The sequence below is a fragment of the Falco biarmicus genome, chromosome Z, assembly GCF_023638135.1.
Source record: "Falco biarmicus isolate bFalBia1 chromosome Z, bFalBia1.pri, whole genome shotgun sequence".
NCBI lineage: Eukaryota > Metazoa > Chordata > Aves > Falconiformes > Falconidae > Falco > Falco biarmicus.
The window spans coordinates 70,246,375-70,378,931 of NC_079311.1; the positions used below are offsets into that span (position 1 = coordinate 70,246,375).

The following is a 132,557-nucleotide window of genomic DNA, read 5'->3' on the forward strand; positions in this document are numbered from 1 at the left end:
TGTGGATTTTCAGAAAGAGAAGGGTGTCTGGTGGACCTTAGATTTGTTTAGGAACTTTGACAAGGGAAGAGGGAGGGATAAAGAGAACATGCACTTTTGGAGCAGGTATGCGCCAACTTGCAGTTGCTGGCTGGTGCTCGGATCTCCAGGTGCTGCTATCCAGCCCCAAGTGTCACGAATCCATACAGACCCCATGGCTGTGTTTGGGTTTCTTTAAAATCATCTTCCACTCAGGCTTCTCAGATGATGGATATAGTCATTACCATTTTGCATCCACTTACTCCTAGAACTGGGGTGGTATTGCAGAGTATTGATGGAAAAGATTGCCTCCAACTCATCTAAGGGAACTGCAATGTGCAGACCCACTGACAAACTGTTTCACCTCTGAATTTATTTAGTGTTACTGGGACTGATGCAAGGCACTGTCAAAATCAGCCTTTTATTATCCCATAGTCTGCTTCTCTGTGCAGCACTAAACATACACTGAAAAACTATAAGCAGTCTCACTAGGATGCTGAAGAAATCAGTATTTATGAACAAGCTAAAGGGTAAAAGATGGAGATAAAAACTTCTCTCTAACAATTGCAGGCTGCTTCTTTTTATTAAAATAACAAACCAAAATAAAGTCACGCCATTTAGAACGAACTTGCCAAAAGCAAGCAAGTGCACATAAGGCATAATGGCTAATAAAAAGGGTAGACTGCTGATGAATAATAAAACTTTTGACACTTCTAGCTAGTCCTCAAATAGTCCTATATGGGAGGGGAATCAAAGAAAAAATTAATTGGGTGCCTTGAACTATTTTGGGTTTGGGGTTTTTTGCTCTTTCAAGCATAAAAAGCTGCAACCCAGTGAAAGCATAAAATACAGAGGTTTATTTCCATTGTAATCCTATCAAACTTCATATTGAAAGTATATACAAATTTGTTGAAATATATATACAAATAATAAGCATGAGAGCATTAAAACAACTAATGGGTCTGTATTTTCCACAGCTCTACTTCTCCTTTTGCAGTGGTTTTTTTTTTACCAGAAAAACCTTATTAATGTCCGTGTATTTACATATATAAAAGAGACATTCATGGTTTTCACTTTTCTAGAAGGATCTAGAAACTCTTTAGTTGCAAGGATGAGAAGAGCCCAGGCAGCCTTTCCTTGTGTTTTAAAGAGGATCAGCTGCTTGATTTTAGCACCTCGTGCCACTTCACAGGGGGAAGCAGCATGCCTCCCTGCAGAGAGCAGAAAACAGGTGCATGTCATAAAATTGATTCAGAATTTACATCCCAAATTGAAGAAAAAGATATTCGAGCTTGTTGATAGCACTGGGCATGCAATTACTCCCAAAGATTTGGTAGTACTATTCATGTGATTAGTTTTCTGTAACTCATAAAAGAGATTAGATGCATAATGTAACTATTTTTATAGTGATAGGGCCAGCTAGTGGTTTTTGAACCTCTGAGGGATTGCTGTTTGGTGTAAAAATCTATGTTTGATTATGTTGAGTTAAAAAAGGGGAATCGGAGAACAAGCCTGATTTTGATATGCATTTGATCTCAAAGACAAATTATATTTTCTTTTTAAATGTTCAAAATTGCAGTGAGACCTAATCTACAGAAGCAATGTCAACAGGAGTGTATATCTGCAGTCAGGCAACAAATCCTGAAGTTTTCTTTATCCAATATTTAGCAATATCCAGGCTTATATTACAGCAAGAATTTAACACTTGAGGAGAAAATGTTATTAAAAGTTTTCAACATTATGCCTTACAGTTTTATGCTTTTTTAAAATGAAGGAACAACTGCCAGCTAATGAGAGTTTCTGCAGATTATCATAAAAAGTTTTAAGTGAGAGCTCTCCTAGAGAAGCTCTACAGAAAGATAACTTTTGAAATCAGAACAAAAATATGAGGTACAGGGGGATGGCCTAATAAGTAGAAAATGTCCTGCAGTAAGACTTTACTGTTACTTTTCCAAACGGATGCAACCCAAGGAAAAGAAAAAAAAAACAAAAACAAACCAACAACCCCCCTCACTAAAAACACCACCAAAAAAACCAGCCCCAGAGGAAACCATTTAGCACAAACCTATGCAAGTGAAAAAAACCCCACCCAAGTGGTCTAGAAGCTTTTGCAAGTACGAGGCAGAGAGGCTATTGCCTAACATGCTGAAATTAGGCAGGTTGACTTCAGAGTACAAATACTTAGGTAAGACTTCAAGAAGCTGAAAGTTTGAAGGATGATGTTAAATGAATTTCTGCCTGGGAAAGGCTGGAACTGTGTTTAACCATGGTTAGCTGGGCTGCGATAAACCCTGACTGCTGCTGCCAGGGGCAGTGATACAAACCTGACCTCAGTCCTTCAGAGACCTTCACACCCCCACATCTTCGCTGCAATTTCAGAGCTGATCCCTAAAACCGAGGGATGGTCCAGTGGTGCTTTGCTAAGTCTTTCCCCTCTACTTACAGATATTTTTAGGCTGTAGATGCTGGCATTATGCCCAAGCCACACAGGTGCGAGGTGCTGGCCAGGGAGTGTTTTCCATCTCACAAAGCACCAAAAGGAAATCCTCTCCACAGGGCAGAGGTTCATCCTGATGCTGACATAGCAGGGAAGGGCCAGGGACAGGTGATGATGGTCCCTGCCTGCTCTGCCTCTCCATTAGGCTTGGCATGCATGGGTAGTGTGTGCTCAGGGATGTGTCAGTTCCAGCACCACCAGGCGGTGACCCTTGGGGAGATCCCAGCATTTCCATGCTCCATCCTCACCTGTTGGCCAGCAGGTCTTCCTTGATTTCAGTGTTACAGTATCTGGCACTTCCGACACAGATCACTGTGTTTTCAGCAGTGGAATGAACACTGGTGTTTCAGAAGTTTTATGGATTTCCAGTAAGAGTAAACTCGTGGCAGGGATGAAATGTTGACACGAGGGAGTGCTTGCTTGCTTTTTGTAACCCACAGGTGTTAGCTCTGCACCTGAAAAGCACCTAAAAACATTTGCTCAGGGAGACTGATGCACAAACAAGTAGCTTTTGCTGCAAAACCTCAGCTTCCAAAGCAAATTTCACCTTAACTAAAACAGTAATTTTTTTCAGGAAAATAATGCTATCTGTCATGATTGCACTTGGCAAGCCTCACTAGCTTTACAGTTGTTATTTAGAAACACAGTGTTTGCCAACATGATACAATCGTAGCTGCAAGTGTTCTTCAAAGAGGAAACAGCTTTGAAATGGCAAATGAAATTTGGCAAATTTTGGCAACTACTTCAACAGTGAATTATTACTGAAAATATTTTTTTTTGCTACGTAATTACTGTATTTCCTATGAGAACTCCTGCTGAGCCAGCTCAGGGACAGCAGATGCAGTGGTACCACTTTCATAAGCTAAGGCAAATCCTCAGTAAAGTATTAACACGCATCTACAGCTGTCACCTAACTGCTGACAGATTTAAAATAGATGATTCTTTGCATACTGAGCATTTGGCAGGCTAAACTTGGATGCTTAGATTTTGATTGATTTCCATTTCTATGATAATCCTGTGTTTGGTCAGTCTTGCCTCCTGTTTGATGCCAGGGACAGGTATTTGGGCTCCAGAGTTTTCCCCCAGCCCCCTCTGCACACTGTGTGTACAAGAGTTGGCATTGCAGTTTGGTTTGTTGCTTGGAGACAGCTGCAGGGATACACAGGGGCATAAATCACACCTGACTCTGTTGCTAAGGAAATAAGACTGTCTCCTTTTCCTTCAGGCCTTGTAATAAGAGAGGCAAACGGAATTCGTATTCAGGATATTTAAAGTATTGCTTTAATTTACAAAAGTGAAAAGGAAACTACATAATGCACATCTGTAACAGCTTTCCTGGGGAACAAATACTGAATTTTCTTTCTTCTGGAGGTGATTACTGGAAGCACAGGATTCAAACACATTGTGTGATAGAGCAGAATAATTAGACACAATCTGGATTTGGGGCATAAAAACTCAATAAACTTTGTGGAGGGTTTTTAGACTTGCAGAGTGGAGCCTGCTGCTTACCCTAATGTTTATGGAGTTTCAAAGAAAAAAAACGAGAATTTTTTCTAGCAAAAGCTTGACTGCAAAAGTGAAAATTGGACTTGAGAAGCTAGTTTTTCCTTCAGGATGCCCATAAAATAAATGAATTTTTCAAGCTAATGAAGAATCACAGATGCATACTTCAGTTGTCCTTGACAAAACACTCATTAAAGAGTTAGCTAAGAAAATAAATCTGGGGAACAGAGAATCTCTGAACACATTTCACAGTCTCTCCAAGCTTTCCCTTGGGCTTCTTTCCTGAGAGAAAACTGGGAAGCGGCATGAGCATGAAGGCTGATCAGATGGACCTATTGCTGCTCTTGGTCCCTCAGAGCAGTGGGAAGGAGTCAGGCATCTTCTGCTCTGAATCATTCTCTCCCCTTGGTGAAAGTGGTCTGCAAATAGCTCCCTTTCTGTAAACACAGCTTCACAATATGCAGCATACGCTATTTTGCCTTTTTTCAAACAAGATGAAACTTCCTTATCTTTTATCCTTTGCAAAACTCAGGTAAGTCCCTAATCAGCAGAGGATACCAAATCTATGTGTTGGCTTCTTGTTGGAAACAAAGTTCATCACTACAGAGAAAAAAAGTCCTTGGAAATTTCACTCTTGAGAGGTATTAAGAGATTTAGACATACTTAAACGTTTAGAGTCTGTTACCAGTACTGGCTGATTTGCAGGTCTTCTCATTTATTTATTTTGATTTATACAACCAATAAAAGAAGAACCTATCTCTGTCCCTAAGCATCCCTCATAATTTTTGAGATTTGTCTTAAACTTCCCAAGCTTTATCAGACAAAGCACAAACATTTATTCCCTTTTATGAATCTTTTGGGAGATCAGGCCCAGTAACCATGGGTCCTGTTTGACTAACCCCAGCTCCTTCTACGACAAGATGACCCGCCTAGTGGATGAGGGAAAGGCTGTGGATGTTGCCTACCTGGGCCTTAGCAGAGCCTCTGACGCCATCTCCCACAGCATTCTCCTGGAGACACTGGCTGCTCGTGGCCTGGACAGGTGCACTCTGCGCCGGGTATAAAGCTGGCTGGCTGGCCGAGCCCCGAGCGTGGTGGGGGATGGAGTTACATCCAGCTGGGGAGGGGTCACCAGTGGTGTTCCGCAGGGCTCCGTGCTGGGGCCGGTTCTGTTTAATAGCTTTATCGACAGCCTGTACGAGGGGATGGAGTGTCCCCTCAGTGAGTTCAGAGGTGACCCCCAGCTGGGGGGAGCGTTGATCTGCGGGAGGGCAGGAGGCTCTGCAGGGGCGTCTGGGCAGGCTGGAGCGATGGGCCCAGGCCAGTTGTGTGAGGGTCAACCAGGCTCAGTGCCGGGTCCTGCACTTGGGTCACACCAAGCCCATGCAGAGCTACGGGCTGGGGGAAAGCTGCCTGGGGGTAAAAGGACCCGGGGTGCTGCTTGATGGCTGGCTGAACATGAGCCAGCAGCGTGCCCAGGTGGCCAAGAAGGCCAAGAACATCCTGGTTTTTTATGTGAAACAGTGTAGCCAGCAGGATTAAGGAAGTGATGATCCCCTTGCACTGGGCACTGGTGAGGCTGCACCACAAATCCTGTGTTCAAGTTGGGCCCCTCATTCAAGAAGGATGTAGAAGGGCTCAAGTGTGTCCAGAGAAGGGCAACAAGGCTGGCGAAGGGTCTGGAGCTCAAGTCTTCTGAGGAGTAGCTGAGGGAACTGGGGTCGTTTAGCCTGGAGGACACCTGGGGGGACCTTATTGCCCTCCCCAACTACCTGAAAGGAAGTTGCAGTGAGGTGGGGGCAGGTCTCTTCTCCCACATAAGAAATTATAGGACAAGAGGAAACAGCCTCAAGTTACACCAGGGCAAGTTTAGATTGAGTATTAGGAAAAAATGCTTCACTGAAAGGGTTGTCAAGCATTGGAACAGCTGCCCAGGGAAGTGGGGGAATCACTATCCCTGGAAGTGTTTAAAAAAATGCCTAAATACAATGTTTAGGGACATCATTTAGTGGTGTATTTAGCAGTCCTGGGTTAATGGATGGACTTGATGATCTCAAAAGTCTTTTCCAACCTAAATGATTCTATGATTGTATGATTTTAAAGACCCTAGTTTAAGTGCCCATCATTTATTCTCCTGAGAAGTTTTGCCTTCAAAATTCAGGAAACAGAGCTGGGCTTTGTAGACTTGACCAGAATACCTTTCTTTAGGCAAAACAAAAATGTCAAACAATACCTATCTTTCCCAGTAATTCCTTCCCTCTGATGCAGGGCAAGGCTGGTGGCATGAATGGCTGGTCCTGGTGATGGCCAGCAGAGGGTTGGGCGGATGGTGGGTCCCCTTCCCCACCACGAGGGACTTCAGAGCTGTGGAAGACATTGAGCTGAGCTGTAGGAAAGCAAAAACTACAACGTGCCCAGGATTTCACAGGCACATTTAACCACCTGAATACTAGTGTGCTAATCATGAAGGTTATTAATTTGTATTGCATTAGTGAACAGAGGACCCTAACAGCATGTTGATGTGAACAACACCTGAGCTGAAGGATTTACTCCTATAGTAAGGAAAGTGAATTGTGATGGAAAAGTGAGGAAACAATGAGGGTCAGGGTAGTGTATAGTGCTGCCAGACCATTTGCCTAACCATTCAAAGGTGTTTTGCAGGCACTGTGCTGTAAGTGGATTACAAGAACTTAAAAGAAATTCCTGTTCTTTCTCTTGCCCTCTTATCTCTCACAGACAGAGGCAGTTTTAGCAGAGAGACTCATTGCCTTTTCATACTTACATTTTTAAATATTTTCTTTATGTTTATCCATGAAATGCCAGAAGTTCCTTCTGTATCTAGCAAGACTTCTGTTTTTCAAGGACGGGGTGCACAGTGAAAGAACATTCAGATTATACCAATGTATTTTCATGGGGATTTTGTTTTTTCTGAAGGTATTATTCCTTGGTTGGCAAACCATTTATCCACTGCTGGCACACACAGAGCTTCTGAAATCCTTTCCTCTCATATTTTTCTTAATTATCCTTCTTCATTGTCCTAGAGCTCCTCTCTGTGCAGCAGAAAGAAGGTGAAACTTCAAACCAATCTCAGCTGAACTTTTCTAACTTACTGAAAGCTACTCAAAAATTTTCTCCCAATAAAGAGAATTTCTAGAATATATTATAGTGAGAAGTACTGGACAAGAGAGCTGGGGTGGTCACTAACAGATATTCTTCTCTTAGACTGTTGAAATTCTTCTAGTGTGGGTGATGAACCATGTTCCAGCTGGACTTCCAACTTCAAGTGTGTGTGCGTGAAGCACAAGTTTCTCAAAACAGCTTTGCTCTTCCTAGAGGAAGTAGGGTTTCAAAGTACTTCATTTGCCCTCTGGGATGCCTTTAGTTTGGGGGTGTAAGGACATCTGTCTCTACAAAGGTCAAGAAAATTTTCAACCTGGGGTCCCAGGTTTGTTTCCAGGGAAGAGGAACAATGCAGGAAATCAGTACATATTTCTGACTCTCCTTTGCAATGGAAAAAGCAGCCTCTGCTTTTCCTCCTGCTTCCACAACACTCTGGATGTTTAGCCAACAGTGTGTCTTGCAAAGTTCTTGCAACATCCAGGGAAAGCCAAAACAGTGTTTGTGAAGGCTGGCTCTCTCACGTTTGGTGCCGAGCCTCCCACCAACTTCAAAGGGGTGAGGATTTTACCCACTGTGTCTCCTCAGTCTGTACGTGATTCAAATTATTTATCATCCAGATCATTCACAAACCTCCCGCTGCCACTTACATTTCAGCAGTGGAAAAATCTTCCAAAAATGAAATTCTAAAAATGGGAGAGAGTTTTGCTGGCTTTTTCACTTCATATGGCTAGTGGAATAACACACCAACGCTCCTGTTTCTCAGATGGCATATGCTTAACATAGCGGTGAGGAGACATTACCAGTCTCTCTTTACAATTTAGCCACTGCTGAATATGCCGTACCATTCCCACACAGACATTTTCAACAAAAGAGTTGTGCTCTGAATCAGTGTGCATTTTCTTCCATTCATAAATATGTATTGTCTGATTTTGATATGCTTACATATGTACACTTGCGTAAATGCCTTGATTTACAGAGAACTGCATCTCACTGCACTTCAGCCCAGAAAGAACCTTGTTAAAAAAAGTCTACTTCAAAACCTTCAAATTGAACCCAGCACTTAAAATCAGACTGCTTAAATGTAATAATAAATACTTTGTTATGTTCCACCACTGTGCTCCACTCAGAAAGGTCTTGTCATTTGTCTGGAGGATGATGAAACCAAACACTGGGCTTTTTTTCTCTCCAGCTTCTTCCTCTTCTCCAAGTCTATCTGTGCCACCTTCATTTCACAGTGCCTTTGCTAACACTGGGGGCTGCCCTGACAGCAGCTGTGGATACAACCCAGCCATCCCCTGGCTTTCCAGACCCAGGCTCCCTGTCAGCTCTAGTGCCTGAGGAGCTTTCTCTGCGCTGTATTCCCAGCACCGCTCCTGCCAGCCTCCTCCTGAGGTTAGTTTAGCTTCACCCTCAGGTATGTGGGCTTTGCAAAGCTGTAACTACCACAAGGAGAACACCCTGGCTCTCCCCTTAGGTGAAAGAAAACAGCACTGTGCTGGCTGAATTAAGTTTCTGTTTTGCACAGTAGCAGAAATGGTTTTGGACACACAAGAAAGGGTATTTCAGTGAAGTTTGTACATCTGTGTGCTACTTATTGCAGCATTCTTTTGCTTTTCATTGTCTTCTCTGTGTGAGCCCCAACTGACATCCACAGGTTCTGGAGCTGACATGAGGAAGAGCAGACACTGCACATTAAATTGTAGTTGTGCTCTAACCTACTCAGCCCTTTCAAGAACACATGTTGAAAGCAACCAGTTTGTGGAAAGGTCAGGAAATATTTATTGCTATAAAAGATTACTTTTCACCTATGGCCCTGAAAAATTGTAAAGGGAAGACTGAGTGCCTGAAAAAAAGCAGAACAACTAAAAGATCATTTATATATTAAGGTGAAGTGATGGTATGCTGAATTCAGGCTATGCTTCAAGGAGAAGAGCTGGCCAGTGCTGTTGTGGGAAGCACTGGGGCTTTGTTTCGTTGTCAGAGTGATTGGATTTGCAAGTGACACTTTGAATTTAGACTCCACTTTGATGAGACTTCCTTCTTCCCTGAAAAGAAAAACACCAAAACCAACCAAGAACACCAAAACCAACCAAGAACACCAAAACCAACCAAGATGACCTCTAGTGCTCACAGTGGGTGTTGTGGGCGTAAGGCAAGGCATGAACAGCCATGCTCCCAGCCCCTGTGCCAGTCCTGCTGACAGGGGCACAGCGAGCACTCCTTTCCATCCAGCTGCTCATCCTGAATGGCCCCATCCCTCCACTGCCATCCTGCTAGGGTCCATTTTCCCTGCCCCATATTTGATTTAGTTGATGGCAAAAGCCAGCTTTTGAAGGGATGCTTTTAATTTGGTCAATGTGCATTTTTCAACAGTGCTCTGGGTGTTAGAAAGAAGCAACCAGACTTTGAGGCCTTGAATGCAAAAAGCATGTGCTGAAACCCTCTTTGTCAGACTACGACCGTATGTAGGTGCCTCAGTGGATCAAGGCTGTATTCGGATTTCCAAGCTACTGCATCCAATGAAAAATAGTTAAAAACTGGTAAAATGGGAAAACAGTGCTGAAATACTGCCAGGCTGCAAGAAGCACTGTTTTAAAGCTGCAACCTGCATGAGCTGTTGAAAGTGTGCAGCACTTGCAGCACGTTGGAGGGCAGTTTGCAGGCTCTCCTACCTGCTCAAGAGCAGTGGGAGAGGGCTGGTTGGAACCAGACTGCAACTCTTGCCCTTTGCATTGGTTTATGGTGCTTGCAGGGAGAAGACTCAGATGGCCTTTTTAACCCTGGTCTTTCCCAAGAGAATTAGCTAAATATTTTACAGCCTAGCAGCTAAAATGTTTGACTTTATATTGCAAAAAATAATGAGTTTTAATCTTAAGGGGATTGTATTTTTATTAGGAATCCCTCATACCTTTTATTTGCTTGGTGTCATACGGATCACTACATTTTCAAACTTAATTATCTTTATAATCCAGAGCTGCACTACATTTAATGAAACTGTTTTTAACAATTTTTCATTCCAGTAGCCAATTGTGATGCACAGCAATTAGGGCCTAATCCCATGGGCAGAAAATTCTTTTGGAAACTGATGCCTGATTTCCAGGCTCTAGCCAGAAATATTTACAGCCTTTTGCAATGGTTCATCAGGTACAGTGCAGTCAGGCAATTAAGGTCTTAGGTGTATAATTTAATTAGACATGTAGGTCAAAGGTGAGGCAGCAATTCAAAGCAGGGAGAAGTGGAGCCAAATCTACAGGAATCAGGAAGAGCTTGATGGGAGAGGGACAGATGCTCTCTAAAGGAAAAGCAAGATCAGCTCCTCCATCCCATTGTAGCTGAGAAGACAAGACCAGGGTCAGATATAAGCCCCAGAACTTCATCTCTAACCTCTTGGTGATGCCACCACCTTCGGATATAATACTTCTCCATGCCCTTGGGGGATTCTTTCCCTCTCTTTGTTACCACCCATTTTTTCCATTCTCCTGTTCTGTCCGTTTTCTCTCTCACCTCATTTTCTTGGGCTGCAAGAAGAAATATCCCTGGTTTCATGTAAGAAGTTTTATGGGGTTTTTATGTTGTTGCCCAAGATATTACCTTTGAGCAACAGTGAAGTGAGGCACATGACAGAACTCTGACTTCCCACAGTTGGTTGTCATCTCTGTTTCTCTAGCATCTGTGCCAACCCCTTCCTGTATCTCCCTCTAGAGAAGCCAGCTGTACCACCCCTTTTTTTGGGCTTTGAGACACTGCCCTGCATCCTGTATGACCCAGCCTGCAGATGCTGAGCTGGAACGACTGCACCGCTCACACTGATCATGGGGTGTGTGTAATTAAAAAGGAACATTACCTCTCATCGCCTCAGCAGGCACTGACTGCAGCCTGTGAAATGTGAAGGCATACCAATTCAAGTAGTATGCTAAAATCTCATTAGTCCTGCTGACTATTTTCAACACCTTCTGGGAGTGCTTCATCACCATGCAAACAGCAGGTGCCTATTTGGAAAGCCTCATCGAGGAGGCAGAGCTGCATCTTTCATGAAACATGATTCCAGTTGACAAGAGTGGAACTGACCACTGTTAGTACTCTGCAGCTCCTGCTGGAAAGTCTGTGTCATCCGTCACGCTTTCTATTCAAAAATAGAAAAGAATTTTCATCTCCAGTGGCTTAGGATATAAGTGCAGTAGATGCACCAGCTATTAACCAATGGATACTTGTTTTCCATCCAGGGGATTGAAATCCCTTTGAATTCAGTGGAGTACTGTCATTATCTTCACTGATTTTGAACTATTCTCCAACAGGCAGAGAAATAAAAATAATTTGTTTATTATTGCTTAAGCAGCCATTATATATTTATTTGCTTTCACTATATTTTCTCATTTAATGCAGTTTCCTTTAGCCTCTTTTAAATAACATTGACTACAGAACGTGAATAGTTTGACTGATGTTTGCTCTTCTAAAAATAATCCTACATCAAAGAAATGGGAACTACATAATAGTGCATATGTGCTGCTCAGTCATAGCCAATATCAATTACAAGATGTCATTCTGGATATCTTGATGGTAAAGAAACAGTCATAAAATCTGAGTCCCTTTTTATAGCACTTAATTTCTGTGCTTTAACAAATTAAGAAGTACTTTATTATCTATTTGTAAATACTATTTCCCTCTTCTCCCTCAGTTGCTAAACACACTGCCCAGTAGGTCTGAACTACATCCTAAATGGCTGACAGACACAAACCGATTGCATCTACTGTTTCTGGTGGTCCCCTGTAAAATGCTGCAACACTATCCACTTCTGATTATCTCATCCATTTCATTCCTGCCACCTTCACTGATTTTTCTTTGGTTTTTCTTACCAGTATGTGATAACACAATAAATATTGTCCATGAAAATAGGACTTTTTCTTGACTTGGTTCTGTCTTACATTTTTAACAGATTTTACCCTGCCTTGAACATTCCTAACTTGTCTGTGCTAGCTACAACTCTAAAGGTAAGATCTCAGCATCCAGACAATCTGAATTCTTCTGGAATGTGTTGTCTATTTTCATGTTGCTTTTTAGAGAAGATTTTAGTTAGACTGGTCAAAATTTTATTTTCATACAAAGGGCTCTGTTTTCTCACAAAACTAGGTAGAGTCATGGGACTATCTGACTGCCCTGAAAACTTTTCATTCTTTGCTGCTGCTGGATAACTTAAAAGTTAGGAAGGGAGAGACTGGTTTAGGGCTTTCAACTATTTTTTTAAACAAAGGTAGATATTTTTGTATTGGTCTTTTGTGACCATGTCAACAGTACACTGGGTGGCTATGTGGATTTGATCAGCCCTGGAGCTTGCTTCTACATTGCCTGTGGTAACTCCACCATGAACTAGCTCATTTAGCTCATGTTTTTGTTAAGACATGTTTTTTTTACTTTGAGAGTGTGCTGAAATTAAAATGCTTGCATCAAACTTTCTCTGCAAGTTGTTTACCAAAGTAAACGTGGGGCCTTCAAGACACAGAGAGACTTGTTCATGACAAAATGCTCATGAGGTTCTACAGAAAATTTTTAAACATTGTCAGGTTGGTTTATAAATAAAAAAGCAACATGTCTCTCATCCTTTTCTGCACTGAAGTTGCATACTTTGTTACGATCTTACAGCACTGGCTAGAAAACAGGGGGTTTCATGTTATGCCATTGCTGCTTTGGTAATGCAATTAGAGTATTTGCAGTAACGTCAACATAACCAAACTTCTTTGTTTTTAACCTGGCAAAAATAGTAGCCACTGTTGTGTTTCTTAAGTAAACATGTTAGGTGAGACACAGCATGACTCTGCATGACAAACTTAGAAAAAAAAAATGTATCTTCTTGCAGAAACCTGAAAAATGCTTTTCAGAGAGAAGTAGCTAAGGTGAAATTGGTTTCCACCTGAGGACTGGATACAAATATTATCATTCATCTTTTAGTCTCTGTATTTTAAGTTTCCAGAGTTCAGTTAACTACAACAAACTGTCTTGCCATACACTTTGATAATTTCTTTCTGTTCTAATAGTAGATGTATTATGCATTTTGGACTTGATTTTTACTTGCATTAAGACACATAGACTCCCTTGTTCCTCTGTATATTATTGTAACATGTCTGTTTAGTTATAAAGTATGCAATTAAAAACATATGTTGGATCTTTATATTATCCTATCATGTTCACAGTCTCTGTAGTTTACAACAACAAAAAGTGTGGATAGCATTAACATTCTGACATTTTTCAGCTGCCCAGAACAAATATGACTCCTTCTGAGATTCAATATCCCCACCAGCAAGGCTGCTCAGATTTTCTTAGCAGAGAATAACAAATCAGAGTGCAGGATAAACCACATTTTCTGTTGCTTGAAAAGCAGAAACAGTCATATTCTTTCCCATAAAATGAAGAAGAGACTGCTTACCATGTTTCTACAAAGCTTTGTTTCTGCCTGCTCTGAAATTTTGTAAGCTGCTTTGGCAGGACGAATACTGCTAAATAGATGTTGCTTGATGAATGCACGATGAGATTGTCAAAGTAGCCAGATGAAGTATGAAATGACAAAAAAAAATACTTGTCACCTTATGTATTCACCCATACAATAATTAAAAAAACCCTATCTCATTCAATCAATCTACTTACTTTGGCTTTTTAGGGTTTTATGTGCTTGTCTTACAGGTAAAAATTACTTTTGACACCTGTTAGCCATAAGGAGTAATGAAGTTCAGAATAACATGGATTCACTGTGTTCTCAGGTGCGAAGACAACAATTGGGAACTCAGCTGCAGACAACTGGAAAGGCTTTGCTGCCCGGATGTGACTGATTAAGTCATTTAAAGCCATAAGAGCTGAAAACATGGGATGGCAGCCAGGATCTGTTCTGAAAAGCTTCTTTTAATAGAAATGGGCAGTGAGAAGGATGAAGAGATCAAACCTCAGAAGCAGATCTTACTGTAAAACTTCAAATATTTAAACAATAGTAATTCTTTTGTTCAAAGCCTCATTTTGAATTCATTAACAACAGATTTAGAGTAGCCTCTAAATAAGTCAAATATAATAGGAAAATAACAGAGTGACAATGTCCCATTAAGCCATTTTTTCTTTTACCTTTCAGAGTAGAATGTACTTTATGTAATTTAGAGAAAAAGATCCTGTTACTCCTTTGTTATTCACATGATTAAAATAGATGCCAAAGACATATGAAAAGGCAAAGTATCTGTTAAAATAAAAAAGTATAACTGTGAATGTTTACCATTAAAATGCTAATTTTTAAGAGAACAAAACCAATGGAAAGCCTTTTTTAACAATGAAATTAATTTTGAGCACTGAAGCGACATTCCTACTGGCTAAATTACTCAGTTTTTCTGTTCCATACAAGCAGAGGTGTCACTATTCATCCATGCTGTTATAGATACAGACTGGAGAGAACACAATACCTGATGAACAGACAGTACGATTTCAATTTTCCTTCTCTTCATGGGATCTTCAGTGAGCTTAGCGTAGCTGTGAATAAAAGAGCAAATAAGGTATTTTTCAGTATCTTGGGACCGCCTTTAATTTTTGTTGTACCAGGTAATTAACCTTTTAAAGTATTTTGATTCCTGAAATCCACTTTCTTTGATAGCTCAGACTTGTTATATGTAGGGATTCCAGTAATTTGACCAAAACCGTAACTTTTATTTTTTTGCTCTTTTTAAATAGGAACAAAACTTTGTGTGGATACTCTCATTTTGATTTACAGGCTGCCATTGTCTATAAATCAGTTAAAATTAGTAAAATGACAGGTTCAAGCTAAACCACAGTAAGCTGCTCTTCAACCAAGACGAGCAAAGTGTTCGGTCCGGCTCTTATTAAACTCTTCCCAAGCAGATACATAGACTGAAGCTTCAAACCACTGAAAAGCTCTAGAAAGCTACATTTCTATTTCAAGTCAAAGCTTCCACATCAATGTTTCTTCAGGTTGCTGTAGAATTTTCTCCTACTTTCTGTCCCATAAAAGCTTCCTCTTTCATCCCATTTCCCCCCAAATTATTTAAGCCTGTGTTCCCACAGATTCATAGAGATCCAGCAACAGATTTTAAGCCTGCTATCTTAGCAGTTACAGTGCATTAGAAACAGAAGCAAAGCACTTAAAACATGATTAGGATAAGAAATGTTGGAGGGGACTGTTTTTTACAAAGCACAGTATCAATGGTTTGAAAATCAAGATTTTGAGGAATCTTGCTTTGGGTGTTAAATAGAAGAACTTACAAAAGCTCTGATTCCTTGTGGAAGAGAAGGTCAACAAGTTTCTAGTCAGTAGAGAGGGACCTTTACAGTTCTCCAGGAAAACAGAAAGCAGCATTATTGAGAGACCTGCAATGACATCAGATAGTTTAGGCATTATTATACGTACTAATATATTTTAAAATGTCAAGGGTCTGCAGGCATTTCTTTTATTTTGGTCTGAGCTACACCCAAAGCTTTAGAGACTGTAAGAGATCAACAACAGTATTAACAAGATGCTTAACCTTTCAAAAAGCTGTATACTTCAGTTTTATCTCAGAAAAGATAGAACACATAGTGGTATGGATAAAAATTCAGCAGCAGTTTTCCATGTAACCAGTGCAATCCATTAATAACTTTGCCACTTAAACTGATCTGATCCAATCATGTTGATAAAAACATTTATTACACCTTACTTGAATGCTCTTAATAAATCTTAATTTTTTTTTTACTATAATTTCTGCCTTTTGAAGAGGATGTAAAGTAACATCTATCTTTAGGTCATTAGTGGGTTTTATGTCTTTGTATTGCAAATGTGGATATTCTGCTCCCATTCCCCACCCCCCACCCCCATGTTTACTAATACCAGTGATTTTGGAAAGCGCAGATTAGCATCCTGATAGGCAGGAAGCAATATGGCAAAAATTAAACCTGTCTCAGTCCTGCTTAGTCCTCCCCCTTTTTCATGTTCTGCTTCATTCAGATTCAACATCTTCCCCGAGGTCGACCATCTGCTCACACTACCCCTGTCAAATCCCACCTGAAGAGCTACTTCTGTTACAAAAAGTGAGTGACCAAAACTTCCTTTATTTAAATACCTTGGAAATATTCACTTATTTCCCAAGAAATTGTTCCATTATTTTGTTGCTGAACGAAAAGCTTTTCTTTGTACTTGCTCTGGAAACTTGGACAGAATGAGAAAAGACAGTTATTATTAGTGGCTCCCTGCCTTTTCACTTCCAAAGCCAGCTGTCATAAAAGATGTTGAGCAAGTACAGAAGTTACAGGACCACAGCTGATCCCTCCTAGGAATGCAAGGTGATCACTGATCCCGGCTTCAGGCATGGCTCTCTCCAGGCACTATTTTTGACAGATTTACTAGGTGAACTTCCACGCCTGTGTCAACAACTTTGATTAAAAACAGAAGTCAAAAGACCAGGCTGGTTGTAACAGTTCAAGATGGCTCACAGAGCTTTATCAGGTTCATTGATTCGTTGGTCTGGAGGCAGGAATGTAAATGCTTTGTTAATGCCAACAGTCAAGACGCTTCCCCGAAGGCAGTTAGGTTGGAAATGAGAACGGAATGTATTACTTCGGATCATCCTCAAAGGACAACAAAAAATCATTGCCCCAAAAATTACAGCTCTCCAAGGAGCGTTCAAGTAAGGAGCAATGTTTTGTGGTTATCCTGAGTAAGCCACCGGCCAGGACGCGTGTACCAGTCACCGGGCACGCCGCAGGAACCGGCGGCGAGCCGTGCCCCGGCGGGGCGTTCGCCCGGCCGCTCGCCAAGGCCAGGCAGGCTGTGGCCAGCGTGAGGGCTGCGCCGGGCAGCAGCCGCCACCCCGGCTGTGAGCGCCACCCCGGCCGCGGGTGCCCCGTCGGCTGCAGCCCTGCGGCCGAGCCGTTGGGCGGGCTCTGCTGCCTCCCGCCGACGGGGCCGCCGGCCGGCTGCGGGGTGTTGGTGTTGGCGCTGGCGGGGGGGTGCCGGCGCGGCTCCCGCCCAGGCCCGGGCCGTGACCCCGCTCCCTCCCCCAGCCCCCTGCCGTATTTAAGGCGGGCCCGCCCAGCGCTCCGGGCCGCGCCGCCGGTGCTGCCGCCCGGTACGCGCCGCTGAGAGTGGCCAGGCGGGCAGCCCGGCGGTGGCAGCGGCAGGCCCGAGGGCTCTGGCAGGACCCGGCGCCGCGCCGCACGGAGGCGGCGGGAGCAGCGGCCGGGCTCGGCGGGGGGAGGCGGGGCCGGGCGGGCGCTAGCGAGCGGCGGCGGCAGAGCGGCAGGGGCGCGGCGGCGGCATGGCTTCGTCGCAGGGCAAGAACGAGCTGCGGTTCGCCGACTGGATGGCAGCGCTGCCCAGCAGCATCCACCGCACCCCACTCACCAACCTGGCCATCCCAGGTAGGGGCTCCCGTCTCCCCGCCCCGCGGGCTGCGGCGCGCCGGGCAGAGCAGAGCGGGGCGTTCAGCGCGCACCAGTGCTCCGCGCCGCCGGGGAGGCAGCGAGCCCGGGGCAGAGCCGCGGTGGTTCCGCTCCTGCGGTGCCTCACCGTGCTCCTCTGCGCCGCCCCGGCGGTGAGCAGCGGGGCAGGCGCGGAGCGGGGTGCTGGCCGGCCGCAGTTCCTGCGCCTCGAGGTGCAGTGAACTTGGAGGCGGCGGCTGGAGGAGTGACCGGGGCCGCTGCCCGGTGGTGCGGGCGAGCCCGGTGGTGCGGCGAGCAGCGTGCCCCGCAGCCGCTGTGCAGACCTGGCGGCCCCTTCGCCGGTCCTCGCATGCGAGCGAACGCCGCGCGCTGCCGGTTCCCTGCTGAAGCTGCGGCGTCTGAGCACGGGGGAGCCGGGGAGGGGAGCGGGCTGCCGCGGGGGCAAACGCGTGGCACCGCTGCGTGACTTATTTTCTTGTCGCCTTCAGAAAACACTCAATCTCAACACTACTTTAAGTAAGACGAAAAATGGCAGGTCATGGTGCTCTGTCTGTGAACGCGTTCTTGGCTGTGCTCTCTGCCTTTCCTTTTGGTAAGGTATTAACTACAGACTCGTGCAAAATACATGGCAGAACCCAAAGCAGTGTGGCTGATTCAGATGATCCCTGGTTTGAGGGAGCACCCCATTTTGCAAGACTTCTGTACCAGCATCTCGCCCCTTCCGAGATGTCTGACAGACATGAGGTTTCGGAGATGCTGAAGCCCTAACATCTCTTCAGTTCCTTATGAGAAAGAAACGTTTACTTCTTACAAGTTTTGCGTAGCAGCTGCTTGTGTTAGAGCAATTTTTATGACACTAGTCAAAGATCCTTTTTTTAAGACAATGTAATTGCAGCAGCTGTTTGCTAGAACGCAGTTTTTGTAGTTCCATTCAAACGCAAGTCTGCCCTTTTAAAAATCACGTGCCTCTTTGTTTCTACAGTTTACACAAGCTATGTTTAGTATTTTACTTGCTGCGCTGGTTTTTGCTATTGGTTGAATATATCCTGTGTCCCTGTGAGGCATAGGAATCCAACATAATTTGATACAACAGTTAGAGATGTTGGAGTTGTAAAAGCTTTTGCTGTTAATAACTTGTCAATAATCCACAGGCTGTGGAATTTTATTATGGAATATTGGCTATGATGAAAAATGAATCTCTGATTAATTGGGCCTTTGCAAGTTAAATGTATTATTTTAGAGACTTTTTTTTTTTTGGTTTTCAGGAGATCATGATCAAACTTACTTGCTTCCAGAAGCAAGAAATTGCCTTTGATGTGCATGACCTGTAACTGGCTTCCTTGACTGAAGCATCATGAGGCTGTTGTTATTGGTGCACCCATCTCATCTAGACCTCGGTTACTTTCTCGTAGCCTCTTTGTAAAATATAGAACAGTTTTTCACAGTGGATGTTTTTCAGAGCTTTGGCAGTAATAATAGGAGCTTTCATACCTTAACATGTTTAAATTAAAAAAACCCAAACAAAATAGCCTACTGTGATCTGTAAGTGCCAGTTAATCCCAGCACAGCAATAAGCGGTAGGCAAGTTCGGCAGCCTGTAAATGCAGAGGCTGACCCCTTACACTGGCAGAAGGGTTTTGTTAATGTAACAGCCACGCACACAGTCTCAATTCTTGTGAAACAAGCAGCAAACTTATATGACTTGAATGGCATAGTGTTAAGACCTTTGAAATTTGCTGTTGTTAGTTTAAGTTGGCGCAAACCTCTTACCTGCCCATCTCACACTTAAAACAACAGCTTTGGCAATAGAGCCTTATGGCAATATATTTCATATTAATTTATCAGTTAGGGATCCTGGCACACAGGCTGTAGATATTGGTGCAGTTTAAATACTATCTTCTAACAGTATATTTACTATTATATTCAATGGAGTGTAAAAATATACAGGATTAGTGCAAAGGCAAACATGGAATTGGTTTTGACCTTTAGGAAGAAGTAGCTTGATAATGTTTATTTATATATTCATAATGTTTATTTAGAATTTTCCTCCCAAATGACCACAGCTGAACATTAATGCTATGTGTGCATAATAGCTACTAACATATAACTGCTGTTCAAATAGTTAATGCAATGAATGTGTAGAAGTGAAAACCTTGTATGAAAAATCTTCTTAGTTTTAACTTGCAAATTTTTAACTGTTTTGGAAACTAATGTTTACTTAGAATGTGTTAGTAGAATTACTGCTGTATTTTGTAAATAGCATTTTTTTTACATTGTTGATTCTTTTTTTTCTTACCAAAAGAAGTTAATAGTACATTTTTATTTTCCCAGCAGGATGTAAACTTCCCTCGTGCAGTAGGAATACTGATTTTGACCTTAATTCAGCAGGATAGAATTCAGTTCTGGAGCCAGAGTAACAGTCCAGTACTAATGTAGAAGAAAAACCATTAACCTGAAAATGTTAGAATGAATTTTCCAAATTAATGTATCACCACTTATCCAATACAGAGAATCTTCCACTATATTAAGGGGAAAATGTTGTTGTTTTATTAGAAATCGTCAGTACGTTTCTCCTTGTTTAGACAGAGTGGTTGGAACTGAGATGATACACTGTTTTGTTTTTGCAAAGACATGCATGTAACATTTTAACTGTTGCAAAAAGAAGCAGAAACGTCTTGGTATTTTGTCATGATCTTATTTAAACAATACTGTTGAAAGTATGTTACGTTCATATTATGTTTAAAAACATGATTGAGCACACGTTTTTATTTTATTTTAAATGGTCAGTTTTTAAGCGTATGCAGGCACAAATTTGTCACCACTCACACTTGCATAGTCAGTGCTGTATTTTGTTACTATTTAAGTAAATTCATTTACTTGTTTCATTCTGTGCAGTCCAAGCCAGGTAGTTTTGTTTTCCTACGACCAGGAATCCGGTGGATGATGCAGAGATCTCTAATATAACTTGTGCTGGCTTTGTCCATCAGAAACTTTTCCATTTGGATTTCTTCCAAATACGAGCAGGATGCGTTATGCCACAGTGTGTTCTTCTTTCATTGTGCTGTCTATGTTTTCTTGCACTGCAAATGATGGATTTTCAAGTGAAGGATGCCAGTAACAAATAATAATATACATTGTTTGGAAATAAAGTAATCTTTTAGATTCCAGAAATACCATGTATATTTAATCTATTGCTGTGACAATTAGAACAATGAAATATTATATTCTTAGGATTTCAGCCCAAGGCGTGTGACTCCTAGCATTTGTAAACTACCTCTTATGTTTAAAGATCTGTCCGGCTAAACTCACAACAGCCTGGCTAAGAAAAAGGTGGAGGATTGTGGATTATTTTCTTTGTTGTTGTTTGCAGGGAGTGTCCTTCAGTAGTTGGTAAAGTGTAGTTTTGTTCAATGCCTGTGCCTCTTTGACCAGGATAAGGAATAGTTTTCTGTAAACAATGTATGTTTATGGGACTGAAATCTTTGTGCCCCCAAGTTGAGGCTAGATGGCGAGGTATAGAAAGCCTATGTATTCTGCTGCGTTGGTGCCCTCTTTCTTAATCTGCGTGGAGGGTATGAGCTGTGTGCAATGCAGTAAAATAAACGTCAGTAGGCAGCATTTCCTTATGAATTGACCCACTTACTGATGAATTAACTTTCTCACTGGCACTCTGTAAATATGTATCTAGTTTTGTATCGGTGTTTTTTTATACAAATGTGTCATACATGTTGCCTTTTCCCCTGGACCTAATATTGCAAGCCTCTGAGCACATCTGTAAAAATAAGCTATGATGGAAAAAAGTATTTTCTTCCCCAAGTAACTAATCCTGCCACCAAAATTAGTGCTAGCCTAAGATTATGGTTATCTTCATGATAATCAGGATATGATTAATCCTGACGTGTGCTAGGAACAAGTCTGTCCTTCACATAGTATAGATAAAACCTTCTGAATTAGAGACCCACAATATCCCTCGAGTGCGTGATTTTGAGAGTTGGGACTCTTCAGGCTTTTGTTTCACAGGAGAGTTTTCTGGTTTCTTTGAGCAGATGAAACCTTTGGCTTCTGTGGCTGGAGGACTCGCTGTGAGCAATTTAATTCTCAGTGAAAATCATTTTCACAGTGATACCAGCTTGGCAGCTATGTTTGCTTAAGGTAGTTCCTTAAGAGGAGTGCACAGACCTGACTGGCTTCTTTTTGTTTCTCAGATGATTTAATTTGCTCTACAAAGTTCTTTGTCCATCAGCCAGAAAGCAATTACTACATGTGGCAGAGCTAAAGTTGGCTTGTGATAAGCATGAAGCTGTTGGCAAGTGGAGTATTTTTCACACTATCCATCTTTAGAAAGGGTATCTAAGACTTGAAATTTATATTTCCCACTGTCCCACCATAACCGTGCTTTGAAAAGAAAGAGCAAGACTTCACAGAGAGTTAGTTCACAAAAAGAGAGGGTGTGTGTTAGCGTCACAGATATGTTAAGAGCTGAGAGATGGTACAGATAGGCTTGGGAGCAGTATGCATGTTACTGGAATATTTTAGCCATTTTGTGAATGACAGCACTGCTGAGGCAACATAACAGATCTGTTTCAAAAACCTTGAATTCCTCTCTTCCATTGTAATTCTTTGCAAATGTTCAAGTAATTACTTCTTAGGTGGACATTTCTCATCCTGAGCCCCACAAAGAAATTCTTTTGTCTTAAAAATAGCTGGAAATACTTTCTTGTTGGTTACATAGATAAACATAATTTTTGCTGTTTAAATGTAATTAGGGAGCTCTTGAGTTTTCAGCTTGGATAGCTGATAAATTGGATGCTTTTAGAGTGAAGAGTGATTGTCTTTGGTAAGCACTTGGGACCTGTTTCATCCTTGTCTGTCCAGTGGTGGTCAAGAGGACCTCTTGCCAGGGTCCGATTCTGTACAAAAGTAGCTCCACCTAGAACTGTAAACTAATGATGCAGGTAAAATTATGAACATATCATGCAGGTTGCCCATTAGCTGTTGACATGTATGTAAGTATCTGGAAGAACTGTTCCTTTTATCAGTGCACCCTGTACTCTATTTCAGCACTCTTCTACCTGAAATAAGTACTCTGTGCTTTATTTTCCACTAGGAAAGGGAGCGAAGATCTTCATAATTGACCTCCTTAACTTTCTTAGAATAGCTCTTCTTTCTTGATGGTCTTTTCACATCATGTTTATCCACAAAAGTGAATAAAGTCTCTCGCTGACACTGCACGTGCTAGTGTTTGCTTTCCAACCCTCCCAGAAATATCTCTGTGATAGTTTCCTGTGGCATTCACCATTAATTTCCCCTGCTGTAACATGTTTCTAGTATGCACAAAATGAAGCTCTTTCATCCTTCACGCTGCTATAAAAATCAAACAGTTCAAGCCCTTCAGTTTCTTGCCCATCTGCTACAGGAAGTAATTTGAAACTGCTTTTGCTTGTTTCCCAACAGGAGCTATTTATTTAATCCAGCAATCTCTGTCCACTCCGTCTCCTGCAGCTTAGTTCCAGCAGAGCTGGCTTCTTCTCTGACCTGCCTTGCATTCTGCCACAATGGCAGGTATGGCAGAGGGATCGGCTTTATTGCCATCTGGAATTATTCCTCTCTTTCCACCTCACTGAATTCCTGTTTCATTTCCTCTCTTGGCCAAAAATTTAACTGTTCTGTGTATCCAGACTGCCCTTTTGACAATTTTTAACTCTGTGTTAATTATGCGTTTTGTGTTTAGTAACTTTCTACACAGTTCTTACTATAGTGCAGCTTGTACTGTCTTTCACACAAGATGATACTTGCTTTGAAAATGCTCAGTCAACTACGCAAGAAATTAAGAATGCAGGTGCAAAGTGGACAAAGTTAGGGAGACTATGACATTAAGTCCCATAAGAGAGCTCTGCAGTCTCTTCTACTGCTCCCCATAGGGGTATTAATTAAAATTTTAGCTAAGTAATTATAAATTGTTTACTACATCTGAAAAGTATTTGTGTTGAGGAATACAGTCAGATTTGTGTTTAACAGTTCTGCTCTCCAGAGAGCAGCCAGCTCCAGGGAGAAGAATCTCCACACCCATCTTTTCCTTTCTTCGAAGGGTGTACAAATTAATAACAGGTGATTTGTGAACATATTTGCTTGTGCGGTCCGTATAGTAAAGCCCATGGGACACTGCAAAGAATAGAATTTGGAATAAAGACTGTTCAGAATCTGAAAGTTTGGATTTTAATGTAAACTTCTGTGAACTTCAGTGTTTTTTTTGATGGACCTACTGCAGCATACCGTGGTTTAATCTTATTTCCATTGTTTTGAACAGCTGTATGGTATCAGTTAAGAACTGTACAGAAATACTGAAATACTGGGGCAAATCAGTGTAAACAAATGCAGTGAAACACTTCTTTTTCCCTTCAAGTAGCTTGCCAGAAATGGGAATCACTAGTGATTTCCTCTGGGGGACACCCACCTACAAGAAGGGCAGGAAGGAGGATCCAGGCAGCTACAGGCCTGCCAGCCTGACCTCTGTGCCAGGGAAGGTTATGGAGCAGATCATCCTGGGTGCCATCACACAGCACATGCAGGACAGCCAGGGGATCAGGCCCAGAGCACGGGTTTGTGAAAGGCAGGTCCTGCTTGATGAACCTGATCTCCTTCTACGACAAGATGACCCGCCTAGTGGATGAGGGAAAGGCTGTGGATGTTGCCTACCTGGGCCTTAGCAGAGCCTCTGACGCCATCTCCCACAGCATTCTCCTGGAGACACTGGCTGCTCGTGGCCTGGACAGGTGCACTCTGCGCCGGGTATAAAGCTGGCTGGCTGGCCGAGCCCCGAGCGTGGTGGGGGATGGAGTTACATCCAGCTGGCGAGGGGTCACCAGTGGTGTTCCGCAGGGCTCCGTGCTGGGGCCGGTTCTGTTTAATAGCTTTATCGACAGCCTGTACGAGGGGATGGAGTGTCCCCTCAGTGAGTTCAGAGGTGACCCCCAGCTGGGGGGAGCGTTGATCTGCGGGAGGGCAGGAGGCTCTGCAGGGGGTCTGGGCAGGCTGGAGCGATGGGCCCAGGCCAGTTGTGTGAGGTTCAACCAGGCTGAGTGCCGGGTCCTGCCCGTGGGTCACACCAGCCCCCGCAGCGCTGCGGGCTGGGGGCAGGGGGCTGGGAACTGCCTGGGGGGAAAGGGCCTGGGGGGGCTGGTCGGCAGCCGGCTGGGCATGAGCCCCCCGTGTGCCCAGGTGGCCAAGGAGGCCAGCAGCATCCTGGCTGGTGCCGGGAACAGCGTGGCCAGCAGGGCCAGGGCAGTGCTGTCCCCCTGCACTGGGCACTGGCGAGGCCGCCCCTCGACTCCTGTGTTCAGGTTGGGCCCCTCACTGCCAGGGGGACGCAGAGGGGCTGCAGCGTGTCCAGAGACGGGCAGGGGGCTGGTGCCGGGGCTGGGGCACAAGGCTGGTGGGGAGCGGCTGGGGGAACTGGGGGGGTCAGCCTGGAGAGGAGGCGGCTCGGGGGGACCTTGTCGCTCTCTACAGCTCCCTGACAGGGGCTGTAGCAGGGTGGGTGTCAGTCTCTTCTCCCAGGCAGCCAGCAAATAGAACAAGCAGAAATGGCACCAGGGAAGGTTTAGATTGGGTAATAGGAAAAATTTATTCATGGAAAGGGGTTATCAAGCATTGGAACAGGTTGCGTAGGGAAGTGGTTGCATCACTTTCCCTGAGGGCATTTAAGACAGGCACTGTTAGGTTAAAGGTTGGACTCGATGATCTTGACAGTTTGTGCACCTGCCTTCATGTATTCATGCTTCTGGTGGAAAACTGTACTGTTATATTTGCACAGCTTGAGGACATATTTCTCATTTTTATAGTAAGGGATCAATTTATTTACTGTATATCATAGGGAGCAAAGAAATAATTTGTGCTAAGAAGTGGTTGGTTAATCTAGAGTTCTGAAATAATTTTTTTTCTACCATTGGCTACATGGAAGAACAACTAAACAACAAAATTATAAATTGCAATTTTAAGTACCAATGGTAACCCTCCTTAAATTGTCATCTGTCCAAAATGCTTGAGGGAGAGCTGAAGGTCTTTCTTCCCTCATAGGTTAGTGCCTGTTAGATGGGGACTAAATGCTGAGAAGTGCTGAATGCTGATAGGTCTCTTGGAAGCTGAGGGTCCTCAGTCTTTCATCGGCTCAGGTCCAAGTATCCAAAGAGAAGCTTCCCTGTGTGATGTTCCTACTGTAGCAAAATGCCATAGGCACTTAGTTGTTTTTCTTGCAATGTAATGGAATATACGGTTTCCTCTGATTGCAAGTACAGATTTGGTCTTTTTCTGTCTATTTTAAAACCATACCATAGTCTTCACCATGATCTAATTTCAAATGAATCACTAGAACAGTGTTCAGATGCTCTCCCACCTTTTAAAATGTATCTGTTCATATTAAATAAAGTTTATCTTAATCTAATGTCTTATCTGGTTAGCTCTCATACCTCAGGCTTAAATACTTAATCTTAGAGTTTCAAGTATGAAATAAAATATTGCAGAATAGATAAAAAAGGAGAAAGGGAAGGAAGAAAAAAATGGAACTACAAGTACAAGAGGCTTCACTCCCTTCTGTGTGTGATGCTTAGGGTGTTTCAGATGGTTGGAGATGTATGACGTGTTGCTGCTATGAAGGTGAAAACCTATCCATGAAGTTTATTGGACTATAAATTTTGCTTGAAATTTAGAAAGGCCAGGATAAAGGGCACTGAACTAATAAATTCTGTAGCTTTTAAAAAAAAACCAACAAAAACAATGAGAAGAATAGTGTACTTTGTGTTTTACTTTGTTGTTGTGCTATTGTCCACAACATATTTGTATTTTGATATTTTTTAAAAAATCTTATTAAACATTTGGAATGTATTTATACTTTGGCAGCCATGCAACTTGGTTTTATAACTGCAATAGGCTACTAAACTGGGAAATAAGTGAGAGCGGGAAATGAGTACAATATATGAGTTACGTGTAGTGCTATGTAATCAAACTGTTGGCATAGGGCCTCAGAGTTTGTTTTTGCTAAATCCTTTTGTTAAAACTTTGCATTCTTCAAAAATAGGTGCTTCAAACTAATCTGAATGTTCACACCAAAGACAAATGACACCCTCTGAACTAGCACGTGACTGGAACTTCTGATGTTTCATTTAGTTGCCTACCATTAAATGCTAGAAGAGAAATGGAGATTTTCTAGTCATTTTTATTGTCTGTGAAGTTGCTGTATGAGCTTAGGAAAACTGTTAAAAGTCTCTACTGTGTTTTCTTCTTTGTAGACCCTGGTAATCTCAAGACAACCACTGGTACTGAGGCCTGGGTTAGGAAGTGTGCTTCACAGGTTGTGAAGCACTGACCCCTAAGCAGTGCTTTGGGAGGAAGGCTGGCTGTTGGTTTTACACTGCAAAGCTCACGCAGGCTTTTAGTGGAGTGCTACTTTCCAGTCATGTGAATGCCACACAGAAGCTGCTTTGTCAGCAGAGAAGTTTGAGTAGGTACTGATTCTAGTTGCTGGCACAGGAATGCCAACATGTTCGCTAATTTAGGATCAGTCTTGTTTCTTTCTGTTGAAGCCCTTGGATTTTGCAAGACTGCTTGTTTTAATCATGTAGGTAATGTTCACAAATGCTGTCTCAGAAGCCATGCAGGCTGGGAAGGTGGTATTTCTTCTATATCGTATAGGCAGATACATTTTCTGTCATGAGATCAAAAATGTGTCTTTTGCACTGGGTCCCTCTTCTGCTTTGACATTTCAAAAGTGGCTCATCTGTGTATGATGGACAGATCAGGAGATCACTTTGAATCTACTGCAGAAGACATCTGCCAGTTGCTTTTTCTGTGGCTGGAAAGGAAGGAGGACTACATTGGTGCTCTGTATTGCACTGCAGGAGGAGTGAATCATTAGTCAGTGCACTGGCGTGAGCTGGGGCTCGTGAGTCTGGTTTTGAACAGAAATTCCCCAGTTATTCTCAATGACAGAAAAGGAGAGAAGGGTGTTGACTGGAAGTTCTCCTGGAGGCAAAAATCTAACTTGGACATTGAATAGCACATGCTGTGGGTTTGGCTGCATTCATGTCTGTATCCTCACTGTACTAAAAAAAAGTGCTTTTATGGGGTTGCATCATTGAATCCCCAGAACATCTTCTCAGCAGGTGCATGCTGGAATTAGCTGCGCTCACTGCCTGTGTGTAATGGGCTTCTGAGTGCACTACTGGAGTCAGCAGCATTTTTGGTTTTTTTTTGGTCAACAAACTGCGTGTTTAAATTAATGTAAGTATGAGAATCCAAGTCTGGAATTTTCTGTTTCGGGCAGTGTTTGTGGGTAGTTTGGTGGGTTTTTTTGAAGCTCCCCCCCGCCCCTTCCATGTTGGTATAATTCTCTCACCATCCCCAGCTGAAGTGCAGGCTTTTCCAATGGCATGGAGATGCTCAGGTTTGATGAACTTTAATCTTCAAAGGATTGCTCGGTTAGAATTTTGGCTTACCCTGCTTCTGATGCGAAATTGACAGCCTTTATGCTTGCCAATAGGAGAGGTTGCCTCAAAAGAGTACTGTCTGGGATGGGAACAGGGAGCACATATATTTTGACCTTTAAATCAGTATTCAAGGCTTATCTAATAGTGCAGGCTTTTGCTGCAAAAGGGAAAAGAACTTGTACCGTTAGCCAAGCGTTTCGTGCATGTGCTTAGTGAGTGTTTTGAGAAACATTTTATAAGTTGACAATAAATAAGGAGAAATCAAACCAGCTTCAGTAATTTTTGGATGTAGTGGTCTTAGGGGAAACAAGCCAAGGGACACTGTGAAGGACACAAACAGTACACGTACATGTGAATGCTGCTGCTTTTAGTGTGCAAGAGGCGGGAATCCTTTTAGAAATAGGTGTGGAATATGAAGAAAACTGTTTTTTTTAAGATCAGCTTTAATGATCTGGCTTTTAGTGATCCAGGCCTTTCTAGCTGGGAATGATGTGAGTATGAACCAGTAAAATCTGATGTGAACATGTTTGAGAGCTTGGGATGATGTGGTGGAGGTACTGCGGAGAAATGGTTTGCTTTTGCACCATTATGTATTTGGCCATATCACTTCTGCTCTGCAGGAGTCAGAGCGAGTCGCTGAAAGGTTGGCTGGTTACATGGTGTGGGAGATGCAAGGGATCTAAGGCCGTGGTGGGAAGCGCAGTGCTGAAGGAGATCAAAGGTGCAGTTAGTTCAGTGCCCTGGCTATGGCATCTTTTCTGGCCTGTGTCAGGGAAACTGCTTAAGGACAAGGTAAGGCTCAAGGGATATTTCCCCTGATGTGTACCTTCTTACTCTTCTGGGCTGTGGATTTCTTGAACAAAAAATTTGCATCCAAATTATCATGTTGCATAACCCCTGATAGACTGCATTTCTAGCGTCTTTAGGGGAGCTGTGCCCCTTAGTCTGCAAATGGGGCTGGAGTAGAGAGTTCCCCTATTGCCTTTGGCTGCTGGAGAGTGCAAGTTTTGTACAGCCACGGGGAGAGGGCGCCAGAGGGTTTGTGACATTGGGTCAGTGATGGGACAATGTGACAGGGACAAGAGAGGACTGAGACAATTTTGAGTCCCTGCTTGTGGGACTGCTTCATTTCTGTCACTGAATAGATACTGGATAGAGCAACAACACCTGCGCTGGGGGCAGTGGATGCAGCCTGAACACCTCCTTCCCAACTGAGCATGGATGTTAGTCTTGTTTGTGGTCTCCTGGAGCCTGTCCATCTCACCAGTGTCCATCTCTGCAGTGATGGAGGGGTATGGCTGGAGGACATCCTTTTCATTCACCCAGTGCACAGTGGTTTCTGGCTATTTACAGTCCATATAAATCAACATCCCTCTGGAGGAAACATGTATCTTTCTGAATTGCATGTATTGTGATACGTACTCTAGAGGAATTAACATTTGTGTGGCCTCTTTAAAGCCCAGCCTGCTTCTCGGCTAAGTCTTCAGGCAACAATAAGCCACCAGTGTAATTTTCAGAACCAGATTTTATCTTTCTTTGGCATTGCTTTTCCCAAATGTGCCAAGAGAGATAAGGTTTCTTAATCTTTAAGGCACCTTTCTAGACTGCGAATTGGCTTGAATTTTATCAGAGAGGGGAGGTGATGGTGTTTTGTTGTCACTTTCTTTTTAATAATAGGTGTTTTCATGTTTCAAATGTTATTCAGAAGCGCTGATAAACTTAATACATTGAAAGCAACTTCTCCCAAGTCAAGTGATAGATAATGCCCTTTCCTTTTGAAATTGCTGCTGTCTACAGGATCGTGCTGTGCCTGGAACACTGATGCCAAGAAACTAAACACAATCCCTTTTATGTCGCACTTCCAGTCAGGTGTCATTTCAACTCTGCCTTAAGTGTGGGATACAGGCCAAAAACACTTTGTTAGTAGATATATAAAACCAGTAGAAATATGGGTAAGTGTTCTTCTAACATAGAAATTGCATTTAGAAGTAAGTGGGAATAGGCTAGCAATTGTGTCTCTGTCTCAGATAATAATTTGTGAGCACCGTTTTAGGAGTCAAAACTCCCACCAATTTATGGACAAACCAGGAAAGATGCAGGTGGGAGGAAAGGAAACAGGCTTGAAACAAGCTTTTTGCATGAGTTCAACCCAGTTCACAGTTAAGCTTGCGCATTTTGTTTTGTGGGGTTTTTTTATTTCTTTATTTTGGACAGTTTATTTGTTAGTAGAATTCACAGACTGCCAGGAGAAATTCTGACATTAGTCTGACTGGGACTGGTTTTCTACTGCTTTGTACCATGTGTAAATGCAGATCTGTATCAAGTGTCACTAAATCAGAGCAGTAACTCTGTATTTTTACTTTGTAAGCTATGCGGCGGTGTGGAACGAAGTCTGTCTTTGTTAGTTCCTAATGAATAAATTGCTCTGAGCAGCTGAAGAAAGCAGTGCTGATTAGATGATGGGCTTAAATATGGCCCTCTAAAATACCCAATGCAACTCATTTGTCAGAAAAGTAAGTATCAGCTTATGTTACTTCCAGTCTTTAAGTTAACCATTAATGCATAGCTACATGAAAGAAAAGATAAATTGTCTTCAAAGTGAAAAAATCACAAACCTTACAATTCAGCCTTATCTAAAAATTCCATTGTCTTTGATTATGACCTAAATATGAATTGGGGAACAACATTAGAGAAAAGCGGGATTTGGGATTTTACCTATTGCATTTTCAAGTCAACTGTCAGGCACACTGTGATGACTAATAGTGCTAGATCAGGCCCTTAGTTTGTTGTAGTGAGTTAAGCAACATGCAGAAGAGGAGGAAATAGCATACAATCTAATTTTTTTGAGACAGTATGCTACTGAAATACCACTTAGTAATATTTTGGATTTGGTCTGCATTGTAATAATACTGGAGCCAGCTGGCCTTTCACAGTCTGGCTCTTTTTTTACTATAAAATTAAGAAAATACAGGCTTTCAAATGTATTAACATTCATATTAATGCATTTTAATATTTAGGCAGCAGTATTTCAAAACCAAGCTAGCTTATTTTCAGTCTTAACATACCTTTTAAGTTGTTCATATAATTGAGGTCTGGAGAACTCATGGGACAACTGAAGGTTGCAATTTCTGCACTTTTTTGTCTCCTGGTTCAAATGTAACATTTTGTTCCTGGAATTACTATGGAATTGAGGTACACATAAAATGTTCTCGAAGAAAGCACTTTAGCATGACTGGTGTACTTGAGGCCATGTATGATTGTTTTATGACAGCAGAATGAGTCTGTTTTCTGAAGCCCTGAAACCCCAAGGGTCTTTGTATCTCAGATTTTCATGTCATATGACTGTGGGCTAGTTTGCAAACAAGTAGCTTAAATAATACTGGGAAGCAAGGGGAGAACAGAAGAGCAGCTGTCAAACTGCATGGATTTGTGTATTGCATCGAAGGTAAGGATTTAGGGAGTTCTTGATGCCTGTACTGGGTGCTGAGAAGAGCAGCAGAGCTGAAGATCCTTGAGACTTGACAACGCAAGTGGCCAAACAGGCTGACTTTGCTATTAACCCAGCTGAAGTATGCAGCAGACACCTCTCTGTATCAGTGTGTGAAAGCACTGAGGATTGGTGGTATGACTGATTTAGGACAGGGCTTCTGACTTCTGGCTTTTGCTGATGCTTCTAGAGGGAGGTGTGAGATCAGATTCACTAAAGTAGACTTAAAGATGTACCTTAGAGCTTGTCTAAAAGAAACAGAGCATGGAAAATGCGCACATCATTTAACCATCTCCATAGCCTGTGTACTAAACACAAATTGTAAAGGATTCATATTCTGTATTACAACACGACGTTTTCCATGTTTCATGAACCAGAAAACTAAATGGCATGCTTAAAATGAGAGAGGATGAGGCAGGAGTAGGAAATTAACATGAGTTTTACAGATTTTAATTTTAGTGACTTAGCCTTTGAACCACGCTTTTTCTAAACGGTAGAGTAATTTAGAATGGATGTATTCTGCTCTGACAGTGCATTACAGTGCTGTTTAATAGAGGGTATCCAAAGATTCTTATGACAGCTGACACATTGGGTTTTGATGTCTTGTATGTGAGACTTGTGTGGTTTGTGCGTAGTCTTACCAACAAGTAAAGGAAACATTTTCCACAGGAAAGCAACACAAGTTCATTATCAGAAGGTGTGATGGTATACAGAGCACTAGATTGCATTGCCCACCTCTGAGGTGGTCTCTGAAAAGAAGGACCAGTTGCAGGCAAGACCAGATCACAAGCTATTGTGGCAGATCCCCAAGGGTGAGCCACAGGAGATGAGGTTTTTGCCGGCATTTGAAAAGCAAAACAAATGTTACAGCAGCTTCAGCTACATAGGAGGTTTGCAAGGTCTGCAGGGGAGGGACTGGTCAGTTAGCAACAAATTGTGTTACAGAAAGGGGAGTTACATGCAGACACTGCTTTGCTGTTGCGCTGGATTTTTCCTGGTGCCATCCAGCAGCACTTCCCTTTTCCGGAGGTAAACCATAGCCAGCTGGTTTTATGTGTCCCCTTCAGTCACCCATGAAAAGAAGCAGAATGTGGGATGTGGTTCCTGATGTGAAGATTGTTGGGCAAGCTGCATATCACCATGGTCTTTAATATATGCAAGTGGGGCATGGGACAAGGTGTGAGCACTCATAAACCTCCTCTAGCACTGTGTGAAAGCTTAAAGGCACCAGTAGTTTCATCCATTCACCCAGAATCATGCAAGAGAGAGAATATAGTAAGTTAAAAGGGGAATAAATACACTGAATGCTGGAGCGGAGGACAAGTAATTTAGGTTATTACCTTAAATCCCTGCCTGCAGATTAGAGGGTAAGATCGACCAGCTTTTAACTCCATCTCTTTGCAAAGCATTGCTTCAGAAAGCATCTAGAGCTCAGCCCAGAAGTGGTTTGCTGTTTTCACTTCTAAGATTTGAACAAAAGTGAAGGAAAACGTGCCCTCAAAAAGAGGAGGCACATGATGCTATTGGGAAAATAAGTGAAATTTATGGTAACAAAACCCACATTTTACTGCTAAATGAAAGGATATAGCCAGGCACTTCACCAGCTGCAGTTCATTTGTGAACTGTGGAAAGACTGCTTTACTTCTGGTCGTCCTTATGTATGTTCTGAAGATACGTATTGCTGTGATATCCATGCCTATTAAATTTTTGTCCTCAGGACCTCTGTTTGGAAAGAACTGTCTGTATACCATTGCAACCCAGGCCTTTATTTAAAAAAAATGTAAAAGTGACAGAATTTGCTGTGAAGAAGTTTAAGTAAAACTAATGATAACGTGTGCAAGAAAAATTTTCTGCAAGCTCCTAGCAGAATAGGGCTGTGTTCTGACGATTCATCTCTGGGATCAAGCTATTTTGCAGTACTGAAATATTCTAGGAGTGCCAAGCTAGGATATTTAAAGTTTAAACTGTTGATGGGAGACTTTTTTTTTTGTAGCTGCCAGATTTAAATCAGGATGTGGAATTTCTGAGGGCCTAAGGCAGGGGTCCTTAAACTTTTTAAACAGGGGCCGGCGCTCGGATGCAGTGGCAGGCAGCCATCTGCGGCTGCTTGGTTACCCCCCCAACCCCCGGTGGGGGGGGGGGGGGGGGGGGGCGGGCAGGGGGTGTCTGTAAATACCGGGGGTGGATTGAAGACCCTGGGGGGCCGTATCCAGCCCACGGGCCATAGTTTGAGGACCCCTGGCCTAAGATTATGTTTTCTGGTAGGCCTGTGCCTGCTGTTAGATGCTGCTTTCTGTTCTCCCTGACAGTGACTTCATGTTGACTTCAGAGAAATAAGCTTCAAGTAATTTCTTTTGGGGGGTGGAGCTGATGACTTTCACAAAACCACAGGTTAAAAACTGTTTACTGTTGTCCTGTTGCGTATGATACCTCCTAAAAAAAATATATCTTGGTAGTAGTGTTTGCATCTAGTCAACCTGAATGGCTTTCTGGTGAAGAGGCACTAAGGTGGTAAAACTAGTTTCAGAGCAGGGTGGTTTTTCACTGCTGCAATGTCTGAGTCCTGTTTCATTTAATGGTTTTCATTAATAACCTAGATGAGAACAAGCTCATTATGTAATATGCGAGTAATAACAATTGAAAGAAGCATATGAGGAAAACAGTAGCCCATATTGCACCACAGTGAAATGAACTTCATTTGAATAAAAATTAATAGGCTGGGGCTGAACTATACAATTATTCAAAAGGCAGACTTTTTTTTCAGTAGGGAGTCTTAAAATGTAATAATTCAGGAAGAGGCCTGGAGGTAGTGGTGGCTGAGATTTTGACAGATGAGGCAGCTGGGAAGAAATCACCACTGCAGGCTTCAGCCACATGCTCAGAAGCATGGTGTGTAACACAGAGGTGGTAGTCTGGTGTGTCTGCAAGTGAGGTATGGTATTCATTGTTACTGGAAATAGAAATGGAAGCTGGAAGTGAAGTGATAAAGCCCTTTGAGGTCATGTGGCTGCGTGAGGAGTAGTGAAGTACCCAGTTATGACTCTGGAAACGGGGCTGAGATCAGCAAGAGGCCACAACAGCGTAACATATCAATGGTGGATTAATTTACTACAGGATTTGAAGAAAAGGAATGAAGCATGATCCGTTTGAGGTCCTTTAAACATGAATTGGAAAGAGTGCCTTGTTGTAAAAGAGAAAGTTGTCACGTTACCAGGTGGTTGCCCTGCATGACTTCAGACATCTCTTCACATCATTTACACACCTTCAGGAAACATAAGTTGAAATACAGTATTTTTCAACAAGCCTTGGTTGTTGTAATGCATGGTATATCACAGTAGCTCACGTGTAGAAACTTGAGGGCTCCTGGGGGATCAAGTTTATACAGTCATCTTGAAGCTGCAACTTAGCTACAGGTGATGGTGAAGAAGTGCCATCTTCAGACCTCCCTTTTGTTCCAGCAGCTTTAGCTCTTGGGCCTCTTGGAAGTTACACTGCATGTGGGTAACCTCAGTTGGGTTCCAAAAAGCACTGGATTTAAGCTGCACAGGGACTTTCTGCTGCAGGTTGGCAGTATGTCGGTGATGGTTTTTACTTGTGAGAGAACCTTCCATGGAACGCTTCCAGAAACTTCTTAAGAGGTGGTAGAATGTTCATCCATGCCTCATGGATTTCTCTTGAACTGAGGTCATCTTCTGGCAAAAAATATTTAGAAGTAGTTTAGAGAGTAGCAGCTAAGATGCTTTTATGGTTCTTCATCAGGGCCTAGTTAGGCGGGGTACTGTAAATTGAGTGTTTGCTACTACTGCAAACTGGGTGTGTTACTGGAACTGTTGCTCTGTAAGAATTGATGCTGCTAATCCCTCGGTAGGGTTGTCTTTGCCATGCTGTGTAAAAAGCCTGGGCAAGCACTGGAAGAGTGAATTTTCTTGCATGACTTGACCTGCTCTCTGAGCTCTTCTGTGCAGGAGGCACCTTAAACTGTCAAAATGGAGTGCTCCTTTTCAGTGAGGTTTTGTGCTGAGTAGCTCTGTCTGGTAAGGAGCCAAGACCTGTGACTTTGGAGCCTCTGTCTAGATGGTTGTATGAGTGGCAGAGCCTAGCCAGTTGAGTTACAGGCTCATAATTACGCAGAACTCACTCATCAAGAAGCAAATTTTGAATTCTTCTCTTACCGGCGAGGTTTTTTTACATGAACAAGCCCACAAACTTAAGAAACACTTTATAAACTGGAGGATGACAGCCACATTTCAGCCTTAACTAGTTATGGGTGTAATTCAGGTGAGAATTAAATTCATGCTTTAATGCTTTGCGTGTTCTGTCTCAGAATAAAACCTGAAGCAAGGAGGATGTGAGGAAATATAGTAACAATTAAATGCAATGTTACTTGCCAAGGTACGGCAATACTTTGAGGTTGGCTGTCCCTGAGCAGTGGGGGGACACCTGTTCAAACACTGTACCATGGCAGATCCCTGAAGCCATGCTGCCTGTAACTCTGCTTCCTGTCACTTGTGAGCCTAGGCAGGCTGAACCATTATTTTTGGCTACAGCCTACGCTGTCCTTTCTGCTCTGCCAGCATTTCAGCCTTAACCACATGGAAAAACCTCTGCAAGATCCAGGCGGAGAGAAAATCTGGCCTCTCCGTATGTGGTTCTGGGGTGCTAATCGTGTTCTGTGTTGCAGAAATACGTCCAGAAGATGAAGGCAAACCAGAGGTTTGGTGATGTGGAAAAATGACTAGTGTCTCCCTTTTTAAAGCTTATCTTGTAAAAATACATTCTTAAAAAGAATTCCTGTTAGTACTTACACATTTGCTGAATGTGTGTTGACGTGCTATGATGCCTAGAAGGGAGCCCACATGGTACCAGATTAACATCTTTAGAGTGATTCTGACTTTCTGAGCTGTCCCAGTATCTGCAGAGGAAAGAAAGAACCAAGCCCAAACCTGCACAATTACCATGGTATTTTTTACTTTGTTGATACTACTTGTAACAGCCCTTCCATCCCCAATAAAGTATTTTTATTTTTCCTTCCCCTACACCCCCCCTCCCACACACACCTCCCCTCGCTTCGCTTGCAAAGACATTATGCCTTTTCAAACTGTATTGGAGGTTCAGGTATATGGCAGTGGCATTGTGTATAAAAGTGTTTCTGACGTGCTGTGTTCCATAATCACAGTGCTCTGGTTGCCTGAAAAGAGGGTATTTTTGTATAATATGTTGGAGTAGGATTTCAAAGCCTCAAGAAGAACAAATGGTGAGGAATTGCTCACCTCAGCCAAAGGGAGGAGGGGGAAGCTGGAGATACTAGCAGAACAGGCTGAAATCTTTGCTGCTCCTGTGCATGTCAGTATCCTTGAGGGTCAGTTGAAGATGTCCTGTAAATTCTTCCATGAGATGCCCTGTTAAAGCTTTTAATGACACATTTTATTCTGACACTAGAAATGATAAAATCCCGACATGACTATTTGCTCTATTAAGACCATGAAGAAGGTTGATGTTAGAGACCCTGTGAGACTTCTATTTTTGATGGAAAAAAATTGAGTCTGGTTAAAGAATATGAGCAATGGTTTTTTTTAGGATGGCTCTCTGGTAGGAACATAACTATCACAGCATGCTCTGGGGGTAGTCAAGAAATGAAATATAAATGTAATTTTTACTCCATATATATTCAATTTGGAATTAAACTGCAATTTTTACCAATAAGGCTGCTAGCACAACGGATAGATTGAGAAGTGAATTCTGTTAAAGTAAGAGAGTGCTTTCCAGAAAAAGCAGTCCATCTTGGCATGAGGTTTTGGGGTTGCTGTAAAGTCTATTGAATGGAATTATTCTCTGGCTTGAACAGATTTCTTCTTCTGTGCTATGCAACAGTGCAGCATAAATAACCATTACTTGTTGTGACCTTCTCTCTGTAAAGAGACACTGATTTGAAATCCTGTAAGATTGTCACTGTATGTTTTCCAGTAAATTCCATATTATCAGGGAAAGAACTTGGAAAGTAACAGATGCTTTTCCTCATTAGAAGTTGACAAAAACCAATGAAAAAGGGATACTTTATTTGGGATGGAAAAATAGGCATTTTCTCATTCAAAAATAAAAAGTTTTACTGTAGTCATGAGTCAGTTTAAATGTATTAATTCAGTAACGGTGAGGCATATCAAACCCAAAGGATTTATTTCAAACCAAGATGTTATGTGTTAAGTGCCATATAAACAGCTGTACTGCCATCTCCCCATTGTCCTGCTCTCCAGTGACCATCAGCAGAGTATGTAGGGAAGAGCAGGAAACAGGGTCAAGCAGATCTGCTGCTTCCCTTGTATACTCTCGCAGTTTCCAGCAACTAAAAATGGTATAAACTTTGCTTTTGTTTCACTGAAATGCTTGCGCACCTTCTAAGTCTTTTGGTGATGCTGGATGGAGGGCCATGCTTTTTCCAGACCATGAAAATTGTTCAGCTAGTTCTGTTCAGAAAGCCTCCAAGAACAAAGTAGCTTTTCATTCTGTGAGGTTTTCCAGATCTTGAGGGTTTTCTGTCTGGGTCATTTTACAAATAGGACATTTCTTGTGAAGGATTAATTTGCAGGGACCTGAACACCCCTGTACAGAATGCTGTACTTCACCAGAAGTGAACTCTGTGCAGATGAAGTTCCTATTTTAAAGCTGTTTTTTAAAAAAAAATGAACAGATTTCTTGTTGCAAGTGTCCATTTCTGTGATGCCTGCATTATGTTGTGGGTTTTTTTGGGGTTTTTTGTTTGTTGTTTTTTTTTTTGAACTACTGTGTTGTGTATTTCAGTTTTTTGGTGAGGGTGTTAGATCAGAACTAGGACTTGTAGGATGGAAATTCTTGGCAAAGAGCCAAGATGAGCTGGAAATACTTGAGAACTAAGTACATTTCTACCTCCAGTCTTTTAAATCCACTTCTCTTGTAGAGCTGGCTGTTGTGGGCGGCTTTTGTTGAACAGCCTATATCAAGTTCTAATATGATTTGGGTGTGAATCTGTAGATGTTGTCTGTTAATCCCCTTGGGTGTTTCTGTTCTGTAAACCAACTGTGTAAGATTACTTTCCTCTAAAATAATACCTTTTGAACAGCCTATATCGAGTTGTAAAATGATTTTGGTGTGAATCTGTAGATGTTGTCTGTTAATTCCCTTGGGTGTTTCTGTTCTGCAAACCAACTGTGTAGGATTACTTTCCTCTAAAATAATACCTTGCAGGCATTCTTGAGAATAAAATGTGTAAGCTTGGATTGATAGGTGATCACACATAAAAAAATAATTTTTTCTCTGATTTAAGTAATAAAAAATATATTATGAAATGGATAACATGTCTTGTTAATTAAGGTTTAACAGAAATAATCTTTTTCCTATTACCTCTAACACCTGGCAAGTGTGGTAGTATCACCACTTTGCAGAGGCTTCTGAGACCTCTTTCAGAAAGCAAACCATCATCACTTCTTTCTGTTATTAAAAATAAAAAGAATAAAAAAGCCTGCAAGAAGCAGATGCTCCTCCTGACAAGGTTATGAAAGAACACTTCACTGCAGTGACAATTCTGCTGCCTGCTTCAGGAGGAATTTTACCTGGATAGCTAAATGACTGGTTTACTTCTGTGTGCCCTGAAGCACTGATTCTGTTTTAGTCTTCTAAGAGCAAAATTTCGTTTTTTAGGAGCCAGAAACAGGTGGTGATATCTGAAAATACTTACTTAAACAATATGTGGAGAATATGTGGACTGATACAGTATTGCTGTCCAGATTGAACAAGGAACAATAATTGTGATACAGTTAATCATGGGCATTTAATCATGGCTACAACAATTTCTTAAAACTAGATTTTTTTCTCACTTTATTTCTTCCTTCTCAGTTATTAGACTTACTTAGTTGACTTATACAACAGATAGTGCAATCCTGTTGACTTGCAGAATTTTTGCTGTCCTTACTCTTACTGTCTTTTGACATAGGTATGAAACTTTTCATCTCAGTCTTTCAAAATTCAAACCATTATTTTGTACTATTGGATTTAGGTAGTGCCTATTGTCTTTTTGTTCTTTTATGGTTTTTGGGGGGGTTTTTTGGGTTTTTTTTGCAGAAAAATATGATGTTTGTTAAGGGGTTTCCTTTGAATGTTTATTTCCCTGCAGCAGGGTGAGATCTCAAACACGCATGGTTTGGAATGAATTTGTAAACATAAATTGTTGTGGCATAGATCTGGGTAGACAGAGCAGGGTGTAGTAATGGAAACCACGTTGTTTTCAGCTGTAACTTGTATTCAGTTTTTCTGGCTTAGGTATAATCCTTCCAGTATCAAACTTGCTTAGGTAGAACTTAGTTCTCAGTATGTTTTATAAAAGCTCAAATTCTAAAAGCTTACTCATAGCCTCAAAACAGATAAAAGAATGTCGAAAAGGGTACAATCTGGCTGTGCTCCTGGTTCAGTAGGTTAAAAGCGTTTGGGATATAGTAAATTAAATGTATGAAAAGGTACTTCTTGAATGTAGTGACCCAGTGAACTTTATTGAATGCTCACATAGCCTCTCTTACAAGAAGCAATTATGCGTGTCAAACTAATCTGGGGGAGTTTACTCACTACTACTCATAGGAGAATAAAATTATGAATCTGACTGATAACTAGGTTGCAAAATGCACAGTATTATTAGTCCCAGCCAAATTCACTGTTTCAAAGCAAACTGTGGACTAAGCTACATAATATGAGTGAATCTGTGTGCTTGGAATATGCATAAAGACTAGAAGCAGGGACAGCTGAGCTACAAGATAATGACACAAAAACCCTATAAGCTGCATAAAGGCAGTGAACCTTCTCAACAGGTGATCAGCAAAAGGTAAAGGTAATGTGCATGTAAAAATTTTTTTGAAAACCTTGTTTACAACACTAGCACTGGACTCCCAAGGAGCAAATGATATCTATATATTTTTTAGGCTTCCAGGTGCTTAATGTCAGAAAGAGAATATTTACAGAATGGAAATATTTTTCTCTGCTATTTAATATATTTAACAGGTGTATGCCTGCCAGTTTAGAATTCTTGCTGGCACTTGCTTAGGTATAATGCATGTATGAGTTTCCTTTCATGGGAACTGGTAAACGTTTAAATGTGGATTTTCAAATGCACCTGGAATTCGTGAAACCAAGCTCTTGAGAGGTCAGAATTAGGTCAGTGTTGAGGTTCATTTATGTGTTGCCTTAAGCTCGCCCATTTGAACCTTAAGTAAATTCTTGTGGGCTTCCCTGAGAACAGCAAATATTTTGTGTTTTCAAGACATTTTGGAAGTGGCACTGTTATGCGACAGTGTTCATGATACTTGCCCCTTCCCTAATGCAGGGCAGACTACTTACTGCTACTGTCTGTCTCTGTCTGGGTGTCCTGATTTCACCACATGTTCTTGAGTTCCTGGAGAGGGCAGTGAGTAGGACTAGGATGTAACAAATGACTGCAAGGATCCATCACAGCCTTTCGAAGGTGGCTGTACATTTTTCAGGGTAGCTCTTTAGGCTCCCATTCAAAGGAGTTCTGCACACTTTCATGCATAGAGGTATCTCTCTCTGTCTCTGAAAGAAAATAGTATGTTTTTAAATTTGTGTGTATATTTGTATATGTGTGTATGTATATGTATCTTTATATGTGTGTGTATATATACATTCTGGAAGTTAGCACTTTGGAGCACATTGTTAAAAATGGACTTCCAGGGGCAGATTAGCTCAACCTGTCCCCTCTCCCTGCTGTGCATACTCAAAAGGACTGAAGATTAAAGGGGCTGGGCTTGCTCTGCACTGTACTTGGACACAAGCCTTGCATACTGAAAGGAGTAGTTAGGAGATGTGTTATTTTAAATCTTGTTGAAATTGTGCAGTTACCTAGCATCACAGATTCACAGAATAGTTTGGGCTGGAAGGGACCTTAAAGGTCATCTACCCCTGCGATGAACAGGGACATCTTTATGATGAAACGCTTGCTAGAGACCAGTACGATGTTACTTTGAGTTAGCTCCTCATTAAACCAACCCTCCAGGTGGGAGAGCCAACAGTGTTCCTAACAGTAGCTGGGTTACTCTTCCTGCACTGAGAACAGATACACAAACCTGACATAAATATAAACAGAGATTTGAAAAATTAATTTTCTCTCCATTCCTGGCTGCCACCATTAGTGTTACGCAGATTTGTCTTCCTTCCTTTGCACTCTTTTTGTCTGTCCATCTCTTGTCCTTGTTTTAGATTGTACGATGTCCAGGGCAGAGGCTGCCCATGACTTAGCATGCTTAAGTTCTACACAGGGGTAATTTTAGTAAAATCCTAATTAAAAAAAAAAAAACCAAAAAAACAACCAAAACCAAAACACCAAACCCAGAAAAAAACTCCATGGGGTAAAGGACCACACTTGGTGTTCACTGGCTGCTGTTTGTTTTGTGTTGGGTTTGTTTGGTTTTTTTTTGATGAGTGAGTGAGAGTGGAGATGTCAAGGGCTGGAAAGCTGTCCTGGGCCAAATCCTGATTGTTTTGAAGCTTGCCTTTTTGAAGACAAGGCAGAACTTTTCCTCTCCAGTAAAGTATGTGACCCGTTCAAAGAATAAAGAGCTATCATTCATGTCATGCTTAAGTAATCACCTTGTTAATAAATCCAATAATTTGGACATGTGCTGATCATTGCACTGACATCAATACAAGTGTGTGTGTTTGTATATGTATCATAAGTTTTTCTGTGCCTGCTCATTCAGGTGACAACTCCCTGTTCATACGGGATGAAATTAGAATTTATTTTGCAAGCTGCAGAGCTATATGGGACAAATTAAGTGATAGATGAACAAGGAAAACTTGGTCAAAAAGTTCTTAGGTCTTTGTAGGAAACCTTCAGAAGCTTGTCATGGCTTAACCCTGGCCAGCAGCCAAGCCCCACGCAGCTGCTCACTCACTCCCCGCCTCAGCGGGCCGGGGGGCAGAATTGGAAGGGTAAAAGTGAGAAAACTTGTGGGCTGAGATACAGACAGCTTAATGTCTAAAGCAAAAGCTGCACACACAAGCAAATGAAAACAGGGAATTCATTCACCAGTTTCAGCCATCTCCAGGAAAGCAGGGCTCTGTCACGCATAATGGTGACTTGAAGACAAACACAATAATGCTGAATGCCCCGGCCCTTCCTTCTTCTCTGCCAGATTATATACCCAGCATCATGCCCCGTGGTATGGAATACACCTTTGGTTAGTTCAGAGCAGCTGTCCTGGCAGTGTCCCCTCCCAGTTTCTTGCACCCCTGCAGCCTTCTCTCTGGCAGGGCCTGAGGAACTGAAAAGTCCTTGGGTTGGTATGAACATCACCCAGTAACAACTAAAGACACCAGTGTGCCATCAACATTGTTCTCACACCAAATCCAAAGCACAGCACTGCGCCAGCTACCAAGAAGCAAATTAACTCTATCCCAGCTGAAACCAGGAAAAGCTGAACAATCCTTTTTCAGAGTAAAGATTGCCACAGTCTTCTCCAATTCTTTCTTCCTCTGTTCTCCATGTGTGTGGTACTGTTGAACATATGGGCACCTGCACCCTGGGTGGTGCAGAAGCAGTTGAGCAGCAATACCTGTCGCTCTGGCAAGAATGCATGTGGGAAATCTCAGAGAACATGTATAAGTTGTGGCTGCTCAGGTGCTTTATAGTAGTGATTGCTCTACTGTTTGTCAAAGAAAGAGTGTATTTGTCAAGGCAAACTATTTTTATTTACTAGATAACTCATATCTTTACCTCTTGTAAATGAAAGTACCCCAGAAAAGTTAGTTTCAATGACGAGATCCTTGCACAGGCACTTTGGTGTAGTCTCTGGACATTTCCTGGGTTTTTAAAAGATGAGTTATCACATCTTCTTTCTCTCTGTTTATTTTTTTGTCCTCAACACCTGTACATGATCTGTCTGATTTGGTTGGAAGAAGCTGCTGGGGGGAAGCAAACTACAAGTGGAGATTGTGTTCTGGTGGGGGGTGGTTTTAATTCCCCAGCCCCCCTGCATGCGGAAGCTGCAGTCCCCTGCTCACCACAGGGAGGTTAACAGGCGCTTGCAGCAGCCCGGCACTTTGATCTTGCATGTGAGATTACACTGAAGCTCAGTAACGCTGTGCAGGGGGCATGGGCCCTGTGAATAATTTCGTGTTGATACTTCCTCTTAGGTTATGAATCTATAGGATTTGGGGCCATAGGTCAAGTGCCATCTTTCTGCCTCAAAGACTCCTTAGTAGCCAACGCATGCCTTTGGCATGCCTGTGCGTGAACAGCAGGGTAGAGTGGGCTCCTTCAGGACTGACCATTAGCAGAATTTCCCACAGAAGCTTCCCTGGAATACATGAATTTTACCTGCAGACTAAAGCATGGGTCACCTGAAGCGAAGTAACAAATGCCTATATGCGAAACCTCCTCTACACTTTCTTGGCTCTGCTGCAAGTCTTCTGCACTGTAGGCAAGGTTATTATGACTCCGTTTCTATTTCTGTCTCCTGCACAGCCTTTTCTTCTGTTCCTGTCTGGTCTCTTCTGATATGGATGATCTGCTTTATTGCATTGTCAGTTCCTGGCTTTTCTTTGAGGTTTTTCCATTTTCCATTTATGAGCTGTGTGATTTTTTCAATATCTTCTGACTTTGCGCCCCTCCACCCCTGCCCCCTTCCCCCAGCCATGGCTTGGGCTTGGTACAGTGGTTAAGAACCATTAGCAAGACAGTAATCTTTGGCCAGGAGTCCTCATTGCTGAGGATCAGTAATCACTTTCACTGGACAGACAGAGGTATTTCAACTCTCTTCCTGAGAAAAGAGACATGGAGTAAAAGTTTAAAGCAATTCAGAGAGCTGCTACAGTGAAATGGAATTTGGAAGATGATGCAGTCAGATTACCCACTTCCACCTGGTGCCACAGTTTTGTTTCCAGTTCTAGTGTTGTTCTGGTGGGTTTGAAGGGCTTCAGAAATGGTGATGGTTGTGGAGAGTCAGCAGAGGATATACGGACCATGTTTTCAAGCTGAAATGGATGCTATCTCTAACTGCACGTATTGTCAGTTGGGCTGAAGGAGGAGTCTTTATTTCATGCCGCTTTTGAAGTGAAAGTTTTACATCCATAGACTGAAGAAAATGGACAGAGGAACCTTGTTTGCTAGGATTCATTAGAGGTAAGAAAAATTTTGGAAGTGTGGGATGCAGATGTAGTATTAAACTTTTGGCAGTGAAAGGAGTACTGGCTTTGGAGGCTGTAGGCAAACTCAGTGTCCTTCTAATTTAAGTTAAATGCTTATCCTCCCCAGCTTTGCTGTGATTGTGCTGTAGGATGCTGTTGGATGCATGCTAAGGACATTCTCTACTGAATGGAACCTAATAGGGCTTTGAAATATTGATGAATAAAAGGTTAATTTTTAATTCTCCAACTGATTGAAATTCAATGAGCTTTTGTCCAAGAGACTTTCTCACATTATATGGTATAATGTGTTCGCACATTTAAATAAGCTAGGAGCTACAGGATTTTACTTTCCCGGCGGCCAAGGCATTGTAACAGAAGAAAATCATAAATTCGTTTATGTTGGAAAAGACCTTTAAGATCATAGACTCCAACCTTTAACCTAACACTGCCAAGTCTACCACTAAACCATGTCCTCCAGTTCCACATTTACATGTGTTTTAAACACCTCTAGAGATGGTGACTCAACCACTTGCCTGGGCAGCCTGTTCCAAAGCTTGACAACCCTTTCTGTGAGGAAGTTTTTCCTAATACCCAACCTAAAGCTGCCCTTTGAGGTGCCGTTTGAGGCTGTTTACTGTCGTCTTATAATGCTGTTTCCATTGAGCTAATCCAACCATAAGGTCTTCAAGAGTTCATGCAGTGGATCATATATTAATAAATTAATATTGATCCCATCTGAACAATGATATACTGTAAGCACAGATATAAAACATGTTGGTGTATATTTATGTGCTCCTTCCATATGCTGAATGACTGACCTGCTGTGCTGTCAGACTTGAATGCCTACATTTGTGCTTGTGGTTTGGAAGACCTGAGCCAGCTAGAATGATGGTCATTTCACTGCTGTCCTTGTTCATGTTTTTGTTGTCTGATGGTTTTGCTTAATTAAAATTCATTAATTTCTGTGATGCCTGTATTTAGAAATACAGAATGATGGTCACAAATTCTGATTTTTCGTTAGTGGGATAGAATTTAACAAAGTACAATGGAAAAGAAATGTTAATCCCTGTTTTTTGTAGTGCAATGTTGTTTCATTTGAAATGGATGAAATACAACTAATGTTGTTTTGCCTCTTTGTGCTGCCAGGATAAACGGGGCTTAATAACACTACAACGAATAGTGGCAAAGAACTGAAAAAGACGGGGAAATGTTTCCTTCTGCCCCAGGAAGATATATTATTCAGTGACTGCCACTGTGATACGTACCTGAGTGAGCCAAAACCCAGCATAGATGGTGCTCAGATTGCATTTCTGTTTGAGTGAGCATGAACTGTGTTTGCGTAAGCAACAGCCACTTGGTAGGAATGGCCACAAGGATGAAGCTGCTAATGGTAGGTCACCACAGTATCTGCTTCACTGGCAGTTGTGCAAAAGATCGGTTCCGTTTGTGTATTTGCCATCAAAGCATTTATGAGATTATTTATTTATTGTCTCAGGCATTACAAGTTTATCCACTTCCCTGCCAGAGAAGATAAACTTGGTCGCTTTTGGTCCTGCCTCCTTAATGTTTTTTTCCCGCAAACTGGGGAGATGATTGCTGGTATATGCACGTAATAAAGCCTGTCAGACACAGCCAGCCAGAATGCTTCTGAATTCACATTTAATTTATTCACAGCACAGCAGGGAGCAGAACTGATGGCTGCGAGTTAATGTGCTGCACTTTAATGAGATAACTGTTTGTCTCCCAGGTTTTGAGGTTTATGCTAGTTTTATTTGTCAACCTGGCTAAAGCCAGACCCATAAGGAATCACAGCTCTATTGAAATATTTTATTTACTTAGCCAGTGCTTTTGCCAGAAGAGAAATGGGTGAAGTAATTAAATAATGCTGCTTCTATTTTAGAACAGGAGGGTTTTTAGGGTTTTAGGGTTTGGAGCCTGCAGTTTACAATATGTCCTTGCCAGTATTCTGGCTCAAGAGTATTACCTAGATAAAAATATTCCATTTGCAATTTCTCTGTACTTGTGGAATTAGATTTCCACCTGTCTTTGAAAATGGATCTGCTCTTCTCATTTTCTTTAGAGGTGTATTACTGGGGAGGAGGGGCAGGGTGAGAAACTCTTGTAGGAACTCTCTAATACCAAATGCAAGTGCAGAAATTTCAGCGTGACAAGAGAGAGCTTTAAAGTCTCCTGTTAAATGACAGATTATATGGCTTCACTCAGGTTTTGAAATCCAGTTCATGCCAATCAAGTCCTTGCATTACAACGCAGTCTTTCAATAGTGTCGGTTCCTCCTCACTAATTACTGCATTCATAATGAAAAGATGAACCCTAGTCAAGAAAAATGAGGTTATGATGCGTCACTAATGAGGCCATTTCTGTTTTGTGCAGTGGGAACACACAGGGGTCAGGAGGCATCTTGAGCATCAGCCCTGCAGACACTGTCGAGTTCTAGCCCTGGCAGGTCTGCTGTCTGAGCCAGACGCCCACCCCGAGGTGGGCAGAGAAGAGCACAGTGTGTGGACACAGTGTCTGTTACAGCAGTCTTGCAGTCTGAACTGCTTTAATCAATGTTAGTGTCCTTTAAGAAGCTTCCATTAATTTATCTAAAGTCAGTTGAAATTCCATTTTAAGCCTCACTTGTACTTATGCCTCTCTTTGGTGAACTTGGCAGTGTAAGGTTAATGGTTTGACTCTACCTTAATGGTCTTTTGCAACCTAAACAATTCTATGATTCTGTGCAGAAACATTCTGTACACAAAAAGAGTGTTTGGAAAGGAGTCTTTGAGTCATAGCTAACATCTTTTGTGTGTGTTAACCTTTAATGTCTAAAACCTGTCAAAGTGAAGGTCAGATTGACCTTTCACTTCACCATTGTACCCTTGCATTGTGCTTTCTGCAAAACCAAAGCCTGTTAAACTTGCCACCTCTTGCAGCACGAATACAGCCATGTTCTGTGTCAGTTATTTCCTAACTCATATATTTGTGGGAGAATGCTATAATGGGCTTTAGTTGAAATGTGCCTGATTTTAGCTATAATCTCCTCTTGTTTCTTTGCTGCTAACAGAAGGCTGGGAAGTGGAGAGGGATGGGGAGGGGATGTGGCACTGAATGTAATTGGTTTTGGGAAGAGGGACAACCAAATTTGTGTCCAGCCCTTCACTGAGAGACTTTAGAAAAAGACATACAGGGGCTATATTTGGAAATACTAAACTGTGTTTGGCAATTGAGTCAGGTAATGTAACCCATAGAAGGCACATGATTGAGCCAACTTTCTATGTATTTATTCAGCCAAATTAAAAAAAAAATAATTGACTTAAAATGCTTTGCAGGTGGAAAGAAGCACGCAGACAAAATATCAGCGCATTTGGCTATGTGTAATGCTTTTTATTTATAGGCATGTTTCCTTTCTCTTGGACCATGGGCTGCCTGTTAATGTGTGTTTCTTCCCAGATGCCAATAGCATATTAAAAGGAAAAGTCATGCACGTATGCAGGGCAGGGTTGTGGAGGTAGCTGGGGGAGAAGGAGCTTTACCTTTCAGCAAGTGCCACTTCTACAGCAAGACAGTTCACAGCTTCCAGGGCTTATTTCTCATCTTAGTGATGGAGCCTTAGATATTAGAGCAGTCTGAGATTAATAGTTATTTACTTGGCAGAGGAAAAGGTAAATTACTGCAACAGATTGCCAGGTGCTGTTTCCTGTGTCATTAAGAGCTGGCAGCTGGGTTTTTTACCTGTTGATCAGGAGTTAATGGGATTAGCTTAATGAAGAAGCTTAGGGTTCACAAAAATATTAAAAGTGTAAGAGGTTTGGGTTTTTATTAGCCTCCTGCTGTTCAAGAAATAGTCTTTTTAGAGACTTTGCTCCAAATTTGTGTCCAAGGGTGTCCAATTTGATGTTATTGTTATTTTTCTTGATGCTTTCATAGGATTTCCAGGTCAATTTGTTGCTGGCAGTGACTGTTTTCATCATGTTAATGAGATTTCTTTTTTTTTTCTTGTTTTGTCTATTACCAAATTACTTTGGCAGAATTTTAGGGTTTGCTGTATAGCCTTGGTTTTGTTTCAGGAACAGGTTTTTTTAGTGTGTTGGAACATGTTTCTTGTTTCAATTATTTCCTGTGGAGTTGAGTAGCTGAATGAAAGGTATGGCTTCTCAGTGTTTTAAATTCTCTACCTAGTTGCATATGGTAGTTAAAAATGAGTAATATTTAGAGGTTTAGGGGTGTAGGTCTTCTGGGTATGGTGTGTAAAATTGAGAACTAAATGGTAATGTGGCTTCATTTTTCTTCATTTTGGGCAATCTTCGTTCAGACACCAAATTCATCATCTTCCTGGTATTGCAGTAGTTTCCTTACAGCTGTGATATTCCAAAGAATGCCAAAAAGAGAGTATCTTTTGAGGACTGGCAGCTATAATTGGAAAAAATTGGATAAACTTTTAGGTGTAGAAACCTTCCTCCAGGCCTGAAATGGAAGCAGCAGACTTCAAGCAAAGTACAGAAATACAATCTGACGCTAATGCTAGTGCCATCTAAGAATAAACACAGTCTGAGTAGCTCAGTCTGTGAAACATGGAAGTGTTACTGTCTGGATATCAAATGGTGCCCAGCCTGGCTTGTGCTGAGTGTATTCCAAAAGACGCTTTCCCTTGGACTGCCGGGGACTGACCATCTAGGCACTGTTCTCGTGTTGTGGGGAGAGGTACCAAGATGGCTTGTGTAGTTTTAGTTTGTCCAGCATAGTGTTTCGGAGTGATAGGCTGTTTCTCCCCGCAGGATGCCTGCCTTATAGCTTACAGAGAGCGCTCACGTATGGTTTGTAGTGGTTCTTCTGGGCTGTGTGTTGCTATGTACCTTCCTCTGGATTTCTCATGTAGTGTAAATGTGCAAAGAGAATGGTTCATTTCCCCATGGATGTTTCTGCAAGACTCATAACAGCAACTCTGGTCTTGCAGGCTTTCCTTCCCTTTGTCCTTGTCCACGCTTTGCTACCTGTCACATCAAACACAGGAGTCTCACCCTGGGTTTCAGAGCCTAGCTTCCCTCAGCCTAACTGCTGAATCCTGGGAGCCTTGGAGGGATGGTTCTTCCCTGTGTTCCTGTAGTAGTGGCACCTTCTCTGGAACCTGAGTCAGCATTTTCCACAAGCACAATCACCTTTCTTTTATGCTTTTTTTCTGTATTTCTGTGGGGGAGAAACACTGTCTCAGAATGGGAGTCTTGTTCGAGTCTTTCCCTAAAATTGACCTCTACTGTGATGTGGAAGCATGAAGCACTTAGCAAGCAATTGATGAGCTGACACCTTTTTTATGCTGTTAGTTACTACCTTAGTGTTTCTTTCAGCTCCCCTCTTTTGATTTTTAATTCCTACTTCATGCATTTCTTTTTATGCATAGATCCTTGCAGAGGTGCAGGCTGTCTGTGATGTGTCTCTGTAGAAGTTCCTTCAGCTCTTATCTTGAGCAAGGCAGCCATGTTCCTTGGTGAGGACTTCTTCAAGCTATCCCAATACAGACATTACTGCTGTAATTGTACCTCAGTGAAAAAGAAAAGAAATTGAGATATACTGAATATGGGAAAGTACATTTAAAAATTAAAGAACCAAAACAAATTGAACAATTCTGGTGCTTAGTTTGAAATATTGTGGGCCTGGATTTTGAGGACTTCTTGCACGCTCAACTGTTTTCACACACCCCTGTGCCCTTAACCATATTCCTTCTTCTGGACCATGTGGCCTGATGTCTGGAGTGACTGAGATCTCCAGGTCTTTCTGATGTTCTGTTGTGTGTCCTCACAACTTAGTTCCTATATAGGGATTTAGAGCAAGAACACTGTAAATTCATGCATCCAAACGGGGATTATATGCTGTTTGGGCACTGAGCTGCTCATCCATGAGCATGACTCATTTCTGGGCAACTCTTACTTGCTTGGGAAATACTGTGGTAAGTAGTAAGACTTTCTACTCTTCGCCTGTCTGCCACAGAGGGGTTTTCAAGGTCATAATTTTCAACTTTAAACTTCTGAATTCTGTGTAGATGGACTTTAAATTCTTTTAATGTATGACTTTCAGCTTCTTAAGACCCTAACTTGCCTGTTAGTAATACAGGGATAATATTTCCCTCCCGTTAAAGATGCATTCATTAATAGTGGAGGTATTTATGCTGGGATTCATCTCACCTAATTTTAGCTGCCTGAAGTGGGCTGTTTGTGTCATTTAAAGAGTGGAGAAAAAGAATCACCTCCACTGGTGAACTATTCTAACTTACCTTAGAGACCTATATCTGGACAAGATAAGTACACACCAGAGGTCCCTCTCTTTCTCTCATCTCTGCAGGAATTTAAATGACTCGTACCACTTTAGATGAGAGGTGTAATTTTAAGCAGCTGCAATGGGTGAGGTGGTCAGGGTGATAAACATGGACCAGCTAATTGGATGTTCATCTGTGTGATGAAATTGAACACCCAACTCATTGCTACTTCTGCAAACAGCACATATTCAGCTGGGGGCGGTTTTACTGCTAGAATTTTACTGCCACAATTTTTATTTTTTTGTTTTTAATGCTGAGGATTCAAATCCACCCATGAGATCCTGGAAATCTCTATGTCTAAATATCACTATACTGTTGCAGGAGCAAAATCATAAAAACACTTCTTTCCTTTGGCTTGGTTTCAAATAGGGTAACATCAGTTTTATCAAACTGCCTCTGTTAGTGCTTTAATTCAGCAAACCGAGATTGCTAGGTACTGTTCCCTTTCCAGTCAAAACATCAATCAGAACTGCATGCTCCACAGAGTACTGTACAAATTAACATTTTAACATCTCTATTGTAATTATTCTGAGCATCTTTCCTTTATGACACTCACAAGAAAAAGGATGACTTGTCACTGAGTTTCCTGACTCTAATTTTCTCCCTGTGTAAGTGTGCTCTCCCAGCATCTCTTTCCCCACCGTCTATGCTGTGTGTCTCCAGTGCCCATACCCAGCTGAGAGCTCGCTGTCTTAGTTACTGAGCTGCCACAATAGAGGGCAGGAAGGATCCAAACAGCCGTTATGTATGTGAACAAGTAGTTTGAATGTTCAGAGGATCCGATGAATAGACAAACATATGATTTGACTGCTAGGGAGATGATTTGATGGCAAACAAAAGGTCACCTACCAGCAAAACTGTTAACTGGTGGCATGAGGGTGGGGACTGCTGTTCTGCTCACTGTTCATTTTCCTCCTACGCTGAGGGGCAGATTCTGCCTCCACTGCAGCTGCTCTTGCCACAGAGGATGAGCGAGCTTTTTGGGTGATGTGCCTGAGCGTGACCACAAAATAGAGCATGCAGCAGACAGGGATGAATTTCAGACCAGATCGGTTCCCATATGTCTCCTGTTCCTCTTTAAGGGCCATTTATGTGTGGTGCTATACACAAACCCATGTCTGGGTTTTCACACTTGCCTTGTCGTCCTTGAATTTACTGTCCAAAGTGCAATGCCTTGTGTGCCTCTGTTGCTGCTTGACTAGTGAAAATCAGTTTTGGCTTTCTATATGCAAAATGGAATTTGGCTTTCTGTATGCAAATAATTGAACTGTCTTGTCTCTGAAGTTCTTCGAAGGAGGCTCACTTGTGCTTGTGGAAGAAGGAAACAATTAGTATTTTATGTGGATTTGTGCATCTGCACAGAAAGGTGTGTTAGTGAAATAAAGCAAAAGGCAGAATATGTATTTTGCTTGAGGCTCAGGTGCAATTTTGGCTTTTTTTTTTTTTTTTTTTCTTTTTGACAGCTAAGCACCTGGAGTGGGAAGTACTTGTGCTTGAAGGGCACTGCAGCAAATAAAAAAGCCATTGTATTGCCACTCTGCTTAGACAAAATGGCTTGCAATTCAAAAGCTTTTCTTCTCAAGGCTTTGTGCTGATTATTCCTTTGGCTTTCATTCACCTGCACCAGGTTTGCTTTTTATTCTTAATGCTTAGGGGAAATTATGGAACACCTAGCAGATCCAGCAAATTCATAAATCTCTGCACTTGATAACTGGGCTGGATTAAGCCTGCCTGGAACAATGCTTTGATATCAGCTGTGGATGTCGAAGAACTGTATAGCAATGAGATCTGAACTTTCACAACACCAACAGCTACATCACTGTTACAGTGGGTAGACATCTTTAATTTCAATTTTAAATTCCTGCCTCTTCAATAGCATGATACTGCGTGTTGTAGCTAAGCACTGTCAAGCTGGAAACTGTCTTGTCTCACTTGGAAGAGCCTAGATGTTACTGACTCCCAGGAATAGACTGAGTCCTGCAAGTCAGAGTTTCAAAGGTCTTTGGGAACAGAAAGATAGAAGTATATGCTCAGAGGATTTTTCTAAAGAACTGAAGAAAATTAGTTTCTATGTCCTATTGAAATGTATTTTAAAAAATATTAGTTCCTATAGCAAAGCCATGATTTTTTTTTAAAATTATGTTCCGTTAAGAGAGATTTTAATACTTTTAGCTATTAGTTTGCAAGTGGCTTTCAAAAAACTAGAGTACTTAATTGGAAGACAGATATGTCATAATTCATGACGCAAAAAGATCTTTTTAATTACATTAGTAAATGCTGTAAGATTAAAGCAACTGCATGCTGATAAAGATGCAAAACTGGTTTATAACAAGTGCATTGCAAATTTTCTAGACAGTCATTGTAATGTGTGAAATAGAGCTAATTAAAGTATGTCAGTAACATAATGTACAAAATGGCTGATTGCCAGTTGAGGGAAGAGATTTTGGAGCTTCCTGCAAATCTGAATTTTTCATTAATATGTTTAGATTTCAAAACATGGCCTCTGATAAGAGATATTTATTCTTTGTTTATATGTCGGTGCTGTTGCTAGTAATAGAAAATTATGGACTAAGTGTTTGTCATAGCTGAGAAAGAATTTGCCATGCTATTATTTTGATACTTGATTTTTAAAATATTGAACACTTTCACTGTATGCAAGGGTGAATGTTTACAGTCGTGAACAGAGCACAAACCCAAACTTCTGCAAACAGGCCTTGTGTGTTGTACATGGGATCTGTCCCATCAGTGATGACGCTGCTGCACGGGAGGGGAGGATGATGTCCCCGTGGCAGTACCATCTGGAGGACTGTGTGCCTCCAAGGATGAAATACAGGCTCTGCAGCTGCCATCGAGGCTGTGTTCAGCTCACTGAACTGACAGCGGCACTGAGGGGCTGCCTGGCTGCCTGTGGCATGCGGGTTTCTGGGTTGAAGAGTGGCAATGCAGCAAGGTGGCCCTTTGAGGTGAGAGGGAAGGCCTCATGGTCTGTGACAGACATTACCAAGAATGTATAGCTGCCCTCTGAGTCTCTATTTGCACCACGTACTTCCTTGATTAGAAATTCAGCAACACCTGGTTCTTATGCAGCACTTTTTACTAGAAGAATTTTGATGGAATATATCTTATATATCCTCTGTTTTCAGAAATAACAATTGTGTGATGAAGAGATTTGCACCAAAACTAAGCACTGAATTTGTCTTCCATGCTGCTTTCTGGGTCACAACTGTGTGTCGGAGGGATGGGGGTCCTGGGAACTTTGGCTGCGTGTGCTCCACTGCTTCAGTGATGTCCTGGCTGGAGGGTGGTTCTGCATTCAGCAGAGAGGTTAAGGTTGTGAAAAAGCTTTTTAAAGATAATTGCAAGTGGCTTGCTGGATTGATTTTTTTCCCAGTGCAGCTGCTCCTAAAAAAAGTAACAAGGACTTTATTCTTTGAAAGATTGAGTTACTCAAAATTTGTCAGATTCCTGAATTAATATATATGTCTATAATGGGAAGAAAGGCAGAGAGCAAAAAAAAGGCATTTTCTGATAAAGATGCAGCTTTGACCGTCTCCTTGAAAAACAGCCATAATAGCAGTGTGGAACAACTGCCATTGTGTTTGGCTGTGGAGTGGAACTGTCAAACTGAGACACTGCCTGCCAGTGCCATTTTATTAAAGAATTAATTAATGGCTCAAAACAAAAGGGTCTCCTTTCACACAAGCCAGTCGCCAAGGACCGTCTTGGGCCAGTCCTTGCAAATGTCTTGAAATAATAAATATTCAGGGCGGCATACAGCTAGAGAGTGGAGGGAAGTGGTATGTTAAGGCAGTTTGGTCTGTGATGTTCCTGCCTAAGGACAATCTCTACCCAGAAGAAATAGGTGACACAGAAGTTATGAGAGAAATTCAAAGGAAGCATGAAAGAATATGTGCTGACATCATCACTGCACTGTGTCAGCTTTAGCAATAACCACAAGCTTTACCATTATTACCAGCTATGGGATTACTGCAGATAATATTTTGACTTCTAAGCTGAGGAAGTGTCATGTTAAAGCCAAAACGCAGTCAGCCTAAATGGACTGCAGTCATTGCCATAATGTTCAGAGAAAACATGGCTTTTCTGGTCACATTCATGACTGAAAGCATTCCTTGTTTGGATGCTATGAAAGGCCTTTAAAACATATTTCCTAATTTTTAAGTTTTACTGTATAAAATTAACTTTTGAACCGGGGGGTGAAAACAGCTGTGATGAGTTAGAGGGAGGATGAGAGTAGTATTCAATTACATGTTAGGAAATTACTATGAAATGTTGTATTTATGTAGTGTTAGCATGAAACAGCTAAACTAATTATTGTTTTTAAAGACATAAGCATATCCAGTGTAAATTAGATTATCCTGAGCCTGGACAAAGTGCAGATCAGCTGACTGTTCATTCAGTTAATCAATAGTACTGCCTGTGTTGTTTCATTGACTTCTTAATGCTAAATGGTAAACACTAACAGCCAGATCTGCAGCAGTGTAAATTGGCCTAATGGGTCATTAGAGCTATACTGATAAACACCATCTGGGAATCTGATGTGGACTGTAGACTGGAAATGTAGGAAATGGCATACTGCTATTTTATAACTTGTTTCATTCATGTCTTATAGTCCTCTGTGTTGTATAGTGGCTTATTTGATTGCTATATTGAATCAAGCAGGGATACTGTTAGCAAAAAATAATGCAAGAACAACTGGATTGAAACTGGACTGCTAGGCACAGTGTGTTTGGAGGCCGTCTAGGTTGATCAATCGAGTGGGGCTCTGAATTGCCTGTTCAGTGATGGTAGAAGAGATAAGTAAAAGGCAGCCATTGACAGTCTGAATCCTCTCTATTCTGTGTGTCTTCAGTTGTCACTATTCTGTTTGCAAAATGAAATTGTTAGTCTGTATGTTCCTGGACTGTGGAGGATGTGCACCAGCTGATGTGGCCAATAGACATGTTTTGCGGTCCTAGCTAAGACTCTTCCAACAGTGGCACTTGTAATGCCTACCTGCGGTGTAGTGTGTGTTGCTATTTTTACCACATAAAATAGTATCCAAGTGAGTCCTGTTTCCTGCCTATTGGTTGAGACTGAGACCTTTCTTCAGGCCTCTGGTGTTTTGCTGTGGTTTTTTCCTTTTCTTCTGTGGTATCTCTCAGTCTTCAAGGTAAAAAATGAAAGAAGTCATTTGTGTGGATAGGAATGTTATTCAGAATTACAATTACAAGCACAAAAACTTTGGAAACTATTAAACCTCATATTTTAGTGTTTAACCTTATTCAGAAATCAGTTTATGAACGTATGGGGAAGAGGTAGTGGCAGATTATCCTATATGTCTACCTGGAGGGCTCAAACCTCTGCTGAGACGTAGCCCCTGGCATAAAGGGGATTCTGTTTTGTCACAGTGTGGCTGGTCTGGCAGTGCTTACCCGAACACTGATAGGCTGCAAACATACTTGCACCCAACTTGGATAGGATTTATTTTTAAACCTCCTTGTTTGGTTGCAGAGAGGTCTCCTGTCTATCCACACCTCACAGCCAAGAAATCAAAATGCAGTTCATCTTTGCTTATGTTTCCATTTAGTAGTAACCGTATAGTTTTATTTAAACTTGTTCTCTGGATACTCCTTTTCCAGCTGGGTACATCTTCCCACTGTTATCTATAAAGCCTCCTGGCTCATTGTCTTCTAGTCTTGGTGCTCTCTCACTGCAAGAGGCTGTTTTTCTGGCTTTCTGGCATTGATCTAGTGTTTTATAGGTGTTGTAGTTGCTTTTCTTCACTCAGCATGCAGCCAGTCACATTTTTATCTTCTGCACGTGCTCCTAGAAGGGATAGTTTACAGCGGCTACCTGTGGCTATGGAGGCCTTCCATGAGAATTTAAGCAGCAAAGTGTGATGCAAGAAGGTGGTGAAAGATAGGAGGGCAGCTTTGCTGTGAGGAGGATGTGCTCTGAAACCTGCCACAGACTCTGGGGGCCAGCAAGCTCAGAGTGTGTCACCATGTGATGGTTCATGATGCCTTGCAGCTGATGTCTTACGAAAGCCACAGCTGTCTTGAACTCTTACATGCAAAATCTTTGAATTAGGTTATCTTCCTTGTACTGCAGTTGGATGTAAATGTCAAATGCTGATTATGTGGAGGAGTTGGTAAGCCCTCCTAGAAGGATGTTTTCCTCTGTAGTTCTTTCCCAGGGACTCAAGTTGTAAAGCAGTGGTTGTACATAGTAGAGCAGGGCTGTACTGTTTTTGCAGACCCCTGGGTTTGAGAAGGCCAGTGAAACCATGATGTAGTAACTTGGTGAAGGGGTTATGTTTATGGCTGAGTAAGCCCCTGTGCTTCCTCAAGGTGACACTGTTCCAGTTGCCCATTCTCTTGCACCCTGTTGAGTTACAGCAAAGCGAACTGACTGCAGGGGACCCCTGGGCCAGAGGGATACTCCATTTACATGTGCATAGCTGGTGACTTCCTATTCCTAAAGTTCGGGCTTCAAGTGCTTAGGGCTGCCTTTCTAGACTTTTGCAGGAAAAAATGCTTTGGCAAAGATGACATAGTGTTTTCCCATTGCATCTCAGGGCCTGAGGGAAAATATTTCAATTTCCCTGTCGTGAGCATGAAGTCAAACATTACAGTGTCTTTGCTTATAGTTGAGGAGACCTTGCATGAGAGAGACTTCTGGAGCACCTTGCCTTGGGACCCATGTCTTGCATTCAGTGCAGTGGCTAAGGGAGTTACTTTGCTTGTAGCAGTTTGTCAAATGTGCCAGGCAATATACAAAAGTAGAACAGTGTCTAATGTGAAGATTCAAGGCAACCAAAAGATAAAAGGTGAGGAAAATAAGGAAAGGTGCAGAGGAAGTGGAATAGTCAAAATGTAACACCTTACATGCTTCCCTCTTCCTCCCCTTCCTTTGCAGTATTTTACATCTTTCTGTTATCTTTCAGCCTTGGTGTCATCGGTCAGCTAATTTTATATGGACAGCTTATTAAAAGTGGCCTTTTAAAAGGGTTTGTATATGAAAGCCTTTGTGAACTGGCTCAGAAAAGGGAATAATATTTCTCCCACCTGCTTTCCCAGCTTTCTCCCACAAGAATCAGATGAACTGCTCACATTTTCCCCAGCTTTGCAAGCTCAGTGATGGAGAAAATGAAAAGGAATCTGGCCTGGATTTCTTGTGTAGTAATAGAAAACTTTTATCAATATTGTCCCTAGGACAGCCAATCCTGCAATGCTGATGAACTGTCAGTGCAGTCATTGCAGTGCAGGAGGAGTCCTTATTCTCTGTGTTGCAGGTGTCCTTGCGGGAGAGTCTCATGCTTGTACAAACAATTGAAAAATACTACCTTTTAAAGTTCTTGTGGAGATCCATCTCATGGCAGTGGCTTTCTTGTAGACAGAAAACCTGTTCTAAAGCATCATTCTTCCACTGGCTTTGCAATGCAGTCTCGTTTTACCCAGCCACACCTCCTGGTTTTCCTTCTTGGCCCTCAAATAGTGGTTAAAGGTACAGAAACTGCATATGCTCTGCAAGTAATTTCTGTCAGCTACAAGATCACTAGAACTGTGCAGTAGTGATGCTAAGATGTAACAGAAAATACTGCACTGTTTTTTTGATTTTTTTTTTTAAAAAGAAGGGAGAGCACAATAAGATAAAAACTATACTGAGGCTAATGTATGTGTCAATGCAGCCGTGAGTTAGCAAAGAGCTATACTGTACATGCCAGAGAATAAAAGTGTAGATCGAAGAAGAGGGGAGAGGCAAGAGATGGAGGAAACAGAAAATCAAGCACCTAAAGCATTTGTGTTGCTGAAAAGATACAGGAAGTGGTAAGTGAGAGATCCATGTAATCAGAAGCAACTATTTCAAGGGAAATGTCTCTTGTTACCAAGACTATTGAAGGATATTTTCCATGGAAAGAAATCAAATAAATAGAAGCACAAGAATCAGAGGCTGTCTGATTTGATCCTGTTTTAGAGTGTGAATACTTGTGGCTATAGATGGTTAGTAGTGCTTTATGTGTGCATGGAGAGGAAGAGCTATGAACAGACCAACGGCCTGCTCTCTTTTTTTATAAGCAGACTCAGATGCATACTGCCCTTCAAGGCTGCCCTGTCAATGACAGCATTGGGTTATGAACAAGAATTATGATCAGAAGGAATTCACTGTGGGGAGATGCCATTTTGCATGTTCAGCAGAGCTGCCTGGGGTCATCACAGCTTCTTGCTAGTCCCAAAGCTATTGGCTCACAGTTCAAGTGCTGCTGATTGCCCCAGGAGATATAACTTGGATGCTGATGACATAGTCAGCCAGACTGAGCTGGTGCTGGAATAAAATATGCCCCAAACTACTCCTGGCACGTTCATTTTATGATTAGAATCCAAAACACCTCTTGCTATTTTTTCCTCCCTGATATGTTCACATTCTTGTATGCTAGTCTCTTAATTAAGAAGAAAAACAGCTAATATGGTACTTCTGAGACTAGCATTTAACTAAAATGTGAGCTCTGATAGAGATCTCTGATGTGTTTGAACACACAGCAGTGAGTTGCAGAGCAAAAAGAAAAAGTACCATAGTAGATTTTTTTGCAGTGTTCTCAAACGTGCAAAAATTTGAAACAATTGTCACTTGTGGAATGCTGGTGATAGACAGTAGCTACAGCTCTGTCCCCAAGTATTTTATCTCCAAGTGATTAGATAGTTAATTCATCTTAAGGTTATAGTTGTCCATAAAAGATAAGGCTGTATATGATGCTGATATAGAATATTCTGTTCGATCTTCATACATGCAGTAAATTCATAGATGAGAAGGCTGTGGCAGTCTGACTATCTCAGTGCTTGACCTGCATTATGCAGCCACAGTGTTGCATCTGGTCTGCTGTTGAAGTTGTAACTTCTGATGATCTTAAACCATGTATTTTAGCTGCTTGGTCAATCCTGATGTAAAGATTCCTTTAAAAAGCTGGTAGTTACTGTGTCAGAAATAAGAGCTGATTTACTCATTTTTGAAAGCTTGAGTTGAAGTTCTTGTTCCATGAACCCTGCTGGGTTTTAGCCTGATAGGTGGAAGGAGCCGCCTTCTGTTAAAAGTCTGCTGACAAACCATCATGAAATCAGGTTTACAGTTTCACTTGACTGAACAAATAAAAATAACTTTTTTGTGGCTTATTGTAGGGCAGGTTTTAAATTTTTAAGGCATTTTCACCTTTTAAAATTCTCAGTGCAGTGCACAAATGTCCAACAGCGTTGTTTTTTCTTTGCATCTGGTATACACACAGGTAATACTACTGCCTTCCTCCACCTTTTCTCCTGTGTACAGTTGGGAGGTTTAGATCACATTTGGAAAAAAAAAAAAAAGTGGGGAAGGCACACCAACTGATTGTCTCAGTCCTCAGCGTGACAATTTCCACTTATACATCTATAATGCAAAAATGTTGCCCACGCTGTTTGCATTTAGATGTCTGCAGGAAATCTGGTGACCTGACTTGCGCTTGACAGAGCAGCTGAGTAAGACTCCAGGGGCTGCGGAGATGGGGAGGGGTAGTGAGCAGTGCTGCTGCCCAGAGCTTGCCATGCTGCCACTGTGGTGTTGGGTGAAGCCTCCACTGAGCTGATTAAATGTGAGAATTAGTGTGCTCCACTCTATGTTATGGCCTGATATTGCAGCATTTTTTAAGGTTTCCAGTGTTGTTAATCTTACATTTATCTGAGTAAAGATGTGCTTGTTTAGAACCTATGTTTGATGAAGCTAATAATTTAATGTTGATCTTCTAGAGTACAGTAATCTGAGGCTCTTGTAAAGCCCTGGCCTTTGGCATACTGATCCACTGTGCTGTCTTCTGTGTGCTGTCTGCATGAAGTCTGCAAGGAAATCTGTCTGGAGGTGGTTTGACTGGGAAGAGGTGGGAGGCTATCTACACTTACCAGTGTCTCAGAAAACATTATAACACCTTCTCCTACACAAATAATTATAGGACAGTAAGAAAATTACCAAGTGAGAGGGGAAACATGCTCTCAGGAAGGCAGCATGTGCTAATTTTCTGTTGAAGAATAGTTTCTTTAGCAGGATTGGCCTTGTGATGTCCATCGTTGAGTATGTGCTCACGCTGTTTGGAAAGCTAGAAATATAATTACATCTTATTTTTTCTTACTTCTTTACTTTTTTCAACAGAGTATTAGAGAATTTGAAATGCAGAATTTACTGATGTAGTGTTCTAAGATCAACAGGAGCTAGTCTTTGCATTTACAAGGAGGAAGCTGTAAGAGACTGAATTGTGGCACGTTTTTGTACACCAAATGTATTAATTTGAATTGAATAATGGGTAACTTAATCAGATTTTTAGTCAGGCTTGCCTTGTGTATGGTGATAATTGCCAGTTACCTTGGGCCTTAAAGGCAAGTAGATCCTTCCCCACCTTCCAACCTGTTTGATTCTTAGAAGTGAGTTCCTTAAAAGAAAGAAGCAGTGTTTAGGTGAGGGACTGATCTAGGCTCAGTCTAGTGACCAGAAACACTTCCCCAGTGCAGGCACTGCCATAGTCCACAAACTGTCTCTTAAAAAACAAATTTAAATGGTAACAGCTTCAGACTGAGTCAAGAGCAGTTCGGTTCATGTTTGTCATAGAAGTATTGACAATGTTAACAGTCATAGGCGCCCGTTGGAGGCAATTGTAGCCATGTTCAAAGGCACAAAACAAAATGATCCTTGGGAGTATTTCGCAAGTGATAAGGAAATGCCACAGGAACAAGACTAAGTGTTTGCTTAAAATGCTTTCTTCCGCATGAAAATTTAATTTGTTTATAGGGAGGACAAAAACATAATCATTCCACGTCTGACAGTTGGTCAATAGGTATGAGATGCCATCTCCAAACTGATAGACTACCTACTTATTTCTTCTTAGCTAAGAAGCTGGTTCAGACAGTCTTTTTCAACAGTCTTCAGTGATTTGTAGTAGTATGTACAAATGTTTTTCTTTTTTTCACTTCTTATTGGACTCAGGGTGGGGGGCTGGGGAGGTGTTGTGGTTTAACCCCAGCTGGCAACCAAGCCCCATGCAGCTGCTCGCACACTCCCTCCACAACAGGGTGGGAGAGAGGATCAGAAGCATGACAGTGAGAAAACTCATGGGCTGAGATACAGCAAGTTTAATAGGTAAAGCAAAAGCTGTGCCTGCAAACAGAGTAAAACAGGGAATTCATTCACCACTTCCCATGGGCAGGCAGGTGTTCAGCCATCCACAGGAAGGCAGGGCTCTGTCATGCATTACGGTGACTTGGGAAGACAAACGCTGTAATGCCAAATATCCAACCCCCTTCCTTCTTCTTCCCCCAGCTTATATACTCAGCATGACATCCTATGGTATGGAATATCCCTTTGGCTAGTTTGGGCCAGCTGTCCTGGCAGTGTCCCCTCCCAGTTTCTTGCACCCCTCCAGCCCTCTCGCTGGCAGGGCCTGAGGAACTGAAAAGTCCTTGACTTGGTATAAACATCACCCAGCAACAACTAAAGACATCAGTGTACCATCAACATTGTTCTCACACCAAATCCAAAGCACAGCACTGCGCCGACTACTAAGAAGAAAATAAACTCTATCCCAGTAGCTGGTGCGCCTGTTGTAGTTGTGCTGTGACATTGGACGTGGATTAAGTTGCTCCAGCTGAGATGTTTTGGCTGAGAAATGCACTTCCACCTATGGCAGAAGTAGTATTAGAAACCATGTCTGGCAGAGACTGACAAAATGTGACTTTGAAGTGGTTTTCAACAGAAAGTAGTTCTGCTCACCCTTGCAAAAAAACTGTGTTAAAATGTTTGCAAACCAATTACTGTGCACCTATCTGGTTTTTCATGTACAATCAGGTAGTGTGTTCCTCGACACACAACAGGCCCAATAAGGCAGCACAGCACAGACTCCTGATGCCGTGTCCTTAGACATGGGACCAAGGTCTGAGTTATGGTCATGTGCAATTCCGATGGCTGGTGCAGGCCTCATCTGGTGGTGGAGGGAAAGTGCACCTTCATCTCCAGCAGGAGAAGAGTGGGGGTTGAAGGGGAGACTGCCAGTTCTGGGGGATAATGGGGTGGGCAGGAAGGAAGCAAACATTTTCTTTCCTTTTCCCAAATTGTCACCAAGACCTTCAAGGCAGAATGGGGTACAAGTGGAGGAAGAGAAGAGTTTGTTGGAGGTGATAGGACTGGCGCAGAGGACATGGGCAGACGGAGTGAATGTCTGATGGAGAAATTGTGACTGTGCTGTATTTGCAGTGGCATTTAAATTCTTGCAAAGTTAATAGTAATGTAATGTTGCTTTAACAGCTTCATTCTCTGTCACTCCTATCACCCTTTTTGCTTACTTTCTCAGACACAACCAGAATACATCTCTTTTGTCACTGCCTGCCTCTTCTTCCTCCCTGATATGTGATGACTTCAATTTATCTGGTGTTAACATAACTCCAAAGCAATTTGGAAATCTGTTCTTCTGAAAGAAGTGAAAGCAAAACGGGGCTCTTTCCTGCAGACATTCATGCACATAATTAAAATCATTCAAACAGTTAAGTGTGCTTAGAATTGGGCTTTGGATTTGTACTTTATCAGTAATCTTCTATTGAAAACCAAGGTTAATTCATCCCTGTAGTTAGAGTTTGAAAGCATTAAAGTGTTTACTTAACAGGTTAAATCTGTTGACTTTGGAAGATTTAACTGTCTGGATATAAAGTTGTTTGCTCTATCACCTGGAAAAAGATTTTATTTAAAAAGTGGAATGATTTGTGTTTATGTTACCTCACAGATTTCAAGTCTGTTTAATGGGCTTATTTTAAAAATGTCTTCATTTTGGTTTGTTGTTTTTTTCCAACAGAAACCTCAGGGCTTTATATGCAAAAAGTGAAATGGCTCTTCTGTTTTCACTGCTTGAGAGGGGGTGAATCAATTTGACTTACATTTGGGCTAGCTCACTGAATACAAAATCCAGGCTTATAAAATATTTATTCTTACTTTCTGATCAGACAATTCACTTGAATAAAACCCAGATACTCTCACATATTAAAAGATTCCTCTCATGTAAAGAAAAGTCCCAACTTTTTATCTTTAATGAAAATCCCAGTTTCTGTGCTGAGACCCAGTTACAAGAGTTTGTGTTTGTTTGGGTGGCCAGGACTCTGGGAAGAGTACCCACTGCCCTGACCTTCCATTGAGAAAGTTTCCTGAGCCTTCAGAAGGCCAAAAGGTAGACCCAATCCTGATCGTGCTGCAGGCAACTTTGCATGAAAAGCTTGGCTAATTTATGGGCAGTGGAGGAACTGGCGGGTAGGTAGTTATATGGGATTTCTGCAGCTGTTGGAGATTGAGATGGGGGAACCAGACTGTGGGTGAGTTCCCTCACCAGGTACCTGTATCCTTAGCTTGCTGACGGTTTGGCCTGTTGTGACCATGGGGTCTGGGTGAGTGAGTGCTGGGAGGTGGCCAGTTCAATCTCTGCAGGCTTCTCATTTCAGACACAGAACAAAACAGAATTTGGGGAATCACAAGGAGAAAGCTTCCTGATCTCTCGGCAGAGAGGCAGTTTTAGGCTTCTCCATTCCTCTTCAGCAGATCTAAGTTTGCATGGGGCTGTCTGTGCATTTTTAACTGGTTTACCTAGAAACAGCAGCACGGTGCTTGGAGAACCGAGCTGTTTCTCATAGGGTTTGGACAGAGTTTATGAACCTAGAAAGAGGTTTTATGGGTAGCAGAGCATTGTCTAAACATGTTACTTCATAACTAAATGTGATCAGAAACATAGCCAGTGGGCTTGTGTGTACAAGAATGGTTCATACACATACTCTTGTTCTGACTCTGACTTGTTCATTACTGGGATTTTTGCATTACCTGAGCTACTGTCTGCCTCCCTTCCCCTGCCTTTGGATTATCGAGTGCAGAGTGTGTATAGGTGGCTAAGCCCTGTGACCTTTGGTTGGTGTCAAGGGCGCACAACTGGTGATGAACACTGGAAGAACAATTGATAAGCGAGGCAGTTGCCTGTAAGGAAGCTGAGTCACTGCACAATCTATAATCTCTCTTTTTTTCCCAGCTGCTTTTGTTTTGCTCTCCAGGGTAATCTGTATTATCAAAGCTTGTATCACCCAAGCAGTTTGAATGCTAAAGGTAACTGGACTATGAAGTCTGAATTGCATTGCTCTTGGTGGCACCTTTTGGTTTTCTGAGATGGGCTGTGGTTTTGATGCAGAGAACAGTGCTCAGACATCTTAAAAAGAAGGTGAAGCACAATATTGACATGCACCAACTCTAGTGCTCATGACTAGGCTTTGCTATTCCTTGAAATTGCAGTCTAGCTAGGTAAAGATTCATAGGGCTTTTTCTTGTGTGGTTGATTTTTAAGGTCAATCAGGACAGTGAGAGCAGACCAAACGATATTGCAAGAACATCTGCATTGCTCTCCTGTGTACCAGAGGTCACAGAATTTGTTCTAGCTGTTCTTCACAACATCCAAGAAAGGTGTTGTAATCTGCCTTGATTGTAATCAAGCCCTCATTGACAAGGATGTTTTCAAAAAAGTTAGGCTGCACCACATGTGACATTTCAGCAATAGTCACCAAGGGATGTCATCTAAATATAGGAATACAACAACAGGTAAAGCTTTCAATGACACCCAGAGCAGTAGTAAAAACCTCTACTTCCAACAGCTGTTGGATAAATCCTAGTGCAGAGACAAGAGGAGCTTAGAGATGTATGGGAGAAGGGGAAGTGAGTAAAACATGCCAAAACCTGTGAAACTTTGCTTCTGTGTTTGTGATTTTGTGACTTGTGGATCTTCAGGGTGTGATTGCTGCTGTTGGGAGCACGTTGGGCAGTGCTGTTCAATTCAGTACCTCTGTTTTTGGTGTTTACCAGGCTGTTGTTAAAAGGGATGGCCAGGGCAGGCAGTGAGGCGAGGGGAGGGCAGAGTGAAGTTCAGGTATGCTTGCCAGCTTTATGAATGATATGTTAAAGCTCAAAAATACTAGCATTGCGGTGCCTCTGTGTAAATCTCTGTGGGACTGAAGAAACGATTTTGAATTGAAATGCACTCTTCCTGAGGGACTTTTTCCAGCAATGAGCCCAATTATTTTTTAAGGAGGTGGAGGTGGGGTGTTAGCCCTCCAGGGAAACCATAAATATGTCCATAGCTGAGCTGTAGTGGGTTATATATTCCAATTGCCCTATCATGGGATTTCAGTAAAGAAAACAAGAGACATTCTCCCTAGTAAAAGTACTAGCAGCTCTTTTCTTCCAGTCTAAGTGATTCAGCACATTTTACTCTTGAATATCTAAATACTGTGTGGCCACATCTAAGTTCATGAAAATTTAATGCCTTGCTGGTTGAAACTGGCCACTTTGGGGTTTTGGATCACAGCCAATGCACACGTTTTAAGTGTCTCTTGATAATTGCTTCTAAGGTTGAGAGACAAGAAATGAATTTTTATCTTAAGGGAGAGGTGAATAGGCAAACACAGAATAATTTGCATTGGAAAGGAGCTCTAGAAGTCACCTGGTCCATTCCCTGCCCAAAGTGAGAGCTAACTACAAGTTTGATGAGGCTGTTGAGCCAAGTGTTGCGGATCAGTGATATCAAGTCCAGTCCTGCTGGGCTTCCACTCCAGGGCTTACCTGGTTGCATGGGGAAGTTGTTCCAAGTAAACAAGTCTTTTTCTGCAGGGCTGCTTTCTAGCCACTTGGTTCCCAGTTAGCTGTACTACTGCATGGGATTATCTGTCCTGGGCCCATCTTGCCTTTGAACTTCCTAAGGTTCATGTCATCCAGCTTCTCTGCTGTGCTGAAGTTTCTCTGTATCCTGATTTTGGCTGTGTGATGTGTAGGTGCCTGCTGTATTAAACCATGATGCTCTGAATACCAACTTTCCCCTCTCTTAACCTCTTCCCTCAACTTAGTTTCACCTGAAAACTTGCTGAGGGTGCTCCCTGTCACGTTGTCTGTGTCAGGGATGAAGATGGTAAACAGAATTGGCTTGCAATCAGCTGCAAGTTAGACTTTGAACCTTCAGCTACAACCTCTTGAGCCCGATGGTCCAGTCAGTTTTTCACATGCCTTATAAGTAGCACTTGTCTAGTCGGTGTCTTCCTAGTTAGATTGCAAGTATATTAAGGGAGACTGTGTTAAAAGCCTTGCTGAAGTAAAAGGAAAATTTTGTTTTCCCCAAAGCCAGTTGTTCCATCCTAGAAGGCAGTCAAGTAGGTCAGTTATGATTTGCCCTTGCTAAATCCATGGTAGCTGTTCCCAGTCACCTTTTTACCATTCAATAGCTGGAAATGGTTTCCATGAGGACTTGCTCTATGATCTTCCCTGGTACTGAAATGAATCTGACAGACTGTTCCCAGGATTTACCTGCTTTCCTGTTTTGAAGATGAATGTAACTTTTTGCCTCCTCCAGTCAACATGGCCTGTGGAAGTTGGGAGAGGGTTTTATGGTGATCTTGGCCTGTGCTTTCTGTGTGTTCAGATGACTCTTGCCTTGTCCCACCTACATGTATGTATCTTATCTATATAAGTAGTCTTTAACTCAGTCACCTTTTACTAACGTGAAGCAGTTTGAAAAAGAAAGTACTAGGCAGAGACATGGGGTACTTGAGAGCAGACCTTGCCAGTGAAGACTAGGGCAAGGAAGATACCAACTACTTCAGTATTTTCATTGTCCTGCTTTTGAGGTCTCCTGCCCTGTTCAGCAGTGGACCAGCATTTGCCTTGCTCCCTTTTACTGTTGACATATCTGCCAGAGCTCTCTTTCCCACCCTTCGCAGATTTTCCACCCCACCTCCAGCTAAGCTATGCCCTTCCTCACTCACTCCCTGTGTTCCTCTGTTCCTCCCAGGGAGCCTGTCCCTGCTTATACCTTCTGTACGTGGCTTTTTAGGTTTAAGCTCACTCAGGAGTTACCCATTCAGCCAAACTTGCCTCCTGCCTTACTTCCTTGTTTTCTTGCACACTGTTCATATGCTTTGGAGAGGTTGTCTTTCAAGTTCAACCATTTCTCCTGAGTCCCTTGATATTTAAGGTACTTCTGCCATAGGTTACAACTTTGCAAATTCCTGAACTAGTTGTGACTGTTGCTCTCAAATCCAGGTTCTTTATTCTGCTATGTGCCTCCCTCAGTATTTTAAATTCTTATATCACCTCATAGTCACTCTGGATAAGGCTGCTGTCAGCCTCTATGTCCCTAGACGTTTCTTCCTTAATTCATACCACGTAGTAGTGCTCCTGGTCTACTGAAAGGAGTGCCTGTAGAAAATAAGTCTTTGATGCTGTCCAGATTGCCTGTGCTCTACTGCTCTGCTCTTCCAGTAAATGTCTCAAGTTCCCCATAAAAACAAACCCTGTAATTATGATGCTTCTTTCAGTTGTTTAAAGAAAGCTTTGTCCGTTTTCTCTTTTTGACTGAGCAGTCTGTAGCATATACACACCATGTTTACACCTTGTTCGCCAACCCCGTGATCCTGATCCACAAGCCTTCATCCTTGACTCCATGGATCAGTGGTGTGTTGTGTTGTTGAAATAGTGGGAAAACAATGTGCAACACTTTAAGAAAGTGCTAGACATGTAGTACACTGGTGAGAAAGTATGTTTGTACACACGAGGAATACCAGTGCTCCCTCCATGACTTCGGACAAGTCGTTTCCCCTCTCGTTGCTTCCCCATCTCAGACTGTGAAGTCTCTGTGGTAGAGGCTGTCCCATACATCAGGTCAGTGTGTCCTCTGCCATACAGTAATAAAGATAGTTTATGGGCAAGCACTACTACCTTCCAAAGACTGCAGGCATGATGACATTAGTACTTTTGAATGTACCCTGCATCCTGTCTTCATGGAAGCTGATATTTGGTAATACAGAGAACCTGCAAGTCCACTTCACAGTGGCAAAGTAGGATGGGAATGTCCCTGTGCAGCAAAGCAAGACTGGAAGGAAACCTGGCTGCTAAAGACAACTGTGTTCATACAGGATTCTCTCATTACCAGGAACATAGTGATTTTGCGCACAACAGTAGAACAGATCATACTCTTAATTTGGCCTGCCAAGTGCATGGATTTTGAATATCCCTCAGTTAGGTTAGGGCAACAGGGCAGGATGAAGGCATAAGGAAACGTAAATGAATGAATGATGAAAATAAATATTTAAATGACCTGTTCAAATTACTTACACATGTGGAAAGACAAAATACTTCCTCTATTTTTCAGTCAGGAGGAATCTTTACATGCTTTTGAATGGCAGACATCTGCTTTGTTCGCTATCAGCCAAGTCAAGCTTTGTTTTCTTTTTACAGTATTTAAAAGTATTTACAGTATTTTATAGAGGACTTACTTGTTTGGGTTACAAAACATGGAAGTTCTCATTGCACTATGTGCTTTTCCCACACCTTCCACATAGGAATCCCCATTCTTAGGCTCAAATATGTGCATGAAGACCCTAATTAAGAAAAAATATTTTTCTGAACTATCCTGCTTGTAATGTTGAGTCTTTTCTAACTGTGATGTTCCCCCCAACCTTTCCCTGGGTTTTGCATTGCCAGTAGCTAAAAGCTACCTTTTGACAAGCTGTTCACCTTAGTTTTCTGCTATGAGAACTGTGCTGCCTCTCTCAGCTGAAGTAGTTTTAGGTAGCCTTCGGCACTGTGTGTTGCATATTGGCTGTGGTGGTCAAGTTTAGCTACCTCTTTGCAACTTCAGGTTGCAAGTGGCTGTAGATCAGACAATAGAGGACAAATGGTTTAATTAATCTTAATATCATTTTGAGCCTACCGCTGCAATCAGTTGATCATGTTTATACATGTACCTACGCTGACACAAAATCTTACTGAAATAAAAAACGTCAATGGACAAAGTGAGGGTTTGCAAGATCCATCTTTCTAATATCAGTAGCTATGCCTTGTTTTAAAGAAGACTGGATTTACTTTGATTTCTAGATCAGTGCAGGTTACATTGAACAGATAATTTAATGTATCTCATTGATTTTCCCTGTAATACTGTTGAAACACAAGTCACTGCTCTAATAATTTGTTTTACCATTGAAAGTCAGTATGCAGATCTGGTCCCCTGGGATATCAATGTGTAATCAGATACTCCATGATCTAATCAGGTTCTGCAAGGAGTATGCTGTCAATTCAATGCTTAGCAGTAGAAAGCTTCATCAAAATGGAAAATATTTAAAGTAAATATTTAATTAATATTTAAAGTAAAATGCAGTTCAAAGAGACAACCATGAAAAGTGGGGTGTGCAAAATTTTAAGACGTTTCTCAGATTAAACAAAGCCAAATCCAAACTAGAGTCTAAGATGATTTGTTGTGACACTATTGTTAAAGAAGGAAATGTTATAGTTGTCACTTCAGTTTATAGGGTTTGTTCCAGTTCAGTTAAAATATAGCATTGCCATCAGAAATTACTGACTAGCAGGATTTCATTAATGTGATACTTGCCACAGCATGCGTGATTTGGAAAATAATTTTGAAAGCAGCTACAAAAATGTCAGCAGCAGAGGGTATGACCTGGGCTCTGAACTCATTTTGATGCTAGGATTTGTATCTCCGAGGGCCTAGCCCTACAGTCCATTTCAGAAATACAAGTCCTGCTGACCTTGAAGGAGTTTTGCAAGCAGTGCGACATAGGCAGAGGAGCAGACCTGCTTGCTGTGAGGAGTCTTGGCAGAAGCACCTCCTTCAGCTGGGGCAGCAGGAGTGTGGCTCTGCCTGCAGCCAGACAGTATTTCTGTATAAATGGCCAGATTTCACCACCAGGTATTAGAAGGCTAGTGGTAGGCAGGGGTGATGATTATCTCCCAGGATCAGCTCATCTTTCCATAAAGCAAGGCGAAGTCCCTTAGAGAGGAATGTGTTTGCAGATGTTGGCTTTGTCAGCTGCTTTCATGTAAATGTCTAAATGCTGAGCAAAATAATTTTTTTGTGTGTGTGTGTGGTTGTAGGTTTTTTTAGTGGACGTACCTTGAGACAGAGAGAATTTTGCACAGCAAAGTGTCTTACATATTTGTATTCAACTTCGCTATGTTGTGGAAAATGGTAACTTATATACGCAGGCAGGTTAAGTAGTATGTCTTGTTCTTGTCCATAGCGTGTAGTGGAGTTTTGGTATTTTATCAGTGAATGCAATGCTGTCCTTGGCTTCATCTGTTGTACTTACGTAGCAATGGAAAGCAAAGAATTTTAGCGGTAAATTTAAGAAGGAGAACAGCGTTCAGTAACCTTGTTGATGATCACATCAGACTTGAAATAAAGGAATGGTCAGAAAGATTGCATGTCCTTGGTGTTTTTCAACTCATATTTTAGCTGGCTGTAAAGGTGTTGGTGGGGGTTGTTGTTGGTTTGGTGTGGTTTTGCTTTGGTTCTGCAAACTAGGCAGTGCATGATTCAGTGTGCAGGGCCAAGCCCTCCTCCTCTCGGCTCTACATATTTATTATGTGACCAGCTTTGCTGGAGTTACACCAGGACTGCTTTGACATTCAGAGCCCGCTGACTTCAGTGAGCTTAAAGGTGTAAGAGCAAGCTAGGAGAGAGCAGAGGGAGTGCCCAGACAAGTGGTGGAACAAGCATTACGTTTCCTTCAAGTTCTAGTCAGGTGCTGCTGGGGTAAATGCTGCCAGAGGAATGTAGTGTATTGAGAAGGGCAGGGGAAGAGCCCATTGGTGAGTATGGGTACAGCCAGAAAATTATGTTTATTAAGAAAGAATCACTAATGACTTCTAATTTATGAACAAAATATTGATTGTTTTCATCTGTTGTGTTTTTAGGGTCTCATGACTCATTTAGCTTCTACATTGATGAAGCCTCTCCAGTTGGGCCTGAACAGCCAGAGACGGTCCAGAATTTTGTGTCGGTTTTTGGGACTGTGGCTAAAAAGCTGATGAGGAAGTGGCTGGCTACACAGACCATGAACTTCACCAGCCAGCTGGGGGCAGGTATAAGGTATTTTGATCTTAGAATTTCCACCAAGCCCAGAGACCCAGACAACGAACTCTACTTTGCTCATGGTTTATTCAGTGCCAAAGTCAAGGAGGGTCTGGAAGAGATCAATGCATTTCTCACTGACCACCCAAAAGAAGTGGTCTTCTTGGACTTCAATCACTTCTATGGGATGCAGAAGTATCATCATGAAAAGCTTGTCCAAATGCTCAAAGACACGTATGGGAACAAAATGTGTCCTGCGATATTTGCCCATGAAGTCAGCCTCCAGTACCTGTGGGAAAAGGAACACCAAGTGCTGGTGTTCTACCACAGTCCAGTGGCTCTCGAGGTACCATTTCTTTGGCCAGGCCAGATGATGCCAGCTCCCTGGGCAAACACAACAGATCCAGAAAAACTGATCCAGTTCCTCCAGGCGTCAATCACTGAAAGAAGAAAGAAGGGCTCCTTTTTTATATCTCAAGTAGTGCTGACACCAAAGGCTAGTACAGTGGTGAAGGGGGTTGCAAGTGGTCTCAGAGAAACAATCACAGAAAGGTAAGTTTCTGGCAGGTAACGTGCTGACTGTGCTGAATGTGTGTGTTGGTGATGCTGCTTTCCTAATTGCTGTTAAAGAAACTCCAGCACATGTATTTCCTCTATGCTACTGTGGGTTATTCAGAACCTGGGCATAATCCTGAATTATTTAAAGAGAAACACATTGAGGGAGAAACTTTTGTATCTTGAAAGGCAATCTGGCATTGAAGCCTAATGATACCTTACGGGATTGGCTTAGCCTTTTTTTTTTGTGTGTGTGTGTGTGAATGCGGGTTTTTCCATTTGTTTTCTTTTTAGAATGTGATTTCTTACCATAAGCACTGAACATCTTGCCTCGGATTTCCTTACTTAATGTTGACAAATCTATCTGAATGATCAAGATCATTTAAGTTTTTATTTATGCATTAAGCTTCAGGTATTGGGTAAATATTTTTTTCATTTTGGCTTATCAGCAAAGCCTGACACTGCAGAATTTGCATCCTTAACTACCTTTATACACCTTAACAATGTGTGGCTTTTCTCTCTGCATACCATCATACGTTATATCAAAGATACCAGGACACCATTGGAGTGAACTCGCCTCCTGACAGGCATTCATTTATCATACAGGAAAGAGACTGCAGACCATTGTAGAGGTTCTGTACGTGGAATACTGTGTTGACAGTCCATTAATTGTTACATTACAAAAAGAGCCATCTGTGCAAAACATGCATTATTTATACCATTCTGACTTTGATAAATCAGAGCCAGTTTTCAGCTTAAAGGCATATATGTGTGACTGTGTTCTTGACAACTTGGTAGGAAACCTAACACAATGCCAAGACACAAGAGCTATTTTTTTCCCCTTAAAAAAATAAAGGGTTGCAGGGTGTCACAAATTTATAATGCATGTCAATGGCCTGCTAATGTTCTGCTCCCTGCCTGGATCTGCCTGTGCCAGGAAGGTGTATCGGGAACAGTCCCCTTCTGTGAGATGAATGATGCAGTGCCTGTGACACTGCAACCTGCAACAAAAACATGCCTCATTTTTGAGAAAGGTTGAGCCATTTTTATGGCAGATTTCCTAAGCAACTTTTAACTTGAAAAAACAGGGCAAAACTTTACCTGAAATGGTAAAACATTGATGCAGAAGGTTTTGTAAGCAGTGGAATATGATTCAGAAGTGCTTGAGTGACTGCACTTGAATATACTCCATGTATGTTTTTATAGGTTCCATTGGACTAGTGATCTTCCATTCTGCTGAGTCTGAAGAGCACTTCTGTGTACTGAAATGCTACTTTGTTGATGGGTTTTACTGTTGAACACTCAACTTGTTTTTGAGGGATTTGTTTTCCCTGGTAAACATCTTTCCAAGTGTTCTTGTCTCTTCTCATTGCAGGGAGGTTGGACTAGATGACCTTTAAAGTTTGCTTGCCACACGAACTGTTCTATGATTCTTTAGCACAATCAAGAAACTACCAGGTTCTTCTTAATGCTTGCTGCATCATTAAAATAACCATTAAAAAAATCTTTTCTTCTTTGGCTCGTAATGTGCTTCCTTGAAGCTGCTTAGAAAAATAAAAACTTCAAATGGATTCTGGATGTGTTTGGCTAAGCTCTGAATGACTTGAGCCTTTGAAGCCTTAGAATGCCTTTCTCTACAGCAAATTTTGAGATTATAAACTAACTTGAAATGTCAGTAACTGAGTAACAGTATCTGAATAACAGTTATAACAGTAACAGGGCTGGAATACCTGGGAATGTTGGTTTTCCAAATTTAACAGATTTTTTTGCATGAGCAACGTGTGTAATCATGTCTGCTGCAAGAATACTTTTTCCCTTCTTTGCCTAGCTCTTAACCTTTGCAAAAGAAAAGGACCTTTAAAATTATCTCCAAAGCTAGTATTTAATCTTCCAAGAGTGGCATCTCATTTTGAATTTTTATTTTTATTACAAAACTGTACTGTAGGAAGACACAGGCTTGGCATGTGTGTTAATTTACATACAAACTGAGTTTGTATATTGAGTGAACTGCTCTAAAAGTAAACATCAAGTATACTCAGAACTGCTCCTCATTTGATGATGATAAAAAAATAAATAATGAGCAATTAAATCATGCAGCACAGTAAGTAGAATTTGCAGAATTCTCTACAGTCTCACTGCATTAATGCATTTCAGTAATTTAGAAGTATGTAAACCATGCTAATGGAGCCAGGGCATATATGGTCCAGCTGCACTGTGTTCGTGCATGAACTATCTGCTAAAAAAAAAAAATTAAAAAAAAATGTAAAAACATTATTCTGTACCTTTCAAAATAAATGCACAGATCAGATCCCATTATTGTGTCCAGGTGGTAGATAACATATGTGCTTTTGTTGCCAGTTTCTGTATAGATTTATACATTTTGTACTATTTTCTACTTATTAATGAACGCTGGCAAAGAGCTTTGCATTAAGAATGCAGTACCTTACTCTTGACAGCAGTTTTGTAACCATACTTGGATGGTGGTTTTCCCTTGCATTGAATTTTGAAAGATCTGAATGCAAAAGCACAGTAAGGTTGGATTTTTCAAATAATTCTGGTGTGATGTATTTGCCCCTAAATTAAATTTTACATTTAAGAAATGTTCATTTTGCATTTTCAAATAAAACCTGTTGTCTCTCCATGCACCCCCCACCCCCGGCATCTGTACAGTGGCAATTTACATGTTCTGTGATGTTGTTTGTTATCCATGAGATTATTTACAATTTGAGCATTGGCCACCTTAGTGGAAGAACTTGTTTTCTCTCAGTTGCAGCATCTGTCAGACCTGGAAAAGTATGAGTGGGTGCCATACAGCAATCCATGCTCCTTTCTGCTTCTTTGTAGCTGATGTTGTGAAAGAGCATGGTAAAATATTATTCCATAGCCAGGATGGTTGGTTTAATAGCTTTTCATCATGGCTGCATGTGGTGGTGCAGGTCCACATGTTCAAACTTCAGTAGAGCAGTCTCCTAAGGCAATACATTTCAGAAGGAGATGAGATGTTATTTGTCAGCCTGTTACCCACAGCACAGGTATGCACAATAGGGAGGTCCATGGTAACCTTGATTAAAAAACAGAACAAAAAACCAAAACAAAACAAACCCCAAAACCAAACCAAACAACCCCACAAACACACACACACCCCAGAAAAAAAAAAATAAATAGTTTCATGCTCCTAGGACTGGATTCAGTAGAAGATATGCCAGGACTAATTTTTACTGATAATGCTTGCTTGCAGGTTTTGCTGTCATCACAGGTAATGCTCTGTGGGACAATGACTTGAAAGAAGGAGAAAATATAAAGCTATCAAGCTTTCTATCCTGCACAAATAAAAGAGGGAAAAACTATTTCCTTAAGCTCTTCCTAGGACTGTAGCTCAGCATTACAAAACTTTTTAACACAGCTGTCATGTTCATTACTTGAATGAGGAGAGTTGCTTGAGTGTGTGTACATTATTTTTCTTGCATTTGCTGAAAATCTTTGAGGACTTCACTGTGCTTTCAGGCTTAGCATTGTCATGTGCTGTTGAAATGCCAAGAAATACTCTCTGATGAGCAACAGTACATACCAAATGAATTACGTATCCTCTGCTTATTGAATTAACTTCACAGTGAGGCAGCTGCCTTCTATGCATCTGAAAGGTGGTTGTGAAACAGCCTTTTGATGACTGTAGACCTGTTCTTCATAATAATCTGGTTTGTTTTCTGATTTGCAGTGAAATTACTAATTTTTATCTGTGACACTGGAGACAGCATGATATTCTCTTTGTTGTCTCTGAGGTTGAATAATATAGAGGAAGAATACATATCCTTCAAAGGATGCAAAAATCCTGTGCTACTTTTAAAGCTTTCAAGAAATAGAAAATAAACACATACTCAGCCGGTTATCCTTAGAGATTAATTTGGAAATCAAGTGACAGTGTTCCCTGTAGCTCACATGTGACTAAATCCTTGCCTATCATGCTAAAGCTTCCCCCTTAGCAACCAAAGCAAATAATAAAATAAAATAAAAAAATTTTAAAAATCCTGTATATAAGAATGAACCTTTGAAGTGCAGGCAGAGCAGCCACACTATTAACATAACGGGTGGTAAGTAGGCCACAGAAACTCTCTGGAGAAAAGCCATCTCTGGGTGCAGTCATAAACTAAGCAGGGTCAGATATAGCTAGCGAATAGGTGGATATTATATGAAAAATAATCCCTGAAGTTGCAAGAAGTGGAATTTTTTTGAGCTGGTTACTGAAGGTGCACTCCTTCTCCAAGCCATATCTCGGCCAGCTGAATTTTCAAGAGTTTATGTTGCTGGAGGAGTGAGATTTGATTATATTTTGATCCATGATTGCTACCGACAACTGATGCAGTTCTTAAACTATGTTATGTGAAAAATAAAACCAGCAGAAAAATGTATTTTCCTAATTGTCTGGGCATCCCTCCTGCTTGTAACCTGGATGTATGTCTCCGTTTGGAGCTGCAGGAGAGCAGCAGGCTCTGATGAGCTGGTTTGGGTTTAGGACTCAGCAGCCCCATAGCGGCGCAGGTGGCGTGTGAGCCCTTTAATGCAGAGAGGCCAGCGTGGGCTCGGTCCCTCACTAGTGTGTGTGGTACAGGCACGCTTTGCCCTCACCGCATTGTGGAGGCAGCTTTCTGTGCTTGGGGGGGAGGGGGGTTGACCCCAGAAGGCCCAAATATAATTCCTGTTTATTATTAGGAATAATATTAGAATGCCATAAAACCTAAAGGCACAGGATTTTTAATAACTTCGTTAGGGAAAAGTGTATATCTACCTGTTAGTAGTCTGTGGGATTTAGTCCACAAAGGAGGTTGGCATGGTGATCACCAGCTCTGTGACCACCAGTGTTGGTGGTGGCTTTGCTTTGCGGTGTTTGGGGTAGTTGGCTTGGGGTTTTCTTCTGGGTGTGGGGATGTCTCACTTTCCCTCTATTTGGCCTGCTTGTAACTTTTATCATGTTATGCACCAAAACACTTGCTTGCAGTTATAGTATATACTGCATGACAACTTGTAAAAATATTTTTATGTGAGATCCTATCATCACAGTCTGACCCTGTGTATACAGAAAGCACCAAGTGTTTTTCATCATGAAAAGGAAGTGTTCATTCCCTCAGCCCTGCTGCTGTAAGCTGTCACTAATGTCTACTTGTCTTAAAGATTTCATGCTTCAACCTGCACAGCTACCGTAGTGAAATTGCAAATGGCTCATTAAGTCATCTGGGTTTTCTTTGATCTTTCTGACATTACTTAGATCTCTAAGGAAACTCTACAGCTAATACATGCTAACAAGTGCTGACCGTGGGGAGAAATACATTTGTTGATGCTGGGCCTGGATCTGCCTAGCTGCTTTTACCTCATTGTGAAGGAAGCTGTTCCTTAATGGGTTGATCCTTTTCCTCTTCATTTATAAAGTACAAAATGAGCACAGCGGTTTACACAAAGAAGCCTTTCCAGATTGATTCGCAAGGTGGCATTCAAGCAGATAATGACTTTCTGTAATACAAAGACATTTAATACAAACCCAAGCAAATACAAGCTCAGCACGCATGACGTCTATGTCTCTATGTTGTATTAGCACTTGCATGCATTGCCTTCAGGACTAGGTGAGTAAGTAGGTCTATAGGCACGTCCTTGTCAATTTTTAAGCAGAGAACCGGGCAGCTCTGGACTAACTAACATGCAGTTACTATATGTTTGGAAGTTTGAATTTTTAGTCTTGGGTAGCTTCTCTGTGGTCCTGGAGTGGTAGGACATGGATAGAAATTGTCAGAATATTCCTGTCAGCTCTGAAAACCCTGTTGCATGTGCTGTATCATTCCTGATGGATTTGGGCAATTCTCAGCACCTTCTAAAGCCTTAGAGGACTTTTAGTTGTAATCTAGAGAGAACACATCCACACTGTCCCTGGAGAAGTCACCTGCGTATCCCCAGCTTCTGCAGTGGCTGTCTGCACTTGCATGGTAGGCTAAGGGAGCTACAGAAAGCCCCTGGGATCCATTGTCAGGAGGTACACCAAGCTTCCAATTAGTTTTACTAAACAGTGCCCCGTGCTTACAATTAGCCTTTGTAGACTGAATGAGCAGTTAGACATGCAGGCTATAGCCAGAGCTGTATCGGGGCAAAGCATGTGGAAGAAACAGTAAGGGATCCTGGCTCCCTGGTGCCACATTTGTACAAAAGAAACAGCTGGAACAGAGGTAGTGGGAAAGGACTTGTAAACAGGGAAGACAGACTAAAGGTGTCGCTGATGTACCACCTTCTGTATGGTGCAGAACTTGCATAGGGTATAAAAATGACCATGTTTTTCTTCCATTAAAACAGTGATGCTAAAGATTGTTCCCTGGGAATTTGGTAATGTCTGGGATGGAATGCAATTCTTTCTTAGAGAACCACTGTCATGGTGAAAGATGCTGGTTTGATACCATATAAAGCTTAGTTTTATTTCTTTTCTTAAAGCCTGGAAATATTTAATCCTATTTTATTGATTTTATTTTTTTCCACTACAACATTACTCCTAGGCAAAGGCTTTATAATTCTGTTTTCTATCAGGATTGATTGGGGATGGGGGGAGCTGAGTGGGGGGTGGGTGTGTGTGTGTGTAGCTAAGTTATAAACTTCATGTAGTCAGAGATTATAGTAAGAGCTTGTCTATAATTATAATGATAGCATCGCATGCATTGTCCTAGGCTGTACAGTTGCTTCAACAGAGAGCAACCTATCATAGTAAAATGTCTTTCAGTTTTTCTCAGACACTAAGAAAAATAATGGAAGACATATCTTTAAGACATTGAATGATCACACAGTGGGATTTGACCTTTGGCAAGATTTTAATATTGTAGCTGTTGATCTGAGTGGTTTTGTCATCCAGAATGTATTATAAAATAGTATTAAGATATGAAGGACACTGAGTGGACTAGGAACCATGGTGAGATGCAGGCACTCTCCCACTGAAATTTTTGGTTTCTGAGCCATAGCACAGGGGAGGAACCTTACTATAATTTCTTTCATGGTGGGGTGTTGAAACCTACTTAACTTTCTTTCAGACAGCTCCGTGATGCTCTCAGTTGTGCCAGCAAGCACTATTGTGTAGTAAATCAGATCTTGGGTGATGGGCTCCTTAATTTTGCTGCTGGACAGTGAAGGACAGCCATGGACTTTTATTCCCTTCCCAGGAGGATTTACATACTCTGAGGTCTGAAACTGGCTCCTCTCCTTTTCCAGTGAGACCTGTTCAAATTACATCCCTGAAGCAATGCCATAATACAGATAATTCCTGCAGGTGTGGCAGTGTGCTGTGTTGCTTGCGTAACTGGGAAGGGAACGTTTTAGCCAGTGTGCTCACTGCCTTGTTTGCCAGGGTTTGAGAGGATATTGCAAAGAAGCTCACCTCCTTATGAGCAGGCTTCTTCCCAGAGTTAAATTCCTTACAGTTTCCCTTGGTTTTGCTGCTTACCAGAGGACAGCAACAACAGGGCCACCCTTCTGCTCCCTGCTTTTAATTGAGGATAATGCTAAGGCAGTGAGGACTCAACTCCTCAGTACTCTTCCCTGCTGTCCCAACTGAGCCATCAGCTGGGTGGTGCTTGTGACTACTGTCCCTACATCAGGAGAAGGATCTGCCTCCACTCAGGACCACTGTTGTCACATCGTTTCCTTGGCTGCCTTTCACCATCTCTCTCCTCCCATGCATACTTTCTTTACTTTGCTTTCATTTCTGCCTTAGGGGTGTGGCAAGCAGTCAGCCCAGCAAGTTTCATTTTTACTTCAGCTGCATATGCAGTGGTGATGGTTAGGATTTGGACAATTGAGATTAAATAATTAAACCTGAAACCAGTGTTACCATCAAGCCTTTAAGGTTGCCACTTGGAGGAATTAGGAGAGGATGTTGTGTACCCGGAGATGCTGTTTCAGGCGGTCATAGGGTGCAGGGTGGGCGGTCCAGAAGTTTATTGCTGCAAGGTCATCAAGGTGTTTGTGTGTTGTCTAAGACAGGCGCTGTTTCTCTGAAGAGTATGAGAGTGTGGCAAGTGTCTGTGCCTGGTTTGGTCCGTCTGTTAAGCATCCTTCTGCAGAAGATAAAGGACAGGGCTCAGCTGAGAGGGATGAGTAAGGTCACCTCTGTGGCACTGGAAAGCAGAGCCATGCTCTCTTCCTGCTCTCACACCAGGCACAATAAATTCTGCGCCTGTTGCTAATCTCTGCTCAGAGAGTGTTTGGCTGATAATAATCTGTCTCACCTAGTGGCATTTGTGGCTGGCTCCCTCTCTCCATCAGACAGCTTTTCAGTGCTATTACTGTCTGACTGCACTAGAACAGAAGAGACATAAATTCAGCTTGAATGGTTTTCTCTTGGTGAAAATCCTCCTTTGAGCTCTGCAGTCTGAGGAACATTTGTGGGAGTAGTAATCCATATGAGGAACATCTGGTTTTGGGTTTTTTTTTTTCCTAAACTATTTGTCATGAGAGTTATCGGTGGGCTGTTGCTGAAAAATAATTTCTAGCTCAGGCAGGACTTTTCTTTATTCTCTAGTAACTGGAAATAGTGCATTGGATGGACTGACCACAGGCTTGTTACTGCAGTTCCCTCTAGTAACCTGCTAGCTTCTTTTCTGCTTGCAGCCAGCATCAGCCATACTGCCTGTGCAGCTTTTCTCAGGGTACATCTATTCTGAGATCCAGACTCACATCTGGTTATTTTTTAAAGTAGTGTGTACTTTTCTCCAGGTGTATGCTTGTGAACTCTTCTCATCTCTCAAATAATGTGTCTGCTGATGCACAATATACCAGTGCATTGGGATGTGCTGACCCGAGTCAGTTCTGCATGGAGGTGTGCAAGGTCTCTCTGGCTGGTCTTTGACACTTGAGGTGAGGCAGATGCTCATCTGAGGCTGAACACCATCAGCATCTTGTGTGAGAGGTCTGCAGAAGGAAGGGGACTGCAGCAGCTCTATGGTGAACGTGCAGCTTGATCTGTATCCCACAAGAGTGTGAGCCACTGCAGGGACTCTCATGCTCAGTGCATGGCTGATGTAACAGGTCTGTGTTTTCTTGTGCTGATGGACTGGAGTGGTCCAGCACTGTCTCCATGTCATGGTTAAAGAGGAGGGAACGACCTCTCTCTGCAACCTCTCTTGGCAGTCTCTCTTCCCACGCCTATTGAGTGGATGGACCTCAAGGCAGGGAGTGGGGGAGCAAAGTCCCTCCCACTGTAAGAGAAAAACAGGTTCAAGACCCCCCTGAAGAACCTGAAAATACAGAGGTTTATGGGATCTGAAAAGATGCATCCCAGAGTCCTGAGGGAATGGGCTGATGGGGTTGCCAAGCTGCTTTCCATGGTATTTGAAAGGTCCTGGCAGTCAGGTGAAGTCCCCGGAGACTGGCAAAAGGGCAGCATTGCACCCATTTTTACCAAGGGTAGACGGGAGGGCCCTGGGAATCTACTGACCTGCCAGCCTCCCCTCTGTGCCTGAGAAGGTCGTGGAACAGACTCTTCTAGAAGCTCGCTAAGACCTGTGGAGGGCAGGGAGGTGATTCAAGACAGCCAGCATGGCTTCACCAAGGGCAGGTCCTGCCTGACCAACCCGGTGGCCTTCTATGATGGAGCGACTACATGCATCAGTGGACAGGGGAAGACCTGCAGGTGCCATCTATCTGGACTTCTGTAAGGCCTTTGACACGGTCCCTGACAATATCCTTCTTTCTAAATTGGAGATATGGATTTGATGGGTGGACTATTCAGTGGATAAGTAATGGGCTGGATGGTCATATCAAGGGAGAAGTGGCTCCATGTCCCGATGGAGTACAGTGATGAGTGGTATCCCTCAGGTGTCTGTATTGGGACCAGCCCTGTTTAATATCTTAATCAGTGACAGACAGTGAGATTGAGTGCACCCTCAGCAGATTTGCAGGTGACTCCGAGCTGAGTGGTGCGGTTGACATGCCTGAGGAATGCCATACAGTGGGACCTGGACAAACTCAAGAAGTGGGCCCATGTAAACCTCTTGAGGTTTAACAAGAAAGTGTGCAAGGTCCTACACCTGGTCAGGGGAACCCCTGGTATCAATGCTGGCTAGGGGATGAATGAATTGAGGGCAGCCCTGTGGATAAGGACTTGGAGGTACTGGTGGGTAAAAAAGCAGAACATGAACTGGAAACATGCACACACAGCCCAGAAAGCAAACCATATGGACTGCACCAAAAGCAGTGTGGCCAGCAGGGCAAGGGAAGTGATTCTGCCCCTCCACTCTGCTCTGTTGAGACCTCACCTGGGGTACTGCATCCAGCTCTGCAGCCCTCAATACAAGAAAGACAAGGACCTGTTGGAGTGGGTCCAAAGGAAGGCCAAAAAATGGTCAGAGGGATGGAACACCTTTCCTATGTGGACAGGCTGAGAGAGTTAGGGTTGTTCAACCTAGAGAAGAGAAGGCTCTGGGGAGACTTTACTGCAGCCTTTCAACAGTTCAAGGGGGCTTATAAGAAAGATGGGGACAGACTTTTTAGCAGGACCTGCAGTGATAGGGATAATGGTTTTAAACTAAAAGAGGGTAGGTTCAGATGAGATATAAGGAAGAATTTTATTATGATGAGGGTAGTGTAACACTGGAACAAGTTGCCCAGGGAGGCGGTAGTCACCCCATCCCTGGAACCATTCAAGGCCAGGTGTAGGGGGCTTTGAGCAACCTGAGCTGGTTGAAGATGTTCCTGCTGATTGCAGGGGGCTGGACTAGCTGGCCTTTACAGGTCACTGCTGACCCAAACTGTTCTGTGTTTCTATGACTTCTTTGTTATGATGATTCTCAATCAAAGATCTATCTTGGCTTTACCCTGGGAGGATTTTAGTTTATTGTTGATGTATCCTTTGCAATCCCTTGCTATATTTTTACAAGCTATAGAATGCATTTTTTAGTCTACCTTTTCTCTTGTGGTCTCTGATGTGGTTTGTTTCATTTGTGATATAGCAACCCTGTTTCATCAATATGGAGTTCTCATTAAATAAAATACAAGATCAGTTCAGAAGTTACCAGTATTACGGGAAAAATGAGAGTGCTTACAATATCTGCCTACTCGTAGTGCTGATCAGAGCCAGTAAGAGCTCTCCAAATCATCAAAACATTTTTGTTTTTAAAGCTAATTTGAGGTCACATAAGTGGTATGTTGGTTAATATTTTATTTCCTTGTTTAGGAGTTTGGTCTACAGTTGTTAGATGTGGCAGCAAGTGCATGTTTGTGTAAATTGTTTCAGCCTAGCAATTACAAAACCACTTGTCCTTTTTCCCATTAGTGCAGCTTTTTATTGAAAACTGCAGGTGTTTTAAGTTTTACTCTTTTTTTCAGGAATGTATCTTTCAGTGTTTTTCTCCAAGGGAAGTCTATTTTAGCAAAATAATTAATATGTCAAAACATTGCAACTTTGTACTTCTATTACATTTGTCTTATCTTCAGATTTATGCTACAGTGTTAATAGCAATGTTTAAAGCTGCTTCTATATTCACAAGTTTTCATTTCTGTTTTCAGAAATAGGTCTTGAACTTTATTTGATGGTAAAGGCCAACATTTTCTATTTGCTTTCTAATTAGAAACAAAATCACATTTTGAAATGCTGGAGTTTCTCACAGAACAGCAGTTCTTCATTTCAGACTAGACAAACCACAATAGTCGTGTGGCACTGAAGTACCCAGCCTTTACTTGCCCCTCAATATCATTGTTGATCAAGTGACAGTCTGCAGACAATATCATACTTTTTCTCTCATTCCTAATGTCCATTTTAATTTTGTTTATGTCTATTAGAAATGACATTTTTATCCATTAGTTATAGGGTGACTACTACTGGCTAAGTAAAGCAGAAGTATTATTAACAATAATTTACCTGGTGTGCACGGTAATAAAACACTGTGGAAGGACAGAATTCTTCAGGGAGACACTATCTAAGACAGAGTGTGGCACATCTCCAGGACTTTTACCTTTTTGCAGAAAAAGTAAGTCAGAACCTGTTTTTAATTCTTCTCTAAGAAAGTTCAACCTCATTATTTTTACCAAGTGAAATGCCCTGACTGCCCTCTTTAAAATTCAAAATGATTTGAAGTCAAGGCAGACAGCATGATGGTAGATGTAGTCTAGTTAGTGATTTGGGACTATGCAATGTGAAAGAATCTGACTCAGCTTTATGACTGATCTGAATTTTGTTGTCAGTCATGTTGCCATTGATTGCATCATTCACACATTTCAAGGCTGCTGGCTGTAAGTTTGAGTTAGAAGAAAATATGACTATCAGCATTTGATTACAAAATCTGCCAATGATCACTGTTAAAAACAAGGGCTTGAAGGTCAACAGAGGTGTCTACCAGAGTGAAATAAGCAGATTTTATTGCTTCCAGGAGATTCCTTTGCACAGTGCAGTAAGTAAACTGTACCACTGTTACCTTAATGATAGACCCTTCTGAGCTGGTTAAAATAACTGTATTAATCCTGCTTATCTTCATGTTAGGTTCTGCTATATTCAGTGTGGAGCTTGGAAGTTAGTTTTTCATCCAGTTTTTGAATTGTCAGAATTCTTCTTGGAGTCATCTGGGAGCCTTCTGGTATCACATCTCCTGGTACCACTGGGGAACATGTTTTATAAAAGCTTTAAGAAGTGAATACATTTAAACAGGGAGGAGAGTGATCTGTCTAATCTCCATAGCAGAACTGCTGAAGGACTAGCATGAGCATTGCACGCATTAAAGCAGACCTATGAAAACAGTGGTTTAGAGCACAGAGCCGCAAACATAATGCCCTTATCTAAAAATGGCAGGGGAATGGTCTGAGCTCCCACAGGCTTTTGGGAGAAGGCGAGGCTGAAGAGCTTAACTGGAAAGGAGTGATAATTAAAGATACAGAGGCTAATGGAAAGTAAGACAAATGTGGATGAGGTTTTGCCAAAAGTGGATGGTGTCAAATGATCTTCATTTGGTTTTGTAACTAATAATATGGAAGTTTTACAGGAAAATTCTGGGATTTCAATAATGCAGCTGGTAAAGTGTTGAATGGGATATTGCAAATTCCAAAATGAAATTTGGGAGTCAGAAATGGAGTTGGGACTGGTTGGAAGTACTAGACTGAAGAGAAGGTAATGGTAGCATTCCTCAGAGAGCCTGGTTGTCTCTGATATTTCTGTGAAGGACCTTGAATTCAGCTTTAGGAGACTGCTGATGGAGTTTGCTGATAACACAAAGTAAGAGGCTATCTTGATAGCTGGGAAGCTGAGGGATGACATACAGCAAGAACTGGATGCCTGCAGAATTTAGAAATGAGCTGGAATTCAGTGGTATAAAATGCAAGGTCATAATGATAGGAGCAGGCTCTGGTAAGGTGGATCTCATCAGCTGGGGATGAGAGTGTCGCCCCTGCCTGGCTAAAGCTGAGCCCTCAGTGGAAAGCATCTGTGAAAAAAGCACTATCTTCTTGATATGCACTGAGGCATTTCCAGCATGTGCAGATTGCTGCCCAAGGTATGAGTAGGGTATTTTTAGGATATTCTGTGCAATTCTGATCATCCATGTTCAGAGCAGCAGATTAAAATTGGCACAAGATGCAGAGAGGGACTACTAACTAGGATAATCTGGGAATTAATTGCTGAAGACATAGAGAGACCTTGTCTTGTTTATCCTAGCACATAGCTGTATGATTGCTGTCTATAAATACCACAGGTGAATAAATACCAGGGAGGAAGGCCGGTGTTCTCACAAGAGCAACAGTTACACATTGACTAAATAAATTCAGGCTGGAAGTGAGAGAAGGGCTCCTTGCCATCAGAGCAGTGAAGTTTTCCAGCAGTGTTGGAGCTGGAGAAGCCTGGGTGAGAAAGCTGACTGCTTTTAATATGAGCTGTGTCAGCTTTTGAAAGAGGAACAGTGATCATTTGCAGATTCCTCCCACACCCCCTTCTGCAGGAGAACATCGTGGCTGCTAACCTGTCTTTTCAAAGGCAGCTGTGCACGGTCTTGTCCGTGCCACCTGCTTTGTCACTGGAGATGACAGGACAGGACTGCAGGGTGCAGCATTCTTTTCCCTGCCAGGTGCTTGCAAGGAGCCCTGGGAGCAGTCTGGTCTTGAGGCATGCGAGGAGCTGCTGCCTGGTGATGGGGAAGCAGGCACTCCTGCAGTATTCATTCATAACCCCACTGGTTATTGAGAAGTCAGAGAAGCCTGTGTCAGGGGGACGAGACCTCCTGACATGGGACCATGTTGGTAGGAAAAGATGGTCTGGTGAGCATGTCTCCCTCAGCTGTAGCTAGAGCAAACGTTTTTCACTGTGAAAGAGCAGTGGCTGTTCCGTAATATCTCCTGGGTACTGTATCTGAAATAATTATAATGGATATAATACAGGGTTTATCATACAAATTCTTTGGGCTTCTTAATACTGGGTAGTGAGGAAAGCAAGTGGAAGGAATGAGTAATAATAGCTCAGGGAAGGCTGCTCCTGGTAAATGATGCACAGCAATGCCCAGAATGCTGTTTAGGAGGATATTGCCTCTGGGATCCAGCTGATTAACAAAGCTGGCTTAGCTGTGTGAGGCCAGAGCTAGAAGCCAGAAGTTGTATAAAGGATAATAAGCAGCTTAGTCTCCCTCTGTGGTGAGATGAGGCAGTTGTGGAGGAGCTAGTGGATGTGTGATGGCCCTGGACATCCTGCAGGCTGTAGTCCAGGTGCCAAGCGGATGTGCTGGGTGGCAAAACCCTAGGTGGCAGTGACAGCAGCATAATAAGGAACCTTGTAATAAGGAACCTATCTATTTGATACGCAGCTTGGAGGGGAAATGATAAAACCAGCTTTGCACATGAAGACTTGGTGGAGAAAGAGGTGGAGGAAGTTCAGTCCACACAAAAAGTCAGTTGCTAATAATCAAACGAAATGGCAGGAGGAAGCAGAAGAGGTGGTGCCTCAGATGGAGAGAGGTGCAGCAGGGAGGAATTTTTATGCTAAACAGAAATTTGCTGGAAGAACAGATTTCTGAGCACCACTATTTGTGAACTTGGGTCAAACCTGATGACTAAGTGAATTTGAGGAAAATATGTAGGAAAATATGTAGGAAAACATTTAGTATTTTCTAACTTAATATTTTAGAAATATTGAAGTGTTTTGACAGTGTGAAAATAAACTTGTATGTTAAAATAACACCTAATTTAAAATTAGTTAAATTTTAAAATACCAAAAAGTAAGAAAAGAATGTTTAATTTGGTATGTTGAACATAAACTAGAATTTTTTTTATTTGGCTGAAAAACTGTATGTTCCTATGTAATTTTGTCCCCCACCATCTCATTTTCTGACTTGTTTTAATCACATCATTCGAATCAGAGCTGTAATTATACTCAATTTCTGTTACTTGGGTGTGCAGCCTGAAGTTCTTACTATATTCTGTGCTGCTTCTTGCTGTCCAGATAGCAGTAGTGATGAAAAAAGGTACAGGGAGTTTGTGATTTTTCAAAGGCAGTTAATTTTCTCATAATTTTCCATTTAAACTTTGTTGGGTGAATTGCTTCATTGTAATCTACTTGATGATGTTTCATGAATGAAGCAAATTTCTGCTCTGAAGAATCAGAAAGTGTTAAATTCCTGGGAATGCTGCAAGACCCATATCTTTACTGCAAATTTCTCTTGTGGTTATTCTTTTTGCATTTTTCAACATTACAGTCAATATTAATTGTTGTACAATATGTCTAAATAATGTATTGTGGGATAAACTGAACGAGGTACCATGGCAAACAGCTGTGTGCAGTTTGTATACTTTGGTTGTCTGTTCTCTGGCACTGCAGACTGGCTTTGTATCTCCACTTGATGGAACAAAAATATTAGAACCACTTAGAGCTGTTTATCTGAAAGAAAATGGAAATTGCTTTGCTCTGTATTCAATCACAAAGGATTCAAATATAGGTCAGATTTAGTTCATTTTGAAGCATCTACAGGAAGAAAATTTTGCAGGCTATGCTATTAGACTAAAAAAATATATTTAAGTGATTTAGATTTATTGTAGTGTCTATTTCAGTGGAAACTGTACGACGTGTGAAATTGTTACGGATCATACAGCAGAGTGACGGTGCTGGCAGCCAGGAGTTTCTTAGATAAACTTTACCTTCCACCTAGCTGTTCTGCTTTCCATGATAGTGATACATACCGCTTTACTGGCTTTTCCAGTTACTCAAAAGTGGGATTTTCAGAATCACTTTGCTAATTCATCTGTGTTCCAAGGTTCTGGGAGGACTAAGCACTAGTAAAAATCAACTCTTGTTGATTCAACACTTTGGTAGACTCTATTTCGTTGTTCTCCATATTAAATTTCAGAGCATTTCCTCCATGCACAACTTATTTTTTTCCTCATTCATTGCCTTTAATCCCTCTCTTCTTCCTTGCGTTGTTCAAATTTTGCATGCTCAACAATGTGAGTTTTTTAACAAGGGGCTGAGCCATCAGCAGCAAGTGAAACCGAACTGGGGAGTAGCTGAGCAGCTCTGTACCTGGGGTCCGCTACCAAGTTCCTCAGCAGGGTAGCTCTTTGAAAGGTCCCAGGTGACACATGGTGGCAACCCTTGGAGAGTTGGCTTGTCTGAGTCTGGTGGAGAAAGCCTTTGCCATGAATGGCCTATTACTGGCTACAACATATATGTGTGACAAAGCAGCTCCTGCTCTGCGTCAACTTTAACACCTGATCTGAATGGTGTAAAACAGTGATTCAAGTGTAATGGGTGTATGAATAAATAATACTTTTTTTTAAAAGAACACAGAGGGGAGAAAAGCCCCAAACCCGTAGCTGTTCCCTTGACAGGTGTGAGATGTTTTCATATGTAAAGCAGAGATTTTCTGTGTTTCAAAGGCAGTGGAATAACTTATAGTTCCTATTTCCGTAGTCCACACTTATTGTAATTTCTGTGAATTTCTTGAACAGTCAGATTTCTGCGTGGAACTGGGACCAGGACCAACTGTCTCAAGCAGTTAAAGTATGCTACATGCAGACACTTGTGTAAACGAGTGTTCAGGCTTATCTCTGGACTACAGAAGGCTGAAAGAAATGACATCTGAATGGCACTGAGATACTGACATCACTCTCTTCCCCTCCATTTTCGTAGCTTAAGACTTGCACCACTGTCATGAAAGTGGGGGATGTTTCTCCCCTGTGTGAACTCCAGCGAGATAACTGATTCACATAACATCATAGAATGGTTTGGGTTGGAAGGGACCATAAAGATCACATACTTCCAACCCCCCTGCCATGGATAGGGACACCCTCCACTACCCCAGGTTGCTGAAAGCCCCATCCAGCCTGGTCTTGGACACTGGGATGGGGCATCCACAGCTTCTCTGGGCAGCCTGTGCCAGTGCCTCACCACCCTCGCAGTAAAGAACTTTTTCCTAATTGATCTAAATCTACCCTCTTTCAGTTTAAAGCCCTTCCCTCTTGTCCTATCACTACATGCCCTTGTAAAAAGTCCCTCTCCAGCTTTCTTCTAGACCCCCTTTAGGTACTGGAAGGCTGTGATAAGGTCTCCCTGGTGCTTTCTGTTCTCCAGGCTGAACAATCCCAACTCTCCCAGCCTGTTTTCATAGGAGAGGTGCTCCAGCCAGACTCTGATCATCTTCATGGCCCTCTTCCAGACTCGCTCCAATGGGTCCCTGTCCTTATGTTGGGGGCTCCAGGGCTGGATGCAGTACTGCAGGTGCGGTCCCACCAGAGCAAAGCAGGGGGGCACAATCACCTCCCTCAGCCTGCTGGCCACATTTCTTTTGATGCAGCCCAGGATTCAGTTGGCTTTCTGGGCTTCAAGGGCACATTGCTGTGCTGTGTTGAGCTGCTTGTCCACCAACAGCCTCAAGCCTTTCTCCTCAAGGCTGCTCTCTACCCATTCTCTGCCCAGCCTGTATTTGTGCATGGGATTGGCCTGACCCAGCTGCAGGACCTTGCATTTGGCCATGAGATTTGCATGGTCCTACCTCTCAAGCCCATCAGGGTCCCTCTGGATGGCATCCCTTCCCTTCAGTGTGTTGATGGCACCAGAGAGCTTGGTGTCATCAGAAAATTTTCTGAGGGTGCACTTGATCCCACTGTCCACGTCAGCAACAAAGATGTTAGTGCTGTCCCCAATACAGACCCCATAGGAACCTGCTTGTCACCAGTCTCCACTTGGACATCAAGCTGTTGACCACAATTCTTTGAGTGAGACCGTCCAGCCAATTCCTTATCCACCAAGTGGTCCACCCATCAAATCTATGGGATTAGATTGGAGACGAGGTTGTTGTGCGGGACAGTGCCAAATGCTTTGCACAAGTCCAGGTTAGAAGAGCAGTTAATGAGCTTGTCTGACTTCATCTGCTGGATCACTGGAAAAAGCCAGCCTTTGAACACTGGAATCCTCATGGCAGGCAGTAATTTTCCTGTTAATCCATGGACTATCACGTATTTGTCCATACTAGCATAATTGCATGTGTTACAAGGCTGCCTTCAGTCATGATTTAAAAGCTAAATGCCTCACTTTGTGTGGTAGCCATTCAAGATTTGAGCTTTTGCATTACCCACTTCAGTTCCTCCTTACATTGACCAAAAGAGTAGCCAAAATACTAAGTTACCTTATTAATGAGGTCTTTTATACTGCAAGGTCCCCTGAGTCCTTTCCCAGCTGTCTGCATTCCTAATGCTTTTAGTTAATGCCTTAGGTGCAAAGGAAAGGACCCCGATTGGAGAAGAATAGGATGTTGAACATTAATCACCTCCAGAACCACCATTTGCAGTTATTAAATATCCCATTGTATTTTTGTACAAGCATAGACGTGTAGGTTCAATAAATTCAGCTGAAATGTTCTTTGAAGGGAGGGCAGAGAAGGCTCTTTGCACTCGTTTCTTCCTCCCCTTAGAAATGAAACGCAGAAAGCTAACAACAGCTCAATAGGAGAGTGAAGACATCTGGCCCCTAGTGACTCTGCACAGTACTGTGATCAATTACGTTTAAAATATTCATCTGACCCCAGCACAGTAGTCTGCGTCATCTGATTAGATGTGTTTCCAAACTGTATAAAGCAATTGGAGATGACTGAATTATAGATAAGCAATTCAGAAGAATAAATTCAGGGCTGTTGGACGTTAATGTACGTAGTTCTTGTAAAATGACAGCTTGTGGGCAATGTAACATCCATTCAGGATCCAGGGAAAGGAATTCTCATGAGTGCCTTTGAGACTATTAATAATAAAATTTCACCCGGGGGTGCCCAAATTTTCTGGTTGCAGTCAGTCTGGCCTTGGTAGTGCCCATTTTGTGGCCACACTACTGCTGCTTAGAGAGCATCTGAGGGGTAAGGAAGTGAATCTAAGGAGTTCCTTCCCAGCCCGTTCATGCCAAGCTCATGTAAATCTCTGTGCTTTGGTTCATTTTTTCCTTGGTTGTGTCAATTCAACAGTTTGGGAGGTGCTGTTATAAATTAAACCTCATCAGTGCACTGGGCCATTTGGGACAGAGGGAGAGCAGAAATAGTTGATCTGTTTCTGTTAATCCAGACCATTTCCATGTGCTGGTTTTTATTTTGTCCCTACAGGTCTATTAGCACAACTGAGAGAATGGTAACTTGTGATCAGGGAGCAGAAACAAACAGCTGGCATGTAAAAAAAGAGGACCTTTTAAACTACTTTTGCCACAGAGAAAATTACGGTAGAATGATGTACTGTGGAGTGGTATCTAAAGTTCATGTTCTGCAGGGAAGCTTATTTACTGATGAACAGTAAATCTTTAGGAGGTGCAGAGTAAGGACATGGTAAATACCGTTGAGCAGCACACCTTAATGCCATTATTATTGGTGGCGTTTATTTGTAGGTAGCCCAGTTGAAGCTAATTGGGATGTATAAGAATATTTACATAAGGGATGCTCTGAATACAGAGGAAGGTTGTGACACCTCCATCGCTGGAGGCTTGTAAGTACTGATTAAATTGAACAATCACCAGGAGTGGTTTGTACCATTGATCTCAGTATAGTTGGTCCTACCAAGGATTAGCTGGATGAACTTGAACACTTTTCAAGGTTCTTTCCAATTGCAATTGTTATGATTCAGTGGCACATGAGACATCCATTGCTCCCACTGCAGCGAGAATTCTCAGCATCCTTGAAAAGCCACAACCAGCATGTGCAGAATTACTGCTGCAGAATTAATCAGTGTTGGTGCAAACATGGGTAAAATTGGATGGAGGAGGGAAAAGTTAAAGAGTGTAGGGATTCAGGTTCAGGCTAGTGTGAGTACATCCTCCTGCAGGGGAATGCTGTTTTTCTTGAACAGTAACAACTATTTGCAAGAGGCTTCAGGGAGGCATGGTGTGTACTTTACTGGAGAGGGAAGAAATGCCACATGTAACTTTGCCCTGAGCAAGTGGACCTGCTTTAGTTCTCACTGATGTTACTGGGAATGGGCACTTAGTGCTTGGCAGCATCGCATTCTGTACATGAGACCAGTTTCTCACTCTGGATTAGGTTGTACTGGCTCCCTGTACTCCAGAAGAAAACCCGTTCTCTGCCTTTATTGATCCAGCTGTCATTAAAGCATTGAACAGCCCTTTTGTGTTTATGAAGTTGCTTTTCCTCCTTCTCTCCCTTGAAAGCTCTGCAGAGAGGGACGGCTGTTTCACCGCAGGAGGTCCTACCTTAGAGTGCTGCTGTCATTAGTCTTCTGTCATGTTGTCAGGCTTTGATGACTCAGGCATTATTAAAAAACAACTAACCAATCACCCCTCTTTCTGAATTAAAATATTCTAAGAGCAAAATTTTTAAAGCAAATTTTAATGTGATTATTTAGGTCATGTTTTCTTTCTGAAAGCTTGTAATGGGAGTCACAGTTTTGCTGCTTGAACTGAAGCTACTTGAATGTTTAATTACTACTTTTTAAACAAAACCATTGGAGTCCACTTGAGATCTTTGATGTATTAAAAAAAAAAAAAAGGGAAAAAGTAACTTCAGTATTCAATAGCTTTGAAAAGGGCCATGCATGTTTTGTAGTTTAGGGCAGTACTGCTGTGTTCTTTAACATATCTGGCCAGCCCCAACCCAGGTCAGTGGAGCTGCAGCAGGATGAAAATAGTGCCCCAGGTAGTGGGGCGAGGGGAGGAGACTCCTCTCTTCCTCCCTGCGCAGGTTTGGCTGACAGCACACCTTCTCTCCTCCCTGGCTCTAGGCTAAGGCAGGCAGCAGCCTTCTGTTTGTGTGTGGCTCAGCATTACACTTGGTATTGGCAGCCCTTGGGGGTTAGGAGTGATTCCTTTGAGAAGTGGGATTATGGCTGCAAAGGTTGGACTGTACAGCTGTGGGATGCAGCCGACTCAGTTTAAGGACTCAAAGTATTCTGCAGCTGTCAGCAGCTGCCTGGTTCTTTGTAGCATGTTAATTTAGGAGTTTTCATCTTGTAGGCCCTTCAGAACATTTACTCATGCCACTGAAACCTGACAACACATCTCTGAGGCCAGTAGGACTCCTGATCAACTCATCCAACTTTCATTGCATCATTTACAGGAGGGGCAGATGAGGCACAGGAGGAGGGCTGGAAGACGAGTAGCCCTCAAGAGAGCTAGAGTGTCTCCTGCATGAGGTTTCAACAGTGCATTGCTGTCATTATTACCAGTGCAACACTGTTTTGTTAGGAAAAATCATTACACTAGCACAACAGAGCTGTGGATGCAGTTACCGTACAACTACACCTCTGTGATTTAGTGGGGTAACAGCAGAGATTACTGGCATTGAGTATCTACAAATGTGGCCTGTACTCACATGGCTGGGCTGTCCTCAGCCTTGCAGGGTTGGGATCTGAAACACTGGTGCCAGAGCTCCACTGAGACCCTCAAGCATGGACATCCAGCATCCTCCACAGGAAAACTAGAACCCACTTAACACAGAGGCAGTGGTGCTATGGGAAGTTTGCAAGCTGAGAGGCATGCATATGCTTATGCACAAAATAATTTCTTACCAACATTGCAAGAATATGTATGAAGACCGCAGTACGTACTGAGTTTCTGTGAGCACAGTCATGTAGGTGGCTGCCACACAGCATGGTTTGTTCCTCTGACTAAAACCTTTAATGAGAACAATTACTAGTTTGAGGCTTGCAGAGACTGGAAATTACAAGGAAGGGTGAACAAGGTTTGTGTTGCTATCACAAAGGCACCCTGAGGAATGTTAAAGCAGGCTTATTCTAATAATTATTGTGAGCGTGTGAGATATTTGTACTAAAACGGAGCAGTGTATGATTTCTTACAGTCATTGATGTAATCCACTTTCTAGATGGCACTATGGGAAGAGGGTGATCTGTATGGTTTTTTTCTCTGAATTTCTATCATAAGTAGAGTTGTATAGCCTAGACCAGATCTTTGAGGTCAGTGGAAACTTCTGTTCAGGTGTTGTTTTTTTTACAGGACTGTGTTCTTTGCCTGTGCAATGCAAATAAGCTTTCTGTTGGACAATCTGATTAATTTTTTGACCTATCTATAAATGCTCTCTAACCTCATGAAAAAAATATTTCTGTGACTTCATCTAACAATTTGCATATGAGCAAATGGTCATGCAACCATGTCCTGTGTGAAATATCAGTAAAATGTAAATAACCCATTTAACTGCCAAGTCTAACTGGAGGTTAAATGGCTGGGCAAACGGAGTTTAAGATAGAGCTCTAATCAAAAGGTGGCATGACTATCTGTTAAAGGCTGGCTTATTAAGAATACAATAGGAAAAAGAAAACAGTATTTCAATCTATATTGCTATATTGACAGCAAACTCTATGGTCTGAGCACAGAACTGTATCAGAACTGCTTCAGAGCAAATAAAGGACACCAAAATAAGGTAATTATGCCTCAAGGGGGAGTAAAATATCAAGACTATCAACTTACGCAGAAGGAAGGAAGAAAAAATCTGTGCCTGCCTACAATCAATCAGTTCATTTAAACCTGAAACTCTTTGAGCTTAAACAGGAGGATATTAAAGACAAAGGCAACATACTGCCACCTTACAAGTTTAGCATTGTGTCTTTGTCAAATGTGCAGCAATATCTCTTGCATGTGAAGATGCTGTGGAGTTTTAAACTGCTCTGAGCTCCTTTTATCACCTTGGTGGTCTGTGCTGTTCTGCTGGGATCTGTCCTGGTTCTGGTTGCTCACAGATCTTTTCAAACAGTCCAGGCATTGCTGGGTATTTCACACCTGACCTGTGCCTGTTACAGTTCCATGGAGTGCAGATTGTCAGGATTGCATAAACTTAAATCTAAAGGTAGCTGGCTGAGTTCTTAAATCGCAGAGTGCTTTAGCTCAGTTTTATGAGCTAGTGTGCATACATACATGTTCTTCAGTCATATTGAATCAGTGAGTGAAATAAAATGTGTTGCTGGGCTTAAATGTGGATCTTATGATGGATTTAAGCACATTTTGCAGCAGCAAAACCTTAAGTGTTGTGCATTCTCCTGGAAAATGATAGAAGGGACTAATTATAACTGCTTGGGTTTTTCTGTACTGAACTGTTTTGAAAACTGATTCTGATGACCACTGACAAGTACAAGTACAAGACACTGACAAGTGTCTGCCAACAGTTCTGTTTTCTTCAGGTCTATTTTCCTAAAGCTTTTGGGAGCAGATTTAGGTTCAGTATGTTCAGCTTGATTTAAATTCCTGTCAGACCAACAATTTACATCTACCTTGCCTCTGTGAAAAAGGATGTACAGCATGCTGGGTGAGGGGGAATCACAGATTTATAGATGTTAGAGCAAAGGGAGAACACAGTGTTTATCTATACTGTGGCCCTGCCCAGTCCATAGGTTCTTTCATTTATCGCAGCAGCCTGACGTTGACTGAGAGTGTATTTTTTGAACAACATCCAGGCTTGAGTTAAAGACTCCAAGTGCTACAGAGTTTGTCACAGTCATTGGGAGTTTGTTCCAATGGTCAATTACCCTTTCTCTGAAAAATGCCCTCTCTCTGAAAAATATGTACCTTATTTTCTTGGAATGCTATTAACTTCTGTCTTCTGAAAACTGGATCTTGCTGCCTGGCTTCCTCAGCAGGACTGGAGAGCCCTTTATATTCCCATAGGTATTTCTTACAATCTTCACTTTATATTTTCATGGTGTCAGAAAAATTTCTTTATACTTACAAATCCAGTTAGGAAGACATCTTTTAGACCCCAGTATTCCCATGCGAAGGGTCTGACATAATAAAAATATTCCATTTTAGAAAAGAGTTGATATGACTGTGGTGCTTTTCATTTCTGTTACTAACCACTGGTTTATTATTAAATATAACTCATGGCTAGGATATGAATACTGGGAAAGAAAGGGTATTTGGTAATATGCTGTACTTACACTGTAGAAATAGGGTTGGTCCAGTGTCTGCCAAAATATTATTTTCAGCATTTCTTTGAATGTGTCAGACATGCTTTGCAAATAGCTTGTGTTCTCTGTTACTGCTTTTTCCCCTAAACAATTCCCATGTAGTCATATAGCTGGATGATATTGAAAAGGTATCTGGTTTATGCCCTTGTCCCTAGGCAAGATCAGTAATTACTGTGAGCCTGTATGATCTTCCTTCCATTCTTTTTACTGAGAAGTTGAAGTGCAGTCAATATATTATTTCCAAGAGAATTAATGTTATAAAAAGAAGGGGGCTGAGCAGTAACCTGTGTCCTTTCTCACAAGGTTCTCTTAGAAAACAAGATCACTGGGAGTCACTGTTGGTAAATCCTGTCTCGATGCATTTGTCTCACTGCTTTATGTGTATTGTCCTTTTTTCTCCTTAGGGCTCTTCCTGCAATGATGCAGTGGGTCCGAACTCAGAAACCAGGAGAAGGTGGTGTGAATATTATCACCGCAGATTTTGTAGAACTCGGTGACTTTATCAGCACAGTAATAAAGCTCAACTATGCCCTGGATGAAGGTGAAGATGACACTACTTGATAGTACTATAATATGTGTGTTGTTGCATTGTTTAGAATTTGGGGGGACAAAAAGATTGCATTTTAAAAGAATTATCTTGTAAAACACTAATCTTCCTATAACACGCTAAGGTGTTTAGGGCTTTAGTGGGTGGGCGTAGGGGAAATGTTTTAATCAATTGTGATCAATTTTTACATTTGTGTTTCATGTGAAGAGCAAAACTAAACATGTTTACAGCGTGTGATAAAAGAAGGCCATTTACATGTTTTCCATGAGTATCAAATGCGATTCATATGTCTTCTATGGTTATGAACAGTGCCAAGAAATTTGCTGCTTTTGAAGCAAGGGGATCTGTATTGCCTGTGCCTGCCCACAGCAGGATTCCCAACAATGTGATCATTACACCAGGAGACTGAGGACAGTATATCTGGCCCACAAATTTTAAGCCACTACACTTTATCTATTAGGTGGTTTAACTGATCATATTTATCAGTGAGCTACAGGTTTAAATGCCTTTGTGAAGTAAATCCAAAGTCATGCCTCTAACACACAGATATCAGTGGACAGTTAACATGATGTATTACGTATCCTGCACAGAGCACAGACTAAGTCCTGCTTGCCTTTCATTCTCGAAATGTGGTTTTCCAATGTCTCTCCCTAGGTCAAGTCAGCAGATAGATGATGCTGGCCTAATTCTGTACTAGGAGATGCCAGTACGTATTTTTCCTGGTTCTGGCAGGAACAAAGTTAGGCCAGCTTGGAGCATCATACCATCCCAGGATTAATTTTACATAAAAGCCTGATCCAACATACACTGAATTTAATAGGAAAATTTCCTGTGTTGAGCCTAGATTGGGGATAGGATCAGGAAATTGTCTGTACTGTAGGTGGTCGGGATTTTGTCCCATAGTGGAAATGTGCTTTCTGCAGGACTAAAACTTCAAATACTCAAAAAAATAGGTGCAGTCTAAGCTTCTCTTTAAGGCAGCTCCAAACACAACACTTCTCTGCTGATTACAAAAGAATCAGTGCCAGTTTCATCACTGGCACTGATTACTCTACTAAAGAGCATAGTAGTTCAATATCTAGCAAATAACCATAATCTATAGCCCTTGAATTGTGGGATGTAATACTGCGTAACACAAGGTTGGAAGTCTCCTGAATGGCACTGTTCTAGCAAGGAGCAGAATTGCTGATCATCCTACTTTTAATGAAACATATATAAAACTCAAATGTGTGGAAAACATAGTGATTTATAAAATGAGAGCATTGGCACTGTATGACACCTAACTGGATACAATGCAATCAGTCATATCTCCTGGATACATCAATGCACAGACACACTACTTTGAAAAGCAAAACATTTCATTTGTACAAAACAGTAGATGCTATAATGTCTTAAAAGAAAAATGCTCTTTGAGATATTGTAGAGCTTTATGGGATAAAGACTGAGGTCAAGTTTCCATTGATGTTACTAGAACTTTTGGTTGAGTGAGAAAAGAGAATGGCATCATACAGTCCTTTGCTATTCTCTGTCAGATGGTAAGGAATACCATCTACCATCAGATTTTAGAAAAACTAAAATGGTGTTATCGAACAGGTGGGTTACGAGGGGTTTATAGGGTTTTTGTTGTTTTTAATTTAGGAAGAAGTGGAATAAAATGAAAACTTGCTGCTATTTTGTACTGAGAGGGTGCCTTGGAAAAAGTGTGCATGTGTGCACTGTAAAGGAAGTTTAAGTGTATGTGTAGTATAATGACACATTGAAATGTATGTATATGACACAAAGACATCCATGCACACTTGCATAATGATACTCGGGTTTCTGGACAGAAGAATTATAAATTTGGTTGAAAAAAACTGTGCAGCTGTTATGACGCTATGATGCCTGCTTCTGTAGCATTTTTTCTGTATAGGTTAGGACTGTAAGATTCATCCCCAGTGAAATCTGTAATCTAAGCCAGTTAGGTTTTTTACAGCATTAAAACTTTACCTGAACTGCCTCAAAAATTTACCAAGAGTCACAGCCCATCTTTGCATTGAACAAGGGGTAGGACTCTAGTGCTTTCACCCACAACTAAGCAAGTTATGGGGTGGGTTGAGGCATTTTGTTTCCAGTTTCCATAGACTCTCCAAACAAAATTAATGTAAGAGACACATAAAATCAAACATGGAGTATATGTGGTTTTTTAACCTACCCTATGTGTGTGTCCTGCATAGAAACATGAGTATTTTTGCTTATTTATTGGCAATGTGGTGTGAAATGCTCTTTTCATTTTTCCGTTTAGATGGGTTTGTTTGCTTCCACACTCTTCCTGTCATCCTTCATCTGCTTAAGCACAGTCAAAATAGTTAACCTATCCTTTTACTATAGTAAAGTAAACTGAATCCTTGGGTGGAGCGAAAACTAGGTTTCTTTTTTTGGATTCATATTGAAATTCTGTTGAATCTGAGAGCATCAACAACACCACATTCCTGCTGGGACCCCATGCTGAAACACACACCAGACACACTGAACTTTTTGCTTACTCAGAGGTGTACTCAAAGCAAATGTTCTGCTGTATTTAAGAAAAGTGTGTGTGTGTGTGTGTGCGCGCGCACCTGTATATATGAATAAATATAGCGCTATCTTGGGCTTGTTAGCATTGTTATGAAATGTTCGCTTGGCATTGGTTTTATTCTAATTGTTATTTGGGTGCTGGAAAATAAAAGCAAAGCAAAAAAAATCCTCTGACACAAAGGATAATAGACAAACCATATAGTTTCTCCATCAATGGGGGAAAAATAAGTCTTAGCAAAATGTTAAGTTTTGATCAGAAAAATTATGTTTTCATTTAGCTGTTGATCTCCTTTTTATTGGAGAAGCACAGCATTTTCTGTTAGGGACAGGTAAACAAACTCGCCTTAATTACTAAAACAAAAAGTGCGTGTATGGGGATATTATTCGTGCTTTTCTGGCAGTTTTATCTGTGAGGCCCCAAAACTGTAAATCCTGATAGGGATACATTCCCTGCTGATACTGTTTGAGAGATTTCTCCAGAAAAGAACAAGCCAGATGGGACTATGCAGTACAACTGGACCATTCAAGAGCCCAGTTTTGCCACCCGTATGCAGCTAAAACTCTTTGTTTTCACACAGAAATGTACTTGTGGGTTTGGGTCAGATGAGTTGTTCTGACCTGATTCATTTGGGAGGTTTCTACACACGTATTATGAGGAATTTTGGGTGGGAAATTAGATGATTGTGATTAGACCATCAGAGAAAAAAATACCTGTCTACACTATTGATCTTCATAAGCATCCACTTACTCAAACTGTCATATTTCATGTATCAAAACACTTTTTTTCTTCCTGTGCTCATTTTCCCTCCGGCTATGGTTCATTGTATACCCATCAAGTAGTGTCGTTCTCTGATGTTTTCACATGACTACTTGATCCTTTCTTTTCAGTCACACGTGAAAAATTGCGACTGCATTACACAACACATGCAGTGTCTCAGCTGGTGTAAACCCACCTGGCTCTATCTTCAAGTTTACACAGGATGACATGTTCAGTACTGATCCAGCCTGCAGCGATCTGGACCAAATAGCAGCTGGTCCTGGAGTCTGATTCCTGCCTTGCGCGCAGAGGGGTAAGATCAGAATCAGACCACAAGAGCCTAATTTTAAAATCAGTGGGTTATTGCATTCCTTTCTGTTGGTTACTTTACTGGTTTTGTAGGTCCTGCCATATCAAGCCATCTTCTGAACATACATGTGTGTGTATATATACATACATCTGTGAGAGGAAATGTATGACCTTGTATGCTCAGCTAAGTCTTTCTGTCATACTCATACAAATCTAGACCATTTCTACTAACTTCAGAGTAGTTACTAAGCCTTTACCCTGGGATGAGAGGGAGCAGATAGTCAGTGTGTAGTAAGTATATGCTGTGTTGTGAAAGAAATCTAAAATTTTGGAGCTTTACTCCACGTATCAAAAAAGTAGAGTACCCTGAAAACACTAGTCCAGTGCTGTTTATCCTGACTGTATTATATGGAGCATTAGATATTAGCAACTGAGTAGGCTGTTTGGTCATTTCAAGAGTTCAGGTAATACTATTTTAAACTTCTAAACTCCTTTTCAGTGATGTAAAAGCTAGTAGTGTATACGGTGTACTTACCATATCTCAGTGGTAGCTTCTGTGTTACATACAATCAATGTTGTTCTGAATTGTGTGTGTTCACCCAATGATGAGGTTAAAATATGCTGTATAGTATGTGCAATGTATTGATTACAAGTATGCTGGAGTTCAGTGATCTATTTTGTTTTTACTGTGCTGCTGTTTTGTAGGTTTGTGTGTGTATGGGAGTATGGATTGTCTACAACTTGCAAGAAAATAATAATAAATCCTAAAGGGAAAGGACAGTTATGTAACCTGCCTTAATGCATTCGTATAATATTGTTTAAATCCCATAATTATCAGTTCTGATTTCAAATGTCAGTCCGTGGGGCTCACTTCTTGGCACTGAACAGTTAACTTCAAGTTACTTGGAGCTCACTTATGGTAAATAAGGAATAGGATGTTTGCCTGTTTTACTGCCTTGATTGTAGGGGGTGGCAAAGACATGCTTTCAAGTGTGATACAGATCAAATCACTTCTGTACACACAGAGCTCCTGCTGATGCTAGTGGAAATTCTGATCATGTATTTGAATGGTCTAAAATTCATCTTTGGGGATACAATCATGATCGGAGGGTGGTGATGCCCTGCCTTTGGGGAAGTGCCTGGATACTGTGTAGTACTATTACTGTCCTGTGCCGGAACATAGCTGTAAATTTGCTGGAAGAACTTTGAACTGTGCTCCAGTCGAGGGTGTAAAAATGATAAATGTCAGAAGCTGAGCAGCCTGGTCTGGCCTGCCCACATGCAGCATTCTGCTTTCAGGAGCTGTGGAAGCTTTAATTAAAAAAACTATAATAATTTCCCAGTGGATTGCAGGACCTACGCTCTACGTAAGGATCTCTACATTACCCACAAGTATGAGCCCTCTACAATTCTCACAGCCAGGTCTGGCTCTCGCTTCATGGTTTCTGTCTGAGATGCCCCTGCCTGGTGCCAAAGGTAATTCTGAAAGACATACTGAACACAGAGAGTGTCCACCTTATGCCTGGCTGGTTGGACAGGATAGGCAGAGCGTGCCTGCCCTATGGTATGTTTTGTACGAGGTCAGCCTCAGCCATACCCACCTGAACAGTGATTGAGGGAAGGCAGAAGTCTGATTTCAGACCCTCTTCTGTTATATTTGTCTAGTTAAAATGCAACCTCTTACCACTCTTGTCCTTTGCCTGTGCTCAGCGCTCCTTATCTCAACTTCTGCATACGCATCCCTTTAACTGCCAGCTGTGAGCAACACGGCTCAAAGTGAGGATTATAGGTTTGTCATCCTCAGTACACCATAGCAATCCACAGGTTCTCATAAGATGTTAAATATGGGGCTAAAATATGGCAGTGTCCCATAACTGATGTCCCTGGATGGTTTATCTCCACATTCCTCCATTTTATGTACACATGTCCTTTTAGGTTGACTTCTCGGCTGATGAGAATTCAGTTATAAACTTTGCCCCTCTAAATTAAAAACAGGTTGGATGATATTCCAATGAGCATCTCCTCAGATGGAGGTACACTTAGGCTTTTTTTTCTGCAGTGAGGTGACATCTCTTCCCTCAGCTCTGGATCCTAGAAAAGTAAATTTGGTCAGGAGAGATCACTTGAGTAGCTGAAATTGGTTTTGCTGAGAAGCTGTGAACCTTAAAGCAGAATCCTGGGTTTATGTGTAATTATTATTATTGAAAATAAGAATGCATGGTTAAAAACGTAATTTTAAAAAGAAAAAGAAGATACATCTGGGCTTGCCAGGACAGTTGATGAGTTTCTGACTGCCTCAGTCATCAGTAGCTTTAAGATCATGTAGCTGATATATAGGTTGTTATTGCGACACTGCCTCCAGACACTGTTCAGGATCTCTGTACAGAAGCCTTATTATTCCCAATGAGCATTAATGCATTTGAATGACTTTTCTCTGTTTTCGTGGGAAGGACAATTGTGTAACACTGAGGACATGGAGCTCCCTGTGTGTTGTGCCCACAAAGGTTCACAGAGCTGCACCTTCTCTTTTTAGGATCCTTTCAGTGGTACTTTAATAAATGTTGTGTAAAAAATGCCTACAGTTCTGTATTGCAAATGTGAATTTTTATGATAAGAATGTGTATTTAATGTAAAAACAGAGTAACATAAAATCCAATTTCTTTGTATCCAGTGAAACATCTAATAAAGTTCTGGTACCTGTATGCTTGGTGTATGGCTTCATTGCCGCATTCAAGGCTTTCTGTGTAGGAGGCTTCTTAAACACTGTTTTGCGATGCGAGGTGGAGCCAGATGTTGGGCTGAGGCTGTGCATTGTGTTAGGGTGTGCGTGCACTGCCTGGTGAGCACATTACAGTGGGAGTACCATTTCCACCTGCCTACGTGGGACCCTGGAATACCACAGGGCCTTGCGGTGTGCTCATGCTGCCAGGGAGACAGTAGCCTCTCGGCTACCTCTTGCCCCATCATGGCTCTCCAGGCCCAATGTGCCTCAAGTACCAAAGTGTATGACCCTACTCTGTAGCCTGCATGAGCCCATGCTGCGGGCTGTTGCCCCTGGTGGAATCTTGTAAGAGGGAGGGAGGTGGAAAGCAGGGGGTGTACCTCTGAAGTGTTAGCCTGTCCCATCACCCCCCTGGACCCTCTCGGCGTCGCTGCCTGCAGCTCACGCAGGCATGGTGAGGGGTACCCGCCACTGAGGCAAACCCAGCTTGCCTGCAGGTGCCAGTGGAGCAGACTCGCTGCTGCCTCAGCCTGGCTCCAGGACAAGCCAGCCAGCAGGTGAGTTCCCTCCACCATCTCCCTGGTGCCTCCTGTGGAGTTCAGGGATCTGTTCCTTGGAGGGGGTTGCAGGCAAGCCCCCACCAAGGGCTCTCTGTATCCAGGAGCGCAGCCAGCAAGGCCAGGCTTTGCAGTGTCCTGCAAAGGTGAAGTGTGGCATGTTAGGAGCTAAAGCATGGCAACAGGTCGGAGTTTAAAGTTCATATTACTTTTTCTTCCTAGCAAGGCCAGAAATGTTTTCCAGGACAGACCTCTGTTGCTTATGTCTCCTAGAGCCTCAGGCAAACCCATCCCCAGTGTTCTGCTCCTGCACTCTTTGTGCCCTCTTGCTTTGCTGGGTTCGAAGCCAGGACCCAGGTGCAGGCAGCCAGGGTTGCAGAAGAAGATGCTGTGAAAGATGAGCAACGCCAAGGAGGCCTCTGTCAGTGTCTCCCTGCAGAAACCCATGAATTAGATTTGCCTCCTGCTTAAAATGTTCCCCCTCCTCTTCCTACCCCACAGGTACTGTCTTGCCAATGGGAGCCTTATGGGTTGCTCAGTACAAAGAATGAATTTTCCTTATTGCAAAAGTGGTTGTCTTCTCTCCTTTTCCCCCCTAAACTCCAATAAAAGAATCAGCAAGCCAACTTTATCCTGCTGTTGCAATAGCTACTTTATTCCAAATATGGGTTGCTTCTGTCCTAACTGTTAATATAGTGGTCTGATGTATGGCAGAACTCAGCTAGCTGAGGTGCTGGTGCCTTTTAAGAAAGCACGTGCAAATCTAGGTGAGAAAAGTATTTAGTAAATGGTTCTCATTCCAGAAAGCAATTGCACATTACATCACTGGATTGGAGTGCGGAATGGTTGTTTTACTTTTATATGTTTTTACTTTGATAAACGAGTTCAATTACAATGCAACTATCCTCTCAGAAGGTTAACTTTAAATAGATTTTATGGAAATGAGCAGTTTATGTATATAGGCACAGTGTAAATAATAAATAGGACTTCCACATTTTTGGCCTATTGTCTTGTTCCTTTGTGCCCTAGCTGCAGTTTCTGGCATTATTGTTTTTTCTCCCAGCAGCTGAAATTTCTGAGGAAAAATAATTGCATTGTAAATGTATTGGTTGAAATCAAAGTAACTTAAATAACTGGTCTTAGTGAGGTTTAAATCTTTAAGTACAAAACAGCAATTTAGATAATAATTTTTAGTTTTGCTTTCCCTTTTAACATAGTTTTTTGTTGTCTAAAGACTGGTTAATCCTCACCTGTAACTATTAAGACCCAATTTAGCAACTAATTGGAATAGCACATTAGACACAGTATGTCTTTGCTAAACAGGAGGGTAAGCTATACAGATGGGTAAACAAGTATCTGTTTTAACGTACATTCATGTAGATTGCTATTTAATCTTCTATTTTGTGAGGAAACAGTGAAAGGTGTTTCTTATTTATGAAATTGGGGGGGGTTAGATTTTTTCATGCTGTCTCTTGAAGATGATTAGAGCAAATTAACATATATAAAATCAATATAATGGTTAATAAAATGTGTTGTAAATCAAATGGAGCAAAATATGCTGGACCCCAAAGAAAATCTATATCAACACTGAAATCTATGGAAAATCATTTACTACATGAAAAGTTTGATCTGGAGTTAAGGATTTGAGTAAGTTTTCTTTTTTATATAATTATCAATTTATCTCATTTTTTTTAGGACCAAAAGGCCCAAAAAACATGCATACACTTTTTGTTCATAGATGAGCAGAAAAGGAAAGTCTTCCTGGCTTTTAGGTAATTTTTTTTCAGCTTTGAAAAAGCTAATTATTGAATGAAACTGAGGAGAGGAAAGCTTATTGATTTCTGCTGCAGAGTTGCCATGTACCAAAAAAGTCAGTCATTGAGGAAACTTTACTCTGCAGTGCTTACAGCTGAGGACCTCACTCATTTCAGTTTTTTACATTTGTCTGTGTTTCAGTGTGAACAAAGTGGAAATTATTTTACAGTACTAAATAGTAAATGTAAGCTTTAATTTGGATCAGTATTGATCAACAAAGCTTTCACCTCTCCTTTAAAATGGTGGAAGTGATATTAATTTTTTTATATTTATGGCTAGCAAACCTGCCTAGATATTAGGGCAGCTGGAATAAAATCTGCAGCTCTTGGTAAAGAGGGAGAATTTGACTCTTGTGCTGGTTGAGAGGAGTACGGCTGGGGTGGCACAAACTGCAGCAGGAGCTGGTCAGCTGAAAGGGGCCCAAACGCAGGGTTGGATTTCACCGGGTGGCTCCGAACAGCATGTGCTGGGGTGCTGTGGTGTGGAAAAATACATGTGTTTTGGGAGGATTCAATGAGAAAGTGGCAAAAGGTAAGAACAAGAGGGCTTTGTTCACCTGAGAGGGGAATTACTGCCTCAGGAGGCATCACACAGGAAGGGACTGGGTCTGCTGCTTTGTAAAATGCAACAGTAAATGCTCCAGGTGCTTTCTTTCACTGGAAGACACAGATGTAGGTACCCTGCCTCCCTGGTCACACAGGTTCAGCCCAGCCAATATGGCCTGAAAGACATACCTGAGCACCCTCACCCTCAAATAAATGTGCTCAAGCCAGACCAAGACATGGACATAGAAAAACATTAAGGCTGAACAATGAGCTGCAGGCAGACAGGAGCTTGCAGGGCTTCAGGAGAGCCATTGCTTCCTCACAGCATTCAGACTAAAAGGAAGAGAGCTTTAAAAAACTCCTGTGCTTGATTTAGTGATGCACATGGTCCTTGCTCACTAGGACTATGTGATCTATGCAGATATATTCTGTTTTCTTATTCCTGTGCAGTTTCAACAGGCAAGGAAGTGTCATCCTTATTAGCAAAACTATTGTCTGACCAAACTGCTTCCATTATTCAAGTAGCTGTCACATTTCTGAAACTCATAAACATCTTAAAACAGAGCTTGTACAATTTGCAAGGAAGAGTTGGCGGGCATGAGCTGGGGTCTATTATAGTTATGTCTGGTACTACATAGATGAAACAGCCAGATTAGATCTTACCTTGGAGTACAAAAGTAGATTATTGGCCAGTTGTCTAAGTCTGGCTTTGATTTCTAGTAACCCAGAAAAAACATGAGACCCATCTCTCAGCTTGCATTCAAATCCAGGAGGACAGAGCATTATGTTACTGGGTCATACCAGAACGAACTGTCTGTTCCCGAGCTTCCAAGCTCTGCCTGTCCTGGTCGTGATGTAGCCTGAGGACAAGCTCCTGCAGGTGAGAGCACTGACACCAGCCAGTATTTAACACTTCATCTTTCCCTAGTGCTGTACTCATCATTCTGGTAGTCCTATGACCACAGTTACCAAAGATCTTGCAAAGGTTTTTGAGGGTTGGTTTCTTGATAGCAAATCACCATTTATTTCCCAGCAGTAATGGGAAGACTTGCTCATGTTCATTAAAATGCTTGAACCAAAATGGAGCAAACTCCTTTTCCATTGTGTCATGTATTTGCTACCCCTTAAAATTCACTTCTGCTCTTCATTTAATTTCAGCATTAAAAAATAGGAAGCATGAGAAGCTGTCAGAAATAAAGCATATTGGATGTGCTTTTACATGCTTAAGCCTCGTAGCTCATATGGCATCACTGCAAGCTCCCAAAGTGGCCAATACATTTTAATAATACCATTGGCATTGAATTGTTTCAAGAATAAGTGTCTGGTATATTTTAACTGAAATTAAATGTGCAATTAGCAGTGAATGTAGATAGTGAATGGCTGTAGCCTATTCTCCGGGCTGTTGAGAAATGTGTGTTTGTCATCTGTCTACCTCTAATGACTGTTAGCATCAGCACTGAAACAAACTGTAAATAATAGAGCAATAAAATTCAATTGCTTTGGTGGCCAAAAAAAAGCAAATCACGGTAGAGATCCTGAGGACAGAAATAAGAACAAACCAGAGCACATCATTATATGTTCATCTAAGCAGCATCTGCACCTCCAGAACTGAGTGCAGTTTGGTCAGTCAGTCTTAAGGAGCATGTGACTGATCTGAAAAAGACTCAGAGAAGGGCAACAATGCTGAGCAAAATTGCAGCTAACTTCCACGTCAGGAAAGACTAGGTCAGGACTCTTCATACTCCAGAAGGGGCTGATATGAGAAGATAGGATAGACATCTATGAAAACATGAGTGTCATGGAAAGGGTGGACTGCAACTGGTGGCCCACAAGTGGGAGGAGACATCAGCTGAAGCTTGCTGCAGGCACGCTCAGAGCAAACAGGAGGCAGCTTCACCTGCTTTTTCACTGGGTAGCTCCTCGCCATGGGATGCTGAGGTGGGTTGAATGTTTTCATCAGCCCGAAGAGAGACTAGGGAAGTTCATGAAAAATACATTTATTGAAGGTTACTAAATACACAGACACTGGATTCATCACAGGGAGTTCCTAAGCTGCAAATAGTTGGGGGCTGCGAGGGTGCTCTGGGAGCTGGTCTTTCATAACTGAAAGAAAAATTACTACTTTTGATAGTAAATAAAGTGTAATCTTTCACACAAATCAAAATCTGATAGCACTTGTCTGATGATGAATAGGAAAAAAGTTAATTCATGTTATATGGCTGTGAAGGTAAGCTCTGCTTGGATAGCTCACCCTTGAGCACCCCACAGATTTGTTATCATAGGATCACAGAATAATTCAGGTTCATCTATTTACATATTTAATCCTTCCTAATACCCTTGGCTAGACAGAATTATCAGATGCCGAAAACATTATCTTGGAGGAAAAGATCCTGCTATGCCTTCATTCATCTATTTGATGTACTGATTTTATAGGACTTCCTGGCTATTCAACCACCATGCACTTGTGTAACTATTTTTGTGGGCTAAAGATGTGCACATATAATTCACAGCAGAGTGGAGAGCCAGGAGTGCTTCATTAACTGTAGACACAGCTCGTCACAGGCCCTAGTATCAAGCTGACCTGCATGCCTTGTCTCCATAGTCCAATCTAACAAGCTATTGTGCCTTCGTACTCCCTGTTCTATGAAACAAACACCTCAATAGCCTTTTCCAGATGAAAAGCAAGCTTCCACATTGAATGCTTTGGGATGATTAACTACATAGTAATACAAATAGGTAATCATGCCCATGATTCATAGACTTGCACAAAATAGCAGTGCTCCAATTAATCAAACCTTTTAGAGACAAGTTTGTCGTCTGCTTGAATTCCTGCATTACTAAAGCTCTAGTATGGTCAGATCAGGTGCTTTTTTGTCATGTGAGGATTATTACTCTGTACATCTGTTTGTGCAGACAATGTGTTCTGCAAGAAAATCAGGTAATCTGTATTCTCCTTGCTAGAACAGTTCAGTGTGCAAGCTAAACTCGGCTGAACCTTCTTGTACATGTGCATGATCAGTCTGCATGTAACAGAGAAGGGAGGGGGAACTTCTTTCAAAAAGCTGCTGGCTAAATCAAACAGCACCGCCATAAGCACTGACTACACAATCTGAACAATGTGGGATTTTGGCTTGCATATAGCAAAATCAAAGCTGAGAGTGAGGGAACGGCTGGGGAAATTAGCTGCCTCCTCTTCGGAAGGCAGCAAGGCAAAGCTGGTGTATCTCAAGGCTAGTGAAAATTAATGGTGGCTTTTGTATCACGCACAGCCAACTAGTGCTGGAAGTACACTTGCTTTTGTAGTGACAACAAAGGCTCCTTGCATTTACTGCAGAAGATGAGCACGGACCACCCACTCAGCCATCATGGAGTACCTAAGATACAAGAAATTTAGGCTTTGGGTTTTATTGGCAATAATTTGTTAAAGAGCTGGTGTCCTGCACTACCTCACCACTCTGAAGAAAGCACATCAGGTAGGATCTTAGCTTTCGAATGTTTCAGCTAAATGGTTCTGGTTTTATAGAATTTGGCTGCAATTTAGCCTGAATGTGGCAAACTGGTGATCTAAAACCAGAAATAGGAGCAGATGAAAGCAAATGCAATCCCACCTTTCCTCTAGCTACCTAGCTGGTGAAGGGAGTAAATATGGCTGCTCCTGCTCTCAATATTTGTTATCTTCCCTCTGCTTTCTTTTTAATAAAGCCTGAGTCCTAAATTAGAGTTTTCTAAAAGGTCTTGACAAAAAGAAATGTAAATCAACAATTTACTATGAAGTTGCTTTTCAATTTTCAGGGCTGCTCTTTCTGTACATTCGAGGTGTCAGTTGTGCAAAGGCTGCAGTTAAAAAGTAAGTGTAAAGTATGTTAATTCCCCTGTCATCATAATGTTTAGTACAGTAGAGCTCTGAGGAGCTTTCCCCCTGATATTCTCTTTGTGCAGCTAAGATTAGATTTTGGATTAAATAAATAGAACTTCTAGAGTAACAAAGGACCTTTGTTGTCTTAGAGTAAAAAAGGACCTTGAAAAAGACCAATTAAATGATGTAAGAACTTATATATATATATATATATATATATGTTACTAAATTAATTATCCAGTGAACCTCCTGCTATTTTTTTTATTATTATTATTTGCCTTTGACCTTCTAGAATATTGAAATATATAGCTTGGAGAATTAAGCTGACAATTTTTTAGTAACTTTTAGTCCCATAGCATTGTGCAGAAGAATAGAGAATTGGACCAGAATGTCTCACTTTTCGTATCAAACCAAATGCTTGATCTGCTACTGCTGCAGGGAGCTTTTTTTCTCTTTCTTGGGCTTTGTGGACAAAAAAACCCAAAAACCTGATACTGTTAACCAGTGGTGTTTAATGCCAGTGTCCTGCAGCATTGCATGACCTTTGCTGCATCGATTGGATCAGGTGAGTGGAAGGAAGTGGTTTACTGGAACCTTGTGGGAGCAAAGTATCAGTGGAAACTTTTGGTCTCCTGTGTCCTGTGGGACCCAGTGCATGCTCAGAAATAGTTTTTAAATAAGGATGAACGGGATTTATTTACAGGTCTGCAAAAGTTCCCTTTTACTTCAAAGCAAGTGGTAAATATTGTAGCACTTATGATCATGTTGTCCCAAAATCAGCATTCTCCACCTGGTGTGCTAAGCCGATTAACACATGGAGTCAAGGTATTTATTTATTTATTACATGTCTGTGCAGACATGGGTGCTAGGTGGTAAATCAACAAAGTTAGCACAGCTTTTCCTGGTTTTAGGAGGTTTATATGCAGTTCAACAAACAGATAAATTAGTTGACCAACATGACTGGCTATAACTTTGCATAATATATACAATATGCATGCTCCAGAGTTGGGGGGGCTGGGGGGGGGGCACCTGCTCAAAGTTTCTGCTTCAAGGGGAGTTACTTTTACTATTATAATAAGGATATGTTTCTTTCAGGTAGTTTGGGTTGGCAAAAAGTCTGCAACTTTCTTACCCTAGCTCCAAAAACTGACTTTTCAGCATCACTGTATCTGTGTTCTGTTAGACTCTTCAACGTCAGTACCTCTGTGTTCTGCCTGTTTTCTTTTAGCCTTATCCGTTCCTTAGATTGTTTGACATTCCCCCTTCACCCATTTGTCATCAATCTGAGTGCTATTTTGATGCGCTGAGAATTTATGACTCTGAATTGTAAGAACTTTGTCAATTTCTTTGGAAGTTGAACCAAACTGTTTAAAAAGATTTGTCTGTAAATCTATATATTTTTATCCTCTGTGAAAAAAAGAAACTGATTCTGCCCTGTAAACAAACATCGTATGTTCATACTTGTGAGCCCTTGTCTACCAGTACGCACTTAGAGGGGAGAGAGGTGACCTCCTCCAAAGAGGAATTGTCCGGTGTTCTGTTATTTTACAAGCTTACCTATGGGTTTTTTGTTGTGGGTTGTTCGTTTTTTTTTCCCTTTTGAAGTTAGCTTCTGGAAACACAGTTTTTCAACACAAAATTGCTAATCTCTATCAAATTAGCTAAGTATTTTGTCAGTGTGGGAGTCCTGGGCTCCAGTCTCAGGCAGCTCCCCAGGAACAGGTTCATGAGCTGGCTTATCTGCAGCTCTTCCATTCTCTTCTGCTGGGGCTCTTTTATGTTGCATAGAGCACTTAAATACCAGCAGACATGTGGAAAACAGAGTATCTTGATTCATGTCCATACTCCCCTAATAACTGGACAAGATGGATGGGAACAAAACAGTTTGGGGACCTTTCTGTTGCTATTTTTGTGCTAATAAAGGGATGGGTGGTTTCAGAAGAGTAAAGTAGAAAAGAACACAAAATATATTTGTCTCCTGTTGTTTCCCATGCATCTTTTCTTGAATTGCTGCACAAAATCGTTGTGGTGGGTGGTTCAGAGCACACTGACAAACAGAAAACCCTTTTCCTTCCTGAGGAAAACCAGATGTTGATTTTCCCTATCTGTGTTACATTCATTTGCATATGTGGAGCTATCTGGGAGTCAGGTGCCATCTTTTATCATGGTATTGCCTTGTGCTTGCCTCTTACAGCATTTCTGGTGTAAGAATGTGCCTAAGTTTTGCTTTATCTTGCCTGCTTTCAGTTTATTTGCTTCACTACCTTGGAGCTTCCCTGACATTTATACCTCTGCAAAGTGAGGGTAAGATACTGGTGCTCTAATTCGCTAGCACTTCATATTCTTTTGGCAAAAGTGTAAAGGCTTGGGAACTGGAGCTTCTCTGTGGATTTTGCAGGCAGCCAGGAACAGCAGTGGTAGGAGGCTTGGGGTCTGGCACGTGCCCAGCTGCCCATAGTTTAGCAGAAACAGCCTTCCTATCCACTGGGGAAAGCAGCCCCCACTACATGGTGTCGCAAATGATTCCATTTTAAACTACAGTATGACAGTCAGTTTCTATACCTTCAAGCTGTTCTTAAACAGCTTTTTCTTTGTCTGTCTGTTGTGGCTAAGCTGTGCTATTTGAGGTTCATTAATTGCATTATTTTGATAGATGAAGATGGCTTTTCCATTTCTTTGTTGTATCTCAAAGTTTGCCTTCAAAGGTGCAGCTGGGTCTCCTGTATGGGTACCACCTCTCTGATAGTTCCTGGGCATGTCAGGATATATCCATGGCTCCATAACACATCCAGGTCCCTCTGTGTTGCGGATATGTGTCCAAGTGGCAGGTAGAATCCTTTCTTTAAAACACTGTCTGCAAGCTACATAATCCTGTTGCTTTGAAGGTGACAAACTGTAATTCTGAGTGTGTTTGCATATTGATGAAAGAAAAAAGAATTTTCAGGAAATTCAGGAGAGACATCTGACTCTGAAATGAGCTCTTTCTTCAGACCAGACCTGGGGCTTGGATAATTCTCAGCTTTTAAGGATTCAGCTCTTGGTTGCTATATATCTATATATAGCTATATGTAGTAAGTGCAGTCCTGCTGCAATACTAAAGCAACATATATACAGCTTATTGCATGGCTCTCATCTATCTATGTGTCTCATTTGTGTTTAATCACACTGAATCCAGCCCCCTGGGAATCATTAATGTTTCAAAATATTGCCACGCAGGCTGACCTGCAAATCCCATGCAAAGAATGTTGCACTGGTATTAGGGGGTTTACAGGAATTTTGCAGTGGCTGTGAACTAAGCTATACCCAGGCACCTCTACTGATCCTTCTGTTTTCAAACCCAAAAGTCTAGCATGGGCTTTTTTGGTGGGGAGGGGGACAAGAAAATATCCGCTGTTAGGACAGTGTCCTCCCGCCTTCCCAATCCTCTCTGTGCCTGAAAATGTGCTTGTAAAACCTAAACACAGTGAAGTTTGATAGGATTTAGAGGATCTGGGGTGCATCAGTCTCTGATAGTTTGTTTCATATTGTTGCTCAAGGACCAAATCAGATGAAAATGGGTTCTTGGAAAACCATGAATGTGCAATGTGGCCAGCTGTAAGGCTGCAGGGACAGTTTACCCAAGTGCCACCAGCCAAACATTCAAATGTGTTTGTGTGGTACTTTGAACAATTCAAGACTTGATGAGCACTTTACAGCAGCTTAGCAACCTGTAAAATCCTGCCTTGCAAGCCAAACACATATGATGCCAGATGTGCCTGTTTTGTCCTGAAGTCCCTAACTGCTGCTCTGCAAGTGGTCAGTGTATTATTTCCAGTACCAGCCACTGTTAAGGGTGGCATAACTCATTTTGTAAGTCTCTGCTGTTTGATTCAGCAGTGTTGTGCGTTATATTGTCATGAACTGTAAAATGTGTAATTCTTACTGCAATACTGATCCATATACAATCTCAACATATGTTAGCCCTGGACTTAGCACTGAATACTGAGGCATTAAATGGCAGTGGTTGCTTCCCCTTACAAGGGTGATGGCACAACTGCAAATCACTCACCTGAATGCAAATAATAAGGCTTAGCTGTAACTTAACTAATACAGATCTAGTTTTCATGGTTATCCACACTGAAGACTTGAAAAAGATCAGTTATTGCTTGTGTTTGTGAATTTGAATCTCAAGTGAATAGTGCTATTAGGCTTCAAGAGGTGTTTAAAAAAAATAAATCAATATTTTAGGAGCACCAATCTTCAGCATTCTTGCCTTGCGTTAGGCAGAAAATAGTACACCTGGCTATAATGAACACACGTGCATGCACGTATACATGAGGCAATAATTGTATTAAGTAAGTTGTGATTTCTCTTGGGGAAACATGCTCCCTGTTGAACAGCACTGCTGCTTCACCTGTAGCTGAATGTGTCCTTCTGATACAAAGATGGGCAGCATCCAAACCTGCTTGCTTTCTAACCTTGCCGAAGTGGGAAGTCTAGATGCAGCTGGGTAAGGAGTTCGATGGAATTAAACTCGATAACAGCAGACTGTTATGAAGTAAGCTATTCTTTATTGTAGCACTGGGGCAGCACTGGGGATAGCTCCACCATAAGTGCTCCAACAATCTGGCAACTTTTAGAGACTATATACCGTAAAGTTACACATATTCATGTGATTTCCATTTACCTATACATGAGATTTCCTGGAATCCATTAATATATGCAAATGTATGGTCCCCATGCATAGTTGTCTTCCCTAGTGGTCTTTGGGTGGTCATGGGGGTCTTGAGATGAAGGCTTGTAGTCCTCTTCGCTACACCTGCTGGTTGACCTGTACTTCTGCATAAACTCAAGGCTGGGATCAGCAGACCATATTCGAGGCGATTGTTGCCACTCTCTTGTAACTTGCTTATTTCTGTGATTCTCTGTATCCCTTTTCAAGATTGAGTTGTCTACCATGGGATCATCCAGCTGTCTCCTTATCTTACCCCTATCCCTTATTTTTCAACCATCCAGAGCCTATTTTTTCAACTAAGCATCTAAATTATTTACAACATCTTCCTTGGTCTCAGGGCCTTAACCCCTTCACTAGAAATTCACCGTGTATAATTTTGGTACTATTTTGCTTTATTTAATTTAGTAACTCTAAAAACTGCCGCTGGATCACATTACCTTTCCTTTTAGTCAGATTGTGAGGATTCTAGAAATGGGAAGTTTTTATGTACAGCTGCTATGAGATGCCAGCTGGATCACATCTAATTAGATAGTACACACTCTGGTTAAGTAATTGGTTTTTTTTTTTTAGGCAATGTATCCTTCTTTTCTTCAACTGTTCTAATTCTTCCACAAGATGTTTGTGATCATCAAAAAGAACCCCTGAATTTCTGTCAGTGAAGCTGAATCTCACCTTGCTCATTCGTAAGAAAAATGGAGTTGAGTCAATGTGGTGATACCAAAACACTATTTTTTTTATATATTTAGGTATCTAGTACAAAAACAGTTGAAAATCCTTCATGGGCTTGATCATACAGATGTCTTCCTCTTTGCTGTCATCTTTTCCTCCAAACTTCCAGCTCTAGTCACTGAACTAATCCCTCCTCTTCATTCTCACCTTCGCTTACACCCATTGAGTCTGTCTGACACTTCATCTAAGAGAAGTTTCTCACCTGACTTGCTCTGAATTTTTTTTTATTAAAAAAAGCTCCAGCCACTAGAATCATAAAATACCAAAAGAATTTCAGAATGAAGAGTACTTTACTGTCTTTTCAGTGTTCTGCTTATGACCTTGCTTTTAAGTTTGACCTTTTCTGATTTTTTTCTGAGGGAATAGCCTGTTTATACCTAGAGATGGAGCTAACCACGGCGGTAGCATTGTAATTGTTCCGTGCTGGTTTTGTGCAGCTTAAAAAATTCAGGTCACTGGCCATTTTCTTACCTCTGCAGAGCAGAATTAACACTACAGTGTCAGCTGGACATTAATGACTTAAATTGCCCTTAATGAAATGAAAGATACTTTGCATTACCTTCTTGGCTGGGGTGAATAGCCGAAAAAAGAAGGCAAATCTCTGATACATGTTGCTTGCTTTATTTCTACAAGTTCCCTTGGGCTAAATTACTGCAGTGATACAGTTCTTTCCTCACAAGGCTTGCCATCATTAGCTGTACTGAAAAACCTCTCCTTAGGAGTATCTTTACAGGGCAAAGGTGGTGTTCAGCAAGTGTTTATGTAATGTACTGTGGGCCTGGCAACTGCAATATGCTGATGCTGCACTAAGTGTTCAGCTCATTCCAGGTTCTTTCACCAAGACAACTTCAAACATCAAAATGGGAAATTTTATACCCAAAATCATGATTCTGGAATATCCCTTTCATAGTTACCAGAAGAAATACATGCCACACCGGCTTGCTGTGGAGCAGCTTTTGGTCCCTCAGCAGAGAAGGATTTAATGGCAGTCTGGAGCAGCTTGTGGAGGAGGAGCCATAACCAGCAGCCTAGGGGGCTTCCAAGCCTCTGTGCAAACAGGATAGGTGACTGGATGGACGGAAGGAGGGAGAGAGGGAGAGAATGGGACCGGTGGAGGAACTGGCAACAGGTCACTGCTGCACCATAAACTGGACAAGCAAAGATGAGTGTCACAGCTGGGGTGTTACGTACTGGGAACATAATACAGAAGCTGGGAGCCAGAGCTGTCTGTGACCAAGCACTGGGAATAGGATGAGTGTGGAGAAAGTGTGGGTGGGAAATCAAGCCTCAAAATGCCCACAGTTAGCAATGTTGATGCACCTGGGGCCCAGGTGTGCTGCATTAGTCGTGAAACCTCCTTCCTCTGGGGCTAAATGCCAGAGGGCAACACAGGCTTGCATCTTCAACAGCTTCTTCCATCAGCATCCTCCCTGCATCCTTGTGGCTCACATGTACAGAACAAAAACCCTTCTGGAACATTCCCCCCTTCTACCTAACTGTCTTCTCTCTGCAGTGTGAGCTCATGCAGCTGGCAGGCAGCAGAGGAGGGAGTCCTGGCTGCACTCAGCTGTGCTGCAGCATGTGATGAGAGACAGAGCTGGTTGTCAGCGACATCTTTATCCAGGAAAATTAATAACTTGAAGCTTGTGTAGTGGATTTAGAAGTAAACAGATCTTTTTTTAAATAGGTGAATAAACCCGAGTCTAAAAATAGATAAGGAAAAGGGCAAGAAAAAGCAAATGACTTGGTGTAGTCCATAGAAAAGAAGGCGTGGGACTGGGTGTTGTAATTTCTAGTTTCTAAATTCCTTGTGTTTGGTTGTCTGAACTACCCTTTCCTCTGCTGCCATATCTTGAATTTCATTAATTTAATTACTTCAATAAGAACTGGAGCAAGACCTTAAGCTGGGATTTTCAAGGAAGTTTGAGAGAGTCAGAGACTCATTGCTGGTTTCCAGAGCGATTTTGTTGTTTTTAAAGCCTATTGGAAAGCCAAGATCTCAGGTACTTTTAAATGGTGGCTTAGGGAATTTGAAGTTCTTTTATTTGCCTCCTGCTTGCAAAGCAGGAGGTCAGAAGAATAAGTGGACCCTGGTAGAGCTGTCAGTTGACTGTTGTATCTGTTGGCCATTGCGCATAGCCATCAGATTCCTTGATAGGTAAGTAGGTACACGTGCTTTCTACAGTACATTTTTAAGAAAAAAACAATGTTGTATGACAGGTAGACTTACAACATCACAGTATGACCTACTGTATCTACCTCTTGAATGCTTCAAAATGTATTAATACAGGTAAAGCTGAAGATCATAAACTCAAAAATTGCTCAGTGAGGACCTACTGACAGGGGAGGGAAAGGGACACAGACTGACTGCATGGACACCCAGAACGGGGAGCAAGGAAGGAGTTGGTTTTCCCTCTTCATCAGTCTAACTGTGTGAGTTTCCACCCATGTCTGCTACAGAGGACTTAGCAGTGTGAGCAGATCATGCAGGCATAATGGAGATTCCCCCTTTATTTTCCTGGATATGCAGGGATTTACAGTGCAGCTCAGGAGGTTAAGCCTGCCAGATGTGGCCAAGCTGGGAGCTGTGTCAGCCTGAGGGTCTCCTCACGTACTCTGAAGGAGCTAGATGGGAAGGGTGAGGAGGAGGGTGTCTCGCAGAATGACTGCCTGAGCCATGTGACATAGTGTGTCATTTTTCTCCCATCTTCACATAGGTATTCAAGGAGTCATGCATGCAGGTCACATGCAGGTAAATGCACATGCAGTAAGTTTGGCCTGCAACTCTCCTTCAGACACACAAATGTCAGCATAAGGCTTGAGAATTAGAGACCCACAGCTAAAAACCTAACCATTAGCATGCAAAGGAGTTTCAGTATCATCAGAGTCCCCTGTGCTTTGTCTCCCCTGTGCTTTGTCTTATCATAAATGGATCATGAATAAAACATTCTGAGTCATGGAGAAGAGCACAGCTCCCATAATTGCAGGTGAGCGATGTAAAGATGGCATGGCAACGCCACCAACTCCGTCCCACTGTAGGACAAGGGGAGTGACAGAGAAACAGTCATCTCGGCTCTGTCAGCAAAGCCATCTCAGGAGCCTGCCTGCTCGCCAGAGAGGCAGGTGTGCACTTGCAAAACATTGTTAGGCAAATCTACATCCATAGCTCCTATCTTTGCTGCCAGGATGCTGGACCGCGAGTTTAGGTCCATCCCAAGGCTTGGGTGGAGAGCTGAGAGCATAGCTTTCTAATGAAACTCCTGCACTGACTTTTGCATTTCATCAGTAAATTCTGTCCGGCATTGCACAGAATTGCCACATCACAAAAATACATACATGAATCACGTTTGCAGAACTGTAACTAAAAAGGGGACAGAGCTGACTTTGAGACAAAATTCCTTTCAGGATTTGTGGAAAGTTTACAACTACCATCATGCCCATGGCACAGATGTTACCATCCAGCAGAAACTGTGGTGTAACATGCCCTCTCTAAAGCTTTTCTATAGGGGCAGGGGCACTAATGGCAGAAGACAGAGGTGCTGTTTAGTTCCAGGGAAAGGAAAGCAAAGCACCATTTCCAGATTTGCCTTTTTTCTGGGAATACTTTGTATAGGATTTCCCATGTGAAGAAGGACCTGCTGCTTGTTCCTCTGCTTCTATTGTGGTGACCTGTAAAATAGCCACACAAATAAGCATGCACACATCTGTCATTCCAGCTGTGGCTCTGATTAGAAAGATCTAACCATATACTTGTTCAAGTTACTTTCTAAATCTGTCATGATTGGTAGTGTGTCATGTTTCTTGGAAGCAGGCTGTTTCAGGTCACAGAGTGTAATTAAAGGCAATTAATGCAATTACTCACAACTATGCTACTGTTAATGCTCCAGATGTCATTACAGCACTGTGCTTCCTGCTGCTAGCCCTCACAGGCTGTGCCTTTATGTTCGCCTAGTGTTGTCATTGTGGTTAAACCAGGGGGCTGGAAATGGGAGAAAAGTACAATTTATTGTTCCTAACTCCCCTCACTCTGAAAATTTCAAGTGTGCTAGGCAGACCCCAAACCCATTTGTCTATTCTCTTTTCTTTTCACTGACTAATGAAGAGTAAGGAGACAGGGTGAAGACTGCCATGGAAAATGGTCATAGCTGAAATATTATAAAGCACTTATATATTAAAAAATATATTTTACAATAGTCTGTTCTACAATTAAACTTGTACTAAATGTGTCAATTTCCACTAATGAGTTTTATATTTATGGAGTAACTATTCAAAAGGACTAACTGTAGGCAGTAAAATCGGAAAGACCTGAATTAGCTGTGAACTTCAAACTTTTCATTTGGAATCCAGCCCTGTCTTTCCCTTTTGTCTCAGCCACTGCCAAGTAATTTACAGTTCAAGAAAGGCTAATGGAGCTATAAACAAAGCACAGATGCCTCTCACGTTTCCTTTACTGGGCTGTGTTATGAAAATAGCCACTGCTTCCAGAGGAGAGCACATGCATAATTACAGAAGTGCCTCAAGTCTCCTGTTTATCTGCAGAGCAGGTACACCATAACTCATCTTTCATCTTCAGCAGGGCTGGGGCTGAAAGCTACCTGAATTCACTCTCTGTCCTTGGGGTTTATTTTTGTAAAGTAGACATTGGCCTACCAGGAAGATCATTAAACTCATTAAGTCTCTAAAAAAGGATTGACTATGGTAAGCTTGGTTTTAAAAGATGTCTCAGGTAGATAGCGGGATATCTTTGAATCCCCTTGTGAGCCTGTCAATCACCACACACACATTGAAGTTCAACATTTCCCACTCACACCAGCACAGAACAAAAATATCTCAGATGAGCTGAATGGTGTTGAAACCGTTTTACAGTGATGCAGTTGTGACTGAATTTGTTAGCACTAGGTCAAGGCTGCCTCGTGTTCTCCTGTGCCTTTCCTGAAATGGAGGCTCAGCAGGGCCAAAGCCTGAGCAAACATCACTGTCCTGCTGTAGCTCATGTCTCGGAGCACTGCCTGCTTCCAGGGCCGGCTCCTAATGCTGCTGCTGCTGCTAACGGGATGGGGGCATAGGGTGGCCTACGCAAGCCAAAAACTTTGGCAGGGAGGGCTGAGCCCATCTCCCCGCTTCCCACTGGGGATAGTTGCAGGAAAGGGGAGTCCTTGTCCTTGAAAAGGTGCAGTAGGATTCATCCAATGCTTCCTTTGGAGAAGGCTGACTGTTAGCAGATGCCAGTAGCTGATGGTGCAGCTGCAAGCAGGTGTGTTAGTGCATGCATGGATATTTCAGAACATGACTCCAAATGAGCAGAGGGAAGCTAGCTTGCACATGCACATCGCAATTTGCTCCCTGGTTTGTTGAAGCTGTGTTTGCTGGCTCTAGGGTCTTGCAGGGCAAGCAGTCCTGTGGGATGTAGATGATCCTGTGGAAAGCTGAGGCTGATCTTCAGCTCTTTAGTAGTCAGCATTGCCCTGCAATGAAAAGGCAGAGAGCCTGGGTCGTGTATGTACCAGCCAGAGGAAGAGCTTTCCAGACTGATGGGTTTCATGAGCCCTGATGTCAAGCATTTGCATCTCAGCTGACAAGAGCCAGTTTGATGTTTAGATCCGCTCAGTTTTGATGTTTAGGTCAAAGCATGGCAGAGCTGTAGCGGAGAACTTAGGACCCCTTACAGCTTGGGGACCTTTTCACACACCGCTGCCCCCCCAACAAATTTTGGCTGCCCCACTGAGCATGTGGCTTGCAAGGCATCTTGGAGAGCCAGACTTTGGATGGATGGTATGACTATAAAGGGAGGTCAGAAACTGATTCTCTAAGATACGATATTTAGGATAATTGTTCTGCTACTAAGGGGGAAGCAGCTTTTACCTGCATAGGGCATTATTTCTGTACTGCATTGTACAGCCCATACAATGTTCAGCAACCCTCAAGACTTTCATCCTCTGTATGGTTTCTCCTATCCAGCTTTGCAGAGCATATCAAGCATAACTCAGGTGTGTACTGTTCTTGGTTCAATTTCATCACAGATGCTCCACTTCTGCTTCCATCCCCATTGCCCTCAAACACACATTGGGCAGCTGGACTAAGGAATCCCCAGCTGGGGATCAGCGTCCCTGGCCAGGCCAGCAGCAGCATGGCATATAAGCCATCCCTCTGGGTCAGGAATGTCACCTTAAATGTCATTGCAATGAACAACGCATTGCTTTCCTACTGAATTCAGTTACACCTTTTCTTGATATGTAGCCCACATTCACTGCAGTGATATGACTATTGGGGATCACAAGGTATGAAATACCATGCCATTGAGGAAGGAGAGAACCTTAATCCAACGAGAAATGGGCTACCATGGCAGGCTAGATGAATGCAGTTTTGTTTCCATACAATAACCAAAAAGGTTTTTGTAAGAGTACTCAGTGTGCTATCACCCATTGTGTCAGCTTTGTAGAGCTTTGCATCTCTTGTCTTTTGACAGTTATGGCACATGCGCATGTTTGCTTGAAGAATTTCCTTGCAGTCGTGGCTAAAGCCACAGAGAAGAGCCCCTGTGAGGAGTGGCTATAGACTAGTCTCCAGTCAAACCTCCTCTGTTCTGTGGGAATCACTGTGAGGTATGCCAGGCCTGCTTCCCAAATGGGTGACACTGTCATGACTGCACATCCTGGTTGTTGGGGAAAATAAAAACTAGGAAGGGCTGCAACTTGGGTAGCTTCAGAGTCACTGATAATAAAGGCTAATCCCATCTTCTAGTGTTAGAAGCAAAAGATAGAATGTGAACTCTTACATTAATGATCAGTTTATTATAGCCTTTGGTCTGCATCCACAAAACCATTTTGGAGTAAAGGTTGTGTTGACTTGAGCCTTGCCTTCATTTCAATGTCCCGAGGCTCCTGAATGTCCTTGTGGAACATGCTGGAATGCCGCTGGCCGATGTGGCATACAGCTAAAATCAGAATGGCCAGAGAGTTTCACAGCAGTCTGACACCATCCTCAATGTCACCCCACTCTGCACAGATGTGACAGCAATGCTGATGTTTTGTGTCCAACTCAGACAGAAGGAGAGGCTAAGGAGCACATGTAGTTGTGCTTCTGGCAAGAGGAGGAAAAGGAACTAAAGAATTGCTGGGTGAGCTGCTAGCAACCATCTCTGGTCAGTCAGTTCTGCCATGTAGGCTGGGATCTGAGCTACAGCTCTCAATTTTCTCTGTCTGCCTTTGAGGCACTGCCAAACACCGTCAGGAGCCTCTGATCCTGATTTGCCACAATAAAAAACAAGCTGTTTGTTCTCTGAGCTTTGTAATGTACTTTGGATTTGACCTAGAAAGTTCTTATCTGGTAGAAAGACTCCTTTGGTGCCTGGTATGTGTCTTTTTTTATCGTGATAAAGTTACCAATCATACAGAAAATCAGAAAAAAATATCCATGATTTGCCGAGATGAATCAGCAGAGCTCTTGATTGGTATCAATTTACAGACCTTGACTAGTGATCAAATAAATTAAAATCTCTTGCTCCATTACTCCCAATTCATCTAGTTTCTCAGTGGGCATTTTTAATAAAATCACAATTTAAAATATTTATTGTGGCAGTGTTAAATATATTCTTTATTTTGTATTTGTACTTTGATATCAACACAGAAAAGCCCTAAAATATTTGTCTGTTGGTGCTCCCTAGTGGTGAAGTTTGCCTGCAGTAAAGCTGCAGGAATTTTGGCAATGATTGTACAATTCCATATCTTAATCGCTTTAAATTTAAGTCCCTCAAACAGCCTGTTTGGGGGTATAAAGTCATTCACACATATCAGTGCTTGCAGGACTGCGCTTTGATGTAGCGCAAGATGTTTATGATGCGAAAAATGTACGCAGTAGTAAAGAAAATCCTTTTTCCTTCCCAGGCTTTGTTCATTTCTGTCCTTAGCATTGAGGTGCTGCATAAACTTTCCTATATAAGACAAGATACGCCACTCTTTTCTTTTCTCGGCCTGTATTAGACAGAAAGCTAAGCACCAACGCAGTCAGGAATACAGACAGTCAGACACACACATGGAAGCATGGTTAATATTTCTGTTCTCTAACCCATCCCCAGGACCTGTTTCCAGCAGCAAGTGGTGCGGTTCCCAGTAGGGTGGTCACTTTCATGCTGGGCTCCATGGCTTCATCCTCATAAATGTGCCAGGCTGGGGACAAAGCATTGGCAAAAAGGACTTTGATGAATGCCAAATTGGCACCAAGCCATGCCTCTCTCTTGGGCTGAGCTTTACCAACTTAAGAAATATCTGAGAGAGGAGGAACCCCCACAGCCATGAGTCTGCTCTTGCCTGCAAAATAGCTGTATGCAGCCAAGTGTCAAAGTATAACCATGCTGCCCCTAAGCAACAGCAGTTAAGCCAAAAAAAGTCTCTTCTGTCCTAATCCACTGCCAGCCATGGTACAGGAATTACTCTGAGCCTTAGCCAGTGGACAAAGCCTTGCAGACTGGATTTGCACTGGTAAATCTTCATTGTGTCCATCTCCTCTAGCATGAACCACCTAAAGTTTCTGGGAGTTATGACTACACATGCAAATGAAGGAACCAGAGGAGAAGTCGATGCAATCTATATATCCAGATCTGATATCTTTCATGTACATAATATATATATATATATATACAAGCATAGAAAATATGTAAACTATACCACTCTCGAGCACCCAAGCCCAGCACAATGGGCTTGGCTCAGGTTCATTTACATGAAAGATTGCTAAGGCTGTATTGCAGGGAAGAGAGTACCACAGCACCACATACACTGAGGCAGTGGAGTGCTTCTGCCCTGAGGAAACTGCCACTAATCCTGTTCCAGTAAAGGGCAAGGCTGACTGTGATAGTTTAGATTCTGCTGAGAAAGGGAAATTGTTCCAGGACTTTGAAAAGCCCTGCAGCAAAGAGTGAACCTACAGGATCATGTCTTTTTGGAGAGAGACAGTGATTCTGGGCAGGGAACTGGAACGCTGGGACAGGAGCAGTGATTAGGGATGCACCCAGTTCTCTTCACCTCTTCCCTGTGGGGTGACCTACTGGTGCTGGTTGGATCAAACAGTGATTACCGGATGCTTTGATTGATGATTATCCAACTTCTTTCATAGTAAATATCGTTGTTTATCAGAATCCTTATTGCTTAACATTGCTCCTTTTGAAGCTTTTTCTATCCGGCAGGGTCTGCTCTTTCTACCTTCAGCATTTTCAGTACCATGTTACCTCTTTCAGGTAGTTGAGACCTACCAGCAAACTGGCTGGAAGTAAATTGAAATCGATCTGTGGAACCTGTAAAGGAAAATTTCCATTTCTAATGCTAGCCTTGTATATGCACGTTACTAGACCTTCCCTCCCCATGCAGGAAAGCCCAGAGCAGCAAATGGCTTCCGCAGTTGCAAAGTGTGTTTCCAGTGACCTGGAACAGAGACTTTTCCCTGTGTCCTTTGTTGTACTTGGGTCAGCTTTTGAGAGCTGGTTCCCTGGGAGTTTCCAAAGCCCACAGGCAGGCAATACACCCCCCAGCTCCCTCACTGCAGACAGGGAGTGATTGCCCTGGTAAATACCAGGCACCAGCTATGGAACAAGCTGCTGTCTCCTGAACTTTAGGTACACTCACAGGTATTAATGGTACTGCCTTCCGCATGGAGCACTGACACAGCTGCAGAGCTGTTACATGAAATGACAGGTATTTTCTCCTATCTTTTGTCTAGAATACTTGCTCAACTATGGGATACAGATGCCTCACAGCTCTGTTGTCCCTCCTGTTTGCTAGCACCCCAGAAGTACTATAATTTCACGTAGAAGAGCTAAACACAGATGCAGCTTCCAGTACATCTTGCTGGGTGATGTTTAAGGGATGTCAAATCTCCAGCCCTATTTGCTGTCTCAGACCTCAGCATCTATCTCTCACTCCAGTGCTCCAGTGCCTATGGGTACCAAGAGAGAGTTAATTTGCTCAATGACTTAAATAGTGCCTGGAACTAATTTAGGAGGCAACTTCAAATGTGGAGACTATGGTCTTACATCACCATGTGACAGATGACTGGTGTAAGACAAAGTGGTGGTGCCAGCTCACACGCAGTGATGCCCATGGTCCAGCTGCTCACCATGGTTCATGGCTCCTTGACACTGGATTGATGAAGAGTGTGGGGCCATAAACCTGCTGTCCCTCTCCTGCACTCACCCCTTTGCAGGCTGGAGGGTCCTGTGGTGATCTGAGTGGTCCTTAAAAGCTTTGATGGAGCAAAAGACACCCTGGAAGTCACGTATCTCCCTTGGATTGCACAGGGAAAACATGCCCTTTACAGCTTCTCCTTGCTGAAAAAAAGCACACAGCTACTTGTAACTCACGTTATTTGCTGGGACATGAGCCCCTCTTTGACTTGTCCTACACAGAGGAATCCACCCCGGTAAATTATGTGCTTATAGAAATGAGAAATTAGATGAAATATTGATTATAAATTATACCTTTGCTGTAATTTAGGTTAATTATAAATAAAATTATAAACTGTAAAAATAAGGTAGCCTGTGCAGAGGTACTGGAAAGAGAGTCCCACAAGACACTGCCTGTATCTGCAGGTCCAAGCTGTCCTGTGGTGCCTGTTCTGCACATAAAACAGGGACACCATGAACAGAAAATGCTGTTCTCCACATGGACAGACCTCAGGGGATGTGTACAGGTTTCTGACTGCAGGAGGGAACAGCAGCATTGCAGACTGCCTGACCCAGGAGCAGGGAGCCCCAGCACTGGCAGCTGACTATTACAACCAGTACAGAGAAGGGGTGTGTTTCTGGCATTGGAAGAAGCTAATGTTTTTCAGTTTTGGCAGTTCCAGCTGATTTCCAGCCCCTTCAAGGCACAAAAAGACCTCTCCTGGTGCATCTTTTAGGAGACAATTTTTTATCAAGGTTCGTGCAGGTTTAAGTCTTTTTTGATTTGGATACATGAAACACTAAGGAATAACTCTACTGAGGAAATCCTGCTCTGTGATTTGTTCTCATCAAGCTTAATCACCTTGATTTGAGCACTCCTAGGGTTATAGAAAAGGGGTTGTGTTTGTGTGTAATTCAGCTTTTTCTGGGCACACCACAGACTAGATCTGTTTAGCAGAGAGAACTGTGGGGAAAAAATTGCAAGGCAATGGAAATATATGTCCATATTTTTCAAACAAAGCATTTTTCAAGTGAAAATTTCTACTTTTTCTTGAGGAAAAAAAAGAAGGAAAAACCCCTTCTCTTAAAAATGTCAGTCATCATAAATGCAGATTTTCACATTTTAAAAGAACAAGGGAAAGCAGGTATTTTCTATGAAAAATGTTTTAAAAAGCAATTTCCATTGAAATTTTGACAAATATTTCAACTGTTCTTTTATAAAACTAATGGTTAGAGTATGTTTTTCTGGTCACTAATGATGCCATCTCATAGTACTCATGCATGAAGTGTTAACTAGAAAGCAAAATAGTTAAATGAATCACTTTTTTCATATCGTAGGCTTGCTTTAGATACAAATTCCTCAACATACAAGCAGCTTGAATAGTAGCTACTTAATGACAGCTTTTATTGATTCTGAAAAATGTTATAAGGTAAGGTGATGTTCACCTGGGCTAAAACAAGGTATGGGTCAAGCAGCCCAGGTCATGCATCCTCCTTCCAGCTGTGTACATGAGTCACTAGGTAGCACCAGATACTTTCTGACCTCCTTCCTTCCCAATAGATCTTACAGTGGTGGCTGCTGCAGGGTCCTTGCTGTGGACCAGGAGGGATGCTGGTGCTCTGTGTTGCAGCTCACGCAATGGAGGACCTGCGACTCTTCTGAGATAGACAGATCAGACTCTCAGATGCTGCTTCCTCCTTCTTTGGTGGCTGCTTTGGCAAGCAGAGTGTTGCACAAACAGTGGCTGACTTTTCATCCACTCTCCACGAGGAGCTGCGGTGGCTGAGTGCTGAGTGAATGCCTGTGCGCAATGTTCCTGGTTGGTTCCCTGTCCTCTCCTCTGCTGGTAAGGTGCCTTACAAGCATGGGAACTGGAATTCAGTTTCCCCAGATTTTGTTCTACCACTGTGTGGTAGATGAAACCCACTTTTAAGCATTTCAGCCCCTGGTGGAAAAGTGGTTTTGCTGCTATGGGGGAATGTGCCTGTGTTGTAGTTGTGTTTGGGTAATCCCATGGTCATGGTCCAGTCTGTCAGAGCAGTCACTGGGTGTTAATGGGGATGAAATCCAATGTGGCCTCTAAAGGCGAAAAGTCTTAATTTAATTTCCAGGTGATCTGTGGGATGAAGAAGTGAGAAAACAGTAGCCTGAGAGACAGGAACTAAGCAAGGTGCAGGGCTGGGTTTTCCCTCTTTGGCTCCAGCCCACCCATTACCATGGGGCATAAGCAGCAGGGCCAAGGCTCAGCAAACAAGGCTCGTGCTGGGCCTTCCTGGTGATGCAGGCGGTGAATGTGCTTTTCAGAGCTAAACACCCTGAACTGTGCCTGATCTGGAGAAAAGCTACCTGAACGTTTTTAGAAGCAGTGGCCAGTTTTGCTTGCTGCTGCCCTGGAGTGACCTTGATGCTGACCCCTGCCATGATGAATTCCTGAGTCCTGGGCTACTACTGGTGCACCCTATACTTTCATCTTGATATTTAAAGGCAAGAAGCTGCAAATCCTCTATAAAAGAGAGAATGCCTGATTGTTTGTTTGACAGAACAGCCAGCGAGGGTGGCTGCAACTCATTGCTGTTAAATCCTGCAGCATAAAATCTGAATCTGCTAACACAATCCTTGGACAGAAATTGTATTTCTCCACAGATGCTGCTGCTTTACAGCATCCTCTGTGCTGATACAACCCCTCTTCTCGAAGCCTTTGCCTCTTGCTTTTCAATCCCACACCTCCTTCCGACCAGCAGTGGCAGCCGGGGAGGAGGCCGCAGTGCAGGTTTCCCTGTGAAGCAGAGTACAAATGACGGGTGCCTGGCTGCAGGCAAGGCTGTCCGCCACCGCTGTGTTGTGCCAGGGGCAGTGCCACCCCTGTCATCAGACAACCCAGTGATGGACAGAGTAAATAAGATATTTTATGGTTTGCTTTTCTTATTGCCACGGGATATGTCAAAACAGCTCAGTATTGAAGCCATTCAGCAGGCCTTTCATGCTTAAAAGTGCCTTCATTTTTTTTGTTCCAATATCCCTTCTCATGGGGGGCATATAGGGTAATAGAAGTTTAAAGAGGAGGAAAAATGCATCACTGAATTATTGAATTAAGTGTGAAGCGTATTTTCCTTTCAGTCCAGCCTGATATTAAATTTCAATCTGCCATGTACTGATGGGCCCAGGCCAGTTGTGTGAGGTTCAACCAGGCTGAGTGCCGGGTCCTGCCCGTGGGTCACACCAGCCCCCGCAGCGCTGCGGGCTGGGGGCAGGGGGCTGGGAACTGCCTGGGGGGAAAGGGCCTGGGGGGGCTGGTCGGCAGCCGGCTGGGCATGAGCCCCCCGTGTGCCCAGGTGGCCAAGGAGGCCAGCAGCACCCTGGCTGGTGCCGGGAACAGCGTGGCCAGCAGGGCCAGGGCAGTGCTGTCCCCCTGCACTGGGCACTGGCGAGGCCGCCCCTCGACTCCTGTGTTCAGGTTGGGCCCCTCACTGCCAGGGGGACGCAGAGGGGCTGCAGCGTGTCCAGAGACGGGCAGGGGGCTGGTGCCGGGGCTGGGGCACAAGGCTGGTGGGGAGCGGCTGGGGGAACTGGGGGGGGTCAGCCTGGAGAGGAGGCGGCTCGGGGGGACCTTGTCGCTCTCTACAGCTCCCTGACAGGGGCTGTAGCAGGGTGGGTGTCAGTCTTTTCTCCCAGATAACAAGCAACAGGACGTGAGAAAATGGCCTCAAGTTACTCCAGAGGAGGTTTAGACTGGACATTAGGAAAACTTTCTTCACAGACAGGGGTGGTCAAGCATTGGAACAAGATGCCCGAGTAGGTGGTGGAATCACCACCCCTGGAGGCGTTTAAAAAACACATAGATGTGGTCTTAGGGACATGGTGTAGTGATGGACTTGGCAGTGCTGGGTTAACAGTTGGACTTGATGATCTTAAAGATTCTATATAGGGATGAGGGATTTCTCTTGTACTTTGTTTTCAGGAAGATTTTGAGGGGCAAAACTAGTCTAGTGAACACTTATCAGTTTATGCTCTTAAAACCTGAGACTTGTCAGAGTGCAGACATGCTGAAGCCATGTCTATAGACAAGATCTGTGTGAGATGAGGGGTGCAGTTCAATAAACTTGCTATTCACTAACCAAAGAACTGGAGGTAGGTGGTAACAGTCCATAGCTGTAAATTTTATGGGACAGGATGAATGGGTTTTCCTGTCTTTGCACCTAGGGGATCTGGAAAGCACCCAAGGGTGTCACTTGAAGAGCTGTTTGACTTCTGTTTTCTTTACCTCACAGAGAATGTGGTGTTTGCTCCTTTCCTTCTGCTTTTTCTCTTTTACAGTTCTAGAGCTTCTCCCTTGAGTGCAGCTTTGGGGTGAGAACACAGGCTGCTCTCAGACCAGTTTAGAGGTTGGCTTGGGAGGATGATACATTTTTTCTGAGTAAAAGAAATGAGACACAGGATGAAATACGTGAGGTGTAACCTTGTGAAAACCCAGCTAGAAACACTACAATCTCAGGCAGAATACTCATTGTGTTTCTCTACCCCATTTGGGGTAACATTTCCTTATTCTTTGAAAAAATACTGTTTTATTAACACATTGCAGCAGAGACGAAGGGGTGTTATGTTTGGGGTTTTTTTGAGAAATATTTCTTGTAGAAATAATGAAATTGAGGCTATGGATATTTGCATAGACATGCCCATACTCTTGAGTGCTGTAAAATGGTATGCGTCTATACACTGTCCTGTCTGGGTTGCTCCCAATTTGACTCCAGTGATAGTGTGTTGATCTTTGGGGAATACTGTCCCAGAGCTTGAGCCCGGAGACTTGATAAGACACAGCATCATATGGGTGTGAGAGCCTGCAAGACTGCAGTCCAGAGGAAGAGCATCTTTTGGTGCTGATGCTTTTCCATATGAAAATCAGTCCTAAAAGGCACCATTGTTTGCGTGAGCCATTACTTGCATATTGCTGACTAAATTTCTAAGTGCTTGTATCTCTAAGCAGACTTACTTCATTTCTCATACTTATAAAAGCTCATAAGGAAACCTTGCAAGTAGCTGACTGTGAGGATAGAAAGTGAACACTAGGGTATTGCCTGCTGCTCAGATGCCCTAACACACGCTGTGGTGTAAGGGAAGGATACACATATGCAAGTGCTGATCTCCAGCCAGGGCAGAAGAGAGTGAGACTGCTCTGAGGATATCCTATATACAAAGCCTATGAGGAACTGAGGTATATATACTGAGACCAGTCCTGCAGTGTCATGAGATGAGCTGCCACACTTGGGAAAAGCTCCTTTCTCTACTCACCTTGGTTACATGAGTACCAGCTTTGTTGTCCTGGTCCAGACCCTTCATTCCTCTGATCAGCTTGCCTACTTGCAGATGGGCTGATAACCTCCTGGGGTACACAACTGTGGTGTTTGCCTGCTAGCTTGTTCTCTGGTTATGAATGCCACAGACTGCTTGTAGACTGCGTGAAGAGCCCTTTCCTTGTAATCGTTTTATAAACTTTTTTAATAACTCCTTGTTTTCCTTTTAAGCAAATATGTAAAAGTAGTTTCTCATATCTAATCTTTTAGCCATCGGCATTATACTACCATGGACACTGACTTGCATGCCGCTTACAGCTGTGGTTTGTTTCTACAAGCCTGCGAGGAACCAGGCATCCACTCTTGGTGTCCCACTGGGGCTGGAGGGGCTGCCCTTAGGATGGCAGAAGTGTGGAGGGTTAGGAGATGCTCTCTGAAAATTAGAAGTCAGTATTTTTCACATAACTTTATAAATCCCACCCAGCAGCCACCACAGAGGCAGTGATGACTATTTTGATTTCTTATGACAAGTTAACAAGATGAAATAAGGACCTGGCAGAACATCAGTTTGGTAATTTTGTCCTCAAGTTGTGTAACAACACTTCCTTGGCCAAACTCAGAATTAAAAGAAAAAACAACTGGAAAGACAACTGGAAAGTGATGCTATGCAGGAAGCTCTAAGTTTGTTGTTGTTGTTTGTTTTTTTCTTTTGTTTTGTTTTTTTTTTAAGGAGATATATGACCCTGGGTCCAACAAATAGGGGAATTTTGTTTGAGGACTCTGGCACCCTGACAGGTTTCTGCTAGTCTGCTGGAGAGAAGGGGGATTCAATGCAGCATTGCTCTCTGGGTGGACACATGCTGAGTATTTGGGAAGTTTTGGATTCTGTTACCAGAAGGGTAAACTACTTCCTTGGTTTGTGCTTCTCATTGCTATTTCTGTTCTGCATGGGTGTATTCTCTGGATTTCTATTTTCATTCCTGCCCTGGCATCCCAGTCTCGGGGTGGTGCCTGTGTTGTGGGGCAGAGGCTCTCAGCAGCTCCCGTCCGCTGGCTGCACTTCCCCAGGGTCACTGTGTGCCCAGAGCTCACCACAGAGGGCAAAAGGCAAACAGCTGTAAATAACCTCAAATGTATTTGGATTTTTGCTTCCTCTGGGAGCCCCACTTTTGCA

At 42.2% G+C, this 132,557-nt stretch overlaps 1 protein-coding gene across 2 annotated transcripts; it reads left to right on the plus strand.

The window, feature by feature from the left end:
* The first annotated feature begins 17,205 nt into the window (after positions 1-17,205).
* PLCXD3 (phosphatidylinositol specific phospholipase C X domain containing 3) lies at positions 17,206-102,232 on the plus strand. Of its 2 annotated transcripts, XM_056325559.1 has the most exons (4): positions 17,206-17,512; positions 71,751-72,459; positions 97,245-97,381; positions 100,829-102,232. In XM_056325559.1, exons 1-4 carry the CDS (start codon positions 17,410-17,412, stop codon positions 100,885-100,887), a joined length of 1,008 nt encoding a protein of 335 aa, XP_056181534.1. In that variant the 5' UTR covers positions 17,206-17,409; the 3' UTR covers positions 100,888-102,232. The 2 variants fall into 2 exon arrangements, with proteins under 2 accessions (XP_056181534.1, XP_056181535.1); XM_056325560.1 differs by having other exon boundaries at positions 97,245-102,232.
* The last annotated feature ends 30,325 nt before the right edge of the window (positions 102,233-132,557 follow it).

Excerpts from the sequence above, each read along its gene's own strand:
- PLCXD3 (XM_056325559.1), top strand. The coding sequence starts at position 17,410 with ATGGCTTCGTCGCAGGGCAAGAACGAGCTGCGGTTCGCCGACTGGATG. Across the intron at positions 72,460-97,244 it reads AGAGAAACAATCACAGAAAG|GGCTCTTCCTGCAATGATGC; the intron begins GTAAGTTTCTGG and ends TTTTCTCCTTAG. Across the intron at positions 97,382-100,828 it reads CAACTATGCCCTGGATGAAG|TCACACGTGAAAAATTGCGA; the intron begins GTGAAGATGACA and ends CTTTCTTTTCAG.